The 144,179-nt window shown below is 35.9% G+C and overlaps 4 protein-coding genes across 13 annotated transcripts; all 4 read left to right on the forward strand.

Moving 5' to 3' along the window:
- The first annotated feature begins 15,114 nt into the window (after positions 1-15,114).
- On the forward strand, positions 15,115-30,084 carry LOC124392626 (receptor-type tyrosine-protein phosphatase eta-like). The gene is made up of 14 exons (XM_046859775.1): positions 15,115-15,202; positions 15,702-15,962; positions 17,407-17,658; positions 19,449-19,709; positions 19,891-20,151; positions 20,376-20,564; positions 21,137-21,394; positions 22,490-22,735; positions 23,763-24,035; positions 24,164-24,316; positions 24,402-24,606; positions 24,727-24,857; positions 27,934-28,021; positions 28,355-30,084. The coding sequence occupies exons 1-14, from the start codon at positions 15,115-15,117 to the stop codon at positions 28,470-28,472; spliced, it is 2,784 nt and encodes a 927-aa protein (XP_046715731.1). The 3' UTR covers positions 28,473-30,084.
- ptprjb.2 (protein tyrosine phosphatase receptor type Jb, tandem duplicate 2) lies at positions 16,935-98,624 on the forward strand. Of its 4 annotated transcripts, XM_046860103.1 has the most exons (53): positions 16,935-17,153; positions 17,407-17,658; positions 18,226-18,486; positions 18,902-19,162; positions 19,449-19,709; positions 19,891-20,151; positions 60,470-60,730; positions 62,282-62,533; positions 65,667-65,927; positions 66,370-66,630; positions 66,908-67,168; positions 68,286-68,546; positions 68,726-68,986; positions 69,697-69,954; positions 70,040-70,300; positions 70,723-70,980; positions 71,066-71,326; positions 71,781-72,038; positions 72,123-72,383; positions 72,805-73,062; positions 73,149-73,409; positions 73,979-74,236; positions 74,323-74,583; positions 75,140-75,397; positions 75,942-76,199; positions 76,286-76,546; positions 77,110-77,367; positions 77,458-77,718; positions 78,288-78,545; positions 84,162-84,422; positions 84,986-85,243; positions 85,333-85,593; positions 86,163-86,420; positions 86,969-87,226; positions 87,825-88,085; positions 88,172-88,420; positions 88,753-89,010; positions 90,139-90,387; positions 91,264-91,536; positions 91,693-91,845; positions 91,938-92,133; positions 92,259-92,371; positions 92,542-92,626; positions 92,714-92,758; positions 92,854-92,862; positions 92,963-93,050; positions 93,197-93,287; positions 93,469-93,542; positions 93,753-93,887; positions 94,197-94,313; positions 94,619-94,779; positions 94,991-95,126; positions 95,299-98,624. In XM_046860103.1, exons 12-53 carry the CDS (start codon positions 68,474-68,476, stop codon positions 95,419-95,421), a joined length of 8,595 nt encoding a protein of 2,864 aa, XP_046716059.1. In that variant the 5' UTR covers positions 16,935-17,153; positions 17,407-17,658; positions 18,226-18,486; positions 18,902-19,162; positions 19,449-19,709; positions 19,891-20,151; positions 60,470-60,730; positions 62,282-62,533; positions 65,667-65,927; positions 66,370-66,630; positions 66,908-67,168; positions 68,286-68,473; the 3' UTR covers positions 95,422-98,624. The 4 variants fall into 4 exon arrangements, with proteins under 4 accessions (XP_046716059.1, XP_046716060.1, XP_046716062.1 ...); XM_046860104.1 differs by lacking the exons at positions 16,935-17,153; positions 17,407-17,658; positions 18,226-18,486; ... (1 more) ...; positions 19,449-19,709; positions 19,891-20,151 and adding exons at positions 41,697-42,041; positions 58,106-58,136; positions 59,040-59,150; positions 59,372-59,596; XM_046860105.1 differs by lacking the exons at positions 16,935-17,153; positions 17,407-17,658; positions 18,226-18,486; ... (3 more) ...; positions 60,470-60,730; positions 62,282-62,533 and adding exons at positions 63,960-64,220; positions 64,474-64,725.
- LOC124392855 (receptor-type tyrosine-protein phosphatase eta-like) lies at positions 80,280-84,168 on the forward strand. The gene is made up of 5 exons (XM_046860108.1): positions 80,280-80,764; positions 81,319-81,576; positions 82,046-82,303; positions 83,202-83,459; positions 83,818-84,168. Exons 1-5 carry the CDS (start codon positions 80,485-80,487, stop codon positions 84,099-84,101), a joined length of 1,338 nt encoding a protein of 445 aa, XP_046716064.1. The 5' UTR covers positions 80,280-80,484; the 3' UTR covers positions 84,102-84,168.
- Positions 98,625-101,875: 3,251 nt separating the features above from the next.
- Positions 101,876-136,387, forward strand: osbpl5 (oxysterol binding protein-like 5). Of its 7 annotated transcripts, none has more exons than XM_046859462.1 (25): positions 101,876-102,557; positions 105,659-105,779; positions 105,941-106,021; positions 117,134-117,265; positions 120,890-121,046; positions 121,479-121,552; positions 122,255-122,335; positions 123,195-123,296; positions 123,390-123,593; positions 123,800-123,884; positions 126,471-126,633; positions 129,355-129,550; positions 129,715-129,899; positions 131,721-131,802; positions 132,035-132,133; positions 132,239-132,335; positions 132,443-132,541; positions 132,634-132,731; positions 132,828-132,917; positions 133,031-133,167; positions 133,591-133,770; positions 133,907-134,036; positions 134,132-134,246; positions 134,354-134,456; positions 134,939-136,387. In XM_046859462.1, exons 4-25 carry the CDS (start codon positions 117,263-117,265, stop codon positions 135,066-135,068), a joined length of 2,610 nt encoding a protein of 869 aa, XP_046715418.1. In that variant the 5' UTR covers positions 101,876-102,557; positions 105,659-105,779; positions 105,941-106,021; positions 117,134-117,262; the 3' UTR covers positions 135,069-136,387. The 7 variants fall into 7 exon arrangements, with proteins under 7 accessions (XP_046715418.1, XP_046715420.1, XP_046715423.1 ...); XM_046859464.1 differs by having other exon boundaries at positions 105,664-105,779; XM_046859467.1 differs by lacking the exon at positions 117,134-117,265.
- The last annotated feature ends 7,792 nt before the right edge of the window (positions 136,388-144,179 follow it).

The raw sequence follows: 144,179 nt of genomic DNA on the forward strand, positions 1-144,179 counted from the left end.
AACATTAAACTGTAAATCGATTTGTTGAATAACGAGACCTGTTTTAAAGACTGCTTTATGTATTTGTCTTTTCTGAAAAACTTTTTTGGCCAACTTTTAATATGAATTCCATAGTGATGAAGTATGGAAAAGAAGCCATGCTGGTTCATTAGGCTTATTGACTGCTTGTACACGACAAATTTGATAGCTCAGTAGGTAAAGCGTAGGTTTTCTTGTCAGCTGGTCCCCACAAGGTTGTAGGTTCAAGCCCCAACATTGGCATGGTTGTTTTTAATTTCTCTTTTAAAATATAATAGTTTGTCTAATTTGTAACATTAAACTGTAAATCGATTTGTTGAATAACGAGACCTGTTTTAAAGACTGCTTTATGTATTTGTCTTTTCTGAAAATTTTTTTTGGCCAACTTTTAATATGAGTTACATAGTGTTGACGTATGGACAAGACCAGTGGGTAAAGCATAGGTTTACTGGTCAGTAGGTCCCCTCAAGGTTATGGGTTCAATCCCCAACATTGGCATGTTAGTGTTTTAATTTCTCTTTTAAAATATAATAGTTTGTCTACTTTCTGACATTAAACTGTAAATCGATTTGTTAATTAACAAGACCTTTTTAAAGTTTGCTTTATGTATTTGTCTTTTTTGAAAGACTTTTTTGGCCAACTTTTAATATGAGTTACATAGTGTTGAAGTACGGACAAGAAGCCATGCTGGTTCATTAGGCTTATTGACTACATGCACATGACAGATCCGATAGCTCAGTGGGTGAAGCATAGGTTTACTGGTCAGTAGGTCCCCACAAGGTTGTTGGTTCAAGCCCCAAAGTTGGCATGGTAGTATTTTAATTTCTCTTTTAAAATATAATAGTTTGTCTACTTTCTGACAATAAACTGTAAATCGATTTGTAAATTAACAAGACCTGTTTTAAAGATTGCTTTATGTATTTGTCTTTTTTGAAAGACTATTTTGGCCAACTTTTAATATGAGTTACATAGTGTTGAAGTATGGAAAAGAAGCCATGCTGGTTCATTAGGCTTATTGACTGCTTATACATGACACCTCGGATAGCTCAGTAAGTAAAGTGTCGGTTTTCTGGTCAGCTGATCCCCACAAGGTTGTGGGTTCAAGCTAACATTGGCATGGTAGTATTTTAATTTCTCTTTTAAAATATAATAGTTTGTCTACTTTCTGACAATAAACTGTAAATCGATTTGTAAATTAACAAGACCTGTTTTAAAGATTGCTTTATGTATTTGTCTTTTTTGAAAGACTATTTTGGCCAACTTTTAATATGAGTTACATAGTGTTGAAGTATGGAAAAGAAGCCATGCTGGTTCATTAGGCTTATTGACTGCTTATACATGACAGATCGGATAGCTCAGTAAGTAAAGTGTCGGTTTTCTGGTCAGCTGATCCCCACAAGGTTGTGGGTTCAAGCCCCAACATTGGCATGGTAGTATTTTAATTTCTCTTTTAAAATATAATAGTTTGTCTAATTTGTAACATTAAACTGTAAATCGATTTGTCAATTAACGAGACCTGTTCAAAAGACTGCTTTATGTATTTGTCTTTTTTGAAAGACTATTTTGGCCAACTTTTAATATGAGTTACATAGTGTTGAAGTATGGAAAAGAAGCCATGCTGGTTCATTAGGCTTATTGACTGCTTATACATGACAGATCGGATAGCTCAGTAAGTAAAGTGTCGGTTTTCTGGTCAGCAGATCCCCACAAGGTTGTGGGTTCAAGCCCCAGCATTGGCATGGTCATTTCTTATTTCTCTTTTGAAATGTAATAGTTTGTCTAATTTGTAACATTAAACTGTAAATCTACTTGTTAATTAACAAGACCTGTTTTAAAGAATGCTTTATGTATTTGTCTTTTCTGAAAGACTTTTTTGGCCAACTTTTAATATGAGTTACATAGTGTTGAAGTATGGAAAAGAAGCCATGCTGGTTCATGAGGCTTATTGACTGCTTGAGTTTGACAGATCTGATAGCTCAGTGGGTAAAGCAGAGGTTTTGCTAGTCAGCAAATCCCTTCAAGGTTGTGGGTTCAAGCCCCGATATTGGCATGGTAGTGTTTTTATTTCTCTTTTGAAATGTAATAGTTTGTCTAATTTGTAACAAACTGTAAATCGATTTGTTGAATAACGTGACCTGTTTTAAAGAATGCTTTATGTATTTGTCTTTTCTGAAAGACTTTTTTGGCCAACTTTTAATATGAGATACATAGTGTTGAAGTATGGAAAAGAAGCCATGCTGGTTCATTAGGCTTATTGACTGCTTGCACATGACAGATCTGGTAGCTCAGTGGGTAATGTGTAGGTTAACTGTTCAGTAGATCCCCACAAGGTTGTGGGTTAAAGCCCCAACATTTGCATGGTTGTTTTTTTATTTCTCTTTTAAAATATAATAGTTTGTCTAATTTGTAACATTAAACTGTAAATCGATTTTTCAATTAACGAGACCTAACGAGACAAGGAGTCCTGCATCATCATGCCGCTCTAGGTCCCTACAATACAGGACAGATCATTGTATTTCTAGATGCTCTACATGCAGTTGTGCAGGACCAACCACAGCAGCCCAGGTTTGTTGTCATCTGGGATAATGTTAGTTTCCACCGGGCTGCTCTGGTCCAAGATTGGTTCACCAACCCTAACAATTTTACACTTTTATACCTGCCCCCTTACAGCCCCTTTCTAAATGCAATCGAGGAATTATTTTCAGCATGGCGGTGGAAAGTCTATGATTGGCAACCACACGCCCGCATGCCTCTTCTGCAAGCAATGGAAGAGGCATGTGGAGACATTGAGGTGGGATCCATCCAAGGGTGGATTAGGCACACAAGACGATATTTTCCCCGATGCCTAGCCCGCGAGGACATCGCCTGTGATGTCGACGAGGTCTTGTGGCCAGATCTGAACAGAAGGCGGGATCCATAAGACCCCCCCAGGCCCCCACCACACACATACACGTGCACACTCACAAAACAAGTGTTTTTTTTACCACAATAGCAGCTTATCCAGTATTTGTTTTGTTTTTTACTTTTGTTTTGTTGCTAAATGTAATGACTTGTGACAGATAGAATGTACGATTTAGTACATAGTATATATTTTTTTTATCTATATGTATCTTTATATATTTTTATACTTACTGTATATTGTGCCCAACATTTTACATTCATGTATGTGTGTATATAATGTGCGTGTATATATATATATATATATATATATATATATATATATATATATATATATATATATACAGTGGAACCCGGTTATGTCGATGTCCTAGGGGGGTGCCAAAAAGCATCGAGATAACCGATGATCGAGGTTAAACGAAAATCAATATGGCGGCAATATATTAACGTCCTTGAAATTTTTTTATGTACATAATGTGCGTTAATAAATGAGAATGTGCATGCACGTGGTTTTGGAGGTTTTTTTTTACACAAAAAACCCTCGATTTGTTTGATGAAGGCATGCTATAAAAATACATACAGTACATGTTTGTTAACTGTCAGGAATCCACCCCCCTTCGGTGTGGCAGGTGCTTTCTCGGCCACTTTCTCTGAAGCTCCTGGCTTCAATCGCGCACATATTCATATCACATAACATTTAACTACAAAAGGCATATGTGCACTAACTAACAGCAGAGATTCACCAGTATACAATAAAACACCTGTAGCATCTGTAAGGCTTGATCTTTCTGCCACTTCCACGAGTTCTTCTGCGGCTGCACTGTGCCGATCGAGATAACTGACGTTAAATGGCAAATTTTTCCCCCCTTGTGCTCGAGATATTAGGGTTCGCGACATAAAAGAATCGACATAACCGATGAGAAAATGTTAAGACAAAGCGAGAATTTGGCGGTTTCACTTTAAAAACGTCGACTTAATAGGGTTGTTGAGTTAACCAAAGGTCGAGATAAGTGGGTTCCACTGTATTTGTTTATTCAGCTAGCCTATCTGCACATTTCCTCTTCAGTGCCATCTATCTGTACTAGCACAGAAACTGCCCTAGTTAAAATCACTAACGACCTGTTTTTAGCTTCAGACCAAGGCTTCATCTCGCTGTTGGTTTTACTAGATCTTATTGCTGCATTCGACACTATAGATCATGATCTCCTCCTCGATCGCTTACAGAATTACATCGGCATTCAGGGACAGGCGTTAAGCTGGTTTAAATCCTACCTGTCCGATCGTTAAATGGAGAGCTATCCAGGCTAATGCAAGTAAATTATAGCGTGCCGCAAGGTTCAGTTCTAGGACCCCTGCTCTTCACAATATACATGCTTCCGTTAGGAAATATTATTAGAAGGCATGAAATTAGCTTCCATTGTTATGCTGATGATACTCAGCTATATATCTCATCTAAACCAGGCGATATAGCTCAATTAACTCGAATAACTGAGTGTGTTAAGGAAATAAGAGATTGGATGACCCATAACTTTCTACTACTAAATTCTGATAAGACAGAGATTTTGCTCATCGGCCCAAAAACTAGTATACAGAAACTGCAGCATCTCAACCTGAATTTAGATGGATGTTCTGTAACCACTAGTTCAATGGTAAAAGACCTGGGAGTTATTTTAGACAGCAACTTGTCTTTCAAATATCATATCAACCAAGTTACAAAAACAATATTTCTAAGTTAAGAAAAATGTTATCTATATCCGATGCAGAGAAGCTCGTCCATGCGTTCATGACCTCCAGAATAGACTATTGTAATGCATTATTAGGTGGATGTCCTGCATCATTAATAAACAAGCTACAGTTAGTTCAGAATGCGGCAGCAAGAGTTCTTACAAGGTCAAGAAAATATCACCATATAACCCCAATTTTATCGTCCCTTCATTGGCTTCCTGTTAAGTTTTGAATAGACTACAAACTATTACTTCTTATTTATAAAGCACTAAATGGTTTGACTCCCATGTATCTATCCAGTCTTTTATCACGCTACAATCCGCCACGCTCCCTGAGATCTCAAAACTCTGGACTTCTAGTAGTTCCTAGAATAGCAAAGTCCACTGAAGGCAATAGAGCATTTTTACATTTAGCTCCTAAACTCTGGAATAGTCTTCCTGACAGTGTTCGGGGCTCAGACACACTCACCCAGTTTAAGTGTAGATTAAAAACATTATATTTTTAGCAAAGCCTACACATAACACACATCACATCATAACCTTGTGCTCCAGAACATCTGATCACATGCACATTATCAACTTGTGCTGTTAATATCATGAACAGCAGCTATGCTAATTTCTCTTCACTGCTTCTCTTTCTCTCCCCATCCCGAGACACCCTAAGGTTTGGCCAGCTCCAGTCACCTTCCACCTCGTGATGATTACGGACCTTTGAAGAAATAGATGCCGAACTCACAAACATCCTGAACCATCTAGAGACGAACCAGTGCCAATTCGATCCCACTACATGTGTGGAGTTTTGACATTGGACCTCCTGGAGTGTTTAAAGGCTCTGGCATGGAGAAGCTGATGCTGGATCTGTGATGATCACAAATGCTGAGCTCATAAAACTAGGAGCTACTAACCATATAGACTGTATAAGACTGCAGAAAGAACATCACTTATAATCTTATACTCCAGTAATCATGTTAGTTCTCACTCTCCAGTGTTCTGTACTGTTGAAAGATTTATTATTGCGCTCTTGATGTCACCCAAATGAGGTTGGGTTCCCCTTTTGAGTCTGGTTCCTCTCAAGGTTTCTTCCTCATAACATCTAAGGGAGTTTTTCCTTGCCACAGTCGCCACGGCTGCTCATCAGGGATAAATGCACATCATTCACCTTCACTGTTGATTTCTGTAAAGCTGCTTTGAGACAATGTCTGTTATGAAAAGCGCTATACAAATAAACTTGACTTGACTTGACTTGACTATCATTAATATGATGAGAGGTCCAGTTACCAGTGTGACACAGGTAGAAATAATAACTACTTTTTACTTAAATACATGTCCGAGCCAAGACTTCTTTACTTTCACTTGAGTAAAAAAGTATAATCAGTACTTGAACTTTTACCCGAGTATTTTAAAACATGACTATCTTTACTTCTACTTAAGTAAAGGATGTAAATACTTTTGCCACCTCTGTTCCAGAATCATTGTTGTTCTAGCACTTAGTTGGTGGAATGAACTTCCACATGATGTCTCGACTGTGTTTCTAGCAGTCTTAATAAAAAACTATGTATTTCTATATATTTTCTCGCCCCATATAATTTTATAAGAGTGATATTCTTAGGCTGTGTCCTAATCAACCAGTATTACAATATTTATTGATAAAGAGATTAAAGCACATTGTAAGCCACTCTGGATAAGAATGTCTGGCAAATGCTGCAGATGTAAATGTATTGTCCTGTCTAGATTTCTCTTCCCTATTTCCAGTATATTTCACGCTGTCCTATATTTATACTTCAAAGAGTCCTGTGCTACTGCATTTTGTGTTGCACCAAGGTCCTAATTATTTGATAAATGATCGACAACTGAAACCCATTTGACCTGGTTGAATAGTTACATATTGTGACACACACTGACAATAAACAATCAAATCTGTGTGGTAACATTCCTAAGCAAAGCAAATAAAAACAAAATTAGACTGGTGTTTCCACTTAATGGCAAATCTGAACTAGAGGTGGAGTGATCTTACTGCATTCACACTCAGGCATGCAAACTATTAACAGCATATGTGAGGCTTCAGCAGTCAATAAGACTCAACAAGCATCATGACGCGCTATACAATTAGGAACAATCTTGAAACAAGTCTCCTAAGTCTGATTCTGTTTCAGGTAGGGTTTTTTTCTATTATTAAAAATTTTTACTTTAAATAAAATGAATTTTAATTAATAATAGAAAAAAAGTCAACAAAAACTTTGCCTTTAAAAAGGAAAATATATATATATATCTTTTTTTTTAAATGTACAGGCATTACCTACTGAAAACTTGATATTTGATTTACTCATTTGCAAAACATAGAAATATTTTTATCAGTTCTGCTTGAATATTTGTATATATTTATTCATGTATTTTTTATTTAAACATGAACTTAAACTGAAGCGAGTATTATGACATCCATCCTTTGCATCAGTGGCGCATTGTGGTCTAATAACATATCAGAGAGAATTCCTATTATAATTGGTTTATATAAGAGTTTGTATATAAAAATACAAATTGCAAGCATAAGACAATGTCATTAAACCAGTAGCAAAATCACTGGATTCATTGATAGAAAGTACGAGGCAATATTGTGTGATTAAAGGCAAAATCACATAGCAGGTCAGTAGGGTTATATAGGCTGTATGTGAAACAGCAGTGAGGATATTCACCCCTGAGAAAGCTCAGCACGCTCTTTTGTACGCTCCAGCTCAGCCTCAACAATCACCAGCTTACGGGCCACCTGAACACACACCAGCCACCATATGAAGTATATACACAACACGCACATATGGTTCAACTAACCATGCACATTTAAGGCTGTTATCATTTTTCATTTTGATTACAATATCGACAATATTGCTTCCACTTCTGTATATAGTGCATTAATAAATTATCTGTTTTACTTATGTTTTAGTTATATAATGAATATGACTATGTTTTTGTGTGATGCATAGGTGTTGTGTGTGTTGTTTCCTTTACATGCTAATGTGACAGTATGGTTCAGAATTACAGAAATGGAAATGAAGAACAGACAATATATCGTAACAATCTTCTTCATCGAAATCCACATCTAACCTTACTGGAATTAATTTAAATATTGGGCTCTTGATTCCACTACTAAAACAGTGCAGTTTTATATTGACATGCGCATCACACTTGATAGCTGAATGACAAAAAATCTGCAAACGTCTCCCAAAGCAGTTAAATATAAACTTAGGTGGAACATTCAAAACAATGTTTTACCCTGTTTCCTTGTTCCTTCACATCTTTGCATGCAATTATGTGTGCTAATGGTTAAAATGAGTTGCTTTTAATAGAAGGGAAACTGTAAGAGCTGAAAAATATTTATAATTTAAATTTAGTGAACAAGAAATTAAGAAGTAATTGACAGAAACCGAAGTTCAGCATAACTTTACATCTAGCGATGGGGCAATTCACTTGAAAAAAGAGTTAGAAACAAAAAGATAGCTAGGTAAAATATGAATGAACTCATATGAATGAAAAAAAAAGCGAGTTAAATTAAGCACATAATATGCAAAAAAAAAAGGTCATTGTTATTGCAAGATTATTGAGAGCCAAATGTGGCCAAATTGAAAGCATGATATATTAATTTGTGGTTTAACTACTACCTCAGAAAGCAGTTAGACTAGATAAACAAAGTGAAATTAGCGACAATTGTTAAAACCACAGAAATGACAATTAATGTATATCAAATATTTAATGGACAATATAATAGCGGGCCATGCATTCGGTACCTGGGCCTACCCGACTTAATCCACATCTTAATACTACCAGTATCCCATCACAATTATAGAAATCACCAGTACTATACAAAAACGCAATATAACAACGCGTGCCATTATAGAGAGAGAGGCATTTTGCGTATGGAGGTGTGTTAAAATGTTAAAGAGACTCATGCATGGAAATAATGTAAAATAGAGTTTCCAATATTAATTTATATAGCTCAACACAATTAACTTTAAAACCATTTCAGTATACCAGAGTTGTTGTTTTTTAAGGAGGCGAGTTTCTAAGTTTTAAAGCAGAAATAATTGTGTTTAAGTTAGTAGTGCTGAGTACAGTTAATCTTGTCAAGTTGCTTGTTGTGTTTAATGTTTTATTTTTCTTTACACTAAAAGTAACATTTTATACAAATAATTAAGCTATTTTTTTAAATCACTAACAAGTAAAGAAGAGTTGCTTTATCACCAAAGCTTTTTGAAGTACTTTAATTTGTTTACTTCAACAAACATAAAAACAGCAGGATACTATTTGCTATGTTTTTATGCTAAGGCTAGCTTTCATCATCTTACAAACTATTTAATTGTAGTATCCTGCTGTTTTTATGTTTGTTGAAGTAAACAAATTAAAGTACTTCAAAAAGCTTTGGTGCTAAAGCAACACATCTTTACTTGTTACTGATTTGAAAAAATATCTTAATTATTTGTATAAAATATTATTTTAAGTGTAAAGAAAAATAAAACATTTAACACAACAAGCAACTTGACAACATTAACTGTGCAGTAGGAGATTGTGAGGAAAATTGCTAATTTGATTAAGTTATCCATTTTCCTCACAATCTTCTACTGCAAATCAAACTAAAGTATGCTTTTTCTCTAATCCACTACTACATTTGTGTGAGAGATGTTATATATCTGAAGCAACTATGCTGTATACCTCTTCTATATACAGTACAGTAAATATTATACATATATCAGTACAGATTTTATTTTATTTATATGCAACCCATTTTGTGACATTTATTAGATTATTTAGAAAGTGCAAAAAAGTGGATAAGAGTCAGGGACAATGAATGAGAACTTTAGAAAGTCATAATGGCAGTTGGGGCCTATGCATGTGGCTCTTCTTGCTTTTCCTGTGTGTCAAGGAAAAACTGGATTACTGTTGGACTGCTGAATCTAATTTGGGTGGATTGGTTGAATATTTACTAGCTGAGTAAATAATCATTAATGTGGATCATTCCTTTTTGTTCAATTTATTATAAATGATTAAAGCCATGGAGTGTCCCTACTACCTATAACAAGGAACTTTTTGCTGTTAATATTTCATTTGTCTTCCAGTAATGAGCTATACAGTAATACAAGCAACATTTGTGCTTCCATCCTGGCATGAATATGCCACAATAACTGCCTTTAGGTTAAAACTTATTTACGCTAACTCAAATTGACCCATTTATATTGACATTTTTTCTAATGTTCTTTTGAAGCCAAATGATTGTTATTGTAATGTTGTTGCTGTGGAAATTACGTGTTTAAAGCTGTAAATCATTTTAAATATTTAATTGCGATTAATTGCATGATTGTCATGGGTTAACGTGTGATTAATCACAACTTAATCACTCATTTTATCTGTTCTAAATGTGCCTTAAATTAATACTCTAATTAACATTATTATTAGTGAAGGCATACTCAACATAGAGCAACATAGAGCATGAAGACAAAAATAGACAAAAGTGCTCTCGGATTTTCTCCCTGTTTTCATTAAAGTATTCAGTTTTGGTAAATGCGTGTTTATAGGTGTTTCATGCACATTATTTATATTAGTAATATCCAGGTAGGCTAAAGTACAGTATTTCTATTCAGAATGTATTATTATTTATTTATGAATTCATAAATGTAGACTTTATAATTGTTTATTAATGAATTAATATATTAGGTTCATTCTAATTTATTATATATTTTTTTCAGAGTATAATTGCTGCCCTTGGGAGCAGTCTAGGAACAGATATAGGTAAGTAATTTGAAACATTATATAAAATTATAATTTCATTTATACCATTTATATAACAATAATATAATATAATATATATATATATATATATATATATATATATATATATATATATATATATATATATATATATAAAAATAAAGTTTTTATTAGAAGTAAAGCCAGGATAGTTGCTGCTATCAGTTTTGCAGTGTGAGACAGAGATCTGTAGTCATTATTCAGTGGAAAGTGGAGCAGGAATGTAAATGAGATTTACAGCATTTTTGTCAGATAAACAGGAACAAAATACATTGTGACAGAGCATTGATCCGAAGGTTAATCAAGTCGCTTTAACTATCCAATTTGATTTCTGTATTATACATGTAGGTAAGCATGAATTAGAGGATGTGAGTGAACACTGTGGAGGGTGAAGGAAGCAGATAAGTTAACTGTAGGAGAAAATATTTTTCATATTTCAAGCATCTCTGCTTTTTTAAGATGCTGCCTGATGAAGCACAATCTATTGTAGCAAAACTTTCATATGAGATAAATATGTCAGTACTAAAAATGTCTGTTTATTAAGATGTACTTTCTTTGGTTCTGGCCTTGTTCCTGCCAAGGAGACCACAAGTTTTCTTATTTTGTAATTATTTGAGAATGTGGCGCTGTTAAACTTAAAAAATGCATGTATTAATGTTTGCAATGCTTAATGGTGTAAAACTGAGCATTGCAGAGTGTCTTCAAGACTTCATCACACATGCTAACAAATTCACATATATATTGTGGGGAATTCAGCTAAAATTCAGAAACTCAGCTTTATTACTCAGTCAAAGATGCAGTTGTGTTTCTACAAGGTCCAAGCAAGAAATAATAATGTTAGACATAACTGATTGTGATGCAGTGATCTAATGAATGAATAATTAAGTTCTACCATAACTTCAGTAAACAGACAGAAATGGTGCAAGATCATATTGTTAAGTTCATATGATGTATCAAATCATCTATAGAATCATCTATAGAGTATGAATCATGTATAGAGTAAGCTTTAAACACTGTTAAATTGTAGGAATTGATGAATGAATGATTGAAATAAGTTCTAATCCTAATGATACTTAATGTCAAGTTAAGCTGAGTGCAGTCCTAAAATGTAAAATGGGACAAAACTCTGCCAATATTAATGAGTGCACTATTTGGGGCAAGGCTCAATGTTCTAATGTAACAAACTGAAGAAAATGTCTAAAGAGGGTCTGAATATTTGAGTGTAGATCACCTGTTGGGTGGGTAATAGTAAAAATAATGGAAACACAGGACAGATAAGTTGTATGCGCTGAGAATATGGCTGGCTATCACAAAGTAGGCAACGTTTTATTGAATGTCTAAAGCATATTTCTTGACATTTAACATTGGTGAAGAAAATATGTCAGCTGTTTCTGTAATGTGTGACCTCACCCAAAGACCACTTTTACAATAGCTTCAGCTACGACCAGTACCACTCTTTTTACTCCAACCAGTTCATCTAGACAAAGTACAAGTGTAACCTCATCAGTCTCAAGTAAGTCCTGTAAAGCTGATAATCGTTTTTGGGGGTTTTGTTATTATTATTATTATTATTATTATTATTATTATTATTAAATAGTTCTACAGTAAACTACAGAATTAACTGTGTTTTTGTAAAATAGAGCAAATCTTGTTATAATTTGTTTACCATCTACAGTTGACTCTCTAATAAAGTTCCCAATTTCTCTGTGTTGTTCTGTATGTCTGTGTACAATTTTTTTATATTGTTCAGCTAATATTTGTTAAATTAGTTTTAGCGATGAATAATTAATTTTTGTGTGTGTGTGTGTGTGTGTGTGTGTGTGTGTGTGTGTGTGTGTGTGCGTGTGTGTGTGTGTGTGTGTGTGTGTGTGTGTGTGTGTGTGTGTGTGTGTGTGTGTGTGTGCACGTGTGGTTCACAGAGCAAGTCGTTGTCAATCTTGCTGTCTGTAACACAACCACATCATCTGTGTTTTTAACCTGGAATGCATCAGATGAAAATTTTACAGTACAGTGGAATAATGGCAGTGTGAATAACAGCATTAACACCTCAATCGCATATTACAATGTCACTGGTCTGACTGCTGGAGTGAACTACACATTCACTGTTACTGCAGAAACTACAGGAGCAACAGATCAAATCTCAGCATTCACAAGTAAGACTTGACAACAGATAATGCCTTCACTGCAAAATAATAATTGAAGTCGCCAACAAATTACAAACATAATGCATTTGTAATACTAATAATTGAAAGACAAATTTCACCAACATCTAATAACAAGAACACTTATTGTGACAGTGGTTTTGATCAGAAACAATAAGCCTTTTGTATTTCATTGCTTCCTAAAGCATTTCTTCTACCTCATCACTTCCTTCTATTTGTTTTGTTGTCCACAATTCATCAAAGTTCTAGGGAGCAGTTTATCCAGTAATAGCAGCAGAAAATGTCGCTATGAAGTCTCATCATGGTTATATCATTACAGGAAAGAACCCAAGGGAGGAATTATACTTTTTAGTTTTCCTGCTTACTAATCAGCACACATGTACTGAGTTTATTGAGATGAAGAGGTACAAACATGTGCTCCACCACTGAGCACTCAGTACGACAGAGCATCTGTTGTAAACCTCTGTTACAGACTTCTGTTAAGTTTTATTTGCAGTGTGGCAAGTAATAATTGTAAAATACCTTTAATCAACCAATCATATGGTAGAAGAGCAATGCAGAAATACATGCGGATACAGTTCAAGAGCATTAGGTAATGTTTAGATTAAACAGAGTCTGATCAGGAGCCATGTCATGGTTTAAGTCAGTGGTCCCCAACATTTTTTGCGTCACGGACCGGTTTAATTTCAGACAATATTTTCACGGACCGGCCTTTAAGGTGTGGCGGAAAAATACAACAAAATAAAATGATACGACTGACATAAAAACTGGTATTTTCTAAATATTATAAAAAACGTGAATCCGCTGTGTTGTTTTTTTTTTTTTTTTTTCTAGCTTCGGGGTTTGGGGATCTGCATGTCTAAATTGTATAAAAATAAAAATTGTATAAAATATACTGACAATTTTGAATAAATCTAAGTGCAGCTCAAGCAGTGTATTTTGCAGGTTACTCTAAGGAAAGTGCTTCCTTAATGTAATCCTTCTCGATAGTTTGTTGTTATTTAATTCTTCTTTTAGAGCTATTAGTAATTTTAAGAAAAAATACTATTCAAAAATTATATTTTATAAAATCATATTTAGATGATAGATAGATAGATAGATAGATAGATAGATAGATAGATAGATAGATAGATAGATAGATAGATAGATAGATAGATAGATAGATAGAGAGATAATGTGCTAATCATTCTAAAGTGAGTGGCAGAGTGGGTGTGGTCTGCGTGTGTCAGGGATCCACCAGCCACACCTTCACCTATCACTCCAAGCCACTCTCCCACTTACTAATCAGCTACACCTGGCCCTCATCAGTTCCCATACTATATAACCCCCGTTCCTTTACCATCTCATTGTCCGTTCTACAGCTTAGGCAACAGAACACTGTTGGACTACCCAAGCTACACAGTATAGTTTACCGTTGGCTAACTGGTATTTTCTAAATATTATAAAAAACGTGACTCCACTGTGTTGGGTTTTTTTTTCTCATTTTTCTAGCTTTGGGGTTTGGGGATCTGCATGTCTAAATTGTATAACACTTTTTTCGGTAAAATATACTGACAATTTTGAATAAATCTAAGTGCAGCTCAAGCAGTGTATTTTGCAGGTTACTCTAAGGAAAGTGCTTCCTTAATGTAATCCTTCTCAATAGTTTGTTGTTATTTAATTCTTCTTTTAGAGCTATTAGTAATTTTAAGAAAAATACTATTCAAAATTATATTTTATAAAATCATATTTAGATGATAGATAGAGAGAGAGAGAGAGAGAGAGAGAGAGAGAGAGAGAGAATGTGCTAATCATTCTAAAGTGAGTGGCAGAGTGGTGTGGTCTGCGTGTGTCAGGGATCCACCAGCCACACCTTCACCTATCACCCAAGCCACTCTCCCACTTACTAATCAGCTACACCTGGCCCTCATCAGTTCCCATACTATATAACCCCCGTTCCTTTACCATCTCATTGTCCGTTCTACAGCTTAGGCAACAGAACACTGTTGGACTACCCAAGCTACACAGTATAGTTTACCGTTGGCTAACTGGTATTTTCTAAATATTATAAAAACGTGACTCCACTGTGTTGGGTTTTTTTTTCTCATTTTTCTAGCTTTGGGGTTTGGGGATCTGCATGTCTAAATTGTATAACACTTTTTTTCGGTAAAAATATACTGACAATTTTGAATAAATCTAAGTGCAGCTCAAGCAGTGTATTTTGCAGGTTACTCTAAGGAAAGTGCTTCCTTAATGTAATCCTTCTCAATAGTTTGTTGTTATTTAATTCTTCTTTTAGAGCTATTAGTAATTTTAAGAAAAAATACTATTCAAAAATTATATTTTATAAAATCATATTTAGATGATAGATAGAGAGAGAGAGAGAGAGAGAGAGAGAGAGAGAATGTGCTAATCATTCTAAAGTGAGTGGCAGAGTGGGTGTGGTCTGCGTGTGTCAGGGATCCACCAGCCACACCTTCACCTATCACTCCAAGCCACTCTCCCACTTACTAATCAGCTACACCTGGCCCTCATCAGTTCCCATGGTATATAACCCCCGTTCCTTCACCATCTCATTGTCCGTTCTACAGCTTAGGCAACAGAACACTGTCGGACTACCCAAGCTACACAGTATAGTTTACCGTTGGCTACGTGACTCTTTGTGTTATTGTTTTGCATCTGTCTGATCTCAGCTCTCACCTGGTTTAGCTAACCTGGGGTTTCATTACGGTTTCCCGTTTCGTGCTTTGCCCTGTTATCTCTCATTAAAAAGCCTTGTGGATTTCACTTCGGTTTCCAGCACGTTCTTTCGCCTGACGGCGTGACACATCATTCACTTTAATTCTTAAGTTCTGTAAAGCTGATTTGAGACAATGTCCAGTGTGAAAAGCGCTATAAAAATAAACTTGAACTTGAACATGTACATGTACAGCTTTGGGTCAAGTGTCTCAGTCTTATGACCAAAAGAACAGTTTTTTTGTTCCAGTCTTATTACCTTGTAGCCAATTAAAGGCCACAATCAGCTGATTAAACAAATGTGTCTCCTGATTTGTTGGAACAAAAGCTATAATAGGTAATAATGATTTATTTTATATGTCATGATCATCGTTAACATATGTATGATTTACAGATCCGGATGTTGCCTCCAATCTTACTGTCTCTAGCAAAACCACATCATCTGTGTCTCTAACCTGGAATGAGCCACCAGGGAACAGGTCCTACTTTACAGTACAGTGGACTGATGGCAGTGTGAAAAACAGCAGTAACACTTCAACCCCATATTACACTGTCACTGGTCTGACTGCTGGAGTGAACTACACGTTCACTGTTACTGCTGTTGCTGCAGATACCCAAACTAAAGGATCACCAACTCAAATCTCAGCATTCACAAGTAAGACTTGTGCTATTAAATGGCTTTATTCATTAGTCAGATTGGAATTAACGTTAAATGGAGTGATTGAATTATTTTCTAAATGTCTGCTATCCTGAAAATAGAGGACAATGAAAACAGTAGAATGTACTACTAATGCTAGTTGACATTGATACAAAAGATGTAATATTAACAAACTAAATGCACAATATTGTTTTTTAGTTCAATGTTTTTTGTACACTAAAAAGTTTTGAAACAGGTTTTTAAATTAATCATTTTATAACCTCACATTGGGATAAAAAAACATTGCATAGCTTTCCTTATTTTAATGTCTGACACTAGTGACACATTACTCATTAAAGATCACTAGCCCATATTTAATGTCTAATGAGTTTCTGTTTCCTCCAAGCTTGATATATGCTCTGATATTTAACAAACAGAGCCAAACCTGCTAGCAACAATGTTAAATTGTCATCAACCTGAGCTGCTAGCCTCCAAACTTGTAGCCAAATTGGAGTTCTGCAATATACATCTTTTCTTGCTAATGCATAGGCAGAAACACCTCTGAGAAGCTGGAGAAACCTTTGCAAGTGTTTACAAGGGGCAACAAGAATGTGTTGTAGGTCTGGGTGTAAGAGTGGGTGTTATGCAGACTTCAAATTGCTATTGTTTTATCCCAGTTAAGGTAAAAAACAAAGGCTCAAGCTAAGTATCATTTAGGACCTGCATGGCAGCTGAACCACTTGGTGTGTTTCATGTGTCTAGACTGGTTTCAAGATGGAATTGTTTTATCACAAATTACTTCTAATTGTACATCTCTCTCTCTCTCTCTCTCTCTCTCTCTCTCTCTCTCTCTCTCTCTCTCTCTTTATTCTCTCTCTCATTGTGTGTGTGTGTGTGTGTGTGTGTGTGTGTGTGTGTGTGTGTGTGTGTGTGTGTGTGTGGTTCACAGAGCCAGATGTTCTCTCCAATCTCACTGTTTCCAGCAAAACACATCATCTGTGTCTCTAAACTGGAATGAGCCTAATGGGAACAGGAGGTACTTTACAGTACAGTGGACTAATGGCAGTGTGAATAACATCATTTACAGTTCAAACACATCTTACATTGTCACTGGTCTGACTGCTGGAGTGAACTATACATTCACTGTTAGTGCAGTTGCTGCAGATACCCAAACTACAGGAGCACCAACTCAAATCATAGCATTCACAAGTAAGTCTTGTACTTTTTTAAATAATTGTGTTTAATGTGTCTTATAAAGTGCATTATTAAGTGGAAATGTTAGCATAATTGTTGGTTGTTGATTCAGAAGTAGGTCCCTTAAAACTGTTATTAAATTTATTTGTGACTATCAGTCATGATGAGATTACAGTGGTATGGTCAACAACCTGGTTGTCAAAATTTCTAATCCTATAAGTAATGAGACCACATTGTGTCAGTCAGTGTGTATATGTTTGTTTAACAGATCCGGATGTTGTCACCAATCTCATTGTCTCTAACAAAACCACATCATCTGTGTCTCTAAACTGGAATGAGCCTAATGGGAACAGGAGGTACTTTACAGTACAGTGGAATGATGGCAGTGGGAATAACATCATTAACGCATCCTACACTGTCACTGGACTCACTGCTGGAGTAAAATACACATTCACTGTTACTGCAGTTGCTGCAGATAACCAAACTACAGGAGCACCAACTAAAATCTCAGCATCCACAAGTAAGTGCTATACTGCTGATAGATACATAGTTATTAATTATTCTGCTATTGTTGAATTTTTTATTTAAATTGACTGAACATCTGATTCTGTTATACAGTACAGTTCAAAATAAACAGTACATTTCTCTCTGTGTAATTATATGTTATAGTACTGGTTCTCTATATATTTAGGGCTTTGTAGTGTGTAGTGGTTATCTACTGGAGTTTGAATTTCTATTTTAATATTTGTACTCATTTTTAGTTTCAGAATTTTTTTTACTTGTATATAATTAAAAAATTACTCTTAAAAACAGTTAAAATACACTATATGGGCAAGTGTTTGTGGACACCTGACCATAAGATTTAATACTTGAACAAAGAATAAAATATTCTGCCTCCAACTTTGTTATAACAGCTTTGGAAAGAATCACATATGAAAAGAAAGTCAGGTATACCAATATTTTTTCCATATAGTGTATGTATATATTAATAATTAACATTGTGTGTGTGTGTGTGTGTGTGTGTGTGTGTGTGTGTGTGTGTGTGTGTGTGTGTGTGTGTGTGTGTGTGTGTGTGAATGATCCACAGGTCCAGATGTTGTCAACAATTTAATTGTATCTAACAAAACCATATCATCTGTGTCTCTAAACTGGAATGAGCCTAATGGGAGCAGGTCCTACTTTATAATACAGTGGACTGATGTCAGTGGAAATAACATCATTAACAGTTCAAACACATATTACAATGTCACTGGTCTGACTGCTGGATTGAACTACACATTCACTGTTACTGCAGTTGCTACAGATAACCAAACTACAGGAGCATCAACTCAAATCTCAGCATTCACAAGTAAGTGATGTACTTCACATTATATTACTTTACAAGCATTTTAACAATATATGTAAGTAAATGAAATGAAAATGACAACCAACTTACACACCAGATTTTAAAGTAAGTTCTGTACTGCTGACTAATTCAATTAAATTGGAGGTTAGTTTAGACTGATGGAACAGCTGCACCTGCTTAAAAATACAGTATTAATACAGTCAGCACAGTACTCTTTGAGTAATATTATCTTTCTGAGCTGTAGTAGTGTTGGAGTATTTTTTAACCAGCGTTTTGATCATAAAAGGTTTTGTACAACTAGATTTAGACACAGTCCAATAAACAATTGTAAGATATTCAAGAATATAGATGTCAATATTTAACACGTGTGTGTGTGTGTGTGTGTGTGTGTGTGTGTGTGTGTGTTTATGATTTGCAGAGCCAGATGTTGTCACCAATCTTACTGTCTCCAACAAAACCACATCATCTGTGTCTCTAAACTGGAATGAGCCTAATGGGAACAGGTCCTACTTTACAGTACAGTGGACTGGTGGCAGTGTGAATAACATCATTAACACTTCAGACACATCTTACACTGTCACTGGTCTGACTGCTGGAGTCAAATACATTTTCACTGTTACTGCAGTTGCTGTAGATAAGCAAACTACAGGATCACCAACTCAAATCTCAGCATTCACAAGTAAGTCTTGTACTCTAATTTAAAAGTGCTACTTTAAAAAAAAAAAAATCAATGTGTTTAATGTGTCTTATACAGTGCATTATTATGTTAAATTGTTAGCATACGTGTTGGTGGTTAATTTTAAGAAGTATGACCCTTAAAACTGTTATTAAAATTATTTGTGACTATCAGTCATAATGAGATTACAGTGGTAATGTCAACAACCTGGTTGTCAACATTTCTAATCCTATGAGTAATGAGACCATTGTGAGCATTGTGCCAGTCAGTGTGTATATGTTTGTTTCAGATCCGGATGCTGTTACCAATCTTACTGTCTCTAACAAAACCACATCATCTGTGTCTCTAACCTGGAATGAGCCGCCTGGGAATAAGTCTTACTTTATATTAAGATGGACTGGTGGCAGTTTGAATAAGAGCATTAACATTTCCACCACATCTTACAATGTTACTGGTCTGACTGCTGGAGTGAATTACACATTCACTGTTACTGCATTTGCTGGAGATGGGCAAAATGGAGGAGCAACAACTCAAATCTCAGCATTCACAAGTAAGTGCTGTTTTGCTGATTGCAAAATATTAAAATTGAGTCATATGTTTTTTTCTGTCATTCAAATTTTCTGTGCCCTTCTTTATGTGGGCTTTAGTTTTGTTTTCAGTAGTTATGTAGCAGAGATTTAATGATTTATTTACTTGGTTGATTTATTTACTTTATATACTTGGATTTGCAGACCCAGACATTGTCAGCAATCTAAGTGTATCTAACAAAACCACATCATCTGTGTCTCTAAACTGGAATGAGCCTAATGGGTACAGGTCCTACTTTACAGTACAGTGGAATAATGGCAGTGTGAATAACATCATTAACAGTTTAATCACATCTTACACTGTCACTGGTCTGACTGCTGGAGTGAACTATACATACACTGTTAGTGCAGTTGCTGCAGATACCCAAACTACAGGATCACCAACTCAAATCTCAGCATTCACAAGTAAGACTTGTGTGCTATTAAATGGCATTATTCATTAGTCAGATTGGAATTAATGTTAAATGGAGTGATTGAATTATTTTCTTATGTATTCTCATTTGATGACAAAAGTTATTTTTATACAGTGATAATGCTAATGGTCTTTTGCCTTCACAGAGCCTGACACTGTTAGTAACCTCACAGCAGTTAATGTTACAATCTCCTCTATATTACTGTACTGGATTAAGGCAATGGGGAAATCTCCTATTATGTAGTCCAATATGATAATTTTAGTACAAACATCAGCACGACTACTGAATTCACCAGGACTAACATAACTAATCTGACTCCTGGAGTGCAGTACACATTCAAAGTGTTTGCAGTTGTTGCAGATAATAAAACAGAAGGAAATTTCAACTACATTTCTGCCTACACAAGTAAGAAGTTAGAAATATTGACTGAATATTGACATTAGTAATTTGTTGTTAGGGCGGCATGGTGGTGCAGCAGGTAGAGTTACAGAGTGTCCACAGTTTAGTGCAGTGTTCAGTTTCTTATATTTATAGACTTTCTATACATGTTCTCTATGTTTATTTATAGTTATTATCAGGTTTTCCTTTTTCCTCGTACAACCTTAAAATATGCAGGTGAATTGTCTGGCAAATCATAATTGTCTTTATATTTGAATGTGTGTAAATAGTTTTATCCAAATGAGTTGTATCCCATTTTGTACACTTTTTATTGTTGCCGTAGGATTCAGGTTCATCGTGACCAGTCCATTTTTGATTCCTCATTGAAGTGGAAGTTTGAATGCATTCAGTGTTTATTCGCTGATTGTTTCATATTGATTTTTGTCTTTTTCCTAAAACTATGACTTCTAACCTGTACTCACAGAACCTGATGTTCTGAGATGTTATACTTATTATACTATTAGTAATTTACTATTTAATATTTGTTTCATGTAGATTAATAACTTTCTTACACTGTGACCTCTAACATGTGCTCACAGAACCTGATGTAGTGAAAGACCTGAGTGTGATTGAAATCACAACAAGATCATTGTTTCTGAACTGGACTGAACCAATTGGAAAAAGATCTTTCTTTAAAGTACAATGGAGCAATAACATCACTTTAAATTCAACAACCTCAAACACTTTCTATAACATTACTAATCTCAGTCCTGGAGTCAATTACACCATCCTGATATCTGCTGTTGCTGCAGATAATATAACAGAAGGAGGAGCAATTGGTCGTTCAGTCTTTACAAGTATGTTTCAGAAATTTTTTGTGATCCTATTTGATGGCAAACACATCTTTGCAGTGTTCCTTTTAACAGTGTGCTTTTGCGTTCTCTGCAGTCAGTGTAACATTGTCTGTATATTAATATGCTCTGAATGACTATTTTGAACTGAGCAGATCAGGAAAACATCTCACTATTTGATTCGATATTCGATTTTTATTTTGCGGCTTTTTAAATCACTATAATTAACAAAGTTGATCTAATTTCTGGACAAATGTTTGTAGTTGCTGCAGTTTATAAAACATCACTAAATGGTTGTTAAGCAGTTAAATACTTGAAAAATGAAATATGTCATATGTAATAGAATAGCATAACCAGAACAGTGTGGGAGAGGGAGGGCTTAAGTAGAAAAGCTTATTAGGCAAGAAAGTCGATCCTCTTTAAAAAAAACAAATAAAAATTTGTAAAACTATTCCAACACTTAGGGGACATTATTACATTTCCGGATGTGGTGGGGGAAGACATGCAGGTGGTTGCTGTGAAAGAGTCAGATGTAAAGGACAGGGGGGGTATGGAGACAGATGATCCGCTGTGGCGACCCCTAAGAGGAGAAGCCGAAAGAAGAAGAAAAAGTCACTTCAAAAGCACAGGAATTTCAGACATTCCTAAAACAAATAATAAATAAATGTTGCACGATTGAAAAATTAGATGTTTGCAGACATTCCTAATAAAAGTAAACAGTGAGCATACCTCACAAACTCTGCTAAAGCCAAGCTACTATTAGATAACAAAAATAATCAATGCCATGGATTTCAACACTACAATAAAACATCCATTCTCATTATTTCATTACAGTAGGTTTAAGTGTCCAGAAAGCGTTTTTGCATATTTAAGAATAAAGCCAGGTAAAAAATCTAATATTAGAAATGAAAGGCATATTTATTCTTTTAATAAATCTAAAAATAATGTGTAGATTAAACTTTAAACACTGTACAGGTTTATTCGCACTGTAGCAATATTCAACATCTAAATTTATAATTAGCAAAAAATATTATTGGATATTTCACAAACTGTAAAATTACGATTAACTTTTATAACTGTAACACACGTCTCTTCCCATAGAGCCAGATATTGTGAGAAATCTCAAGACCTCAGAAGTCACAACTACATCTGTATTCCTGAGCTGGACTGAACCATTAGGAAATAGATCTTTTTTTAGAGTACAGTGGATAAACAGCAGTACAACTCCTAAAACTTCCTTTAACATCACTGGTCTAACACCTGGAACAAATTACACATTTACAGTCTCAGCTGTTGCTGATGATAATAAAACAGAGGGATCAGTGGTTGGCCTTTCCATTTGCACAGGTAGGTTTCATAAAATGCAATGTCAGAGTCAAATGTCTTTTTAGATACTCATATTGATAACAATATATTGATAAACAATAATAGGAAATTGGGGTCTTTAATAAATGGAGCTATAACATCACTTTAAATTCAACAGCCACAAACAATTTCTATAACATTACTAATCTCAGTCCTAGAGTCAGTAACACAATCCTAATATCTGCTGTTGCTGCAGATAATATAACAGAAGGGGGAGCAATTGGTCGTTCAATCTTTACAAGTAATGTTTCAGAAATTTTTTGTGATCCTATTCGATAACAAACAAATCTTTGCAGTGTTACAACATAAATTAAAGCATAATTTTTTTTTCTCAAAAAACAGACTGCCTTTCTCCCCAGTCCCCTAGTGCTTCTTTCAAAACTGTGTATATGTGTCAGGCTGGAGAGACAGAGGCGGAAGCTGTAGTAGGTAAAGCAGGTTTTATTTAGAGATGAAACCGCGAGCCGTACGTGAGAGTGTGAGGAAAGCGAACTGGGTAGGTAAATCCGTGGTACGCCCCGAAGGGGCGAGGTCCACAATGTCTGAAACCAAATCCGAAGCGCTGAGGAGATATCCGTGGTACACCTGGAAAGAGAAATATGACACTCCAGGTTATACTTACCATGTCTGAGCTTATATCAGCAAAGCAGTGTGTGATAGCCATTTGAATGTCATTAAAATGATTTGTAAAGTGTTCAATTTAATTGTATAAAGGACTTTCTTAGAAATGTACTCACATACTCACATCTTATCATGTAATCTTGCACTCTAATTCATTGCAACCACAATTTTCAAAAGAAATATAGAAGTGAATTTGACTGGATATCATAGCAGCCCTAACCACATCTCATGACATTGTTTCCATTCAAACCCCAAACCCTGTTTTCATTTGTGTTGCTGTCATATAGGTTACAATGCTATGCTCTTTGTTCTTTATAAAAATATTTTTATAAACTTTATTCTTGTCATACCGTACTAATTTAGTAAATATATGATCTGACTCCTCAAGGTACAAGTCCTGTCTTTAACATAAGCTGTGTTGGACCAAATCGTACTGCAGCAGCTTTGAATTTAACATGGACGAATCCTCCAGGCAACAACCAAGGATTCAACATCAATCTCAATTCTGCATTCAGCAAATTTACTCCTTTTTGCAATCCTGTCTGTAACTATTTTATTTCTAATAACCTCCAATACTTCAACACTTACAATCTGACTATTTCAACCCTTGGATGTGGTGAGATTGGCTCATGGGACTTTAAGTGCAGAACAGGTGTTACAGGCATGTCAGTTAATGTATTGTGCTTTCTAAACTTAGATATTCATATTAATAGCCCCATACAGCTAACATGACTATACATTGCATTGTAGATGATACCAAATAATCACAAACCTTTTTTTACATTTAAGATCCACCAGTTCCTGGAAAACCAGAAGATGTAGTAATAAAAGTCACTTCAGTTTGCAAGACTGCAGTAACCCTACAATTCAGTAGCAACCTTCTAAACAGTGCAAATGGACCAATTGAAGCCTATGGTGTTCTGCTGTCAACTGATCCTCAAAGTATTTTAATTTTTTTTTATGATCATATAGATGGATGATATCAAAGACTTTTGTTATAACAGCAAAGTTTTAAATGCAATTTCAGGTAATAACTCCAAGACTTTTCTAAGAATGACCTATAATGACTGGTTACAAGAGAAGACCAAGACTTATCTTACAGTTTTAAAATTAAATAATAATATAATTACCAAAAGCAACATGATACTGGTTGAAATTGGAAATGACAAAGGCTCAGATGTAATCAGTAATGAAGATTTTAAAAATGGACCTCTCTCTAACCAGTACTACAGGTAAGGTAAAAAGTAATGGGATTTTGTAATTTTGTGTAGTGAAAAGAATAAGAAAACAAGTAATTATGTAATTTAGAGTAAGTAATCCATATAAAATAATATTATTTGCTGTTTTTGCAGGGTAGCCCTGGTTCTGTTCACCTACTTGAAAATTAGAGACGGACTTGTGGACATCCAGCAATCAATTTTCTCTGTAACACCTTTTTCCTGGATTACTGCAAAACCAGTGGACTCTCAATGTAAAAAAAAAAGTAAATTTCTTACATCGGTATTGCAAATATCTCATTTATACAACTGAGCATTTGAGAGGGCCTTGTTCAGTGACAGCATTGGCAGCTTATTGGCCACTTTCCATTTAGAAGTCCTTATTATTTCTTATTATATTTTATATTAGAATATGATAACAAAAAATCTATTTAAAACAAATTTTCTATTTATGATTGTTATGCGGAAGGCGAGGCGGATACCGAGGTAAGCAATAGACACAAAGTTTATTCACCAAACCGGGCAGGTTAACACAAAAGCATGCAAAGTCAGGAATAGATCCAGTGGTGCGTTCCGTGAACGCGGCCCACAAAGTCCGGAACCGAGAGCGAACCAGTCTGTAGGAAATCCAAGGGTGCGCTTCGGAAAGGAAGCGCAGCCGTCGAGAGAGTGAGGAGTCTGAGGCGGAAAGTACACAGCGTAGAAACGGCACACGCGATAATAACTACTGGCATTAACCAAACACATACATTTAATAACAGACAGTGAGTGTGTGGGAGTGAAGGGTTTAAATAGAGGCAGGTGATGAGAGTCATTGAGCCTCAGGTGTGTTCACTGAAGCCGAGAGCTTAGTATCTCCGTGCGGGCGGGGCACGCACAAGAGAAGAAGCGGAGTGCTTCGGGGAATGCCCAGGTTTGACAGCCGGCGAAGGGGGCGTGGCAGGGGGATTCATGCCACCCCCCCCGAAGGGAGTCTCCCCCCCCGAAGAGACCCAGAGCAGAGCGACGCCCTCTGCGGAGACAGGAGGCAGAGCGACGACCCTCATAGAGACCCGGAGCAGAGCGACGCCCTCGGTGGAGACAGGAGGCGGAGGCGAGCCTCCTGGAGACCTGAGCGGAGCGACGCCTCAGCGGAGACTGGAGGCGGAGGCGAGCCTCCTGGAGACCTGGAGTGTAGCGACGCCCTCGGTGGAGACAGGAAGTGGAGAGATGACTCCCCTTGGAGACCTGGAACAGAGCGACGCCGACAGCGGAAACTGGAGGCTGCGAGACGTCCCTGGCGGGGGTCTGGAGCTGAGAGACGTCCACCCCGGCACCCTGGAATGGGCCGATGTCTTCCAGGAAGGTCCGGAAAGAAGCCTCATCACCTACGGGGACCTGGAGTGGAGAGACAACCCTGGTGACTAATGGAAGCAGGGCAGAGCTCTCAACGGGGATTACCGGCTGGAAGACCCTCTGGATGGAGACCGGAAATGGAGCGACGCCCCTGACTGAGCACAGAGGCTGAGTGATGACCTCGACAGTGTTCATCGATGCGACGTCACCCTCCAGGGAGCTTGGAGGCAGGATGTCCCTGTGAGAGGGGTCCTGGGGCGAGCCGTCACCGAGGGAGGAGCTCGGGAGCGAGACTTCGCCATGGGAGGAGCTCGGGAGTGAGACGCTGCCGTGGGAGAAGCTCGGGAGCGAGACGTCGCCGTGGGAGGAGCTCTGTGACGTGACTTCGTCTTCCGAGTGCTCGTGGGGCGGGCCATCATCTTTTGGGAGACTGTGGGGCGAGCCGTCGGCTTCGGTGGAGCCTGGTGGCAGCGGTTCGACGTCCATTTCGCAGTCCCGGAGCCGAGGTGAGTGCTCTGGGACCCCTTGGGCGAAGAGGAGGTCTGTGACGTAGCTTCGCCTTCTGATTGCTCATGGGGCGAGCTGTCACCTTTTGGGAGACTTCCGAGCTCTCACGGAGGTCCTGGGACGGAACGGAGCTCTCACGGAGGTCCTGGGACGGAACTGAGCTCTCACGGGGACCCTGGGACGGAACGGAGCTCTCTTCAGGACCCTGGAACTGAGAAGAGCACTTGGGGCCGCTCTGGATGCTCAGGAACTAAGAGGAGCTCTCCTTTGAAACCTGGAGCGAAGCTGAGTCATCCCGGAGGTTCTGGAGCGGAGCTGATTCATCCCGAAAGGTTCTGGAGCGGGGCGGAGCCATCCTGGAGGTTCTGGAGCAGAAAGGAGAGTTCCTGGAGGTCCTGTAGCAGGACAGAGCCGTCCTGGATGGCCTGGAGTACGGTGGAAATCCCCTGGAGAACCCGAGGTGGAGCGGAGCTCGCCTGGAGGGCCTGAAGCAGGGCGGAGATCTCCTGAAAGCTCTGCTGTGGAACGGCTTTCTCGGAAGCGGGGGAGAAGAGAAGGAGATCAGCCGTGATCATCCCGAGTTCCTTGGTAAGCAGCTGCAGGAACCGGGCGCACAAGCGAAACTCACCTCCAGTCGCGTCCCACAACTCACTGGCAAGAGAGAGTGTTTCCCCAGTCAGTAGAGAGATGTGGAACGCGATCTTAGCTCCTTCCTTAAGGAAGCTGGATGGGTACGCCTCCATATATCTTCTACACTCCACTCAGCCCTGTTGCCGGAGAAGCGAGCCGGGAGTCCCATGACGTCATCGAGGGGGTGTGGCGCTGCCGAGTACGATCAAGAAACGACTGCAAGCTTCCGGGTTTTCCCGGGGGCGGAGCTTGGCTGCCGTGTGATCGCGGCTGAGCGAACCCGACCTCCGAAGTTCGGTTCGCGCTGGGACCACGGCGTTAATCCGATCATGTCTTCTTCCCTTTTTTTTAAATTTATTTATTTTTAAATATATATATTTTTTTTGTCCGTAATACTTTTTGTCCGCGATAATAACTACCGGCATTAACCAAACACATACGTTTAATAACAGACAGTGAGTGTGTGGGAGTGAAGGGTTTAAATAGAGGCAGGTGATGAGAGTCAATGAGCCTCAGGTGTGTTCACTGAAGCCGAGAGCGCAGTATCTCTGTGCAGGCGGGGCACGCACGAGAGAAGAAGCAGAGTGCTTCAGGGAATGCCCAGGTTTGACAGCCGGCAAAGGGGGCGTGGCAGGGGGATTCCTGACAATGATTTTAAATGCTATTTATATATGTAAATAAACTGTTTTGTGGCAGAAAAGTTTAATTAATCCACCTGTTAATAAGGAGCTATTATGCAAAACCCTACTTCATTTTTATATTTTGTATGCTTTCTTTCAGTTGAGAAAAGAAAACATTTTTCAATTTTACATTTTGCTTTTCTGTTTTAATTGTTTTTCATTTTCATTTTAATGTATTCCTCACCTGCAGTTCTATCCTCAGCATACATTGCTGCAATTAGTCTGGGACTGCTGTTGCCCTTCATCAGCCTTTTAACCATTTTTTTCATGCTTAGAAGGTAAGGAACCTGACTTAACTTGATTCCATTAAGTAAATTTTACACACACACACACACACACACACGCACAAACACACACACACACACACACACACACACACACACACACACACACACACACGTAACTCTTAAATTCTGTAAAGCACCTTTGAGACAATGTCTATTGTGAAAAGGCGCTATAGAAATAAACTTGCCTTGACACACAAACCTGCTGTCAATAATCTAAAAACTTAAAGCATTGGGGTGTATGCAAGCTTGACATTCCTGATTGCACATGTTTAATATGTTTTCAGTCATGAATACAGTCTCCTTTGTGTTGTGTTTTTGGGACAGGTACCGGGTCCACTGCAACAATGATCAGGTTAGAACATCAACTGAAAGTGAGTGGAAAAAGCACTTATGTGTGAATAGTGTTGCTGCGGTTATTATCATCCAAATTATAATGAAATAAACTTTTATTTGGAAATGTGTTCACAAGGCAGCATAACACTAGATGGCATTGCAAGCAACCGTCTTCTGTACACATGATCTTGTGCCGTGTCTCCCACCCAGACAGTATGGGCAAGAAGCAGAAAACATGCTTTTATACATATAATATGCTTACAAACCAACTGGACAGGGTTTTTTAGTTTGTGTTTGGTTCTTTTTTCTTCTGCTTACTCACTGCTACACCAATGTGTGTAGATTGTTCTGCCTTCATGCCTTTCCAGGCAGTGTATTTATATACCAAGCGTTATTTGTCTTTGATATTTTGATTAATATTATATATAGGGCTGCAACAACTGATCGATAAAATCGCTAATAACCGATAACGACCTTCATGGTCAACGAATGCCAGTGTCGATTAGTTACTGCTCAAGTTTCGGGTTAACATGACAGCAAGACAACACAGCCGCTTGAAATGGCAAAGTACAGAGCCAACCGGTGTTGTGCCTAATTCTGCCCCCCCTGGCTGAAGTACACCCTCCTTTGTGTGCACGCTGACAGTACCGTTGTGTTTCCCATAGATGGCACTTAAAACACGTAAAGTTCTGTCAAGTGCTTCCCTGATCCTCACACCAAACGTTCAATTTGGAAATACGACGGTACTGTACGTGTGCACGCGAAGGGGGGTAGACTTCAGCCAGTGGGGTGGAAATTAGGCACAACGCCTGCAGCAAGAACAAGTGCGCGTCCCAAGTTATACAAGGCCTGGGATCATTTTATATTAATAGCAACAAAGAAGACTATAACCTGCAAGTTATGCAAAGCTGAGTTTGTGTGGTAGGAAGTACCACCATGATGAACGAGCACATGAAAAGAAAACACACTGGTGTCACAGAAGAAGGTGAAACATCGGCCCGGTGAGCAAAAACTGTATAATCCTCATAATGTGAAAATGGTATATTTTAATTAAGTACTATTGTGTAAAGTTTGTTTGCTTACTTCGAGACAGACACACTCGATCTGTTCTGTCGTGACTCATGAGCATCAGGTTGCGCAATTAGCTTGCTCATAGCATAGTCTTTTTCTTCTTTCGGCTTTCCCTATTAGGGTTCGCTACAGTGGATCATCCGTCTCTATACCACCCTTGCTCTCTTTCAAACCAATTATCTGCATGTTTTCCTTCACCACATCTATATACCTCCCCCTTGGCCTTACTCTTTTCGTCTGTCCTGGCGGCTCCATCCTCAGCATTCTCCTATCAATATACCCCATGTGCTCAATCGTGCCTCCCTCACTTTGTCTCTAAAACATCCCACATGCGCGGCCCTTTTAATAAACTTGTTTCTAATCCTGTCCATCCTCGTCACTCCCAATGAAAATCTCAACATCTTCAGCTCTCCTACCTCCAGCTCCACCTCCTGTCGTTTGGTCAATGCCACTGTCTCTAATCCATACAACATCGCAGGTCTTACCACAGTCCTATAAACTTTCCCTTTCACTCTTGCAGATACTCTTCTATAACAAATCACTTGTGCCACTCTTCTCTCTTCTATATATTTTTTTATGCATTGTTGTCAACTTACCATCTGCAGTTATCATTTAAAACAATTCATGTTGTATTTTTCTTTTTTTTTTTTACAGAAATAAACAACCCAGCATGAGTGAATTTGTTCAAAGGAGAAATCCCCCATGAGCCACTATAAACTTTAAAATGTCAACATTAAAGATATATAAACTCAATATTTGGCTTTTGCATTTTTTAAAGTACACTTTTATACATACATACATACATACCCTGAATTAGAGTTGGATATAGTAATAATAGCAAAACAGCTATTGTGTCTGATTAATCCAATTAATCAGGATTTTTCTATATCCATTTGTAAGTATGATCTTTTTGTTGTCTATGTGCTCTTGTTTAAGGAATTCTTTTTTTTTTTTCAGGTTTTGACTTGCATGCCATCTATGAGAACTATGAGACACCATTGGCCACAAATGATCAGACAACCTGAATTAAAGCAAATGCTGAAACACATCTCAGCCATTCCATTATCTGGATTATCATCAGTTGCAGAAAACTTGTCATCCAATGAATGTAGTGAACCAGACCGGTACATGCCAATTCAACAATAATTTTGAGGCATAAGAAAATGTTTTTTATAAAAAAATATAATTATTATTTTACATTTATGAATAAAACATGAGGATGACACCAACATCAATGTTTTCAATGTAATCAATGTTTTCTTATTTAATTATTAAATGCTGTATGTGTAAGCTATGGTTTATGGTAACACTACTGTGTCTTAAATTACTATTGTAATAAAAAATAAAAAATACAAAATAAAAGGTTTATCTAAGTGTTAACCCACAACAAACTGCGGGTTCCATTTTGAATAAGGCCACAGCATAACACACTGTGAGGATTATTTTCCTATGATCACATTGTCTGGAGCATTTTATTCCAATAACTACAGGACCATGTTTTTTTTTTGTTTTTTGTTTTTTTTATAAATGAATGACACATATCACATTTTAATGGTTTATACTATATTAAATAGACAATAAGACACAAGTTAGTTCACACTTAAGTTACAGCCTCAACACAAGGACTTCAGGACATCTATCCATTAGGACATTATTAAGCTTACAGATTGCATGGAGACTATTTTATAATGATTAAAGTTGGAATAATTTGGTAAATTTGATGGTTAAAGCTATTGTTTGGTGTAATGCAATTTCTGTCATAGTTTCTGTTGTAAAGTTCATCCCAACAGTCTTTATTCATTACAGTAGTGATTAGTGCGACTGTTCCAGCGTGCACGAGCCTCTACCTCTCTTGCTGGACAAATGTCACCACTTACTGGACCACGGGGCAAAGGTGGCAAAAGTACAAACATCCTTTACTCAAGTAGAAGTACAGATACTCATGTTTTAAAAGACTCTAGTAAAAGTTGATGTATTAACTAAACATTTTCATTCAGGTTTTGGTAAAGAAGTATGGGCCCTTACATCTAATTAAGAAAAAAGTAGCCATTACTACTATCTCTTTCTGTGTCACGCATTGTGAATGTATCCAGTTTAACCAACCACCATATAGAACACAAGTAAAGAAAAGATGATGGTGGATTGTCTCTGTTCTCAGACATGTTTAAATCGCTGTTTTCCTCTGTCTCATCCATGTTAACCCCATTCCTCATTTTTGCTTTCTGCCTTGCTCGTTGTAATCTTTGTAAACTAGTCTACGTCTGTGGTGTGTGAGAGCCAGGAAATAATACACCAGATGTAGATTGAAAAAAAAGAAAAAGCATGCAATGACAAGATACAGGTTGATGTGCTGCAAACGGCATGCAACGAAAAGAAAAAATATTGATCATGTCATCAAATAGATTAAAACTAAAGTAATGTGCCTGGTTTGAAAATGTACAGATGTAGAAGTAAAAGTACAGATATTTGTGTAAGAAATTGAATGAGTGAAAATTAAACGTTTTCCAAAAAAGAAATAGTGAAGTAAAGTGCTGAAAACAGAAAAATCTACTTAAGCACATTACAGAAGTATTTGTACTTCATTACTCCCCATCAATGTGCTGGAGGACAGGCAAATAGCGACTACAAACCAAAGAAATTATTTAGCAATTAGAAATATTGCTATTAGCACGGAAGCGCATTGCATTCATAAAGAAAAAAAAATTCACAGTTATTCATAGTTATGACTAACTATCTCATAATTCTGACTTACTATCCTATAATTATGACATAGTATCTCATAATTATGACTTGCTATCTCATAATTATGACTTAGTATCTCATAATTGTCTTACTATCTCATAATTATGACAGTATCTCATAATTATGACTTAGTATCTCATAATAATGAGATCCTGATATTGCTTTCGGTCTCCTCTGATTCAAAAGGGGAAACAAAAGACAAATAACCTTTAAATAAAATATCCTGATCTCATAATTATGACTTAGTATATCATAAATATGAGATAAGTTGGAGCAGTCTGTGGCAGGGGAGTGTTTTAGCACATAACACCGGATCTGACGTTACTGCATTTTTTGCTCGGAAGCGGATCATTGTGTAACTATGGGGATGTAGAAGCTATCGTATGGTTTAGCTTGATGACTGTATATGTTAGTGTTAAGATGGTTCTCACAATGGTTCTCTAAACACATTCCTGTTATCTGTTCAGTGTCTATAGGATATTTACGATATGAGTATGTGAGGTATACAGGAAGTCTTTATATGGGCTCACACATCTCCGGTTATTATGTCTTCTTACCCAATCAGGAACAGTTTTAGCTCAGGTTTTTTCCCCAGTGTATGTATATACTTGTCTGTTATCTGCATTAAATTAAAGAAACAAAATATGCGCCATGCTGTGTGCTGTGTGATTCTTCACTGATCAGAACAGGCACCACAGGCATCGTAGATCGCATTGAAAACCTTTCCAAGAATGAAGTTTTGTTTGGTCATGATAAAAATCTAACAGTATATTAGTGTAATTAGCTACTGGACATTTCCTCGCTGACCTGCCCCTCCTGCTAATTAATTTAGTTATGTTAATTCTTGCTGCAGTTAACAGATACGAGGCATTAACTATAATAATAATAATAATAATAATAATAATAATAATAATAATAATAATTTAACATCTGATGATTTTATCATTATTATTATTATTATTATTATTATTATTATTATTATTATTATTATTATTATTTTTTTAAACATTGACTACTAATATATGTTACACATTCTGACTGTCCACTTCAAAACTTTTATCAAGTGGACAGTCAGAATGTGTAACACATATTTGCAGTCATTGTTAAAATATAATAATAATAATAATAATAATAATAATAATAATAATAATAATAATAATAAAATCATCAGATGTTAAATTATTATAATAATAATAATAATTATTATTATTATTATTATTAATATAGTTAATGCCTCGTATCTGTAATTGCAGCAAGAATTACCATAACTGAATTAACTGTAGCAGGAGGGGCAGGTCAGCGAGGAAATGTCCAGTAGCTAATTACACTAATATACAGTCATCAGGCTAAACCATATGATAGCTTCTACATCTCCATGGTTGCGCAATGAGGCGCTTCCGAACAAAAAAAATGCAGTAACGTCAGATCCGGTGTAAGTCATAATTATGAAATAATAAGTCATAATTATGAGATAATAAGTCGTAATTATGAGATAATAAGTCGTAATTATGAGATATTCAGTCATAATGATGAGTTAGTAAGTCATACCTATAAGATATTAAGTCATAATTATGAGATACTAAGTCATACTTATGAGTTATAATTATGAAATAGTAAGTCATAATTATGAGATCCTTTCTGTGAATTTTTTTTCTTTGTGAATGCAATGCGCTTTCGTATATTAGACATTTCATGTGACATGATTTAAAAAAAAAGCATTTAAGACTTTTACACTTACTTTTATATAGTCTTTTAAAAGTCTTTTTTTTTATAATAAGCGCTCTGCTTTGTGCTTTTGCGGAACTGAAAGTGACAGCAGTGTTATTTGGTGGGCGTGGTTTAAACCACAAAGTGTAGAATGAGAGAGAGAGAGAGAGAGAGAGAGTGAGAGAATGTTCTATTATAAATTATTAAACCTATCTACAAATATCTTGCAAGATGCTTTCTTTCTTTCTTTCTTTCTTTCTTTCTGGTTTTTATTTTCCCTTATTCTCAAGTGATGTCTGTCTGTTGTATCTGTTGTATTGATAAGCTGACTTTAAAAGTTGATGACTTCTACCTGAACATAAGGAAATAATAAACTTACCATTTGTCTTATTGCAAACATGGTGATTCTCCCACTGCAGTCTGACTGAAGAGGATCACCATGATCACCTATTTAGCAAAATAAATTATCCTACAGGCAGCTGAAAAATTATAATTCCACATTGAAAAAATCAGCTCACTGACTATAATGAAGTGATGTATTATTGTTTATAACTTTGTCAGTTTTTAGATTGTCTTGGTTTGATGAAAAAGCAGGTTTTGTTTAAAGGTTCTGCTGCAAGCCTTTAAGCTGCACACAGACGTTATCAGTAGACAAACAACCAATTCCTGCTGTCAGTCAATGACAGGCTGATTCACTGCTAATTCTGCTGTTATGCTAAGCCTGCAGTTTTCATGCTTAAACACTCAGTTAGACTGTACTACAACATAAAATGTAAATGAAATCCATGCTTCAGGTTTTACTGGGAAGTATAAGTATAAACACAGTCAGTTAAAAAAAACCATGCAAATATTTAGACATCACAGGGCAAGAGCATGATTAAAGATAGACTAGAAAAAAACAGCATATGGCAAGTTGGCATCAGCAAATTTACCTCTGCTTACAGTAGTAATGCTTAAAATGTGTAAAGCACTTCAGTGTATTGGTAATATGTTACTGTAAAAGTAAAGTTTTTTTACATGTACACCTTTGGTTTATTCTAGAACATAATAACCAAAATATTCCTTAACAATGCTGTGTGCATCATTAGTTTATGTATTTTTTTGCTTAGGCAGTTGTTTTGGGTAGTTTGTATGCATTTCTTCTTCTGGACAACAGTATTAATTACTTCCTCTTTATATTAATTAATACAGTGGTGGGCTGTGCATTTCACACCAGCTTAAGTGGCTGAATCAATCCACCTCTTAATACCAGCATTATAATACCAAGGCTATAGAAACCATTAATGTTATAAAGAAATGCAGTATAACAGAGCATTGCATTACACACTGATTTTGAAAGAAGGCCTTGCTGGCCCTGATGGCCTGCCACGTCTCTAATTCCAGTCCCTAATAATAGTACTATACAACTATTTCAAAATAACTGATTTTATATTCCTAAATGCTTAAAATATCCAGAATTAGAATCTGAAGTGGTTTTGTTGCCAAGTGTGCTTAGAAACCGTTGAAGTATGCAATATATATATATATATATATATATATATATATATATATATATATATATATATATACATTGCATACTTCAAGTGGAAAATAGTGCAAAGAAACCGTTGAGTATGCAATATATATATATATATATATATATATATATATTGCATACTCCAACGGTTTCTTTGCACTATTTTCCACTTGAACATATCTTTATTTTCAGCAAGTTTTATAAATTGATAATCTGTATAATTTGTTTTTTTTTTCTCTTTCATTTATATGCTGTACCTAGAAGCTTCTATCACCAAGGCAAAATCCTTTTTTTGTGTAAGCACACTTGGCAACAGTATATGAATGGTTATTGGTTATTATTTTCCACATTATGTTTCACAGGGAACCACTGAAGTTCTATTACAGTATAATCAAATGTTATAACCAGAATGTCAATATAACATGCAAATAAGTTTGAAAGTAAGTGGAAATGCAGGTTCTGCCAGAACTTCTGTATTGAGATCTGACAGCAGCTTTGTATGGCAACTGTATGCATGTGTGGCTGTTCCATTACTTAAGTATACATTTTATAATTGTCTGGGATGTTTTCTTTAGCTTAGTGCATCTGCAAATACCTCAACATAGTAACATATATTTTAGCTTGCAAATACTTGCAAGACATTGCTGAAACCACTTTTTCACATCTAACATAAGCTAATCAGCTAAAATTAACTTAAATTATTTAAAATTGTTCATAAATATTTACTTGTGCTAGCCTTCTGGCTAACAGGTATTCTGACTTGGTACCTACAATAATTTTCTTATTTATTTATGCACACCAGTGGAAGGCCATGCAATTTCACACTGAGGCCTTCAATTGTGTCCTACATGACCCAATTCACCTCTTAATACCAACATTATGACATCATGGCTATAGAAAACATCAATATTATACAGAAATGCAGTAAAATGAAGCGCTGCATCACAGGTATCTAATGCAGCAAGAAAGAATTCCATTACTGAAGCAAGAAACACAATAAAAACAAGTCTCCTTTCACTGCAGCCACAGCAGTGCTGCATTTATTGTCTCTAGCAGAACCATTCATATTAACCTCATAAAACACCTTGGATTTCTGAGCATTTTTGTGCATTTTCCCCATGCATTATGGTTTTCCTGGGGATTATTTTAGTAATATAATATAATAATATAATATATATAATATAATATAATGTTATAGTCCCCTGGTGGTTTAGTGGTTAAGACGCAGCGCTCCCACCGCTGCGACCCGGGTTGACACTTGTCGCGGCGCCATGGACACGCCCTTTAACGTACGCTAAAGATCTTCACAATTCACTAGCGCAAACGTCTTACGATAAGAATGGCCCAAAAAAAAGGGGATGGCAATACATGTCTAGGAGTAGTTCATTGCAAAGTAAAACATGTCACTTCCTTTTGCCAGCAGGTGGCGCTATGACTAGTACTAAATATGGAAATGTAGATCTGGTCAGATCAGGAGTCTTATCAATCATGTGAAGTTTGGGGCAGATTGGACATTGTATGTCCGAGTTATAACAACTTCCGTTTTCGTGGCGAATCGTCAAAATTTGTCAGACCGCCAAGGACACGCCCTCTGACGAAAACTCTAGATCTTCGCAATTTAACATTGCAAAGGCCTTTAGATTATGCGTGCCAAATTTGGTGTTGATCTGAACAAATCTCTAGGAGGAGTTCGTTAAAATACGACATGTGCGAATGGCAAAATCGACCAAAATCGACACCGCTGCGACCCGATTCCCGGTCAGGGAACCTTCCCCAGCCACTCACCGAGCAGTGCCGGTCCCAAGCCCGGATAAATTGGGGAGGGTTGCGTTAGGAAGGGCATCCAGCGTAAAAACATGTGCCAAATCAAACGTGCGGAGGATCCGCTGTGGCGACCCCTAACGGGAGAAGCCGAAAGAAAGTTAATATAATATAATATTACAATTATAATATTATATTATATTATATTATATTATATTATATTATATTATATTAGATTAGATTAGATTAGATTCCTTGGCAATTGTAATTATAACAAGTATTTTTATATAAACCAAGGCACCAATACTAATTTAAATAAAGGATAATACTAAAAAGATTAAGAAGATTTGTACTTGTACTAATGTACTTAAAAAAAAAAAAATTTGTTTATTCTATTATTTTGGCATATATGTGATTTGCAATGAGGTCCCCTGGTGGTCTAGTGGTTAAGACGCAGCGCTCCCACCGCTTCAACCCGGGTTCGTTTCCCGGTCAGGGAACCAACCCCAGCCACTCTCAGTGCCGGTCCCAAGCCCGGATAAATTGGGGAGGGTTGCGTTAGGAAGGGCATCCAGCGTAAAAACATGTGCCAAATCAAACATGCGGAGGATCCGCTGTGGCGACCCCTAATGGGAGAAGCCGAAAGAAAGTTTTATATGTAGAATAGCCTTTATTTGTCACATATACATTACAGCACAGTGAAATTTGTTCTTCGCATATCCCAGCTTGCTTAGAAGCTGGGGTCAGAGCGCAGGGTCAGCCATGATACGGCACCCCTGGAGCATAGAGGGTTAAGGGCCATAAGGGGCTCAAGGGCCCAAGAGTGGAAGCTTGGCGATACCGGGGCTTGAACCCCCGACCTTCCGATCGGTAACCCAGCGCCTTAACCGCTAGAGCTACCACTCATTGATTTGCAATGCATATATAATATACAAGTGAATAATAATAAAAAAACGTATAAAATATTAATAACATACATAGTGTAATACTGACACAGAGTGTGTTCTGTCTAATAGTTCCTCATTTTTTTTAACAGAGCCATTTTTGAGTGTAATATTAAACTGTGTTAGGATGTCGAAACATCAAAAATGAACTTCCCTTCATTGCCAAAACTACCAGGAAGATATAGAAAAAAACTTATTCTGCTGTTTCTTCCTTTTTCATTGTGTCATGTGAGATTTTGTAAGGGAAATTCTAAACTCTCTGGATCACTAACTAGGTTACATTTTAATGATCTAGAGAATGCTGAGTTAATTATCTAAAGAAAGTCAAATACTTTGCAACCTTGGGTGCCACTCTCTTTCATGATAAAAGTTATGTTGATTATCAAGCTGCAAAGACAAAAAAATTCAATTCAATGACTAATGTGAGTTTCTTAAAGTCTTTTATATTAAATTTTCTTTAATAATATATCATGATTCATTGAAAAAGTTTTTAAAATTGTTTTTTTTAAGCAGTGACCAGACCTGTTTCTTTAACGTTAATGTATGCACACTTCCTTTTGGCACAATAATGTTGCCTTATGCATGCTATATGTCACGAGTGGATCAAGAGTTGGAAACCAGAGTACAGGCAAACGCTTTATTCATCTCAGTACACGAGGCAGAAGCTTAAGTATAAGCAAAGACCGGAAAGTGGGTATAATCCGTAATGTGGGAAGTCCAGGGATGATCGCTAGTGTGAACCGTAGATCAGATGGTGAGCAAGTGGAAATGGGGGCCTTATGAAGGGGAGAGTAGATTGGAGACAGATGAAGGTGATTAGTAGCAAGTAATGTATGTGAAAAAGACAGGACCCAACGGTAATGATGTATCAAAGTGCATTATTGTGATTTATTCAGTTTTAAACTTTTGTTTGTCTCAAAAATAAAGAATGTAGTCTAGAAACAGTGAATTCTCAATTGTATACAACTGCGGTTTTATTATTTATGCACATACAGTACAAATCAGTCCGAATCTTAACTAAATGCTAGTACCACTTATTTGTTTGTTCTTTGGAATAGTGTTTGTGCCTAAGATCTATGTTTAGAGGAAACCCAGTTTGCAGAGAGAGGAGAGGAACTGGTCTTTATTGCAGCCTAATGAACTCTCTAGAGCAGACGCACCCTCACCCATAGGGAAAAGCCTTGTGACAATACCACAAAATACTTCACTTTGTCATATATGTGGGTCAGTAAGGGGTGTAGGTCTGACTGAGAGGTGATAGTCGATAAGCAGCTGATTTAGATCGACTCTGCAAACCAACAAAGTGACAAATACATGTTGTGTTTGTTTTTCTACATCCGCTGTTTGTGCATAATTAGAACAATTTCAATTCTCTGTAAATAGAACAAACCACATGGGACAGAAACGACAGCACAAGGATTCTGTACCCCATGAGAAGAGGTAATTACGTTGAACTGGGATGTTAGAAGGCGTTTCTGGATTTATACAGGAAGTTTGGTTTAATACTGTGGTAAAGCAGTTGTGAGAGTGTGTTGTGAGGTCAGTATTCAAATCTGACAATGCATGTTTGCTGTTTGTATATATTTAGTACAAATAATTTCATCCACAGACTATAGGATTTGGCATATTATAGCAAAACCTAAGCTGTAATACTGACTGAGAGCCAGATTTGAATAATAATAATTTAGATAAGAGTCTATCTGGACAATTATACTGGTTAATTTAGCACCAGGGATTATATTCATTCCCCACTGTTAACATTTTTTTCCTGCTCAATTATTTTTCGAAAAACAAGATTATATTCAATGTATCTAAAAAACAAGAACATAATGAATAACAGGTAGTAATAATAATCTTTACTGTAACTATTAACATTTCAAAGCTTTGCACGTCAGCAAAAGTAAAATAAATACCTTCATACTGTTCAGTTTTCTTTTAAAGGAAGTTAGAGTATGAGGAAATAAGAGTGAGCTTCTAAAATCATATACATAAAACACCTTTTTCATCTCCAGTTTTGATGTTACAGAATTACCATCATATGATGCTGCCCTTGTTTATACCCAGGTGCTTGTTGTTTCATTTGTCCCAACACTTTGCTTCAAGCTTCTTGTTTAGCTAGGGGTCTAACTAATCTTTCTATTATTATCTTACAGTTATCCAATTCATTTGTGGAAAAATTACTCACAGTATTTGCTGCACTGTCATTTATTTTCCATATACATGTTTATTAAGTTTTTAGCATTACATTCCAGAAATAGTCCTGCAATCCTTTAAAGCTGTCTGATAGGATAAAGCATTGAAATCCCCCAAAACACAAACAAACTATAAAACTGAATATTGCAGGCGGTTCTCTTCTATTGCACTATTGTGATAGAACAACTTTGTCAGCAAATCGAGATAGAGCCATAACTGCAATTTTTATAAGTAAGTTAAACAAATGTGGGAAACCAGAAGAAAAGAACTGAAGCCACAGGGTTAATGACCTTTAATAAACGTATCATTACAGTATATTAGTCATACCCATAACAGTTACCTAAAATACCTATGTTTTAATATATAATTAATAGCAAAACATCCCAAAATATAAAACAATGCCTACTACATAGAGTGCTTTTTTAGAGATTCTGGGGAAATGTGAAATTGTAAGTGCAAAACTGCATTGTCTTCAAGTGTATCATTTGAATCACAAGAAATATACTGGCCATATTTGTTTGTTTTACACATAATTCTTTTGTGAACTTTGAATACGAATTGCATTCCAGTGATCAGTGATCATGTCTGCAGAGTTGCTGGGACTTTCTCGGGGGTGTTTGTGCAGTTATGTATAGTATGTGGGGTTATATAAGCAGTCAAAATGGGTCATTTTGACCAGCAGTAGCGATAGTGGAACAGGAAGTGTTGTGCACTGTTAAACAGCAGAAAGAAATGCTGTAAACGTAGTGTTTTTTCTATTTTGGCTGCTTGGTGATTTGAATAATCTAGATAAAATCTTACTATAAAAAAGAGACCACAACAACAAAATGAACTCATGTTAGAAGTCTGCCATTGTTCGTTTTATTGTTAATTATTTTAGTTAGTTATTTCTTACATTTAGGAATTGATCATAACTTACGTGTTATTTTTGTTCATCAAAATGAGTGAAAAGGCATAGAAAGGCATCTTCAGCGGCTCAGATAAACATGGTGGTACAAGATTTCTGTTGTTCTTTAAAACGAAACCTATGCTTTGATCATAAGGGCAATCTAGTTCGGTCTCATTCTCTTTTTCATATAGAGGAGCGACAATTATTGACTTTATTAAACATTAGATGGATGAAATGAAAAACACAGCACTATAATCTAGGTCACCTCTGACTTCTTTTCGGTGGTCTATCAAAACGTTTTGTTTTTTTTTCTTTTGTTGAACATGCATATGGCCTAACTTCCTTTTTAGCTGTGTAAAAGCCACAAACGCTATTCATAGTGGAGACACAGACAGGCAGATTGTACTGTCAGCTCAGTAGGCCTGTAGTGAGGAGGCGGAACTACTGCACAGGGCCATCACAAGTGGCTGCTGGTGCCTGATGGCTGCAGCTCCACCCAGTTCATTGTACATTCTAAAACTTTCTTCCTTAACCTCACTCTATCTTCCTGAGACATCGCGAACTTCCCTAAGCAGAGAGTGACTGCAAGTTTGGGGTTTCTTTTGCTTTCTTTTTGTTTTGTTTATAATTATTATTATTATTTATTAGCGCACTTTAAAAAGAAAAAAAACAACATTACCGCAACTGGAAGCGTCTTGCGCTCGGAGCGCAGCGTCCTCATAAAAAGAGGTCAGACTTTTTAACGGGACATATGTAGCTTTAGCGCTCAGCAGGACCCAAACCGGCATCATGACACGGCATTCATTACCAATCCTCCTCTTCGCGACTCTCCTAAGCCTGTGTCTAAATGATCAGGTGAGTAGCCCTAACAAAAGAAAAAAAGTAATCTGGAAGTTATATTTCGGGGGGGAAAGTTTGACCTTATAGAAAGTGAGTGAGTGACGGTCACTGCAGGGCTGAAACTGTGCACCTGTTCCACCAGGTACAGTGCTGCACTACTCTAATAGCTCACCAGTGTCCATGGAAAAGTTACTCATTTCCAGACTTGGAGAAAAGAAGAATGTATACTGTTAAGGCAATAGAATTTATTTTAAACGATTAAAATGTAGACTTTTTTTAGTATTTAGATGTTTTTTTTTCTCTTTTGTTGTTACATTTAAGTGTAAATGACAGTTAAAAAAAAATGCTTTACAATTTATTTTCTTTAATAACAACATGACCATAGTGTAGCACATCTTCTGGATGCAGACCTTTAATCTATACGAGAAACAGAAGACAGTGTACATGTTCAGAGTGGAGATATATTACCAGCTCTGTGCTGTATCCAACCCATGGCTGAGATTAAAATGAAGTGTCCTAAAGGTACAGCTGAAAGTAGCTACATAGCTGTATTTGTTTTTAATGTTATAATTAACATAAACATAAGCAAACATTTTTATACTAATGACATTCTTAGTCCAGGACTTCAATCGAAAAAGGCGTTTTCCAAAAATTCGAAATGTATATGATACTTTGTAAATCACAATATTAAAAAAATTGCTTATACATGTTAACTCAAAATTCGCAATGTGCGTAAATGCAGCAGCTTCAGAAACATTACATATTTACTTGTCCCCCAGTGAGCTGGTGATTTTAGACATTTGTTGGTCTTTGCTATGGATAGAACTTGTAAAACACTAGATCTTACATGAAGTGTTCATGTCATTGTAGGTAATTGTTGAAGGTTATATAAATGCACTTTAAAATACGGGAAGTGAAATATTTTAATTCAGCGGTTGCTTTATCAAGGCCTGATCTTGCAAATTAGTGTATGATCATTTTCCAGTAACACTTAATTGTGTTATACAGAGCCTCTTGTTCAATTACTTTTTTTTATCAAAACGTCTGTTTTGTTTAGTGTGGAAACATTATAGAGTTGATAACAAAAAAATGCACATAAAACTGTTTCCTGCGGCCAACAGGAAATGCCTCGAGATAAAATAATCACTTGATCATAAATTAAGCTAAATCATTTTATCTGAAGTTGCTGATTTTACTGGGAAATTGTCAGTTTTATTCATCTGTGTACAGATGATTGTTGTAGGCTACTAGGATTTTAGTTACTTCACAAAAAGTTGTCATTTATGTGATGTGTTCTTGACTGAAGAAGTACACCTCAGCTTTTTTTTAAGTTACAGGATGTCATTGTCTTGCCTTGAAATCGCATTGCTTATTTGCAGCATTATTCAGCAAGAATTAACAGTGAAACTGTGTCAAAGCATTGGCCTCTCTGAACAGATGATTTGAGTTCACTGGGGTGTGTGTCTAAAATCTCAAGTCTACATTTCTTTCCTGCTATTCTTCTCATGCTTGATTGTTTGGCTCAATAGAGATGCATGCCCTAATACCAGTAAGTTAATGTATTTAGTATGTCAAAGTGTAAAAAGGCATATGTGGGTGTAGCAAGTGTAAAACTACAAAAAAAAACTTGCTTTAGTTGCCGGTAAATGGTTGACAGTTGAAGGACAAATGTCATTATGTTTGTGAATACTGAAATTAATTTCTTCTTGAATTTGTAAATATAATATATAATGAAAATATAGCAAAAGTAATGTACTTGTTCCTCTAAATGCATCATAATATGGTATGGCAATCCGTTTACATTTACTGAATATTTTACATTTATTTCAAAGTCTCTAATGTTTGAATATTGAGCAGTCATGCTGATAAGGTCAACGCAGACATTATTAATTTTGTATGGAAAAAAGCATTTTCCTATGCAATGACAATAACAGCTTTTTGTCTCAGAAAAATTAGATACCCTTATAATTCCAAGATCTCGCTTTACATTTACTTGAAAGACTAAAAAGACTTTTTTGTTGTCTTCCTTGTCTATTTAGGAAACACAGGCTCATGCAAATGCATAGCTTTAGTCTAAAGAAGATACTAAGAGTGCAATTTCAGGAACAGGATTGAGTGCTGTCATTAGTGAAAATTAAAGGAAATATTTAATACACAAGATGTTGCTCAGTTAAGGACAGACATCCCATTATGGGTGTATTTTGGAGAGGATTTGAATCCACCACAGCTCTGGCCATGTTATTTAAAGAATGACTAAGTGAACATTATAGTGTTTTTTTTACTTACATATTCACTGTGTGCTTTTTTTATATGCATGATGAGTGCCAGATAAGGTGCTAATTTGAAAGGATGTCCTAAAGTCTAAAGTTTTATGAAAAATGTTTAAGTTTTAAATCCTCACTTACAAGGAGCCAGTGAATTGAACACACCAGTGGTATGACCTGGCCTTCTGGCTTAAATGCGACAACTTGATGGTACATGCAGGAGGACTGGACAGGGCCTAGTTTCAGTAGTTGTCATAATTCATTTGATCTGTTTCTGTAGTATAAAGTCAAAGCAGTCTTTTCATTTCCATATTGGCATTTCCTTGGGCGTAACAGATACTGAGTAACCCATAATGTGGCCATTTGAAGTCAGAAACAATGCTACACTGCTTTGCATAAGCCTATGTGAAAGGTTGGTTTACATGGAATCCAACATCATTAAAGTATGACAATGTGTGCTAATGCTTATATCTTTAAATCAGCATGCATTCTCAGAACAGTATATATTGTAAACAGTTTGTTAACAGTTGTATTACGAGGAGAAAGAGTCATTGTATTATTATTTGTCAATGAAGCAAATTAAAAAGTTCAAGGCTGGGGTCAGGGAACAGTCAGGGAACTGGCATATCAAAAATCAGGGTCCAGATAGGTACATAGTGTGATGAGGAAAGAACAAGGAAATGAATTACTCAGTATAGCAGCTCAGCATTGCAGATTTACATATGCATGACTTCTCAAGGAACAGAGCAGAAGCATGTAGCCTAAAATGAGAGGTGAAAAAAGGAAGCTGCCTGGCTAACTACAGACATGATTGTACAAGGTCCAAAAGCAACCAGCTTTACACGATCAAGAAAAAAATGGTTTTGACTTGATTTTCAAATGTTTTTTTGTTAGGCTGCTTTTATGTGCCTTCCTTATTTGCATGAATATCTGATAGTATCTCATTCCCACAGGGTTGTAATGATGCATTTTCCATTTGTAGCATGGAAATTTCCCCGTTGGTAGAACAGCTGATGGGGTTAAAATCTACTTTAATTTGTAGTGTTGTGCCTCGATCACAGAACATTGGTCTTGTTTTATAATGAAAAGAGATTTGTTGATTTAGACTGCTTGAATAATTAACATTAATGGAGAGTTCCTTCCACAGTTCAATTTCTGCCTGTTTCAGGTGGCTGGTTAAAACACAGGACTCATTGCACTTTTTATCTATCGTCTTTATGAATAATAGGAAAGGCAGTAACAGTGCTATTTATAATGATATGAATAAGCGAATGAGCCGGGTCTCTTTATTTACCGAGCTGTACAGTATGTGAAACCGACCATAGATATTTTTAGACTACGATTTTTGCATGTCATGATACTGTCATTGTATGAATTTACTATTACTTTTAAAAATGTACAGTATAGAAAAATATTTATACAATTATACCTATTACCTATTTGACGTAACCCCTGCGATTTCCGGGGGACCACTGTATTTTAAAAAAAAGTTATTGGAAACCCTGGGAATTCTACTGAACAGCATACAACTGTAGCATGTATCTGTCAGATATTATAGACTAAGGAGGATGCAATTGCATCTGAAGTGACTTCATTGGGAAAAAGGCAGACAATTCCAAATCAGAAAACAGGTTTAGGTCAGGCAGTCAACGAAGAGGTCAGACTAGGTTAAGGCAGATAATTAAAAAAAAGAATTTGAGCATGAACAAATCCAGATAAACAGACACAGAGAACAAGCTCGAGATCATCATATGTGGCATAAACTGAGAGACTACTTTGCACTGTACAAGGAAACACAAACAATACAAACTAATGAAAGGATGATCTAAGTACTAAAGTCACATTAGTGATGGAACCAGTGTATGACAGAATAGAGGTGATTTAAGGATAGCAATGTATATATATAAACAAACATAGTGTATAGGGCAACATAAAACGTCACAGTATGGAAGAACGTGCCATATCGATGTTGTGTGCTATTTATGCTGAACACCTCTGCATGCTGCGTGTAGCACAGTTTTAAATGTGACAGCTTTTCTTTTACTTTTTTACTCTTTAAGTGTTTATGCACTTATGAGTTTTATATCATACTTGTTTCATGTACAAATGCAAGGCGATACAGTTCCTTTATCGTCAGAAGAATATATCAGGGCGTGCCAATATAAATAACCTACTGACCACTGACAAAGCCATCCTACAGTCCTACATTAGCCTGACTTAATCCCATTGAAAACCTATGGATTTAAGATGAAATGTGAGGCAAGAAGGATCTAGAGAGATTCTGGACTGAGAAATGCCCCAGATTTCTTGCTTTATTTTCCCTGATCTTAAGTATTACATGGAAAAGAAGTATATTTATGCTAGACAAGAGAGGCTAAATGCAGGAGGTTCCACTAAGTATGACATGTTTTATTCAAATGTAAGTCTTGTGACCAAAAGATTTTGGACACCTGCACATTAAACATACGTTCTTAGGTTCTTATTCCAGATTGACCTACAAATATGTAATGTATGTAAATGTCTCCAGGCCACTATAAATATGTTTTTAAACTTGAACTTGATAAACAGCTGATATGAGTGTCCGCATTAACTTGTGTTTGATTCACCACAATATTGTACTGTATACAGGTTTGACAGGTTCAGTTGCATGCTCCTGTTAGAGAAACAAAAGCAGTTTATTCAATTTCTCTAGGAAGCTTTGTTGATTATACAAAAACAAAGTGGTATAGAACACTCAATTCTTCCAGGAAGTTGGAATTACATTCCAGCTACTTTGTAATTAGTTATATTGGGAGTATGTGTCAAAGTCCTTGGTTGCAGTTCTTGGTCCTTGGCTGTTTGCTGTTTAAAATGTGTAATGTTTTAGAGATGAAGGACAATATAACCATTGTTGACTAATTTTTTAAGAACTGTATGATATTCCGTATCTCATTATTCTGGTTTACATTATTTGGCCACACTATACAAAAATTCAGTGGGACAAGGGCCAGATCATTATGTTGTTGGCTAAATGAAGAGACACACACTTTGGAGTGTGACTGTATTAATTACATTTACTTTACTGACAGTCTAATACCTTCCCATTTTTTTTATGTTTTATTTGTATTTTTTTATATGTTGCAGGGTTGTATTGCAGTCTGTCAGCTCTAGGGTCAAAATGTGAATTGGTAATTCTTAATTGCCTCTTTTAGGTTAAATACAGAACCGAAGGGTTTGTTGTTTTTACAGGCAATTCTTAAAGTTTTATAGTTTTTTTTTATTTCAAGAGCCATGTAAATATTTTAAAGAAAAAAGGAGCTTTCTAAAAACATATCCATTATAGGAAACATTCCTCTATTCAACGAAGCACTGAGAACACTAAATAGTGTTAGCATAAGAAACAATTACCATTCTACAGCACTTTTTCTCACCTAATGCTAGACCAGCATTGACAAAACAATGCATCTAAAAATACTCAAGAAAAATATTCACAAGAATATAATTTGTCTATGTTGTACATACCGAAATCCAGTGATTGATAAATAAGGAAATTGGCTTGAAACACAGTAGGGTGTTTTTTTTAAAGACATTTGCATTGATGCACATTGGTGAGCACATGCCTGGAATTAAGGAAGTGGCTCTTCACTCAACCTGGGTAATGTGTTATGCATTAACCATCTCAAATACAAAATAATTCCCTTTTTTGTTGTAACACCTTTTAGCTCCCTAAAGTTGTAGCCCTATGAGAATAAAGTTGAAATTACAAGAATAAAGTCGTAGCACTATGACAATAACGGTGGAAATTTAAGAATTTTGAAAAACAGCCCTCCTCTTCGAATAGCATGCAGATATAACCATCGATATACTTGGTTTCGACCACCGGTCACCATTTTAGACTGCACAATAGAGGGCGTTTCTGTCTGATATCGATGGTTACATCTGTGGGCTATTTAAAGAGGATATGCCAGCGTGCTATTGCTCAAATAGGTCAAGAGGTTTTTCTGTACAGTTAAATTAGCGCATCCGTTTCTTTGCAGCACGACGACAAACTGTTCTCGCAACGTGTTCAAGGTAACACGCACAGTGACAGGAGTCTTCTCACACCAACATTTAATCAACAGTGGTCACTAATGTTTGAATTTACGCTTTTTGCGTCGCAATACTGAATCATGAAAATGTGCTAAAGGAAATAAACATGAATCATTTATAATTATATAATTAATAAAGTGTAAATGTAAAAAAAAAAATTATATATTGTTCTGCATGCCCCGTGCTCTCTCCGTGCAGCGCGCAGTCTCACGTATAAAAACAGCACATGGCGTCAACAACATTTTCACAATACACTAGCAATTGTTTAAATATAAAAAAAAAATAACACATTAAGGTTATTTTGGTTTGAATGTCTGAGATTTTTTATAGTTTCACAAACAAAAGTAATGCTATTTTTTTATTCTAAAGAACAATGAATATCTGACAGAGAACACCAGGTACAGATCTTGGACCACCCTATATTCTTAGCTTATTATGCTCCTACATATTTTCGGGTTCAAATTGAGAGAATTTCCTTTGGTTTGTCTTCATGCTAACAATGCTGGTTTCCCTTGAATACATGTTTATGGTTATTATCAATAACAATGCATCTGCTATGACAGTATCATTTTACTTTTTTGTGTTTTATTTCTTGTACTAGTTTTAATCTTGTACTAGTAATGTCTACTGCATCAGCCATTTATTCTAATTATAAAACTTATGCAAAAATATTAACAGATTATGGTCAGTGTAGTGTGGTCAGGGACAAATGTATGGGAATAATCTTAATTTTAATCCTTAATCCATCTTAATCCTCTTGTATCAACACTGCCCCAGCTCCCACTGCTCTAGCATCAACCTCTAACTGGTAAGAATCTGTAAAGTCTGGTGCCTTAAGCACAGACTCTTCACTTAACAGCACTTTAACTCTCTGAAACACGTATTCACATGGTGCGGACCATAGAAAGGGAACCTTAGGGCTAAGCAAATGGGTAAGGATTAAAACAACTGTAGAAACGTTTTTGCAAAACCCTCTGTTATAACCTGCCATGCCTAATAATTCCTGTCTAGTTGTAAGAACAGGGAAGTTAACTATAGCCATTATCTTTTTACCAAATGGTCAGACTTGACCACTGCCCACCTGTTTTCCCAAATAGGTAACTGTGGCTTATGCTAAGTCACACTTAGTCAGATTTATTGGTAGTTGCTGACTTTTTGCCAGTTATCAGGGGAACATAACAATTGTGGTCATATAATAAAGGAGCAATTTATCTGTCATTACAGCACAGTGAAATTCTTTAAATATCTCAGTGATGTTAGGTAGCTGGAATAAGAGCATAGGGTCTGCCATGATACAATGTACCTGAAGCACAAAGGGTTAAGCAGCTTGGTTATACTGGGGCTTGAACCCATGACTTTCTGTAAAGTAAATTCACTAACCCAAAGCCTTAACCACTGAGCTACTAGGAATTTACCCATGAATGCCGAACCACATGTGTTTTCCATAGTCTGCAATGATTTAGTTGGCCAGCATACTAGATTCCCATAGGTTATGAAATTATGTTAGATTCCCATCTTTCATCTAGTCAACTGGAGTTTTTACTTGCCTGATATGCAAGCTAATGAATGTATTATTTGTCCACCTCTGCTTTTGTGTTTAAATCTTGTGAATTTTCTGAATGATGAAAAACTGAAATTGAGATTAGGAAAACATCCTGTTCCAAAAAAATGTTTTGTAGACAATGGCGTAACAGGGTCAGTCGTTGTTGATGATATTACTTCAGCAAATTTCCCCAGTTACAAAAACACCATGACAGTACAGAAAATTTTACTGGAAACAATAACCTTTTTCAATAGTAATTATAATACAATATAATATATTCAATAGACAATATAATACAATAGTCTTTTCAACTTCCTAATCGAAAGGTGAGGAAACTTAAAGTGAGAAGAATCGCTGAATTGTCTTAGAACAAGAAAACAGTTTCACAATAACAAAAAATCCAACATTAGTAAGCAGATGTATGGAGATCTAAAGAAGTAACCTTCTGTTGTTGGAGAATACGCACCCCATATTTTGCTAATGTGCTTTTCTGCTCATTGTTTTTTTAATGAGTGGTTATTTGAGTTACTCTTACCTTCATCAAGAACCAGTAAAAATGTTTCTTTTGTTCAGTTTACATTCACAGTATTTTCAGTTAATGGGGTGTTTTTTGTTTTTCACACTGTATTGTGAAAACTCTAAAGTTTCTTGAGTGTGAAAACATCCGAAAATCAATAGCTGTTTTAAATGTCTAAAAAGTCACCAACATCTATGTAATGGTTAGGAGGACTCCTTTTTCCTTATGCTGATGTTCAATCTAAAGTTTTTAACTTCAGACTGGTCTAAATAAAGCTCTTGTCCTCTAACTGTTTTTTTTTTTAACTGCTGCCAGATGATTAGCTGATTGGATAATTGGATTAATGAGCAGGACACAGGTGTTCCAATTAAATTATACATTAATTATATATCTATAAGAGGACTTTCCCAGGCAAGAACATTACACAGTGTTTGCATTCAGCTAATTAACAGCTCATTTATAATGGAAACAGCTAGGTTTAATTTCTTCTCAAATACAACAATGCTTTTAAGTCATTCTTTTTTTTATTTCATGCTAGCTAGAGGAAATTAAAAATTTTATTAATGATAAATTAAACAGACAAATAGGAAGAAGGACACCATATTTTTCCACTTACAAAAAAAATGCAAATACACCGATCCTTATTTATATATTTGAAAAACAAAATGTTTTAATTGTGTGTAAATTACCATTTTATTTGTTAATGATATTTACATTTATCAGGCATTTATTGAGCAGGTTTTTAAATTATTTTTCAGTTTATGTTTATCATGGAACAAACTTTCATTTCAACAAAACAAACACTGTAATTTAAAACCCTGTGAACTGATGCAAATGTAACAAAACGCTGACTCGAAGTGTTGTAAGCATCAGTTCAGGGAACTAAACATCGATTTACATAAAACAGCACAGGCGTAGAATTATCAGCAATGATGATCAGTACTGTAGGCTAAAATATGATAACAATTTAGCCTGCCCTGCCATGACTATCTTTTAATACATGATTATCTTTGGTAGAATTTAGGGTTTTTTAAATTGTAACCCTAAAGGTTTCTAAGAATTATTAAAGACAAGCAATTTGGTTGAGAAAGACACACAGTGGAAACTAAAAGAAAGTCACAGAAGTCATCCATGTTTTGGCCTATCCATTCAACCATAGAAAACTGTAAGAACTTTGTAATTCTGGTGTCTTTTTCCTGCTTTTTTCATGAGTTCAAACAGTAAATTTGAATAATTTAAGATTCATTATGAAGGCTTTGGCAACAGCACCAAAAGTTCTTAATAATACGTTATTATAAAGAATTTTGTAACAGTTGTAGGAAAAAGAAGTAGTCTTTATGAAAATGCTATTTATACACCAACATTATATGTAGTGTGTTCTATGACCTTCATAAAGAATAGAGTATTGAGTTTGAGACAGGCCAGAGCAGTGGAAAAAGGTCAGGAGAGTCGGCAGAAACGCAAGGCTTTTTGAGAACAGTCGTTGTGGGAAGTGGCAATTGTGGTATTAGTTTGTTACTCTTCCTGCTTTCTATGTCAAGGCGATGCCAAATACTCATTGTGTAGAGTCTGAATTAAATCTAATGTTCAGAAAAAAAATACATAAAAATGAGAAGGAATGAGTGTAATTGTGGAATTTGTTTAATATTTAGCAGTCTAGTAAATAGGCTACTTTTCAAGTGACATTGTTGGCATGTTTAAAAATGCCTTTTTGTTTAAATTCCCATAGGGATTAAAGGCAAATAATGAGCCTCTGTTATTTTACAATGGAGCTGTTATACAGTATGTTAATGTTAAATAGTGATGATGATTTGATACATTATTTAATTATTTTGTTGTAGTTTTTCACAATGGGTAACTAAACAGTGCCTCATAACAACTAAATTGTTCCAGGATATGGAATCAGAATTTTGGTTTGGAGCACTGTTTAATTCATTTATCTTAATTTTTGTGATTACAGTAATGTGATACATGCCCTGGATTTTTATGCTTTTCATCCTTTGGTGTGAATTTAAACACTGGTTAAAATGAAAAATGTATTTTTCTTTTAGGCATGCTTGATACAGACTAGAGAAAATGCTTTAAAACATTTTGGTGTACACTTTTTTATTCTTTTCTCACCCTTCTTGTAAAAGCATAAAATGTGTGTTAAGGGTTTTAGTTACAAGTTTCATTTGCTGGTTGATATTGATGGTTTGCTAATTTGATTGGGTACACAACTTTATTTTTGCTTACACTATTGATATATTTGTGGTCAGAAATAAGTAGCTGGAATGGCAGTGTGTGGAAAATTTATCCTTCAAAAATAAATTTCTTTGTAATATAGAGAACAGATGTTTGTGCAGGTACGGCAGCCAGTGGTTGAATGATTTGTCAGTGTGTCTTTAATCACAAATAGCAGTAATAATTCTTTATGTAAATAAATGGTGTGAGTTTGTGTATTCATGGTACACACCTCAGTTTTTAAGTCACGGTTTGGTTCAATTTCGGTACAGTTAGGTGGAAGAAATGCAAAACATCAAATAGTTTTTTTGTTTTTTATTAACTTTAGGGTACAACAATTCCTAAAGTAACTCAAGTAATTTGATTACAAAAATTCGTTTAGTCCAGTTCTTTACACACAGAGCACTGTGTTTCGCATGGATAATTATTACTCATGAAACACCCACTAAACTCTGGAGCGTTCTGGACAGGGGACACCGAAGACGCTGCAGAATGAAAAAATAAATAAATAAATTTCTCGCAATTCCTACTGGTTCCAACCAGCCATCAACCCCTCTGAAGTGCCAGAAAGCTTTACACATTGAAAATGAAATAGGCTACAATCAATAGAATCCCATGGTATCAAACTAAGCCTTTGATCCCTGGAGAGAACTCTGTCTAACAATCACCTCTGGAATAGACAGAACAAGACAGATGAAATGGAGAAGAGGAGGCCTCGTTCACACACTAACAGCTTCAAACTTCAGGCCGACAACATGGTTATCTACAACATGGTTACTGGTGGATGCACCACAAATGTAGGATGTCTAAGAGAAATAAAGTCAGAATTGTGGGAAAAATGACTGAATTACAAGGAATGAACTCGGAATTGCAGATTAAAAAAGGCAGAATTGTGCAAACAAGAAAATTGTGTGTCAGAAACGGGCTTCCATAGGATTCAGGCCAAAGAAAGAGACAAAATTTGGGATAATTTCAAACTAAAACATAATTTTCATTTTATTTTTGTTTTTTTATTCTGAAATGCATTTTTATTTATTGATTTTTTTTTATTTATATATTTGTACTTACATTTAGATTAATATGGCAATTAAATGCACTAAATGGGTTTAGTTTTCACAGATATTATTGTGTGCAATTTCAGCAATAAAAATTTACATTCTTATAAAAGAAAACAATACTTGTTCGTTTTAAGAGAGAATTATTTTCTCTGGTATATTTATTATTACTATTTAATCAAGAAAAAGTACTTCTTATCCAATTACTAGCTCTAGAGCAACAGCTCTAATTAACACAGTTTATTGTTATTAACATTTGTGATCATTAACATTTGAAAATGTAAAATTTTTAAAACAATAAAAAAAATGCTTGAAATAATATATAAAGTAATATTTAATAACATTTTATTAAAAAATAAATAAATAAAATTTACATTTACAGCATTTAGCAGACGCCCTTTTTCTGAGCGACCTACAAAAGTGGTTTAAGTCTCTATCAATAAATAAATGAAAACTGATTTACTAGATTACAAACTTAGGATACCATCAGCTTACAACTCATAGGAAATAAATATATACAGTATATACATGTAGGTCTTTACCCGTCACTTGAAGATAGCAGTGACTCTGCTGTTCAGACATCTATCCACCACCTCAGTGCCAGAACAGAGAAGAGCCTTAAAGCCTCTTACCTTCAGAGAAGGTGAGACTAGTCGAGCAGTGCTAGACAACCTAAAGCAGGAGTGATAAGGTCTCTGAGGTAAGAAGTTGCTGGTCCATTTTTGGCTTTGTAAGCAAGCATCAGTGTTTTGAATCTGATGCGTGCAGCTAGCGGAAGCCAGTGGAGGGAGCGCAGCAGTGGGTTGGGTTGGGAGAATTGGGCAGGTTGAACACAAGCCACAACACAGAAATGGTTGAATCCTTCTAATGTGGTAGCGAAGGAACCGACAAGAGCGAGTCACATTAGCAACATTTGAGTAAAAGAACAGTTGATTGTTCATGTTTACCCCAAGGTTGCGAGTAGTGGCTGAAGGGCAGATCAGAGAGTTGTGAAGAGTTATTCTGAGATTAAATAAATGCAATATATGTTCTTTTAATATTGGTTAAATTGAGTATTAAATTAAATTGGCACTAATTAAATTGATTGAATAAATAAATATATAAATAAATAAATAAATAAATAAATAAATAAATAAATAAAATTAAATAGTTTACAATTGTTAGACCGTATTTGGGTAATACAAATGTTTAAATAAGTCTGTGTGTGTGTGTGTGTGTGTGTGTGTGGGTGTGGGTGGGTGTGTGTTTTACATTTAATATTTAATTATCTAAAAGAGATGATCTACTTAGCTGTTCTACTTATTTCAGCATACTTATTCCATCCTTCAGTCTTTCACTCCCTCGATATGTGGAATTGTCAGGATTTTTTCCTATTAAGAGAAATTCTTGAAACTTTTTACAAAATGCTAAAGAGTATATAGTGTTAGCTGGCGCTATGTATTCTTTAGCTATATCATGCATGCGCAAAGCAAATCTTATTTCTGGTGCAAAGTGAGTATCCACAGTGACACTGTGCTCTCTAAATAAACTCTATTTTATTTTTTATACTCCTGGAATTGTTATGTATGTTTTATAATAATAATAAAAATTTAAAAATGTGCATAAAATGAGACTAAAATGGATACTTGATAAAAAAAAAACAAAAAACCATGATACTTCATGTCAAATGAAAATAAATGTAATTTTAGTACTCTAGCTTTTGTGAAGAAATCTAAAGATGGCCATTTTAAACATGACCGGATTTATCTGAAATGGAAAGAATTTAAAGTTAGATTACATATAACAGTGTAACATTACTGAGGTTAATGCTTTAGAATGCTTTAGAAATGTTGTTTATTGTTTGTAAATCTTAACATTTATTTATAATTTTTTTTTATCAAGTTAATTTTAATTGAACTTTAAAAATAACATTTTGTTATACTCTGAACTAACATGAATGAGGAACAGCAGGCAGTCTCATGGGTCGAAAAGACATGGTGTCAGTGATTCACCTTTAGAGGTCGCTCTCATATCGGCGTGGATTTTTGCCGATAGTTCAAACAATCAACTATCGGTGCTGATTAATCGGCAAAACGGATGATTAGGTCAACCTCTAGTAGGTCAACCTTGTCTGAGTTTGGTTGCTATAATCTTTTTTAACGGTTTTCTGGCTTAGGAAGGTAATTAAATTTTTTTTTTTTCTCGGATAGAGTCCCACTTAGAGTTTTTGTAATCCCTAAACCTTTCAAGATGCTTCCACTCAGCTCAGTAGGCTTCTTCAGACTTAAGTATTTCAGGTTCTAATTTTTCTAACTGCAGATAAAGTTCTTGATCATGCAGCTTTTTGACGTAGCAATTTGTTTAAAAAAAAGACATGGATAAGAGCTTTAAATATAATCTTTCAATTCATTAAAGATGTGTTTGGCATAATTAGCACATATGCAGTTGCACTGTTAAAACAAGTGAATTAGATAAGTGAATGTGTTGTTTTATTATATTATGGGAACTAAGCAATACATCTAGCTTATATCCTTGTTTTTGTATGTCTAGTCTGCATAATATAGCATTAATATTGTATTTTATAATATTTATTGTGTAGAAATGTCTGTTTTCCCTTCACACTCATGGCTTTTCTCTTTTTTTTAAATATATGTATTGAATCTATTACAAAAGAATTGGGACACTTGTATTATTATACATAGGTGGTACTTCCCCAAACTGTTAACTGTAGGCTAACACAGTTGTATAGGATGTCTTCAGATGGGGAAGCATGACATTTCCACTTCATTTGACATACAGTAGGAAACCCAAACCTGTTCCAGCCTAACAATGTGCACAAAGTGAGCTCTATGAAGATATGGTTTACATGGGTTGGAGTGGAAGATCTTGGGTGGCCTGCTATAGAACTCTGACCTCAATGCCTCTGAACACTTTTGGGCTGAATAGAAATACTACTGAATGACTGCTTCCACACTAGGGCTGAAAGATTTTAGAAAATAATCGAAATGCAATTTTTTAGCCAATATTGCGATTGCGATTTAATATGCTTTTTTTTAAAAAGCTCTTTATGTTGTGTATTATTTAACAAAGACAAGCAATAAATCATTGTGTAACATTACCAACACAATATTAGATAGATTAAACAATTTATATAGATTCAAAGATTTAATTTTCTGTGTGCCAGACCTATATTTTATGATGAAATTAGGTGATGCACTTGATATGAATTAATTTTTTTTTTTTTTTTATAACTACAATCACGGTAGTATATTGAATAATTTGTAAAATTGTGAGCCTCGTAAGCATGTAATAATTATTATGACAAGATAAAGCACCTACAAATAAGCTTGGTGAAAACATTATGGAAGTCAGTAACAAAAAACAGAAACTAAAGTAAAGATTGCAGAAATACAAAAACAAATCTGTGTCTTTACCACACTTAGTATTAAGGTAATTCAAAATCACTGTTCCACTGTCACTGTGGATTGCACTTTTTAAAAACTGTCTGTGATATATAAAAATAAAACAAATTTTCCAGCTCCGCTGCCCCTCTCTGTTAGCATTTCTTGTGTAGCTCTGGTATGGCAACCTGGCTAAAATATGTGTGGGAGGGCATTATGTACTGCTTATACAGTGTATTTATCAAAGCCGTGAACACAGGCTTGGTCACCATACTGAGTGGCTTCATATCTATCTACTGCTAGAGTAATTTCCATGTGCCATATTGAAGTACATTCATATGGAGTTATAATTTCAACCATTTCGTTCGGTGATTCCTGTCAGGTGCAATTTTGGCTTGTGCCCGGGTTTTAAACTATGCAGCTATCGTACTGTACATGGCTTTGTGGTGTTTAAGTGCTGAATCATGTTAGTAGTGTTGCCCCTTGAGGTAGCAACATTAGCATGGCAGGTTTTGCACAAAACCTGACTCTGCGCAGCAGCATCTTTTTTATAGCCAAAATAATTCAACACAACTTACTGTTCTGCTTTGACAGTAAAGTTTTCACAATGTCAGGTTCTGTAAAGCCTGAGGTCAACTGATCAAGGTGCAGTGTAGCATGCAAACTCAAATCTTCCTCTGCAGACTGATTTACTCTTGCAGGTCACATGACAATGTGACACATGGCTGAAATTAGCAAAATCTTCACAAACACACTCCAAACTCTACTGGAACATCTTCCCAGAAGAGTGAAGGTTATTATAACAGCAAATGGCAACTGACTGTGGAATTGGAATTGGATGGAACACACTAAACACCCCTAAACAGTAGCTGTCATGAAGTGAAATATTATTTATGTAACATTAAATTGCGAAATTCATAATAGTGGGTAACATCCTGCAGTTTACATGCTACTTGATTGTTAAAAAATTGATCAATTATGTAAAAAATACTGATCACATTCAATTGTGCTCTGTTGTATCTCTTACAGAGCATAATTGCTGCCGAACAGACCAGTACAGGTAATTTAAAACTCTAATAATCTTTCTTTATATAACAGTAGAATGTAATTATATCGATATACAAGATTATATAGATTTTAGAAAAGAAGGATGTTTTGGGGGGGGGTTTCTTGAAAGACAAGCTATGATAGTTACTGTTATCAGGATATGAAGATCAGTTATGCACAGAGAGACAGAAAGCTGTAGTCATGATTCAGTAGAAAGTGGGTCAGAAAAAAAGTTATATGTACTGCATGTCTGTCAGATAAATGTGAAGGGAAACTTTTAAAAAAGTACTTTGTGGCAGAACAGCTTTGATCAGAAGTCATTCTGATTATCCAGGGCTACAAAAAGTTTGATTACTGTATTACACCTGTAGGTAAGCATAAATTAGAGGATGTGACTGAACAATGTGGAATGTGAAGGAAACAGATAAGGTAACTGAAGGAGAAAATATTAGTCATGTTTAAAGCATTTTCCTGGTTCTTGATGAAGCTCAAAAGCGCCATCTACTGTCACAAAACATTCGTATGAGATGAACAATTCCTCGAATATATTAGAACCAGAAAATATTCATTTATTAAGATGTATTTTCTCTCGTTCTGGCTTGTCATGTCTACATAATTACAGTGTGAATGTGTTTTTTATTATTAGAAAATGTGGCCCTGTATAAACTTAAAAAAAAAAAAAATTCAAATAGTTTGCAGACACTTTAGCTTTATTTCTGCCATTTCTTTTTTTTTTTATTTCTTGCTGCTATACTACAAAAAAGGTCTACAATATAATCAGGCTCTACATTTAAGCAGCACTGGGTTAATTCTATAAAGGCTCATTGTCTTCTATCTTCAAATATTAATTAAATACTATTTGAATCTATTCACTTTTCTCATTGTGACCTTATCTCAAACACCACCTTTACATTAGCTTCATCTTCAGCTATGACCAGTAACACCATTACCACCAGTACCACTCTTCCTCCAACCAGTTCAACTGGACAAAATACAAGCGTAACAACTCAAACCTCTTCAGTCTCAAGTAAGTCCTGTACAGCTGATAATCGTTTTTTGTAATTATTTTTATTCAATAGTTTTAAAGTGAACTCCAGAATTAACTGTGTGTTTGTAATAAAGAGCAAATCTTGTTATAATTTGTTTACTATCTACAGTTGACTGTATATTGAAGTTCCTAATTACTCTCTTTTGTGTGTGTGTGTGTGTGTGTGTGTGCGGGTGTGTGTGTGCATGTGTTGTTCACAGAGCAAAAGGTTATCAGTCTTGCTGTCTGTAACACAACCACATCATCTGTGTTTTTAACCTGGAATGCATCAGATGAAAATTTTACAGTACAGTGGAATAATGGCAGTGTGAATAACAGCATTAACACCTCAATCGCATATTACAATGTCACTGGTCTGACTGCTGGAGTGAACTACACATTCACTGTGACTGCAGGAGCAACAGATCAAATCTCAGCATTCACAAGTAAGACTTGACAGCAGATAATGCCTTTACTACAAAATAATAATTGAAGTCGCCAACAAATTACAAACATAATGCATTTGTAATACAATTGAAAGACAAATTTCACCAACATTTAATAACAAGAACACTTATTGTGACAGTGGTTTTGATCAGAAACAATAAGCCTTTTGTATTTCATTGCTTCCTAAAGCATTTCTAGGGAGTTTATCAAGTAATAGCAGCAGAAAATGTCGCTATGAAGTCTCATCATGGTTATATCATTACAGGAAAGAACCCAAGGGAGGAATTATACTTTTTAGTTTTCCTGCTTACTAATCAGCACACATGTGCTGAGTTTATTGAGATGAAGAGGTACAAACATGTGCTCCACCACTGAGCACTCAGTACGACAGAGCATCTGTTGTAAACCTCTGTTACAGACTTCTGTTAAGTTTTATTTGCAGTGGGGCAAGTAATAATTGTAAAATACCTTTAATCAACCAATCATATGGTAGAAGAGCAATGCAGAAATACATGCAGATACAGTTCAAGAGCATTAGGTAATGTTTAGATTAAACAGAGTCTGATCAGGAGCCATGTCATGGTTTAAATCATAGACATCACATTTTCCCCATTTTTTAATAAGAACATTATCTGAAGCTCTTGATCTGCATCCGCATGATTTTCTGCATTGTGCTGTGGTGATGCACAAATGAGTAATACAAGAGTAAGTATACAGCTGTTTCTTATATAGTGAGTTTTTCTGTTTTTATACGTTCATATCTCTTGTCTATGTGTCTATACGTAGGGACTCTCATGTTTTGTGTGTGTGTGTGTGTGTGTGTGTGTGTGTGTGTGTGTGTGTGTGTGTGTGTGTGTGTTTATGATTTGCAGAGCCAGATGTTGTCACCAATCTTACTGTCTCCAACAAAACCACATCATCTGTGTCTCTAAACTGGAATGAACCAAATGGGAACAGGTCCTACTTTACAGTACAGTGGACTGGTGGCAGTGTGAATAATAGCAGTAACACTTCAGACACATATTACACTGTCACTGGTCTGACTGCTGGAGTGAAATACACATTCACTGTTACTGCAGTTGCTGCAGATAACCAAACTACAGGAGCACCAACTCAAATCTCAGCATTCACAAGTAAGTCCTGTACTTCATATAATATTACTATAAAACACTTTTATAAAAATTTTTTTTTTTTTAAGTGAATGGACCCGGGGTTTGTTTTCTCACATAAACCAATTGTGCAATCATTGTAATAAAAAATAATAGCTATGAAAGTGCAGTTTACTAGTTTATTATTCTTCTAATTTTTTTTTTCCTTCTTCAAGATCTGCCTCACAGGCCTTCAGTCCAGTGTAAAATCGTTTTGATTGTACTTTATAGCATTTATATTTGTTAACATATGTTGTTTATATATTATTTTATATTTACCTTTATTAGAAAAAAATATTTATGAGAATTCTTTTTTTTATTAATAAGGTAGGTAGTTTCTGCAGTATTAATAATTGATGTTTACAAACTTGATTCCCAAAAAGTTGGGACACTGTACAAATTGTGAATAAAAAAGGAATGCAATCATTTAGAAATCTCATAAACCTATATTTTATTCACAATTAAATATAGATAACATATCAGATGTTGAAAGTGAGACATTTTGAAATGCCTAATATTGTCTTATTTTAGATTTCATGAGAGCTACACATTCCAAAAAAGTTGGGACAGGTAGCAATAAGAGGCCGGAAAAGTTAAATGTACATATAAGGAACAGCTGGAGGACCAATTTGCAACTTATTAGGTCAATTGGCAACATGATTGGGTATAAAAAGAGCCTCTCAGAGTGTCAGTGTCTCTCAGAAGTCAAGATGGGCAGAGGATCACCAATTCCTTCAATGCTGTGGCGAAAAATAGTGGAGCAATATCAGAAAGGAGTTTCTCAGAGAAAAATTGCAGAGTTTGAAGTTATCATCATCTACAGTGCATAATATCATCCAAAAACACAATCCACCGTGCCATTCGCTGTTGCCGGCTAAAACTCTATAGATCAAAAAACATTTGGCGCATCATAAAGAGGGAGATGCGACAAAGAAGACCTAAGACAGTTGAGCAACTAGAAGCCTGTATTAGACAAGAATGAGACAACATTCCTATTCCTAAACTTGAGCAACTTGTCTCCTCAGTCCCCAGACGTTTGCAGTTATAAAAAGAAGAGGGGATGCCACACAGTGGTAAACATGGCCTTGTCCCAACTTTTTTGAGATGTGTTGATGCCATGAAATTTAAAATCAACTTATTTTTTCCTTAAAATTATAAATTTTCTCAGTTTAAACCTTTAATATGTCATCTATGTTGTATTCTGAATAAAATATAGAAATGTGAAACTTAGACATAATTGCATTCTGTTTTTATTCACAATTTGTACAGTGTCCCAACTTTTTTGGAATCAGGTTTTGTATTTTATACAATGATTTTGCTCTTGAAAACTGCAGTGAATTAAAAAAAAAGTTGTAGTTTTTGACATTGAACTAGGGATATTTCTCATGACCTTTTCTTTTAATGTAACATACAGTACAGTATCAGCCTCTGTGTGCCTTAGGGCTCATTTCTGATTCAAATATACACATTTATATACTGTACTAACACATTTTTTGTGTGTGTGTGTGTGTGTGTGTGTGTGTGTGTGATTCACAGCACCAGATGTCATCACCAGACTTATTGTCTATAACACAACCACATCATCTGTGTTTTTAACTTGGAATGCATCAGTTGGAAACTTTACAGTACAGTGGACTGGTGGCAGTGTGAAAAACAGCAGTAACACTTCAGACACATCTTACACTGTCACTGGTCTGACTGCTGGAGTGAAATACACATTCACTGTTACTGCAGTTGCTGCAGATAACCAAACTACAGGAGCACCAACTCAAATCTCAGCATTCACAAGTAAGTCTTGTACTGCTGACATTCTTTTGGCTTCTCCCATTAGGGGTCCCCACAGCGGATCATCCGGATTCATGATGTTTGATTTGGCACATGTTTTTATGCTGGATGCCCTTCCTAACGCCAACCTCCCCTATTTATTCGGGCTTGGGACCCTGTACTGCTGACATAACCTTGTTATACTGTAGTCTTCATAAAAGAAATACTTATTTAATCTTTTTTTTTTATTTACATGTAAAATATATGAATATAGTGTCAATACAGAATGATTAGAACTTATTCTGGAAATTGAAAAGCAAAATTGTCTATCTGCATGTCTAAATTGTATAACACTTTTTTCGGTAAAAATATACTGAGACTATTGAATAAATCTAAGTGCAGCTCAAGCAGTGTATTTTGCAGGTTATGCTAAGGAAAGTGCTTCCTTAATGCAATCCTTCTCGATAGTTTTCGTTATTTAATTCTTTTTTTTAGAGCTATTAGTAATTTTAAGAGAAAAAACTATTCAAAAATGATATTTTATAAGAATCATTTTTAGACAGGCAGGCAGGCAGATAGATAATGTGCTAGTCATTCTAAAGTGAGTGGCAGAGTGGGTGTGGTCTGTGTGACACGTCATTCCCTTTAATTCTTAAGTTCTGTAAAGCTGATTTGAGACAATGTCCAGTGTGAAAAGCGCTATAGAAATAAACTTGAACTTGAACATGTACATGTACAGCTTTGGGTCAAGTGTCTCAGTCTTATGACCAAAGAAACAGTTTTTTGTTCCAGTTTTATTACCTTATATTTATATGTTTTATTACCAATTAAAGGCCATAATCAGCTGATTAAACAAATGTGTCTCCTGATTTGTTGGAACAAAAGCTATAATAGGTAATGATTTTTTTTTATATGTCATGATCATCGTTAACATATGTATGATTTACAGATCCGGATGTTGCCCCCAATCTTACTGTCTCTAGCAAAACCACATCATCTGTGTCTCTAACCTGGAATGAGCCACCAGGGAACAGGTCCTACTTTACAGTACAGTGGACTAATGGCAGTGTGAAAACATCAATAACACTTCTAACACTGTTACTGGTCTGACTGCTGGAGTGAACTACACGTTCACTGTTACTGCAGTTGCTGCAGATACCCAAACTACAGGATCACCAACTCAAATCTCAGCATTCACAAGTAAGACTTGTGTGCTATTAAATAGCTTTATTCATTAGTCAGAATGGAATTAATGTTAAATGGAGTGATTGAATTCTTTTAAAAATGTCTGCTATCCTGTTTTATCACAAATTACATTTAATTGTACATCTCTCTCTCTCTCTCTCTCTCTCTCTCTCTCTCTCTCTTTCTTTTTATCTCTCTCATTGTGTGTGTGTGTGTGTGTGTGTGTGTGTGTGTGTGTGTGTGTGTGTGTGTGTGTGGTTCACAGAGCCAGATGTTCTCTCCAATCTCACTGTTTCCAGCAAAACCACATCATCTGTGTCTCTAAACTGGAATGAGCCTAATGGGAACAGGAGGTACTTTACAGTACAGTGGACTAATGGCAGTGTGAATAACATCATTAACAGTTCAAACACATCTTGCACTGTCACTGGTCTGACTGCTGGAGTGAACTATACATTCACTGTTAGTGCAGTTGCTGCAGATAACCAAACTACAGGAGCACCAACTCAAATCATAGCATTCACAAGTAAGTCTTGTACTTTTTTAAATAATTGTGTTTAATGTGTCTTATAAAGTGCATTATTAAGTGGAAATGTTAGCATAATTGTTGGTTGTTGATTCAGAAGTAGGTCCCTTAAAACTGTTATTAAATTTATTTGTGACTATCAGTCATGATGAGATTACAGTGGTATGGTCAACAACCTGGTTGTCAAAATTTCTAATCCTATAAGTAATGAGACCACATTGTGTCAGTCAGTGTGTATATGTTTGTTTAACAGATCCGGATGTTGTCACCAATCTCATTGTCTCTAACAAAACCACATCATCTGTGTCTCTAAACTGGAATGAGCCTAATGGGAACAGGAGGTACTTTACAGTACAGTGGAATGGTGGCAGTGGAAATAACATCATTAACGCATCCTACACTGTCACTGGACTCACTGCTGGAGTAAAATACACATTCACTGTTACTGCAGTTGCTGCAGATAATCAAACTACAGGAGCACCAACTAAAATCTCAGCATCCACAAGTAAGTGCTATACTGCTGATAGATACATAGTTATTAATTATTCTGCTATTGTTGAATTTTTAATTTAAATTGACTGAACATCTGATTCTGTTATACAGTACAGTTCAAAATAAGCAGTACATTTCTCTCTGTGTAATTATATGTTATAGTACTGGTTCTCTGTATATTTAGGGCTTTGTAGTGTGTAGTGGTTATCTACTGGAGTTTGAATTTCTATTTTAATATTTTTACTCCTTTTAAGTTTCAGAATTTTTTTAACTTGTATATAATTTTAAAATAACTCTTAAAAACAATTAAAATACACTATATGGGCAAGTGTTTGTGGACACCTGACCATAAGAACGAAGACCATGTGCTTTTTAAACATCCAATTTCAAGTTGGTCCCATTTGCTGTTATAAAAACCTCCATGATTTCAGAAGATGGTCTACTAGATTTTTAGAGTGTGGTTGTGGAGATTTATGCTCATTAAGCCGCAAAGGTGTAAGGCACTGATGTAGGGTGAGGAGGGCCGGAATGCAGTCAGCATTCCAGTTCATCTCGAAATTGTTTAGTAGGTTTGAGATTAGGGCTTTATAGGCGACCATTCAAGATGTTCCACTTCAACCCATGTAAACTATATCTTAATGGAGCTTCAACCCATGTAAACTATATCTTAATGGAGCTGGCTTTGCATTGTGGCTTTGCATTGTGCATTGTAATGCAGGAACAAGAGGTTTGAGTGTGCTAATTCAAGATTTAAGCTACTGCATGCAAAGAAATCCTATAAAATATTCTGCCTCCAACTTTGTTATAACAGTTTTGGAAAGAATCACATATGAAAAGAAAGTCAGGTATACCAATATTTTTTCCATGTAGTGTATGTATATATTAATAATTAACATTGTGTGTGTGTGTGTGTGTGTGTGTGTGTGTGTGTGTGTGTGTGTGTATGATCCACAGGTCCAGATGTTGTCAACAATTTTATTGTATCTAACAAAACCATATCATCTGTGTCTCTAAACTGGAATGAGCCTAATGGGAGCAGGTCCTACTTTATAATACAGTGGACTGATGTCAGTGGAAATAACATCATTAACAGTTCAAACACATATTACAATGTCACTGGTCTGACTGCTGGATTGAACTACACATTCACTGTTACTGCAGTTGCTACAGATAACCAAACTGCAGGAGCATCAACTCAAATCTCAGCATCCACAAGTAAGTGATGTACTTCACATTATAATACTTTAAAAGCATTTTAAGAATATATGTATTAAATGAAATGAAAATAAAGCAGAACCAACTTACACACCAGATTTTAAAGTAAGTTCTGTACTGCTGACTAATTCAATTAAATTGGAGGTTAGTTTAGACTGATGGAACAGCTGCACCTGCTTAAAAATACAGTATTAATACAGTCAGCACAGTACTCTTTGAGTAATATTATCTTTCTGAGCTGTAGTAGTGTTGGAGTATTTTTTAACCAGTTTTGATCATAAAAGCTTTTGTACAACTGGATTTAGACACAGTCCAATAAACAATTGCAAGATATTCAAGAATATAGATATCAATATTTAACACGTGTGTGTGTGTGTGTGTGTGTGTGTGTGTGTGTGTGTGTGTGTGTGTGTGTGTGTGTGTGTGCGTTTATGATTTGCAGAGCCAGATGTTGTGACCAATCTTACTGTCTCCAACAAAACCACATCATCTGTGTCTCTAAACTGGAATGAGCCTAATGGAAACAGGTCCTACTTTACAGTACAGTGGACTGGTGGCAGTGTGAATAACATCAATAACACTTCAGACACATCTTACACTGTCACTGGTCTGACTGCTGGAGTGAAATACATTTTCACTGTTACTGCAGTTGCTGTAGATAAGCAAACTACAGGAGGATCAACTCAAATCTCAGCATTCACAAGTAAGTCTTGTACTCTAAGTAAAAGTACTTTTAAAAATCAATGTGTTTAATGTGTCTTATACAGTGCATTATTATGTTAAATTGTTAGCATAAGTGTTGGTGGTTGATTTTAAGAAGTATGACCCTTAAAACTGTTATTAAAATTATATGTGACTATCAGTCATGATGAGATTACAGTGGTAATGTCAACAACCTGGTTGTCAACATTTCTAATCCTATGAGTAATGAGACCATTGTGAGCATTGTGCCAGTCAGTGTGTATATGTTTGTTTCACAGATCCGGATGCTGTTTCCAATCTTACTGTCTCTAACAAAACCACATCATCTGTGTCTCTAACCTGGAATGAGCCGCCTGGGAATAAGTCTTACTTTATATTAAGATGGACTGGTGGCAGTTTGAATAAGAGCATTAACATTTCCACAACATCTTACAATGTTACTGGTCTGACTGCTGGAGTGAATTACACATTCACTGTTACTGCATTTGCTGGAGATGGGCAAAATGGAGGAGCAACAATTCAAATCTCAGCATTTACAAGTAAGACCTGTACTGCTGATAAATGACCTCTGCCTCCATGTGTTAATAAAAATTAAACTGGAAAACTGTAACATGTTCTGTTCTGCAGGACTGTACATTTATTTCCGTTTGCACTAGGTTTTCAATTTATTTTATTCAAAAACTAACATGGAGCTGCACAGCTCCAAATACAACTCACTGCATTAACTTTTTTTTGTAATTAAAAGGAACAAAAAGTTTGATTTGTGAGACCGTTAATGTTTCATTAGAAATAACACCATGCAATTAATTCATTCATTAAATAACCTAAAGAAATATAGCTGTACAATTTAGATTAGTTAAGCTTCATGAGTTTTCTTGGACCACAATTATAATTTATAATTCTTCAACCAGTATTGCATAGAGCAATATCCATATCCAATAATATTATGTATAATTGTAGCTGATGTTTGAAAATGACTTTTGTTAGCATTGTAAATTATTAATTAATTGGCTCAAAACTAATGTCCACTAATTTAGGAAAATCCTGCATGAATATCTAAAGGACAAGCTCTCATCAAAAAAAAAGTCTTCTGGGGATTTTCATTAGGAAATAGAGGATGATTTTTGATGATTCATCTTTACTGAATGAAAGCTTCTTATAAACCTTAAGTTATTGTGTTTTTTACTGTAGAGAGCTGTCCTTTAAACATCTACAGCCTTTCATAGCCTAATAATTTCCAATAATTTCATAGCCTAATTCATTTGCAGTATAATCAGTGGGAGAAATATTGTCACACTGCATTATACAGTCTTTATATACTGTAGTATTGATAAAGACATTAGAGTTTGAAAAAGATAGATTATCTAATTTCATGTTAGAAGTGGATGTCATACATAATATAATGTGAATTGCTCTTTTTAAATTAAATACTGAATTGTGGCTTTTAGTTGTTTAATTGTAAACTGCAATAGTGCTATAAACATTGCAAGTACTAAATTATATCCAAAAACTCGTAGCAACCTAGACGTAGAGCAGACTAGACTAACTGATCATGAACTATGACTATTAAATGATTAATTTAGTCTTTATTGACAAAAGTAAATTCCTAAATTGAGTGCAAAATTGTGTGTTTGTGTGTTTGTGTGTGATTCATAGATCCAGATATTGTCAGTATTCTCAGTATCTCTAACAAAACCACATCATCTCTGTATCTAACTTGGAATGAGCCAAATGGGAACAGGTCCTACTTTACAGTACAGTGGATAAATGGCAGTGTGAATAACATCATTAACAGTTCAAACACATATTACAATGTCACTGGTCTGACTGCTGGATTGAACTACATGTTCACTGTTACTGCAGTTGCTGCAGATAACCAAACTACAGGAGCACCAACTCAAATCTCAGCATTCACAAGTAAGTGCTGTTTTGCTGATTGCAAAATATTAAAATTGAGTAATACGTTTTTCTGTCATTCAAATTTTCTGTGCCCTTCTTTATGTGGGCTTTAGTTTTGTTTTCAGTAGTTATGTAGCAGAGATTTAATGATTTATTTACTTGGTTGATTTATTTACTGTATATACTTGGATTTGCAGACCCAGACATTGTCACCAATCTAAGTGTATCTAACAAAACCACATCATCTGTGTCTCTAACCTGGAATGAGCCTAATGGGTACAGGTCCTACTTCACAGTACAGTGGAATAATGGCAGTGTGAATAACATCATTAACAGTTCAATCACATCTTGCACTGTCACTGGTCTGACTGTTGGAGTGAACTATACATTCACTGTTACTGCAGTTGCTGCAGATACCCAAACTACAGGATCACCAACTCAAATCTCAGCATTCACAAGTAAGTCCTGTACTGTAACTTTTATTAATTTTCATTTATTATTAAAATGCAGCAAATGTACTATATTGTGCTATATTGTACAAACTTGTACAGATTTTCTCTGTAGTATTTGTAATAAATTTCCATATGCTTGTGGAGCATCACAAATGCAAATCACCTTAATGTAGAAAAAGCATGAGAGACTCTCCCTGTACCATGTGTGTGTTCATAAGGTAAGAGTGTAGCATAGGCTTAAGAATTACTGATTAATGATTTTAGCAGTGTAGTGACTTTCTAACAGAGCTTTATATGAGAATTGTATGCATTACTGTATGCAGACTGTCGGTTGGAGTGGAATTATGACTGTATTCCTTCAAATGCAGCAAACTTATGCTCTTATTTAATTGGTTAATCATGTGCTCTTTAATCCATTAATAGAATGGTTCAAAAACATAAGAGATTCAATTCTGAATTTTAGAAACTGACAATGTTAGCATTAGTCACATTATTACAGTATCACAATTCACAGTAGTTAATGTTACACCCTGTATATTAATGTACTAGACTGAATAGGGAACATCCTAATTTATGTAATTAAACCTATACTCACAGACCCTGATGTTATGAGATGTTATACTTAGTATAGCATTAGTAACTATTACTATTTAAAATGTGTTACATAAAGATTCATGCTTTTTTCTAATTAAACAATTTCTTACTTGTACTCATAGAACCTGATGTTATAAGTGACCTCAGTGTGACTGAAATCACTATAAGATCATTGTTTCTGAACTGGACTGAACCAATAGGAAAAAGTTCTTTCTTTAAAGTACAGTGGAGCAATAACATCACTTTAAATTCAGCAACCTCAAACACTTTCTATAACATTACTAATCTCAATCCTGGAGTCAATTACACCATCCTGATATCTGCTGTTGCTGCAGATAATATAACAGAAGGAGGAGCAATTGTTTATTCTGTCTTTACAAGTATGTTTCAGAGAACTGTGTTTTTTATTTGATGACATTGTTCTTTTTAAACAGTGATAAAGATAATGGTCTTTTACCTTCACAGAGCCTGACACTGTTAGTATCCTCACAGCAGTTAATGTTACAACCTCCTCTATATTACTGTACTGGATTAAGGCAATGGGGGAAATCTCCTATTATGTAGTCCAATATGATCATTTCAGTAGAAACATCAGCACGACTACTGAATTCACCATGATTAACATAACTAATCTGACTCCTGGAGTGCAGTACACGTTCAAAGTGTTTGCAGTTGTTGCAGATAATAAAACAAAAGGAAATTCCAACTACATTTCTGCCTACACAAGTAAGAAGTTAGAAATATTATCTAAATCTCATTAGTTATTTAGTTTCAGAGCCTCAGGGTGGTTCAGCAGATAGTATTACATGTTGTCTTCAGTTGTGAAGTAAATTATATCTTTAAATGTTATGACATTTCTACGGATAATTAAATGAAGAAAATGAACTTGATACTATATGGTGTGGTTCAGAAGTCAGAGATGCAATTCTAAAATTCAGAGCCTGGTAGTGTAAATGTCATAAACTCTACATTACTATACTGGACTGTGCAAATAGAGAAATCTCCCATTATATAATAGAACCTGTACTAACAGTGCCTGATTTAATAAAATATTATACTTATTATACCATTAGTAACTTTTTATTAATATTTGTTTCATATAGATTAATGTACTTTCTAACACTGTGACCTCTAACATGTGCTCACAGAACCTGATGTAGTGAAAGACCTGAATGTGACTGAAATCACAACAAGCTCATTGTTTCTGAACTGGACTGAACCAATAGGAAAAAGATCTTTCTTTAAAGTACAATGGAGCAATAACATCACTTTAAATTCAACAACCTCAAACACTTTCTATAACATTTTGAATCTCAATCCTGGAGTCAATTACACCATCCTGATATCTGCTGTTGCTGCAGATAATATAACAGAAGGAGGAGCAATTGGTCTGTCAGTGTTTACAAGTATGTTTCTGAGACCTGTGTTCTCATTTGATGACAAAAGTTATTTTTATACAGTGATAATGCTAATCTTCTTTTGCCTTCACAGAGCCTGACACTGTTAGTAACCTCACAGCAGTTAATGTTACAACCTCCTCTATATTACTGTACTGGATTAAGGCAATGGGGGAAATCTCCTATTATGTAGTCCAATATAATAATTTCAGTACAAACATCAGCATGACTACTGAACTCACCAGGATTAACATTACTAATCTGACTCCTGGAGTGCAGTACACGTTCAAAGTGCTTGCAGTTGTTGCAGATAATAAAACAAAAGGAAATTCCAGCTACATTTCTGCCTACACAAGTAAGAAGTTAGAAATATTGACTGAATATTGACATTAGTAATTTGTTGTTAGGGCGGCATGGTGGTGCAGCAGGTAGAGTTACAGAGTGTCCACAGTTTAATGCAGTGTTCAGTTTCTTATATTTATAGACTTTCTATACGTGTTCTCTATGTTTATTTATAGTTATTATCAGGTTTTCCTTTTTCCTCGTACAACCTTAAACTATGCAGGTGAATTGTCTGGCAAATCATAGTTGTCTTTATATTTGAATGTGTGTGAATAGTTTTATACAAATGGGTTGTATCCCATTTTCTACACGTTTAATTGTTGCTGTTGGATTCAGGTTCCTCGTGACCAGTCTATTTTTATTTCCTAATTGAAGAAGTTTGAATGCATTCAGTGTTTATTCGCTGATTGTTTCATATTGATTTTTGTCTTTTTCCTAAAACTATGACCTCTAACATGTGCTCACAGAACCTGATGTAGTGAAAGACCTGAATGTGACTGAAATCACAACAAACTCATTGTTTCTGAACTGGACTGAACCAATAGGAATAAGATCTTTCTTTAAAGTACAGTGGAGCAATAACATCACTTTAAATTCAACAACCTCAAACACTTTCTATAACATTACTAATCTCAGTCCTGGAGTCAATTACACCATCCTGATATCTGCTGTTGCTGCAGATAATATAACAGAAGGAGGAGCAATCAGTCATTCGGTCTTTACAAGTATGTTTCAGAGAACTGTGTTTTCATTTGATGACATTGTTATTTTTAAACAGTGATGAAGATAAATGTCTTTTGCCTTTACAGAGCCTGACACTGTTAGTAACCTCACAGCAGTTAATGTTACAACCTCCTCTATATTACTGTACTGGATTAAGGCAATGGGGGAAATCTCCTATTATGTAGTCCAATATGATGATTTCAGTAGAAACATCAGCACAACTACTGAATTCACCATGATTAACATAAATAATCTGACTCCTGGAGTGCAGTACACGTTCAAAGTGTTTGCAGTTGTTGCAGATAATAAAACAGAAGGAAATTCCAACTACATTTCTGCCTACACAAGTAAGAAGTTAGATATATTATCTAAATCTCATTAGTTATTCAGTTTCAGAGCCTCAGGGTGGTTCAGCAGATAGTATTACATGTTGTCTTTAGTTGTGAAGTAAATTATATCTTTAAATGTTGTGACATTTCTATGGATAATTAAATGAAGAAAATGAACTTGATACTATATGGTGTGGTTCAGAAGTCAGAGATGCAATTCTGAAATTCAGAGCCTGGTAGTGTAAATGTTATAAACTCTACATTACTATACTGGAGTGGGCAAATAGAGAAATCTCCCATTATATAATAGAACCTGTACTAACAGTGCCTGATGTTCTGAAATGTTATACTTATTATACCATTAGTAACTCTCTATTAATATTTTTTCATATAGATTAATGTACTTTCTAACAGTGTGACCTCTAACATGTGCTCACAGAACCTGATGTAGTGAAAGACCTGAATGTGATTGAAATCACAACTAGATCATTGTTTCTAAACTGGACTGAACCATTAGGAATAAGATATTTCTTTAAAGTACAATGGAGCAATAACATCACTTTAAATTCAACAACCTCAAACACTTTCTATAACATTACTAATCTCAGTCCTGGAGTCAATTACACCATCCTGATATCTGCTGTTGCTGCAGATAATATAACAGAAGGAGGAGCAATTGGTCATTCAGTGTTTACAAGTATGTTTCAAAGACCTTTATTATAATTTGATGACAAAAGAATATTTTTAAACAGTGATGAAGATAAATGTCTTTTGCCTTCACAGAGCCTGACACTGTTAGTAATCTCACAGCAGTTAATGTTACAACCTCCTCTATATTACTGTACTGGATTAAGGCAATGGGGGAAATCTCCTATTATGTAGTCCAGTATGATAATTTCAGTACAAACATCAGCACGACTACTGAACTCACCATGATTAACATAACTAATCTGACTCCTGGAGTGCAGTACACGTTCAAAGTGTTTGCAGTTGTTGCAGATAATAAAACAAAAGGAAATTGCAGCTACATTTCTGCCTACACAAGTAAGAAGTTAGAAATATTGACTGAATATTGACATTAGTAATTTGTTGTTAGGGCGGCATGGTGGTGCAGCAGGTAGAGTTACAGAGTGTCCACAGTTTAATGCAGTGTTCAGTTTCTTATATTTATAGACTTTCTATACATGTTCTCTATGTTTATTTATAGTTATTATCAGGTTTATCTTTTTCCTCGTACGACCTCAAACTATGCTGTTGAATTGTCTGGCAAATCATAGTTATTTTTATATTTGAATGTGTGTAAATAGTTTTATCCAAATGAGTTGTATCCTATTTTGTATACTTTTTATTGTTGCCGTAGGATTCAGGTTCATCGTGATCAGTCCATTTTTAATTCCTCATTGAAGAAGTTTGAATGCATTCAGTGTTTATTCGCTGATTGTTTCATATTGATTTTTGTCTTTTTCCTAAAACTATGACTTCTAACCTGTACTCACACAACCTGATGTTCTGAGATGTTATACTTATTATACTATTAGTAATTTACTATTTAATATTTGTTTCATGTAGATTAATAACTTTCTTACACTGTGACCTCTAACATCTGCTCACAGAACCTGATGTAATGAAAGACCTGAATGTGATTGAAATCACAACAAGATCATTGTTTCTGAACTGGACTGAACCAATAGGAAAAAGATCTTTCTTTAAAGTACAATGGAGCAATAACATCACTTTAAATTCAACAACCTCAAACACTTTCTATAACATTACTAATCTCAGTCCTGGAGTCAATTACACCATCCTGATATCTGCTGTTGCTGCAGATAATATAACAGAAGGAGGAACAATTGGTCTGTCAGTGTTTACAAGTATGTTTTAGGGAACTTTGTTCTCATTTGATGACAAAAGAATATTTTTAAACAGTGATGAAGATAAATGTCTTTTGCCTTCACAGAGCCTGACACTGTTAGTAACCTCACAGCTGTTAATATTACAACCTCCTCTATATTACTGTACTGGATTAAGGCAATGGGGGAAATCTCCTATTATGTAGTCCAATATGATAATTTCAGTACAAACATCAGCACGACTACTGAACTCACCATGATTAACATAACTAATCTGATTCCTGGAGTGCAGTACACGTTCAAAGTGTTTGCAGTTGTTGCAGATAATAAAACAAAAGGAAATTCCAGCTACATTTCTGCCTACACAAGTAAGAAGTTAGAAATATTGACTGAATATTGACATTAGTAATTTGTTGTTAGGGCGGCATGGTGGTGCAGCAGGTAGAGTTACAGAGTGTCCACAGTTTAATGCAGTGTTCAGTTTCTTATATTTATAGACTTTCTATACATGTTCTCTATGTTTATTTATAGTTATTATCAGGTTTTCCTTTTTCCTCGTACAACCTTAAACTATGCTGGTGAATTGTCTGGCAAATCATAGTTGTCTTTATATTTGAATGTGTGTGTAAATAGTTTTATCCAAATGAGTTGTATCCCATTTTGTACACGTTTTATTGTTGGATTCAGGTTCCTCGTGATCAGTCCATTTTTATTTACTCTGAAGAAGTTTGAATGCATTCAGTGTTTATTCGCTGATTGTTTCATATTGATTTTTGTCTTTTTCCTGAAACTATGACTTCTAACCTGTACTCACACAGCCTGCTGTTCTGAGATGTTATTATACTATTTGTAATTTACTATTTAATATTGTTTCATGTAGATTAATAACTTTCTAACACTGTGACCTCTAACATGTGCTCACAGAACCTGATGTAGTGAAAGACCTGAATGTGACTGAAATCACAACAAGATCATTGTTTCTGAACTGGACTGAACCAATAGGAAAAAGATCTTTCTTTAAAGTACAATGGAGCAATAACATCACTTTAAATTCAACAACCTCAAACACTTTCTATAACATTACTAATCTCAGTCCTGGAGTCAATTACACCATCCTGATATCTGCTGTTGCTGCAGATAATATAACAGAAGGAGGAGCAATTGGTCGTTCAGTCTATACAAGTATGTTTCAGAGAACTTTGTTCTAATTTGATGACAAAAGTAATTTCTTAACAGTGTTAATGCAAATGGTCTTTTGCCTTCGTGGATCCTGATATTGTTAGCAACCTCACAGCAGTTAATGTTACAACCTCCGTATATATAGTGTACTGGATTAAGACAATGGGGAAAATGTTTGTAACACTTTTCTTGGTTCAGAGGGAATTAAGGATATGATAGGGGATATAATAGGCATATGATCTGTTCTCTATGTGTATTTATATTTATTTTCAAGTTTTCCTGTTTCCTCACACCACTTTAAACTTTGCTGGTGGGTTGACTGTCAAATCATAGTTATCTCTGTGTTTAAATGTGTGTGTGCATCGTTCTATCCAAATTAGTTGTATCCTATTTTGTACCCTTTTTATTGTTGCTATAGGATTCGTTCCTTGTGACCATTTTAATTTGCTCATTGTAGAAGTTTGAATACGTTCAGTTTAATTATTTGTAGTTCATGTTGATTTTTTTGTCTTTTTCCTAACAAATGGCCTCTAACATGTTCTCACAGAACCTGATTTTGTAAGACATCTGAATGTAACTGAAATCACAACAAGCTCATTGTTTCTGAACTGGACTGAACCAATTGGAAAAAGATCTTTCTTTAAAGTACAATGGAGCAATAACATCACTTTAAATTCAACAACTTCCAACACTTTCTATAACATTACTAATCTCAGTCCTGGAGTCAATTACACCATCCTGATATCTGCTGTTGCTGCAGATAATATAACAGAAGGAGGAGCAATTGGTCGTTCAGTGTTTACAAGTATGTTTCAAAGAACTTTATTCTAATTTGATGACAAAAGAATATTTTTAAACAGTGATGAAGTTAAATGTCTTTTGCCTTCACAGAGCCTGACACTGTTAGTAACCTTGCAGCAGTTAATGTTACAACCTCCTCTATATTACTGTACTGGATTAAGGCAATGGGGGAAATCTCCTATTATGTAGTCCAATATGATAATTTCAGTACAAACATCAGCACGACTACTGAACTCACCAGGACTAACATAACTAATCTGACTCCTGGAGTGCAGTACACATTCAAAGTGTTTGCAGTTGTTGCAGATAATAAAACAGAAGGAAATTCCAACTACATTTCTGCCTACACAAGTAAGAAGTTAAAAATATTGACTGAATATTGACATTAGTAATTTGTTGTTAGGGCGGCATGGTGGTGCAGCAGGTAAAGTTACAGAGTGTCCACAGTTTAATGCAGTGTTCAGTTTCTTATATTTATAGACTTTCTATACATGTTCTCTATGTTTATTTATGTTTAGTTTCAGGTTTTCCTTTTTCCTCGTACAACCTTAAACTATGCAGGTGAATTGTCTGGCAAATCATAGTTATTTTTATATTTGAATGTGTGTAAATAGTTTTATCCAAATGAGTTGTATCCTATTTTGTACACTTTTTATTGTTGGATTCAGGTTCCTCGTGATCAGTCCATTTTTAATTCCTCATTGAAGAAGTTTGAATGCATTCAGTGTTTATTCGCTGATTGTTTCATATTGAGTTTTGTCTTTTTCCTAAAACTATGACTTCTAACCTGTGCTCACACAACCTGATGTTCTGAGATGTTATACTTATTATACTATTTGTAATTTACTATTTAATATTTGTTTCATGTAGATTAATAACTTTCTAACACTGTGACCTCTAACATCTGCTCACAGAACCTGATTTTGTAAGACACCTAAATGTGATTGAAATCACAACAAGCTCATTGTTTCTGAACTGGACTGAACCAATAGGAAAAAGATCTTTCTTTAAAGTACAGTGGAGCAATAACATCACTTTAAATTCAACAACCTCAAACTTTTTCTATAACATTACTAATCTCAGTCCTGGAGTCAATTACACCATCCTGATATCTGCTGTTGCTGCAGATAATATAACAGAAGGAGGAACAATTGGTCTTTCAGTGTTTACAAGTATGTTTCAGGAAACTTTGTTCTTATTTGATGACAAAAAAAAAAAAACTTTTAAACAGTGATGAAGATAAATGTCTTTTGCCTTCACAGAGCCTGACACTGTTAGTAACTTTGCAGCAGTTAATGTTACAACCTCCTCTATATTACTGTACTGGATTAAGGCAATGGGGGAAATCTTCTATTATGTAGTCCAATATAATAATTTCAGTACAAACATCAGCACGACTACTGAACTCACCATGATTAACATAACTAATCTGATTCCTGGAGTGCAGTACACGTTCAAAGTGTTTGCAGTTGTTGCAGATAATAAAACAAAAGGAAATTGCAGCTACATTTCTGCCTACACAAGTAAGAAGTTAGAAATATTGACTGAATATTGACATTAGTAATTTGTTGTTAGGGCGGCATGGTGGTGCAGCAGGTAGAGTTACAGAGTGTCCACAGTTTAATGCAGTGTTCAGTTTCTTATATTTATAGACTTTCTATACATGTTCTCTATGTTTATTTATAGTTATTATCAGGTTTTCCTTTTTCCTCGTACGACCTTAAAATATGCTGTTGAATTGTCTGGCAAATCATAGTTGTCTTTATATTTGAATGTGTGTGAATAGTTTTATTCAAATGGGTTGTATCCCATTTTGTACACTTTTTATTGTTGCCGTAGGATTCAGGTTCCTCGTGATCAGTCCATTTTTAATTCCTCGTTGAAGAAGTTTGAATGCATTCAGTGTTTATTCGCTGATTGTTTCATATTGATTTTTGTCTTTTTCCTAAAACTATGACTTCTAACCTGTACTCACAGAACCTGATGTTCTGAGATGTTATACTTATTATACTATTAGTAATTTACTATTTGATATTTGTTTCATGTAGATTAATAACTTTCTTACACTGTGACCTCTAACATGTGCTCACAGAACCTGATGTAGTGAGAGACCTGAATGTGATTGAAATCACAACAAGATCATTGTTTCTGAACTGGACTGAACCAATAGGAAAAAAATCTTTCTTTAAAGTACAATGGAGCAATAACATCACTTTAAATTCAACAACCTCCAACACTTTCTATAACATTACTAATCTCAGTCCTGGAGTCAATTACACCATCCTGATATCTGCTGTTGCTGCAGATAATATAACAGAAGGAGGAGCAATTGGTCGTTCAGTGTTTACAAGTATGTTTTAGGGAACTTTGTTCTCATTTGATGACAGAATATTTTTAAACAGTGATGAAGATAAATGTCTTTTGCCTTCACAGAGCCTGACACTGTTAGTAACCTCACAGCAGTTAATGTTACAACCTCCTCTATATTACTGCACTGGATTAGGGCAATGGGGGAAATCTCCTATTATGTAGTCCAATATGATGATTTTAGTACAAACATCAGCACGACTACTGAACTCACCATGATTAACATAACTAATCTGACTCCTGGAGTGCAGTACACGTTCAAAGTGTTTGCAGTTGTTGCAGATAATAAAACAGAAGGAAATTCCAGCTACATTTCTGCCTACACAAGTAAGAAGTTAGAAATATTGACTGAATATTGACATTAGTAATTTGTTGTTAGGCGGCATGGTGGTGCAGCAGGTAGAGTTACAGAGTGTCCACAGTTTAATGCAGTGTTCAGTTTCTTATATTTATAGACTTTCTATACATGTTCTCTATGTTTATTTATAGTTATTATCAGGTTTTCCTTTTCCTCGTACAACCTTAAACTATGCAGGTGAATTGTTTGGCAAATCATAGTTGTCTTTATATTTGAATGTGTGTGAATAGTTTTATCCAAATGAGTTGTATCCCATTTTGTACACGTTTTATTGTTGGATTCAGGTTCCTCGTGATCAGTCCATTTTATTTACTCTGAAGAAGTTTGAATGCATTCAGTGTTTATTCGCTGATTGTTTCATATTGATTTTGTCTTTTCCTGAAACTATGACTTCTAACCTGTACTCACACAGCCTGCTGTTCTGAGATGTTATTATACTATTTGTAATTTACTATTTAATATTGTTTCATGTAGATTAATAACTTTCTAACACTGTGACCTCTAACATGTGCTCACAGAACCTGATGTAGTGAAAGACCTGAATGTGACTGAAATCACAACAAGCTCATTGTTTTTGAACTGGACTGAACCAATAGGAAAAGATCTTTCTTTAAAGTACAGTGGAGCAATAACATCACTTTAAATTCAACAACCTCAAACACTTTCTATAACATTACTAATCTCAGTCCTGGAGTCAATTACACCATCCTGATATCTGCTGTTGCTGCAGATAATATAACAGAAGGAGGAGCAATTGGTCGTTCAGTCTATACAAGTATGTTTCAGAGAATTAAGGATATGATAGGGATATAATAGGCATATGATCTGTTCTCTATGTGTATTTATATTTATTTTCAAGTTTTCCTGTTTCCTCACACCACTTTAAACTTTGCTGGTGGGTTGACTGTCAAATCATAGTTATCTCTGTGTTTAAATGTGTGTGCATCGTTCTATCCAAATTAGTTGTATCCTATTTTGTACCCTTTTTATTGTTGCTATAGGATTCGTTCCTTGTGACCATTTTAATTTGCTCATTGTAGAAGTGTGAACACGTTCAGTTTAATTATTTGTAGTTCATGTTGATTTTTTGTCTTTTCCTAAAACTATGACTTCTAACCTGTACTCACAGAACCTGATGTTCTGAGATGTTATACTTATTATACTATTAGTAATTTACTATTTGATATTTGTTTCATGTAGATTAATAACTTTCTTACACTGTGACCTCTAACATGTGCTCACAGAACCTGATGTAGTGAGAGACCTGAATGTGATTGAAATCACAACAAGATCATTGTTTCTGAACTGGACTGAACCAATAGGAAAAATCTTTCTTTAAAGTACAATGGAGCAATAACATCACTTTAAATTCAACAACCTCCAACACTTTCTATAACATTACTAATCTCAGTCCTGGAGTCAATTACACCATCCTGATATCTGCTGTTGCTGCAGATAATATAACAGAAGGAGGAGCAATTGGTCGTTCAGTGTTTACAAGTATGTTTTAGGGAACTTTGTTCTCATTTGATGACAGAATATTTTTAAACAGTGATGAAGATAAATGTCTTTTGCCTTCACAGAGCCTGACACTGTTAGTAACCTCACAGCAGTTAATGTTACAACCTCCTCTATATTACTGCACTGGATTAGGGCAATGGGGGAAATCTCCTATTATGTAGTCCAATATGATGATTTTAGTACAAACATCAGCACGACTACTGAACTCACCATGATTAACATAACTAATCTGACTCCTGGAGTGCAGTACACGTTCAAAGTGTTTGCAGTTGTTGCAGATAATAAAACAGAAGGAAATTCCAGCTACATTTCTGCCTACACAAGTAAGAAGTTAGAAATATTGACTGAATATTGACATTAGTAATTTGTTGTTAGGGCGGCATGGTGGTGCAGCAGGTAGAGTTACAGAGTGTCCACAGTTTAATGCAGTGTTCAGTTTCTTATATTTATAGACTTTCTATACATGTTCTCTATGTTTATTTATAGTTATTATTAGGTATTCCTTTTTCCCCGTACAACCTTAAACTATGCAGGTGAATTGTTTGGCAAATCATAGTTGTCTTTATATTTGAATGTGTGTGAATAGTTTTATCCAAATGAGTTGTATCCCATTTTGTACACGTTTTATTGTTGGATTCAGGTTCCTCGTGATCAGTCCATTTTTATTTACTCTGAAGAAGTTTGAATGCATTCAGTGTTTATTCGCTGATTGTTTCATATTGATTTTTGTCTTTTTCCTGAAACTATGACTTCTAACCTGTACTCACACAGCCTGCTGTTCTGAGATGTTATTATACTATTTGTAATTTACTATTTAATATTGTTTCATGTAGATTAATAACTTTCTAACACTGTGACCTCTAACATGTGCTCACAGAACCTGATGTAGTGAAAGACCTGAATGTGACTGAAATCACAACAAGCTCATTGTTTTTGAACTGGACTGAACCAATAGGAAAAAGCTCTTTCTTTAAAGTACAGTGGAGCAATAACATCACTTTAAATTCAACAACCTCAAACACTTTCTATAACATTACTAATCTCAGTCCTGGAGTCAATTACACCATCCTGATATCTGCTGTTGCTGCAGATAATATAACAGAAGGAGGAGCAATTGGTCGTTCAGTCTATACAAGTATGTTTCAGAGAATTAAGGATATGATAGGGATATAATAGGCATATGATCTGTTCTCTATGTGTATTTATATTTATTTTCAAGTTTTCCTGTTTCCTCACACCACTTTAAACTTTGCTGGTGGGTTGACTGTCAAATCATAGTTATCTCTGTGTTTAAATGTGTGTGCATCGTTCTATCCAAATTAGTTGTATCCTATTTTGTACCCTTTTTATTGTTGCTATAGGATTCGTTCCTTGTGACCATTTTAATTTGCTCATTGTAGAAGTGTGAACACGTTCAGTTTAATTATTTGTAGTTCATGTTGATTTTTTGTCTTTTCCTAAAACTATGACTTCTAACCTGTACTCACAGAACCTGATGTTCTGAGATGTTATACTTATTATACTATTAGTAATTTACTATTTGATATTTGTTTCATGTAGATTAATAACTTTCTTACACTGTGACCTCTAACATGTGCTCACAGAACCTGATGTAGTGAGAGACCTGAATGTGATTGAAATCACAACAAGATCATTGTTTCTGAACTGGACTGAACCAATAGGAAAAAAATCTTTCTTTAAAGTACAATGGAGCAATAACATCACTTTAAATTCAACAACCTCCAACACTTTCTATAACATTACTAATCTCAGTCCTGGAGTCAATTACACCATCCTGATATCTGCTGTTGCTGCAGATAATATAACAGAAGGAGGAGCAATTGGTCGTTCAGTGTTTACAAGTATGTTTTAGGGAACTTTGTTCTCATTTGATGACAGAATATTTTTAAACAGTGATGAAGATAAATGTCTTTTGCCTTCACAGAGCCTGACACTGTTAGTAACCTCACAGCAGTTAATGTTACAACCTCCTCTATATTACTGCACTGGATTAGGGCAATGGGGGAAATCTCCTATTACGTAGTCCAATATGATGATTTTAGTACAAACATCAGCACGACTACTGAACTCACCATGATTAACATAACTAATCTGACTCCTGGAGTGCAGTACACGTTCAAAGTGTTTGCAGTTGTTGCAGATAATAAAACAGAAGGAAATTCCAGCTACATTTCTGCCTACACAAGTAAGAAGTTAGAAATATTGACTGAATATTGACATTAGTAATTTGTTGTTAGGGCGGCATGGTGGTGCAGCAGGTAGAGTTACAGAGTGTCCACAGTTTAATGCAGTGTTCAGTTTCTTATATTTATAGACTTTCTATACATGTTCTCTATGTTTATTTATAGTTATTATTAGGTATTCCTTTTTCCCCGTACAACCTTAAACTATGCAGGTGAATTGTTTGGCAAATCATAGTTGTCTTTATATTTGAATGTGTGTGAATAGTTTTATCCAAATGAGTTGTATCCCATTTTGTACACGTTTTATTGTTGGATTCAGGTTCCTCGTGATCAGTCCATTTTTATTTACTCTGAAGAAGTTTGAATGCATTCAGTGTTTATTCGCTGATTGTTTCATATTGATTTTTGTCTTTTTCCTGAAACTATGACTTCTAACCTGTACTCACACAGCCTGCTGTTCTGAGATGTTATTATACTATTTGTAATTTACTATTTAATATTGTTTCATGTAGATTAATAACTTTCTAACACTGTGACCTCTAACATGTGCTCACAGAACCTGATGTAGTGAAAGACCTGAATGTGACTGAAATCACAACAAGCTCATTGTTTTTGAACTGGACTGAACCAATAGGAAAAAGCTCTTTCTTTAAAGTACAGTGGAGCAATAACATCACTTTAAATTCAACAACCTCAAACACTTTCTATAACATTACTAATCTCAGTCCTGGAGTCAATTACACCATCCTGATATCTGCTGTTGCTGCAGATAATATAACAGAAGGAGGAGCAATTGGTCGTTCAGTCTATACAAGTATGTTTCAGAGAATTAAGGATATGATAGGGGATATAATAGGCATATGATCTGTTCTCTATGTGTATTTATATTTATTTTCAAGTTTTCCTGTTTCCTCACACCACTTTAAACTTTGCTGGTGGGTTGACTGTCAAATCATAGTTATCTCTGTGTTTAAATGTGTGTGTGCATCGTTCTATCCAAATTAGTTGTATCCTATTTTGTACCCTTTTTATTGTTGCTATAGGATTCGTTCCTTGTGACCATTTTAATTTGCTCATTGTAGAAGTGTGAACACGTTCAGTTTAATTATTTGTAGTTCATGTTGATTTTTTTGTCTTTTTCCTAACAAATGGCCTCTAACATGTTCTCACAGAACCTGATTTTGTAAGACATCTGAATGTAACTGAAATCACAACAAGCTCATTGTTTCTGAACTGGACTGAACCAATTGGAAAAAGATATTTCTTTAAAGTACAATGGAGCAATAACATCACTTTAAATTCAACAACCTCAAACACTTTCTATAACATTACTAATCTCAGTCCTGGAGTCAATTACACCATCCTGATATCTGCTGTTGCTGCAGATAATATAACAGAAGGAGGAGCAATTGGTCGTTCAGTCTTTACAAGTATGCTTCAAAGAACTTTATTCTAATTTGATGACAAAAGAATATTTTTAAACAGTGATGAAGTTAAATGTCTTTTGCCTTCACAGAGCCTGACACTGTTAGTAACCTTGCAGCAGTTAATGTTACAACCTCCTCTATATTACTGTACTGGATTAAGGCAATGGGGGAAATCTCCTATTATGTAGTCCAATATGATAATTTCAGTACAAACATCAGCACGACTACTGAACTCACCATGATTAACATAACTAATCTGACTCCTGGAGTGCAGTACACGTTCAAAGTGTTTGCAGTTGTTACAGATAATAAAACAGAAGGAAATTCCAGCTACATTTCTGCCTACACAAGTAAGAAGTTAGAAATATTGACTGAATATTGACATTAGTAATTTGTTGTTAGGGCGGCATGGTGGTGCAGCAGGTAGAGTTACAGAGTGTCCACAGTTTAATGCAGTGTTCAGTTTCTTATATTTATAGACTTTCTATACGTGTTCTCTATGTTTATTTATGTTTAGTTTCAGGTTTTCCTTTTTCCTCGTACAACCTTAAACTATGCAGGTGAATTGTCTGGCAAATCATAGTTATCTTTATATTTGAATGTGTGTAAATAGTTTTATCCAAATGAGTTGTATCCTATTTTGGACACGTTTTATTGTTGGATTCAGGTTCATCGTGACCAGTCCATTTTTAATTCCTCATTGAAGAAGTTTGAATGCATTCAGTGTTTATTCGCTGATTGTTTCATATTGAGTTTTGTCTTTTTCCTAAAACTATGACTTCTAACCTGTGCTCACAGAACCTGATGTTCTGAGATGTTATACTTATTATACTATTTGTAATTTACTATTTAATATTTGTTTCATGTAGATTAATAACTTTCTAACACTGTGACCTCTAACATGTGCTCACAGAACCTGATGTAGTGAAAGACCTGAATGTGATTGAAATCACAACAAGCTCATTGTTTCTGAACTGGACTGAACCAATAGGAAAAAGATCTTTCTTTAAAGTACAGTGGAGCAATAACATCACTTTAAATTCAACAACCTCAAACACTTTCTATAACATTACTAATCTCAGTCCTGGAGTCAATTACACCATACTGATATCTGCTGTTGCTGCAGATAATATAACAGAAGGAGGAACAATTGTTCATTCAGTGTTTACAAGTATGTTTCAGGAAACTTTGTTCCTATTTGATGACAAAAAAAAAAAACTTTTAAACAGTGATGAAGATAAATGTCTTTTGCCTTCACAGAGCCTGACACTGTTAGTAACCTTGCAGCAGTTAATGTTACAACCTCCTCTATATTACTGTACTGGATTAAGGCAATGGGGAAAATCTCCTATTATGTAGTCCAATATGATAATTTCAGTACAAACATCAGCACGACTACTGAACTCACCATGATTAACATAACTAATCTGATTCCTGGAGTGCAGTACACGTTCAAAGTGTTTGCAGTTGTTGCAGATAATAAAACAGAAGGAAATTCCAGCTACATTTCTGCCTACACAAGTAAGAAGTTAGAAATATTGACTGAATATTGACATTAGTAATTTGTTGTTAGGGCGGCATGGTGGTGCAGCAGGTAGAGTTACAGAGTGTCCACAGTTTAATGCAGTGTTCAGTTTCTTATATTTATAGACTTTCTATACATGTTCTCTATGTTTATTTATAGTTATTATCAGGTTTTCCTTTTTCCTCGTACGACCTTAAAATATGCTGTTGAATTGTCTGGCAAATCATAGTTGTTTTTATATTTGAATGTGTGTGAATAGTTTTATTCAAATGGGTTGTATCCCATTTTGTACACTTTTTATTGTTGCCGTAGGATTCAGGTTCCTCGTGATCAGTCCATTTTTAATTCCTCATTGAAGGAGTTTGAATGCATTCAGTGTTTATTCGCTGATTGTTTCATATTGATTTTTGTCTTTTTCCTAAAACTATGACTTCTAACCTGTACTCACAGAACCTGATGTTCTGAGATGTTATACTTATTATACTGTTTGTAATTTACTATTTAATATTTGTTTCATGTAGATTAATAACTTTCTAACACTGTGACCTCTAACATGTGCTCACAGAACCTGATGTAGTGAAAGACCTGAATGTGATTGAAATCACAACAAGATCATTGTTTCTGAACTGGACTGAACCAATAGGAAAAAGATCTTTCTTTAAAGTACAATGGAGCAATAACATCACTTTAAATTCAACAACCTCAAACACTTTCTATAACATTACTAATCTCAGTCCTGGAGTCAATTACACCATCCTGATATCTGCTGTTGCTGCAGATAATATAACAGAAGGAGGAGCAATTGGTCGTTCAGTCTATACAAGTATGTTTCAGAGAACTTTGTTCTAATTTGATGACAAAAGTAATTTCTTAACAGTGTTAATGCAAATGGTCTTTTGCCTTCGTGGATCCTGATATTGTTAGCAACCTCACAGCAGTTAATGTTACAACCTCCGTACATATAGTGTACTGGATTAAGACAATGGGGAAAATTATTGTAACACTTTTCTTGGTTCAGAGGGAATTAAGGATATGATAGGGGATATAATAGGCATATGATCTGTTCTCTATGTGTATTTATATTTATTTTCAGGTTTTCCTGTTTCCTCCCACCACTTTAAACTTTGCTGGTTGGTTGACTGTCAAATCATAGTTATCTCTGTGTTTAAATGTGTGTGTGCATCGTTCTATCCAAATTAGTTGTATCCCATTTTGTACCCTTTTTATTGTTGCTATAGGATTTCGTTCCTTGTGACCATTTTAATTTGCTCATTGTAGAAGTGTGAACACGTTCAGTTTCATTTATTTGTAGTTCATGTTTATTTTTTTTGTCTTTTTCCTAACAAAATGGCCTCTAACATGTTCTCACAGAACCTGATTTTGTAAGACATCTGAATGTAACTGAAATCACAACAAGCTCATTGTTTCTGAACTGGACTGAACCGATAGGAAAAAGTTCTTTCTTTAAAGTACAATGGAGCAATAACATCACTTTAAATTCAACAACTTCCAACACTTTCTATAACATTACTAATCTCAGTCCTGGAGTCAATTACACCATCCTGATATCTGCTGTTGCTGCAGATAATATAACAGAAGGAGGAGCAATTGGTCATTCAGTGTTTACAAGTATGTTTTAGGGAACTTTGTTCTCATTTGATGACAAAAGAATATTTTTAAACAGTGATGAAGATAAATGTCTTTTGCCTTTACAGAGCCTGACACTGTTAGTAACCTCACAGCAGTTAATGTTACAACCTCCTCTATATTACTATACTGGATTAAGGCAATGGGGGAAATCTTCTATTATGTAGTCCAATATGATCATTTCAGTACAAACATCAGCACGACTACTGAACTCACCAGGATTAACATAACTAATCTGATTCCTGGAGTGCAGTACACGTTCAAAGTGTTTGCAGTTGTTGCAGATAATAAAACAGAAGGTTTATTTCTCCAAACACTTTAAACTATGCTGATGGGTCGACTGACAAATCATAGTTGTCCCTATATTTGAATGTGTGTGCATCATTCTATCCCGATTTATTGTATCCCATTTTCGACTTATTTCATTTGTGCCGTAGGAATTCAGGTTCTTTGTGAAAAGTCCATTTTATTTTGTTTATTGAAGATGTGTGAATATGTTCAGTTTATTTATTTGTAGTTCCTGTTTAAATTTTTGTCTTTTTTTTGTCCTAATACAATGGCCTCTAACATGTGCTCACAGAACCTGATGTAGTGAGAGACCTGAATGTGACTGAAATCACAACAAGATCATTGTTTCTGAACTGGACTGAACCAATAGGAAAAAGATCTTTCTTTCGAGTACAGTGGAGCAATGACAGCAGCTATTTAAATTCAACAACCTCAAACACTTTCTATAACATTTTGAATCTCAGTCCTGGAGTCAATTACACCATCCTGATATCTGCTGTCGCTGCAGATAATATAACAGAAGGAGGAGCAATTGGTCGTTCAGTCTATACAAGTATGTTTCAGAGAATTGTGTTCTCGTTTGATGACAAATGTATAATTTTGAACACCAATAATGCTAATGATCATTTGCCTTCACAGAGCCTGACACTGTTAGCATCCTCACAGCAGTTAATGTTACAACATCATCTGTATTTCTGTACTGGATTAAGGCAATGGGGAAAATCTCCTATTATGTAGTCCAATATGATAATTTCATCATATCTACTGAATTCACCATGATTAACATAACTAATCTGACTCCTGGAGTGCAGTACACGTTCAAAGTGTTTGCAGTTGTTGCAGATAATAAAACAAAAGGAAATTCCAGCTACATTTCTGCCTACACAAGTAAGAAGTCGGAAATAATGGCTGAATGTTGACATTAGTTATTAGGTATTAACGTTGCTTGGTGATGCAGCTAATACGTGTGAATCTGTTTGTGCAACGTTCTTTACAATTTACTGGCATCCCATCTAGACTCTATTCTCATCTTATACCTGCTATTTCTTATACCTGCTATTTTTTATACCTGCTTTTTCTCAGCATAGGCTTCAGAACTTCCAGCCCCGTTCAGGATACACTGCTCAGTGAAATGCCTAAACCCATTCAGTTTTTATTAGCAGATTCCTGTTGATTTTTTTCATGTTTCTAACACAATTGCTTTATACTTTCACTTACAGAACCTGATGTAGTGAGAGACCTGAATGTAACTGAAATCACAACAAGATCATTGTTTCTGAACTGGACTGAACCAATAGGAAAAAGCTCTTTCTTTAAAGTTCAATGGAGCAATAACATCACTTTAAATTCAACAACCTTAAACACTTTCTATAACATTACTAATCTCATTCCTGGAGTCAATTACACCATCCTGATATCTGCTGTTGCTGCAGATAATATAACAGAAGGAGGAGCAATTGGTCGTTCAGTCTATACAAGTATGTTTCAGAAATTAATTGTGATCCTATTTAATGACAAACGCATCTTTGCAGTGTTCCTTTTAACAGTGTGCTTTTGCGTTCTCTGCAGTCAGTGTAACATTGTCTGTATATTAATATGCTCTGAATGACTATTTTGAACTGAGCAGATCAGTAAAATGTCTTAATATTTTTTTCGATATACGATTTTTATTTTGCGGCTTTTTAAATCACCATAATTAACAAAGCTGATCTAATTTCTGTACAGGTGTTTGTAGTTGCTCCAGTTTATAAAACATCACTAAATGGTTGTTAAGCAGTTAAATATGACTTTACAAATGAAATATGTCATAAGTAGTAGCATAGCATAACCAGAACAGTCGGGAAGAGGGAGGGCTTAAGTAGAAAAGCTTATTAGGCAAGAAAGTCGACCCTCTTTAAAAAAAAAAAAAAAAAAAAAAAAACATTTTTGTAAAACTATTCCAACACTTAGGGGACATTATTACATTTCCGGATGTGGTGAGGGAAAACATGCAGGTGGTTGCGGTGAAAGAGACAGATTTAGAGGACAGGGGGGTATGGAGACAGATGATCCGCTGTGGCGACTCCTAAGGGGAGAAGCCGAAAGAAGAAGAAAAGGACACTTCAAAAGCACAGGAATTTCAGACATTCCTAAAACAATTAATAAATAAATGTTGCATGATTTTTCGTACTTCTTTACGATTGGAAAATTAGATGTATACAGACATTCCTAACAAAGTAAACAGTGAGCATACCTCACAAACTCTTCTGAAGCCAAGTTATTATTAGATAACAAAAATAATCAATTCCATGGATTTCAACACTACAATAAAACATCCATTCTCATTATTTTATTACAGTAGGTTTAAATGTCCAAAAAGCATTTTTCATATTCAAGAATAAAGCCAGGAAAAAAAATCTAATATTAGAAATGAAAGGCATATTAATTCTTTTAATAAATCTAAAAATAATGTGTAGATTAAACTTTAAACATTGTAGAGGTTTATTCGCGCTGTAGCAATATTCAACATCTAACTTTATAATTATCAAAACCTTTTTTGAATATTTCACAAACAATGTAAAATTACGATTAACTTTTATAACTGTAACACACGTCTCTTCCCATAGAGCCAGATATTGTGAGAAATCTCAAGACCTCAGAAGTTACAACTACATCTGTATTCCTGAGCTGGACTGAACCATTAGGAAAAATATCTTTCTTTAGAGTACAGTGGATAAACAGCAGTACAACAACATCTGCAACTTCCTTTAACATCACTGGTCTAACACCTGGAACAAATTACACATTTACAGTCTCAGCTGTTGCTGATGATAATAAAACAGAGGGATCAGTGGTTGGCCTTTCCATTTGCACAGGTAGGTTTCATAAAATGCAATGTCAGAGTCAAATGTTTTTTAGACACTCATATTGATAACAATATATTGATAGACAATAATAGGAAATTGGGGTCTTTAATAACCTTTTTTAAATAAATCTCTTCTACATTGGTGCAGTAAACACACATACACACTGTTATTGTCAAAATAACACAAAAGTGGGTGTAACATCTGAAGTGTATAATCTTATACATTTAGAGCAAATGCAACTCCTAATTACAGACCACTTTGCATACATTTAGATCTGCACTTGAGTATTCGTGTATAATAATGTGCTTTTTTGTGCACATCAGCACAGCCTTATCACTTTATTAAAAATTAATAAATATTTTTTTTACATGCCTCATGGATCATCTACTCTAAATACATTATACATTAAAGCGTCATCTTTTTCTTTTCTTTCTCAAAAAACAGACTGCCTTTCTTCCCAGTCCCCTAGTGCTTGTTTCAAAACTGTGTATATGACACTCCAGGTTATACTTACCATGTCTGAGCACTAATCAGCAAAGCAGTGTGTGATAGCCATTTTAATGTTATTAAAATGATTTGTAAAGTGTTTAATTTAATTATCTAAAGGACTTTCTTAGAAATCTACTGCATACTTACATTTTATCATGTAATCTGGCACTCTAATTCATTGCAACCACAATTTTCAAAAGAAATATAGAAGTGAATTTGACTTGATATCATAGCAGCCCTAACCACATCTCATGACATTGTTTTCATTCAAACCCCAAACCCTGTTTTCATTTGGGTTACAATGCTATGGTCTGTTCTTTATAAAATATTTTTGTAAACTTTTGTATTCTTGTTAAACCTTACTAATTAAGTAAATATATGATCTGACCCCTCAAGGTACAAGTCCTGTCTTTAACATAAGCTGTGTTGGACCAAATCGTACTGCAGCAGCTTTGAATTTAACATGGACGAATCCTCCAGGCAACAACCAAGGATTCAACATCAATCTCAATTCTGCATTCAGCAACTTTACTCCTTTTTGCAATCCTGTCTGTAACTATTTTATTTCTAATAACCTCCAATACTTCAACACTTACAATCTGACTATTTCAACCCTTGGATGTGGTGAGATTGGCTCACTGGACTTTCAGTGCAGAACAGGCGTTACAGGCATGTCATTGAATTATTTTTTCATTACTGTATAGTGTTAAACTTATAGTAAAGAAAACGCTCATATAATTATCCCTGTTTAGCTTGGTGAATTGCATTGTTTTGGGTTGACCTGTGGTAGAAAATAATCAAAAGCACTTTTTTTTTACGTTCAAGATCCACCGGTTCCAAGTAAACCAGAAGATGTAAAAATAGAAGTCACTCCAGTTAGCCAGACTGCAGTAACCCTACAATTCAGTAGCAACCTTCTGAATACTACTAATGGACCAATTGAAGCCTATGGTGTTCTGCTGTCAACTAATCCTCAAAGTAAATAATTTTTTTATTTTTTACTGATATTCATTAAAAGGATCATTTCACTGGCATTTGTTATAACACGTATGTTGTGAATGCAATTTCAGGTAACAACTCCAAGGATTTCTTGACACGGACCTATAATAATTGGTCACAAGACGACACCAAGCCTTATATCACAGTTTTAAAATTAAATGAAGAAACTACCAGAAGCAGCTTTATAACTGTTAAAATTGGTGATAAAAATGACTCAGATTTTAATACAATCTATAAAAACTACCCTCTGCACAATCAGGAATACTGGTAAGGCTGCAGACAATGTGGAAGATAAATGAAATAAAAGCAATAAGTGAAAGTGTAGAAGGTTTAACCTACATTTGAAGCAATAGTCAATTACATTTCCAGCTAATTAAATTTTTTCTTTGCAGGGTAGCCCTGGTTTTGTTCACTTACCTTAAAATTAAAGACAATCTTGTGGACCCCCAGCAATCAATCTGCTCCGTAACACCTTTTTCCAGTACAACTGCAAGACCACTTCCACGTAAATAGGCATCATATATTATTTTATACAAATTCTATTAATTATACTATCCAGATTGGTCAAATAAATCTTTCATAACCTAAAGATTAATTGAAAGAACAACTTTTGTGTGTATTTATATTTTGACAAGAAGTTGAATGTGTAATGGACTTAATTGTAATTCTCGACAGCAAAAACTATAATTTTTTTGTGGGTGCTGTTGCCTGTTATCCTTATTGTGATCATCATCATCGCTGTCCTCATCATACAGAAAAAGTAAGAAACCATGCAAACAGGTAAAACTTTACTTGAAAAAATAACCTTTGTCAGATAAAAAGCTTCGCTGTCATTTTTTTTCTTTAGACGAAAAACCAAAGAATATACAGATATTCCTGTCAACAATTTAAGGTGATTTTTTTACTGTTTCAATATTTTCTTAAGATTATATAATGAAATTCTATAAATAAATATTGCTAACGTTGTTTCTTTCTTTTGTTACACAGAAGTAAAATGTAAGTAATACTGTTTTAACAGAAGTTTGTATTTAGCATTTCCAAATCAATTCGAGTTCAACAGTGCCATTAATTGTTTCCACTGTTTTCACACTTGCAGTAGCATTCCTGTGAGGGTGGAGGAGTTTGAGGCATATTTCAAAAAGCAGCAGTTGGATTCCAATTGTGGCTTTGCTGAACAGTATGAGGTATTAAAAAAAAGCAAAAGAATACTGTGAATGAAAATGTTTTATCCTGTCAAAATTGGAATATTTCTGAAGGAATAAAGAAATCTCATGTTTTGTATAGAATATATGTCTCTGTGACAAAAAAGATATTTGATTTTCTTTTATAGGATCTTAAGGTTGTTGGAACTGCTCAAACCAAGAATAGTGCCCTTGCTATGGAGAACAAAGGAAAGAATCGCTACAACAATGTACTACCTTGTAAGCATTAACGCTTAGTGTCCTGTAAATTATTACTTTAATTACGTAGTACAGTAGATACAAGCTAAAGCTAAAATGGTGCTAAAACTTTTGCCTGTTTGAGGTTGCTGTAATATTTTAGTATGTATTTTAGAGGTTTTTGAATGGAAGAGATGAGTTTATCTCTCTTCTCTTTTTTCAGATGATTCTTCAAGAGTTAAATTATCAATACATGGCAGTCCAACTGATGACTACATCAATGCAAACTATATTTCAGTAAGTTTATTTTTTGGTGTTTAAAGCATTGTGGATTCATTGTATTTGTTATATTAAAATTTTTATCAAAAAGATTCAGGTTGATAAAAACATTTACACTTTACCTTCTAAAGCCTATACTGTTTTAAGTTATCGATGACGAGATATGTGTTTTGACAAATGTAATGTCTATATTAACATAGATTTCATATATAAAATGTGTCTCTTTAGGGTTACAACTCAAAGAAGGAGTACATAGCAGCTCAGGGCCCACTACCGGCTACTGTGAATGAGTTTTGGAGAATGATCTGGGAAAAGAATGCTCATACTATAGTCATGCTGACCAAGTGCTATGAGCAAGGACGTGTGAGTTTAGCAGACCATTTTTTAATACAGCAAATTAATGAATTTTCCTGGTAAAGCAATGCGACTTAATACATAATCCACAATTTGTTGATAATACTTATAAAAAGGATTTATGGATTTGATGGATTTAATTAGTTTTGGTATAAGGGGTCTTCGTTTTTTACTGGTGGTACATTTGAGCTAGGATTTCAGTTACACATGTGTAATCATTTGTCATCTCCTCCATTCCTTATCAACCAGCACAAACTATTTTAGAATAGGGCATAGGAATTAAATAATTTGAACATAACAGTTTTTGTTCTTTTATAGGTTAAATGTGAGAAATACTGGCCAGCAGAAAACAAGCCGTACAACAATATTCTTGTGACAACAACATCAGAAATTGAACTGGAAGACTGGACTATCAGAGATTTCAGAATCAAGAATGTGAGTTTTTGCTAAAGATTTTGTAAATTGCACAAAAAGGTGCACAAATGAATGGAAATGACCGCATCTGTGTTTCTGCTTAGTACTATGAGAAAATAGCAAATATCAGCATCATAAAGTCTTGGCCATTTTGAGTTTTTGCATTTCGCATGCACCATACACTTCATTAGGAACTATAGTATACTTGTCATTTGTGCAGTTATCTTGCATAACATCATGCAGTAACAGGTTGAGAGCACAAAGATTTATTTTTCTAATTTTTTAGAATAGCAGCAACAAAGAAGTAAAGTTCAGTGTTCCCACAGGTGAAAACAGCAGAGACACGGGATGTTCGTCAATTCCATTTTACAGCCTGGCCCGATCACGGCGTGCCAGAGACCACAGAGGTACTTATTAACTTCAGACACTTGGTCAGAGAGCACATGGACAACTTCTCCCGGAACGCTCCTGCCGTGGTGCACTGCAGGTATACACACTGTATATACACTATATGCACACAGGCTTCACACTCTGAGTGCTTGGTGTACAATGTTGACAGTTTTGAACTGATTTTACAAACATGTATGAAATAAAGGAACTTAATCAAGACTAAATCAAATTCAGACATTTATTCTGGAATAAATGAGGTGTTCATACTGCTCATACTGTGTTTGTAACGTAATATTTATCTATTCCAGTGCTGGTGTGGGGAGGACTGGGACTTTAATTGCCCTCGATCACTTGATCTTTCAGATTGAGCGGGAAAGCATGGTAGACATTTATGGAATTATTTATAACATGCGCATGCACAGACCGCTGATGGTTCAGACTGAGGTATGACACAGAAGAGACTAATACAAATTCAGTATACCTTTCTGTTAAACGGTCCCCACTTACATCTGTTTAGTTTAGTTTAATGTAGTTATTATTTATTTATTCATTTGTTTAGATGATTTCTTTCATTTTATTTTATTTTACCTAATATTTTGTTGTTATCTATCCACAGGACCAATACGTGTTCTTAAGCCAATGTGCTTCTGACATCATTAAATCAAGAATGGGCACCAATGTGGACCTAATTTACCAGAATGCAGCAGCATTCTCAATCTATGAAAATGTGCAGAGATGAAGAATGAAGACATTAAGTGGAAATGGATTTCAGGTGACACTTAGCTTGGAATTAGAATGGCTGGAAAATTTTTGTAGGATTTTGAAAAAACTGTGTGAGCCATTTCTTTATTTAACTGAATGTCACAACGACTTTACAGATCTCTGACAAATATTCTTTTGCAGTTTGCTTTAAATTATTATGATTTAGCTTGGTCTTTGTTTGCCCTTGATTGTGAGACAATGACAATGTACTTGGATATATTTTTCATAAAAGTGTCTAGTTGAGCAAGAAATATATGAAAAATTATGTATATTTGTAAATTATGAAATTTTGTACAGTTAATACACATTAAGACATTTTAGAATTGAATTATAGACTTGCTTTTTTCTATTTTTTTATTTTCAAAAGAATTGTACACTTTTTATTGTCATTTTTACACATATATTTATGAATTCAGTAATCACACTGGACACTTTCTTGTATTTGTCTGTGACAGCCAGACCATACATAACACAATAAGTTGCATTCTATTGCAGAAGATCAGTAGCTATCCAGATATGCTGGTCTATATGCTGGACAATGTGACATTAAAGATCAGAGAGTTCAGAGAGTTTCATTTGAAACCTTATAAAAGGGCACAAAAACATTTCATTTTAAAGCTTTATGACATAATAAATAACATAAATCATTGGACAGCAAAGCTGTAGAATAATGTAAGTTCAAATCAATATGCGTATTATGAGGTCATTATTACCTTTATAGAGTGTTGTCTTTTATCCATTGTGGGGAAAACGTCTTGGTTTCTTGATTTGACTTCAGCTCTTCAGCTCATTCCGTAATTAAAGATACAGATGATAGATACCAACACTTATTAGGTATCTACGAAAGCTCTATTTTTAGAATCGAACATAATGATGATTTATCTTCCAGTTTAGCTCAAAACGGTGCCTACAAAGGTTAATACTAAGAGTAAGCATGTAGTACTTTTATGATGCACATGAAAAGAATGTAAATAAATCTGAAGCATTTTATATCCAGACACTGGGTGTTTACATTGCACATAATTGATGGCATATGCTAAAACCTTAGAAAATAAATAAAACAGTAAGTGAAGTCATCCAAAAGAACTAATGTTCAAATATGATTTTCTATTATATGGCGTTTTATTGCCCCAGAAAAAAAATCACCAAGAAATTCATTTTGGCAATTAAAGGGGGCGCTGTTTAATTGCTAAAATAGAAACTTGAGCATGCACTAATCCATAAACTGTGCACTTATCTATTGTGCTGTAGCATTTTGCTGAAGTGTCAGTCTATAGTAGATACAAAAATAAATTATTATAGTATGTTCCTTCTCTGTTACTGTAGGATCAAATGACTGATATTTTACAGGATGAAATGAATAAATGAAATGGTACTGCAATCAAACAGTTCACATGCACATGTATATATATATATATATATATATATATATATATATATATATATATATATATATATATATATATATATATATTAGGGGTGTAACGGTAAACGGTGTAACGGTAAACGGTGTAACTGTAAACGGTGTAACGGGAAACAATTTTTTATTAACGCAGTTTATTATCACTGATCATCAACATTTGAACAGTTAACATTTTTTAAACAATTTTAAATAAATTGGTGTAATGGAGACGGATGATCCGCTGTGGCGACCCCTAAGACAAAAGATTAAATTGAATAACCAATTAAATTGGCAAAATGAAAAGAAAAATATATTAAATAGTTTACATTTGTTAGACCCTATTTGGGTAATACAGATATGTATATGTGTATTTTTTTTTTAGTTTTCTAAAGATATGATTTACATAACTGTTCTACTTATTTCAGTATATATTAACAAATGTCTTCAATCCTTCCACCCTTCATTATTTACTCCCACGATATGCAGAATTGTCAGGATTTTCTCCTTTTAGGAGAAATTACTTAAGCTGGACATAAAACGCTAAATAATCAATAGTGTTAGCCGCTGAACAGAAAGTGCTGGATTAGCTAGCGCTATGGATTTAATATTTCTTTATTTTTCAACTTTTCGTTTTATTTTCCTGCATATAACTATGCTTGTGCTAAATAAAAAATCTTGATTCTTGAATCCATTGAGCTAGAGTTAGTCATTAGCCACTTCCTGGTTAGCGGCTATGCTAGCGCTACTGATTCTTTAGTGTTTTCATGCATGTGCATAACAAATTTGATTTCCGGTATGGAGTAAGTAACCACAGTGACACTGCGCTAACTTTAGTTTCTTTTTTCTACCCCTGGCATTGTTGTATATTTTGAAGTTTTAAAATAATAATAATAAAAAAACCTCAAAGTGCGAGGCAGAGACTAAACAAACTCGCGTTCCGCCTCTTAATACGTTCCAGAAAAAACTCAGATTTTAACTATTTTCCGCACGTAAAAAGGATTGCATTCAGTACACCACCGAACCGAAAGCCCTATTCGGTGTGAATACGTGTACCGTTGCCCCACCTATATATATATATATATATATATATATATATATATATATATATATATATATATATATATATATATATACACACACACACATTAATAAATGAACACATATATTAGGCTCTATTGGTGAGCCTGCAATTATTGAATGCTTTTTAAACAGGCTTGTGCAATATTATATTTGGTGGTTTCATGTCAGTTTAGATTTCTAGTAGATTATTTTGTAGGATATTTTTTAATTCTTTGAAAGTTTTATTAAAGATGTTTAGTTTTGCAATACAGATTTTTGATTATTCATTTTTAAGCATTGTTATTGTTTTTTCTAAGTCATCTTTTCATTGTTTATATTTCTGCCAAAGATATTTTGATTATCGACATCTGTGATTTAAACAAGTGCCAATAAACACGTGAAACTGTGTTTTGGAAAGCGCTCATTGAAAAAATGGAAATTCAGAAATGTATTATGTCTCAGCTTATTTAAAAAAATATAATGCACTTTTCCTTATTTTTTCCACCAGAAAAAGATTCAGATGATTTTTTTTATTGGAATAACATTAAAACAATGTGATGTATCAACAATATTAAAAATTCTGTATTTTTTTATTTTATTTTACAGTATTTGTATGAACTATGTAGTCGAAACTGTAAGTGCAAAATTGTTCCCTCCTATACAGAGTGATTCTATAGAGCTCAAAGGTTGTAGTCATTAAACTATAAAAAGGAAACTGGGTTAATAAAGTGTCATGTGTCTTAAAATAATGATAAATGGACAGAGAAGCTATTTAGTGGTTTGTTAAATCACTGACTCATGGTGTATAATAGGAAGTATAGACACAGAGGATTAGGAATTGTGCACAAATACTGTGATCCTACTATACATTTTTATATTATACATGTATATACTATACATTTATGGCAGATACTTCAGAAAAAAAGTTTTATTAAGAAAATCCCTTACATGACTGAAGAAACATAATTAGCTAGTACAGCCAACCAAGTGTGGTGCATGAAACAGTTCATGTCCTAGCATGCTCTGTGACTCAACATGACAAAAGAAAAAAAAAAAAAGGCTTTGGAAAAGGGTTGATTATTAAAGCACTGCAAGTGCTTTGGTCACGAGAACTGCTGAACTGGCTAGTCCCTATTTCCTTAGGGACAGTGATTAAACCGAGAATTGAATTTAGACCACTAGGAAGGAATTCAGTATATAGGGTCAGAAATGTACATTAATTAATGTGATATTTGATATTTAAGAAAAAAACAGAATAACACCTGTTTAAGGTAACTGAAAATTCAATGTAGTATGTGATCAGACTGTGAATAGGAAGAGTATGTTGATAGCTGCATAAAGAAGGATATTATAATAAGACTGCAGTGCATAAACCACTAGTTACAAAAAAGATAAGTGATGCATAAACCGCAGGCATCTGTAGAGATGTAGAAAAAGATAATTTATTCAGATGAGTCATCCTTAACCATGCAGTGACAAGTGGGCGAGTATATGTGACATACACCAAGAATAATGCCGCTCTAAATGCTTGACTTGTGCATAAAGTGGGTCCAGTTACTATTTTATGCTGTAGGGGAAGTTTACTGAAATGGTTCTGGCTCACTTGTCCTTAGTAAGATGTTCTTATAGCTGATCATTTTTACCTATTATTTCATATTTTATATTCTAAAACTAAATATTTTCACTACATAGAATTATAGAATTGGGTATGTACATAAATTCTTTAAAGTAACAGTTTTACCTTTTCTTTGTTATCTTTTAAAGCAACGTCAATCTCAAATAAGCTAAATACTTAAACAACTGGGAGATTTTGGTTCACCCTTTTTTACTTTAAATTTCACTTGTCTGTCCATATGACATTTTGACAATACACAGCAAACTTTGCAACTTAATACCAAAAATAAACAATCAAATAAAATGTAAATAAAAACACCCAGTTAAAAATCCTTGAGTGGAATGTCTGCTTGTAGCTTGACAGAGTAAAGGTAGAGGGCGCTCTATGCAGCTGCTTGTATTGGATTCTCAAAATTCCTTCAGCCACGGTTTACTTTGAATGGAGATTTAATTGCAAGTCTTGTAGAGTGAATCTTAAATGTTTTTTGGTAACTTCTATAACCCCAGGTTGACAAAACAGCCAGAGCTGATGTCAGATATGATGCATCCAATTGTTTCACTCACACTTTTTTCTTCCTAGATTGGATACATATATGATATAAGGCCATGCAACATGAAATAAATATCTGATTGAAATTCCATGTGGTTTTCCTGAATTCAAATGCACATATCACTGCTGTCATCAGTTTGTAGTACTGACTAAAATCATTGGATGGAAGAAATTCTTGTTTTACTTTATATTTCAGAAATCAGATCGAGCGAAACTGGACAAAAGCTACCAAAACTAACCAGTGCTCCATACACCTGGTCAACAAAATTAATGTGCTTTGGTGCAGCATTTTTCAGGCTCAGATTTAAGGTAGATATCAGGAATGTAAACCGTCATATAGACTGATCCAGTCTGATGATTATATACAGTATCTCACAAAAGCGAGTACACCCCTCACATTTCTGCAACCATTTCTCAAGAGACAATACTATAGAAATGAAACGTGGATATATTTTATAGTAGTCAATATGCAGCTTGTGTAGCAGTACAGATTTACTGCTCTCTGAAAATAACTCAACATACAGCCATTATTTTCAAAATAGCTGGCAAATAAAGTGAGTACACCCTAAGTAATAACATCTCTATGTCATGTAACCATGGACAACCACATGTCCTATTCATCATGTTCATGTTTTTGACTGCTTGACAGGACCATACAAATTTGTGTATCTTGTATTAGAGCAGTTAAAATTTGGCGCTTTGAGTACAATTCTCTCATACTGACCACTGGATGTTCAACATAGCGCCTCATAGCAAAGACTCTCTGAGGATTTGAAAATTAAAATTGTTGCTCTCGACAAAGATGGCCTAAGATTTAAGAAGATCGGTAACACAGAGGTTTTCCAAGATGGGTTCCACTAGGAACTGGCCTCACAAAGGTCGATCAAAGAAGTTGACTCCTCGTGCTGTGCGTCAGGTGCAGAAGCTGAAAAAAAACAGACCTATGAGTACAGCAGCATTGCTTTAGAGGTTGCAGAAGCAGAAGGTCCGATTGTCAGTGCTCAGACCATACGCCTCACACTGCAACAAGTCGGATTGCATGACCGTCTTCCTAGAAGGAAGCCTCTTATGAAGCTGAATCTTAAGAAACCCCGCAAACAGATTGCTGAAGACAACCTGTCCTAAAGCATAAATTCCTGAAACCTTGGGGTTCCAGATAAACTTGGGGAGCTACAACATCATTGAGGGAAACATGGATTCCAACATGTACTGTCACACCCTGAAGCAGAACTTGAGGCCCTCCATTTAGAAACTGGGTTGAACAGCAGTTTTCTAACATAATAACGACCCCAAACACACCACCAAGATGACCACTGCCTTGCTGAGGAAGCTGAAGGTGAAGGTGATGGAGTGGGCAAGGATGTTTCCAGACCTGAACCCTATTGAGCACCTGTGAAGCATTGTCAAGCAGAAGGTGGAGAAGCATCATGTGTCTAACTTCCAGCAGCTCTGTGTTGTCATTATGGAGGAGTGGAAGAGGATCCGAGCAACAACCTGTGCAGCTCTGGTGAATTCTATACCCAGGAGGATTTGACTTGTTCACTTAGGGTGTACTCACTTTTGTTGCTAGCTGTTTTGACAATAATTGGCTGTATGTTGAGTTGTTTTTCAGAGGACATAACATCTGTAGTGCTATACAAGATGCACATTGTAAACTTGATAAAGATCTGATCTTTTGCGTACACACTGGTGTGGATAAATCGGTTCAGCGTCGTAATGCGAATGTAAACAGAGAGAATCCGGATCCGCTGGGAATCCAGTCCGAGTTTACATCACACCCTTGTTATTAGTGCGGCTCTGGCTGACTCCACTGGCATTTCCTGTGTTCTCTGTGTACCAGCTGTGTGCGGCGGCAGCTGGATGCTTTCTTCCTGAACCGCTACATAGCTGCCGAACTTCAGCGCCTTCAGAACCGGGTTGTCCTTCTGTTTCCACGGAAAGCACAGCGGATCTGCTTGGGGTTTTGGTGGTTTTTTTTGGACACAACCTGAGCGCTTTGGGTCGGGTTTATTCAGCTCAAATCGAGTCATGAAGGGCGTCTGTGCTGTCGGGTGTCCACTTTTTCCTGGAGGACATCCATGATTTTAACCAATTCCTCTTTAAACCGGCCGGTGTTTACTCGGGACTAGTGTTCTCCTTCTCCAGACTGTTTCTCACTTCCATCCGAGATCGCGGCTCTTTTACAGGATACTGACGTTCAGATTGAATGGTGTGAGATACCCTGCTATTTTAGTCGTTACAAATACAAAAAGAAATAAAACCCGAACTAAATAATTAATTAGGTTTCCATCTAACGTCATTTACGATCACTCAACTGAAGTGTGCTCTCGCCGTGATGTGGGATGATGATGATGATGGAGGGGTTTGGAGCTCATGTTAGCTAGTTTGCTAACCCGCTAGCTCTGTTGCCGTTTACGAGGGGGCGAAGTTGCAAAATCAACCGATCGTTATCATCATCAACATCTTCATCATCGCCGACAAGGAGAAGGTAAGCATATTCATATTCAAGATTCATCTAATATCTGGTGATCTTGTCGAAACTGAGATGTGGCGAATTTCAGGCAACAGTTGTGCCATTATAGTGACATTTTTATAGCCCCCTGGTCTCAGGTTGATGCTGCTCACGTTTGAAGTCGGAAATAAAATTAATTTGTCAGTTATCTGCTGTTCAGAAGGTGGTGTTTACTTCGTTTTCTGATCAGTAACATCAGGACTGGTCATGATTTGGGTGAAGGTTGCTGCTGCAGCCACGTTGCTGTCTGTCTGTCTGTCTGTCTGTGTGTGTGTCTGCCTGGGATCAAAAATATCTCTATTCTGCAACTAGAATGATAATAAAACACGTCTAAAGTGATCCTTTCTGGCCTTTCTCTCAAATCAGGATAGGTACTTATTATTTCATGATTATATTCCCAGCCCACTCCTGCAATCCAGTGGGTTACGCCTCAGTTTCATTCTTCCATTTGGTGTGCAAAAGAGAACAGGGCTGAATTTTTACTGCACACGAAACCCTGCATATAAAGAACACGAAAAACTGTATATAGTAAACAGCTCAATTACATTAAACCTGTCAATATATCCTGTGCTGCCTGTGTGTGTGCGAGCTCTTTACCTCCTGATGGTGTCATACCCTGATGAGCGCATGTCAAAGTCATTCAGTCGTTACCAGTCCAGTCATTTCTAGATCTCTAGATCTTTAGGGGAAATCTGGCGCAAAAGGTCATATTTTAATTTCTCACACCAATTTTTCTCACCTTTTTTTTCTTCATTCTTATCCTTATGATTACTGATACCCCTTTTCTGGGCATCTGAGTGTGGAATATGGCTCAAGTAGGAATGTACAGGTCTCTCTGGTTTATTTATTTATTTATTTATTTTGACGTTTTTTTTTCATTCACGTGTCAGGGTTGGCTTGTGTGTTTGTTGTGAAAGCAATCCGAAATATTGAGCTGACTGCATAAATGTTCTTGTGTCTGTGCTTTATTAAGCAATGAAGCAATACACTAATGCACCTGGCTACATGCAATACATCTTCAAGAAGCAGCAGTGCAGTAGATCATCCTGGTTGTGCTGGTGGCTCGTTATGTGTGTTAGAGGACTACAGGGAAGTTTATTTTTTAGAGCAATTGTTGTTCAAATTAATCAACACCTACTGAAAGGGATTTCCTTTTCCAAATGAAATACCTTAGGATCTTTTACTCACTGGTAGCGTCCTGCACTTTTTAGAATAAGGAAAGGGGTTGTGTACGTGTGTGTGTGTGTGTGTGTGTGTGTGTGTGTGTGTTTATGTACACTGTATATAGAGTGTATGTACATGTACACTTTGGTGGGAAGTACATAAGGATGTTTGGCATTTACTTAAGAATCATGGTCTGTTTTAAGGTCGGTTTCTTTTCTTCTGAAGTAAGGTGTGTCCGTTTAGACGTTTTTCACATCGCCTTCACCAAGGCCTCAGATTCAGTTCCAAATATGGTGTCCAACCAACATCACCTGAGTGAAGCGCAAGGATTGGATGATACAGTAACCAAACAAGATTCTGTTTCCAAAATATGCAAAACGTGATTTAACAAGTTTTTGGGCTGTGATCAAGTGCAATATTTGTGACCTGTTGTCAGCTTCAGTCCAGCAGTTGCCAGCAGTGCCAGTTCTCAATATCAGATCACTGGTTTCAAAAAAGAAAAAGACCGGTTTGTTGGTTAAAATGGATTTTCTGAGTGATTTTTAGCAGGTCACTTTCTTTACTCAGTTGTAACTCTGCACTTAGAACGACTCGTCCATCAGTCATTGGGAAAGCTGGTTCTAAGAACTGTATTTGACATTTGTTTCAATAAACTAGTTGTAACTGATGTATATTTAGATCCATAATGAGCAAGTCAGAGGTCATAGTGTTGAAAAAACACCTTTATAATGACATGAGTAAGAAACCATTAGAGGAACCATATGTACTGTAAAAGGGAACTTGTGCTCTTTTGGTTTACATCCGATAGTAAAGCATTACAGTGTAATTGTATAATGTTAAAGTAAAGCAGTATTTAGTGGGTTGAAACCGTGCTCTTTATATAAATAAAATTCTTGGCATGAGCACAGGACTGCATTTATGATTACAGTCATAGCTCTTAAAAAAGAAAGTTAAGCACTTGATATCTCCATTCCACTATAACTTAGATGAAGTAGTACCTTCTCACCCTTAAACAACAATATCTCTAAGCTTCCTCAGAAATGGTAAAGCCTGATTGTAGGTTTATAGTAAGACATTAGCATGTAGCATTTGATTCTGTCATCTCTTTTCTAAATATTATCATTCTTTGTTTGTGGTCATTTTCAGTTGTACCAGCTTAGATCATTCACCAAGTAAGTGAACGTAAAAGTTTAGGTTCCTGCAGGCGTATCTACCACTGATACTCTTAATTCCTCTTTATCTATATTCCGTATGCATCGTCACAGCATTTACATTTCACTACACCATGCTGGAAACAATTTCACAGTTACTTTATCACAGAGGTGTTCATCTGGATGTGAGTAAAAAATATCACAATGCTTTACTCTTATATCTTTTCATTCCACTTATTCTGCATTAATACACATAACTAAGTGCTTCGTCATACATTATTACATCTTAACCTTTAGCTGTCAGTTAGTTTTCCAGATAACCGTAACATAGGTCTGGGTAGCACACTGGGGCTTTGTATTTATAATTTATAATCTGTAATTATAATTTGTTACGTCTGTACTGGTGGCTCAGTGACTTCTTGTATAATGTGTCAGCTTTGGTGCAGTTAATTGTCATTTATACATTATTTAGTGCATTATTTTAGTGTTTGAGCTGAGAGGTACCTACAGCATTGCCTTCCAGGTTCTCGGTATTTAGAGAAATATGTAGTGCATTGTGCTTTTTTCCCTTTGTGTAGGTTGCTTCACTGTTTTGTTGATTTTCTATGTCGTCATTAGGTTTGGATAAAAGCTGAATTAAATTATTAAGCATTGTTACGTAAGTAGAGAAGAATGCTTTAACCCATTGTGCTGCTGTGGACCTTTCTGGAATGTAAAAATCCTGAAAAATGTAAATGTCAAGATTATTTTTTTTTTTTTAAGCTCAGATTGACACCTCAGCCTCAAGCGATACTTGAGGGGGTATGAACTCGCCCCTTGGAACCAAAAGATAAATCTTTGTGGGGAAAGTGTGAGCAGCACCAGTGGCTTTCATTATTATGAGGTTTGTATTATTTTCTTGCTCTTTTTAAATTGCTATAGATTAGAGCTCGCTTTATTTCGTTCGGAAATGTTTAAAGGTGTTTCTAGATGGTGACTTTGAAAAAAGTTCTGTTTGATGGTAGAGCATAACAACAGTGTTAAAGTTTTGCGGTGTATTTTTAGGCTGATGTTTGGGGGTGAAAGCGAGAGCTGCTAAACCGCTTTAGTGGAGTGTGACAGCTGACAGGAGCTCTCTCCATCTCGGTGAGTGCTGCTGGCAGCAAATGGTGCTTCTCTCATCTCATTAAACCAATCCAGACTAGTGCGCGTTGTTAAATCGACACTCTGCTGACACTTTTTCTATGGTGTAATCCTCACTCATAGTGCCACTCTGTCTTTTCTGCATTTAAACACTAGTGCTGTAAGAGTAGAAATGCTAAGAATGTTCACACTTTCAGAATGCATGAGAAACAGTGGCTTGACAGAAGTTGTAACACACTTTATACCTGAAATAAGGATTAGGCAGCATGGTTTATGTGTTTATTGTGAGAGCATGATTAGACTACCTGTTGCCAAATTGCCGCTAATAAGCCAAATTACTATTGCAGTTATGATCTAGATATAGACAGATTAGCTTATGGAATATCTAAAGCATGTCCAGCTATTTTGTTATAGTTTAGATAAGATAAATATAGGCTGGATCACAGTGTCCTACACTCTCTCAGGTTGGTGTGGTCTTGTCATCTGTGTGGAAATAGATGAGGCAAGTAATAAAATGCCGGAGCTACCGCCTTCACTGTCACTGAGGTCGATGTGATTTCAGTCCACCACCAATTTGCTTTCCTCACCTTTTCTTACTCTCCACCTACTAAAACCTGGGAATTAAACACTTTGACAGTTTCAAACTTACACTAAGATTTAAAATAGTTGACACAGCGGATGAATACCCAGCAACTTGTTAACTGCACTAATAATACCAGTGTGTGTGCTATAACTCTTGTTTAACATACTATATATAATTTTAATGGAACAATTACATTGGGGAGAAAAATAACATCATTACAGATATTTGTTCTGGACCCACTGGTGGCGCATGACTAAGAATGTCTAATGATGTTTTTATTACTTTTAAAATGGCTTCTAAAGTCTTTTATCACTGAAATACAGTCACCGCACATTCGGTAATCAGACTCGAAGTGTGAGAATGTGTGAGAAACAAAGAAAAAGCTGCATTAAAAACCCATGAAGTTAAGGATCATATTCCTGGGTTCTTGATTATTAAATTCATCTCTGCTCTGCTCATCAATACTCCAGAATAAATATTTTATAAAATACTGATGTCTGATACTGAGCTCAGCAAAATATTGTATACATCTGTATATATATCATTATAAAATTTCCTTCTGGATTTGAACTTAAAAAGAACTGCTGGCTTGGTTAAAATAAATAACCGTTTGGAATAGTCATCAGGATATTCAATTTAATAGACAAGATTAAAGTAAGTTTAGGTAGAATTTGTTTTATATGCCAAAAAATGCTTCATGTGATATGCAAGAAAATACCGTGGGAGTTTTACCACTTTAACACAGATGCAGTTTGAACTTGTTTATTTCTGAGTGGGAAGATAAAATGGGTCACTCTGTGGGAGCGGGTACAGTGTGTTTGTGTGTGTGTACCCTCATGTGTGTCTTTCTTCACATGATGTAATTATGTCCATAAGAAATTTTAGAAGATTATGTTACTGAGAAAATTTTGTATCTGCAATAATGAAGGTAAATAAGGGCCTCATTTCACCAGCGTCATGCAGCCTTTCTTTTACAGGCTACACAGTATTAAAGAATTTATTATCATGTCTAAATAAAAACATTTGTGATAGCTAGCTGAGAACATTATGTGAGATTGACAGTTTACTTAAAGTTCGTATAGGTCTTGGTGTGGGCCTGGAGCTTGGGGAAGCAGGAGAACGCCCTGCCCTAATTTCCTACTGATCTGTTTGCAGTACAGTCTCAGGACTGTGACACTGTGTGTGTGTGTGTGTGTGTGTGTGTGTGTGTGTGTGTGTGTGTGTGCGCGTGCATGTGTGTGCGTAAGCACTGCAGTGTGTGCACTATTCCACGTCACCAAGACTGAAACAAAAAGATGTCATGGACATTATGTCCCTATAAAAACTTCAATGATGACATTACAGGTTTGAAGTCTGATCGTAATATTTATGTTCAATCAGATTTATGTTAATGAGTCAGTTAAATATATGAAGCAAAGCACGCTTTAAACAGTGAATATTTCCAGTGTGGTTAAAGAGTAATGAAAGCTACATTAAGTAAATGAGTAGGGGGAAAAAAAGCCTGTTATAAACTAATGAAAAAAGCACGCATGATAGAGCTGACCTTGAAAGCTTCTCTGACATTTACGATGTTTGCGTTTCTCAGAATCAGTTCCAGTTAGTGAAGGGTTAAGGAGGGCCCTCTTTTTTCAGTTCTTTCTTTTCATTGGCAAATGAGCATATAAGAACTGTATGAAGTAGTCTACAGTCTCCTACTTCTTTTAATGTCTTATTGTACTTTACACAAAAAGCTATTTGACTGGGCAAATGTGCAGCCCAGTTCTATTTTGTGGTTGCCCAGAAACCTCATTGTCATGGTTAGAAAGTGTAACGTGAAAAGGTGAGCTAGATAACTACATTAATATTGACTAAGGGAAGTGAAAATTTCTAAGGCTCAGTCCAGGAAAGTGATGAATGTTGAGCCATTGTCCTTATCTTTTCCTGATAAAGTTTTAAATATATAACTTTGTGTTTGTATCTTAACAAAGAGTCAGGTTTTTTTATATTTTTGCTATGAATTGTCATTCTCTCCTTACATCTCAATTACATAGAAACGTTTGTAACCACAATGTGACTGTTTGCTGTGTTTTCACCTGTGACACCCATATTTAGGTTTTCTCCAAATGGTTGCCATGAAGTTGGAGGTGCAGAATTGTATAGGAGGTCTTTGTATTCTGTAGAATTATATTATATATATAATTATATAATTATAAGAGGCCCAAACCTTTTTCATAGCATGCTTTTCAGGGTGAATTAAGAAAAATCTATTGTAAAGCTTTTCTAGAGGAGTGAATACTTTTACCACAGTAAATTAGAGGTTGACCGAATGTTTGGCATTTTTAAGTGTTTAATTGGCATCGGCCGATCGTGCTGCAAATTAGGCCGATTAATAGACAGGCGCATCTGACGCATCAAACCATGCGTGTACATTCTGCACTTGCATGAGGAAACATAATTCTCTCATACCAGCCGGTAGCAGTTGTCTGTATTCAGCATCAAACAGGGAAACCGGAAGAGCTAGACCTGGGAAAATATAAAGCAAGTAGCGTTAACACCTGCCGCGATCATTATTAACGTATTCGTGTACCTTTTTCCAATCAAGTCTGTCAAGTTACGAAGACAAGAGCAAGAATGACAACAAGCATGTTCCTTTTTTCCTCTTGTGCTCATTATCTAAGATAAATAGCTAATTGGACTTCTCTTTCTTGCCGATTGGCTCCGCTACTGATTTGACATGCAGAATCGGCCGAAAAACCGCTGACGTGGTCCGTGAGCCGACTGACACATTAAAAAAACCATCGACATTCCCCGAAGGCCGACTGTCAGCTTGGTATGTCCCGGGCTCTGAGTTCTTATCATTCGTTTTTAATCTAGCCTTATATAATTTATTGGTCAAATATGATGATGCTTTTGGAGGGAGAATGTGAAAAACATTTGGAGAGAGAATGAGAATAACATTTGGAGAGAGAACGCAAGTAACATTTTATCAGTAAAAAAAAAAAAAAAAAGCCTTTACCCAGCTGTAGTTCAGGCCACAGGTATGCACAGGTACCAAAACCTGGTAACAAGTGCACTGATTGTAGAGGCTTGTGTTGGTCAATAAATATTTAATTTAAGCAATTTTCTGTATCATTATCAGGAATTGTCAATTAACTGTTAACTGTGTTGAAAAACCCATAGCGGTCGACCTCAAGTAAATATTAATACACATGGTTTTGGAATGGGATGTACAATATTCTCATGCTTTTGGCTTTGTAGAGTATTTCATGGTTTTACACAGGAATTGCATGTTTCCATATACCAGTGTTTCCACCTTCTAGTAAAATCCAAGATTCATATAAGTGCATTATCTGCAGCCCTGTGCTGGTTCATTCAGCTTGGCCGTAGTCTGTTACCGAACATCAATGTGGAATCCCTTTGAGAAAAGGATTCGTAAACCGGTAATTGGTCCCATTGGACCTGTGAAAGTACAAACACTGTGTATTACAGTAAGAGACTAGAGAGAATTTGAGTCCCTGCTATTATTCAGTTATAGCTAACACATTAGATAATGTAAGTGTGACAGTCTTCCCCCTTGGTTGCGTTCTGTCAAAAGTAAAAAAAATCTTGTCTGTTTCAGGGGATTTTTAGTCACTTAACTGTTTCCTTTGATAGGTTAGTCAGTTTGTTGAATTTATTGCCTTTGTCAGCCTGACTTTTTCCTGTATATGATTTCGTCGCATATTCCCAGGGGTTCAAATTCCAGGCACATGGATAAATACAACAGATGTAACATAGTTATTTATAGTTCTCATCAGCAGAACTGCTGAGTGATTGTGGCCCCAGGACATTGATTAACCGCAGTGTCCTTAGCCCAAGCACTTGCTGCTGATTTGGTACATGAAGATATAAAACTATCACCTCTAGAAAGCACAGAAAGCTGCCTAATGGTCTTTCACTTGAAATTAGGTGCAGTAATCAAGAATCCCTCAGTGTCTAATAGCTGTTTAGCAGAGCCTGTTCTCGAGGCTGCTCGTTAGTAGAAAGGGTCCTCTAATGGTCACACACACACACACACACACACACACACACACACACACATGCAGAATCAAACACATACAAATAGCAGTCTACTTTTAGCTAATCCAGTGGACACATGCACGGGGATGAGACCATTGAAACCCGTGTGGAAAAAGGTACCAGTTCTCCGGGGCCTTCCCAGGTTTTATTGACCTTGGAAACGAGCGCACACTGTGTAAACAAACCGTTCTAACCCTCTCTAGAGGAACGCCTCTCTACTGTTGACAGGGAGGTGTGTGTGTGTGTGTGTGTGTGTGTGTGTGTGTGTGTGTGTGTGTGTGTGTGTGTGTGTGTGTGATAAAGTATAAAATAACTTCCCACGCCTAGACATGGAGATCAGGAGGGTCAAATTTACTTTACAGGATAGAACTCAATTCAGCATCCAGCAAATTTCACCAAAATGCAATACACATTTCTGCCTGATTTAGGTACACCATCACTCTTAATTTAGATAATCCCCATAGTCACCGTGTGAAGTTCTCACCTACTTTCTCACCTCAGATGCTATGTTTTTATATATTTAACATCCATCAGATTTTTGCCCAACATTCAGCTTATCCGTGCAGTAAAAAAACCAAAACGAATGATCCTTCTTTTTGTTTGAAAACTAGCTGGGCCAAGTATTACTAGATTTCCTGTGAGCCTTTAAACCTTTTCATCCTTATACTCTTTGAACAAAGCTTCTTTCTAATGGAGTTTATTGTACTGAGGATCAGTGTCAGAATCTCCATATCTTGAATTACAGGACTCTGGGTCACGGTGTCATTTACATGGTTGTTTATTTTATTCACTTACACTAAACTTTCGATGTGGATTGGTCTGAAAGAATTGATTAATTTCCTATAACAGCAGCCATGACGGCATTGCTGTCCAGTGCTGCACGTTACAGTGCTGTTCCATTATTGTTTCTATAGAAGGAGCACAGTTACAGAGATGTAAGCATATTGATAAACAGTTTACAAAACACGTTAACTCGAACAAAAGATATTTCAATTATGTGCAGACTACATTTAATTTTTTGTGGGGAGGGAGGGTTTGTCCTATTAACTAATGGGAAAAAAGAATCTATGTGAGTGCTAGACTGTTTTGCTATTCAAGCATAAGTGATAACTGGAAGTAACTTCTCTTCAGATGCCGAATAGCTGTGGTATAAAAGAATAAAACACTCTATTATTGGAAACTTTATGATGGTAAAAGTAACTTTAATTGCTTTGTGCCATTCTGATATTTGATATTTTCCTGTGACATTGTGCTTGTTTTATTTTGTATATATATTTGGATTTCAGACAAGCATGAGTTTTTATTAGCACCAATTGATCTACAGCATCTCCTGTCAGTGTTCTTAGTTGGTCGGCTGTTATTGGTCGACGTCTAGCACTGTTCCTATCGTTAAAAAAGACTTGGGTTTTTTTTTTTCTTCTATGAGCAGATATTGGTAACTGCCAGACTATGATGAGCTCTTCAGCATTACAAAACTGGTTTTGACTTGAAAATCCACAAACCCACCTTTCACACACTTATAAATTGTGTGTGTGTATATAAACATTTTTAAGAATCAGGTCTTGCTGCTGTAGATTCTGTTTTTTTTATGCATTTCCAAAAAAACATCAGCTTTTTCTTCTTGTGGAGAAGTTCCAGTCTGCCAAACCTGAGGGAATGTGTTTCATGTCCAAGAAATGCTTTGCATAAAAAAAGAAATGTGCTAGCCCTGACCCTCTGTCATTGTTTGCTGTTAGCAGACAGGTAGTGGACAGGAACTGGAAAAAGGAACATTGACAGAAAACAATGTTGTCATTGTTGTTCATATTTATTTATTTTAATTACTATTAAAATCAATTAATTTCTTATATAGGACAAGCTCAACTCTGTGCCATTATTTATGGGAATCACGTTCACCTGACTCCTTATTTAGGTAAGCTGTGCTCAATTGTTGTCATGATTCTTTTAAAAGACTCAGACGGAGACCAGTCTCATTGTTAAGCTTGCTGAATGGGAGAGGTGCCATTCTGCCAATAGACTAAATAAAAGGAACAGGCCAACAGATGCAGGTTTCCTTCCATCCACGTCATTGCATTTAGTTGGCTGTTCTTTCCCCCATTTAGGCTTTATTTCGACTGGGCATGCTGGGTTGTTTTTGGTTTTTTTTCTACTACCACATTTGCATATTTATAAGCATTTAAAGCAAACATTCAGTGAAAACCTCACTGACTTGGTATTATAAGTTGACAAGCCATATAAGGAACTGATTCTTCAAGATTTCGCTCCAACCAGGGTATGGTTTATGTACATAGCCTGGAGTTCTAAGCAGTGGCAGATGTTGCTGATAATCATTGACTATGCAAACATGATTTTACAGTTTGACTGTATGAATGACTGTTTATTGTCAACAATTAAATTTCCACTAGTGTTAATGTATTATAATTTGGCCCAGTAAGCATATGTAGCATATACTAAGATTTCCAAAAGGGATAATCATCTCACAGTGTCTGTTAATGTATCTATTCATTATTTACTGTGTTAATACACAGATAGCACTTTAACAGTTGTATTCAAAACTCCAATATATAATATCTGGTATATACTGAATTAAAAAGAAAGGAAGTGTGTCTCACAGATGTAGCAGACTGACTCATTAGTAGCAAACAATTCTGAACATGTCCAGTTAAACGTGTACCTACTCAAATATCTTTCAGAGCTGGAAAAAAAAGCACTTTCAAATTATTAATAGGTGTGAAAGTGTGTTCTTGTACGTGGTTGGTCGGGCAAACTTCCCAAGAGGAAGCAGAACTGATAGAATAGGTCAGAGTTAAAATTGGAGCAGAACCCAAAAGCCTCTTTTGCTGGTGACTGTATATAACTTTTAGCAAACCAACCTGAGCTCTGACAGTTTCCAATTTAATAATTTGTCTCAGTTTAAGACTGAAGAAATGGAAACACTCCTTTTTTTCACTTCCTTTTCTACAAGCTAACTTGGGGAAAGAATAAACGTCAATGCTTAATAATGCTCATGTCATTTACTAAAAATGACAAAAACAGTGAATAATAAGTGCAACAGTGAGAAAACGTATCATACAAAAGGATTTTGAAACGTTTCTGAAAGACGCATAGTAATTCTTAAACCCTATTAGCATGTAATGCATCTGCATTCTGAGCAGGAAGAGGCTGCTTTTCTTACATATTTATTTATTTGTTTTTAACCCCACAGAGAGGGGGTTGCCTTTCTTTAAATCCCACATGGCAACTACTGTCCAAAGCTATATTGATTATTTTCGATTCAGGGGTGGCAGGACAAAAATAGCATTATATCACTGGGAAAGGGCAGTAAAGTATAAAAATCCTAAAGCACTCTGTTTCATTTTAACCCTGTAGACCAGATTGGCTATGTTTAAATGATGGTTAAATCTGTTTTTAGCCTTTTTGGGGGCAGACTGAATTAAATTCTGCATTTTAGAATCTGATTTTTTTTAGCTCCTCTTTCTAATGTACTGTGAACAAGTAATTTTATCATAATAATCTATAGACCATTTCAACGGCCATTCATTCATGTCAGGAGGTCACGTCTTAGTTCCTTGGACGTTCCGGTTAGCTAATGCGCATATTCAAAACGTTGACGGGGAGACGACATTTACACAGTGACCTTGTGACGGTTTATTTATTCTTGCGATTAAAAATGTCAACATTATAGCACCTTGACGATATCTACTTTTGTAAAACCAACAACACATGATGAATTAACATTTTATATGAATTAGATAATAAAAAAAAAAAGACGTTAGCCAGCTTTAAATTGAATGCAGCTTCTTGTTTATTCGTGGCAACACACAGGGGTCTATCGTTGGAGACGCTCCAATCATCACCAACTGTATAAGATGGAGCTTACCGTATTTTCCGGACTATAAGTTGCTACTTTTTTCACACGGCTTAAACAATGAAGCAGCTAATTTATGGATTTTTCCTGGGTTTTTCCCGGTTTCACAAACTTCAAGCCAAAAACCTGAGCCCCATAACATTAGACCAATGAAATTGCGAAATGTGCATGAAAAAAACGCACTTCACCTGTGTTTTGAGCTGCACGGCATCGGGAGAAAAGCTTCACCGATGGTGATTTTTAAACGCACGACGATGCCAAAAACTCTCGAGAGAAATAGTTGTGAAAGGAAGGAGGAAGACAGTGAACAATGACTTTCTTGGTCGGCTACTGTTTAGATACAAGCCGTTGTAATGCGTTGAGTCAGGGTGAAGGGAGAGCTCACTAACTCCAGTTACAACAGAAATCATATAAGCACAGACAGGTTTCCAAAACTCGTGCTATTTTATTTTTCTTGGCAACAGCGTTACGGGTTAGTCAAAGAAACTTAGAAATGAGCATCAGAAAATAATAAGGACATATTCCTCGGCCTTGCACACATGCAGTAAAAATGCCGCTCTGCTCTTAAAGGAGCCACAACATATTTTACCCGTTACACCGTGTAAAAGACACTGTCTTTCGTTAAAGCCTGTGTAAAGTTCATTAGTTTTAGTGTAGACCCCTGCGGCTTACTTATGTTTAAAATAAAAATCTTTGTAAAATTTAGTGGGTGCGGCTTATATTTGGATATGCGCTTAATAGTCCGGAAATTACAGTACTTTTAAATTTACCTCCTGTCTTTCCATTATATCTCTTGTTTATTTTGCAAATTGAATATTCGTCCATTTGAAGCATTATTCAAATACACATCACTTTAGGGGGTTTTCTTACACCATGTGTTCATATGAAATATGTTATTGGAAAATAAATGATGTCTAGGAGTATTTGATGAAAAGAGCAACACTGTAATTGTATGCAAATTTGTGATGAGTTGGAACCTGAAAAGGTTACAGATTTGTCTTCTCTCATTTTAAGATCTTAACAAAAAAACTAATTATAAGATCCCTCAGGTTTAAAGATAAAGTTACAGTTTTGCTACACCTACAGGATGTCACCCCCTCCTTCAGCTGCTAAACTGGGTGCTGCTCGTGGTAGTATGGGGAAGTATGTACTGGGTTAGTAAATATAGCATTTCTATATCTACATAGATCATCAGATTATCCTTAACATTTATGACCACTATGTGTTTTTTTTACCTTCTTAGCTGTGATAATACAAACTTTCACATTGTTTGAATTTGAACTGAAGCGTATGCATCTACATGTACATACATACACTTCCGGGTAAAAAAAAAAAAAAACATGGGCCCAGCACAAATATGATATTTTTATTAGTCTCAACAAAAAATCATTCATCCCAAGTCCCAAGAATGAAGCAGCTTCTGCTCAACCTTTTGCTTATTAATTTTTGCTGCAGTGAACTGCTTTGGGGTAAGAGCTGGAGCTAGAAAAGAGGAAATTCCCTTCCATGGTTTTCTTGTCCATGTCTGGGTATATAGTTGTTTGTTTGTTTATTGGGGTGGTATTTGGTTTTCTGTCACACCTGAGATTATCAAGGACCCAAAAGCAATGGAACCAAGATTGCTTGAGCAGGGAGAGATCTATAGGTTTTGTTTGATTCTTACTAGTTTCCATTTGTGTTAAAGGCATTTCAAATCTTAAAACGCTACCAAATTTGGCACCCAGCCGTGTAGTTAACATAACTACATAAGCAGAGAATGTTCCTGAACACCTGCTCTCCTTCACAGCATCTAACCAGTGTCCTGCTTCACTCATGCACTTTCACACACATTGGGGATCTGTTTGAATTTGCATTTTGGAAAAAGGTGCCCTAGAAGGACTTTATTTGCATTAGAGTGCAGTTTAGAGGAAATAGGATATAGGTTACCTTCAAAGCAAAAATTGGTTCTAGTAGGTGTAGCCTTGCACTGCAGTCCTTGTGTCCAATCTTACATTTTTGACAGTACAATTTCAACAAAAGAAAATCTTTCATTTAGTGTTTCTATCTCCTTTCCATAGAACCTTTTTCCTATTTTGATGGAAATGAGTATATCTATTCTAGATTTTTTTGGTTGTACTCATTCATGGTAGAAATACAAGTACCTAATACACACTCAAGATTAATTTTTTTTTTTTTTTTTTTTGTCAAAGTCAACATTATGCCTGCATGATTAGTCACTTCCTGCCAAAAAATCTGTCTTGTCTTTGCTTGCTTTGGCCTGCCTGAATCATTTAAACAAAAATCCACCCTGATGACTTGCACATTAATCTTTATAATTAACATTGGATCTTCATTGAGGCCAAGATTTATTCTGTAATAGAATTACCAGTTGCCTTTTTTTTCCTTCAACATGTCAGTCTTTTTTTCCCCATTGGTTTCATACCTTTCCCACAGTGGCATTAAATAGTGGTGCTAGGGCGATTTACTGTAGTCTACCTGTATAAAGTGATGCAGCAGCGCTTTAGTCCTTTACTTTGTGCAGTTTTTCCTTCCTCTTCATCCTCACACTCTGTTCAAACAGATCAGGTTACAAAGCTTTAGGTTTCATGCTAATAACACCACCTACGGCATTGTGTTTGTTATTTAGTTGACCACTACGTTGCCGAGCCGAGTCTCCGCTATAAATCACCACAACTTCGTCATAGGCATCCAGCGTTTGCTGTCTCTGATACTTCTTCATTGAACGCCTCATTAATGACACTGAACGTTGCTAAAAATGGTAAGTGAGAAAAGAAGCTCTTTTGATTTTAACAAAAAATCTTTTTTATTATATCTGAGATTGTTGTTGATTTTTTTTTTTCTTTTCTATCAAATATTCCTCTGCATTTATTCGCACCGAGATCTGATCACAGACTTATCAAAGGAACACAAGTATAACAACAGACACATTTGTACCAGAATCTTTAAGTCCATCACATAAATTTCAATTTAAACTTATTTTATGTGTTTCTTATTAACTGTAATGTGATTTATGACCATTGTTCCTAACCTGCTAAGTAAGAAAATGTGTGCACTTAACCATTGATGCTTTTCTTGGATAAATCTCTGATCTGGATGATTGTTCATAAATGTAACATTCTTTGAGTTTTTAGTGCCTGATTAATGTTTAGTTCAGGGTACTGTTATCTCCTTTAGTTGAATATTAAACCGTTTTTTTTTTGTTTGTTTTGTTTGTTTGTTTTGGTCTTCTCCGGTTTCCCAAACTCCGGCCATGTTTACCTTTTACGTGGTTGTGAAACTTGGGAAAATATGGGTTAGACTTCAAAAAACATACTCGCACACTTAATACTATTTAATCTGAAAGGATATCTCTGCTGAGAATCTGGAGCTGGCAGCATTTCCCTGAATATACAGTTTTTTCTTACACTGTGTAATTTATTATAGATTATTAAGTTCAATTGAAAGCTTTTGTTATAATATTTGAATTTTTTTCCCCACAAGTGAATGAAAAGGCACTTAAAGCCGAACACCTAAAATTGTTAATGGGGTTTTTTTCTCCACGTTCAGAGAACCTGTGTTTTTGACAGGAGTGAAACTAGATGTGGCTTTCTTCTGTTGCAGCATTCTTAGAAACTTTTCTGCTCATCACGGTTGTAAATAGTAGTTATTTAATCCTAACCTGTCGGCTCAAAACAGACGGCGCATTCTTCTCTGACATCTCTCATCACCAAGGCAGAACTGTGACAAACAAAGGCCCAATCATTTAATTTTGAAGCCTATAAAAGCCTTGGACTACATTTCCACTTCTTCAGAGTATATTTCTATAATTATTGATACAATTCCATTAATATTAGGTTGCATCTTAAATATGATAAATAGCTTGTAATACCTAATTTCTCTGAAATTCCTAAGTTAATTTCTAACAATGCATGAAAGCTTCAGTAAACTTTGTTCTTGGTTTTCTGTTTATGATTGAACTTAAAGGTCACTGGCTCTAACTCTGTGACTCTTTAACCTGACTTGTTTTTCAAGCTATTTCCTTCAGTTCATACTGCAAATATTCAATTTGTAACTGGTCTAGTGTCTATTAAGTGTAGTAGACCTGTCACGTAAGGCATCTTATGTGGTTTGAGTGGGATTGTCCACCATGAGCAGTGGGATAAAATTTTAGGGCAGTTAAAGAAGCCTGAGGTGAGCAGGCTCATGCTTAATTCCAAACTGGAAGCTGGCTTCCTGTAGACACTTCCTGTGCTGTTTTCCAACTTTAGGATTCACTGGGTTTGAGCTCTGTTATCTTTCTCAAGGTGATTCGATGTGATCAGATTTTTCCAGTGGATGTTCCTGTGAGGCTGAAAGCATTTGGATGTGGTTTTATGTTGCTATGGAATCAGATGGCTATATTAAGGGATTGCTGCAGCTGCAAGATTGATTATTGAATACACTCTTCTTTCATTCTTGTGTTATTTTGGACTAATTTATTTACCCATTACTAATAGATAGGAATGCATGAGTACTGATATTAATATTGTATATCTGTCCAATACAATGCTCATTTAAATTTATAGGACAAAAAACGTATCAAATTACATGGCATTCCAATTCACCAGGCACCCATTGCCATATTGTCTGTATACTTTATTTATTTATCTTAAATCTTGACGTAAGTTTGGTGTATATTGACATGCTATTTACCAGATGACATAAAATCGACAATATTTTGTGGTTATTTTTGCATATGTATGTATGGCCCATCTACAAAAAAAAGAGTGTGCATCATGCACTCTTTTGTGTTTGCAAAGAAAATCTATTATAAAATAAGTTACATCTAATATATAATGCAAACCTGAACTTTATGCATATTTTTTTAACTAATTCCAATTAAATGCATGATTGACACTTAAATATAAATGGATTGAAATTGCTTTATTAATAAATCATGTGCAGCTGTGAGAAACTCATTATTTGGGAGTCATTTAACAGACTGCCTTAATTTCTCAGTCAGAACCCAGACAGCTGTTGGCATCAGGATAAACATATCAGTCTGAGTGCAGTTTCAGCCTTGGCTTTGTTAAAAGGTAACCGACTAAACACACCAGCTGCTCGAATGAAGCTGTTTTTTTATCTCTGTATGGGGAGTAGGTTTTAACAGTATATAGCACATGTAGCGGGTGATCACTGATCTCTCAGTGCTGTATTTAACCTCCAACATTTATTTACCAGGTCCTGGAAAAGACTATTTAAGTGTATGAGTGCAGAAGAATGAAGGGTTAGATATGCCACGTGTCTGCCAGCTAGTGCTACTAGATTACATGCTGACAAGCAAGCAGCCTTGTTTAATATTAATCTTTCTTCACGAACATACACACACATTACCTTGTCTCACACATTAGCCTCTGAGGTAAATTGTACTCTAATACAAAGTACAGTTCTGCTAGTTTAGTTTTTAATATGTAAACAGTAAGTATATGTATGAGACAACTCTAGCTCACACTATACAGGGCATAACGCAGCCTGACTAGGAGCCTCCTTTTTTACGTAATGTTGCTTTGTTAGTTTTGCCGTATTTGCATTCCGTATTTGTTTAGTCTGGTCAGGTTTTTTTCCCCCCACTGCCATGCTACTAACAGCCTTGTAATCATCTTGGCAAATGGCAACCAGATGTTGAGCCAGTCAAATCACTGTAGTCTGCCTTGTACCCTCCTTCAGCAGGGTTATTGACCTGCGGTTGGCCTAGCGGGCTGCCTGTCAGAGTGTGTGTGTGTGTGTGTGTGTGTGTGTGTGTGTGCAGTCAGAGCTGCAGTGCAAGAGAGAAACAGAGTGGGGTTTTGTAACACTGCACCTGAAAGACTTGCAGGCTCACACACGCGCTCCTCCTCAGACTCCCACTGCAGTAGGAGGGCTATTTTTAGCAAACTTCCAAGAGCAGAAATGAGATTCAGATTAACTTGACTCTCATGCTCGACACTGCGTCATATAAACACCCATATTATCATAGTAAGGAAAAGAAGAAACTAATTGGATAAATATGAGACAGAATTGCTATTAAAAGGAACATTCAGTGTGGTTGGACATATGCTTTTTTTTTATTTATTTATTAGTCATCTTCCTTCTTACATTTGTTTGCATATTTTATTGTGTAATTGCTCCATTACGTTTTAGTGCAAGCAGTGACAAATACCAGGAGCGGACAAACGATACATTTATTAGCTAGCTGATTGTGCTGTTACCTGCCCCATGCTTTGTTGCTGAGCAGGCTAAATAATTGGTGATTAATGCAATGTGATAAAACATTGTGAGCTGGTGAGGGAGATAAGTACATTAAAACACACAGAGTATATTAATTCCCCAGTGTTCATGCTGTAAAAAACAAAATATTCAATATTTATAATCTGTTTCTCGGCAGACTGACAGTCTGGCAGACGAGATGAAGGAGGAGAATCTGTTCCGTCGGCGATTCTCTCTGTGTCCCACGACTACCACTCCACCTAAACTAGACCCACGTACTCTCGGCCGGAACCTGTCGTATGGAGGGGAAAATGATGTGGACGCGATCAGCCCAGGTACACGCCACTAAGATTCTTGGCAGGCAGTAGTGCTGCACTTGTAGAACGTTGTGCTTCAGTCATGAGCTTAAGTAGGTACTGTAGCTGGGTATACAACTGTTTTTAATTTCCAGTCAGTCTTGTTTTAATTTAAACCACTGATCTAATTAACATTTCATGCTTATCCTTACACATCTGAAAAAGTAATTAAAAGTCAGTGTGTCACAAAATAATAATTAACAAAATAATTGGATTCTATTTTGCCCATTTCACACCATGTGAAAGTACCGCTGATCCAAGATATGGCATACGGTATATTCAATATTTTTTACTTTATTAAAGCTTATTTGTGTGTATTTATCTTTTGCTTCGTCCACACTTTGAATACATGGTGAGGAAGTGCTTGCTCAGGTGGGTGTGTATGTGTACATGTGTGTACGTGTTCTGCAGGCAGTGAGTCGGAGAAGAATGGATTGCCTTTACCGAAAGATGAGGTCAGCCCAGGCCAGTCTCCTAGCAGTGCCGTGAGTCACCCTTCCTTCTTCCCTTCAGTTAAAATGTGTCTGAAAATATTTCCACCCCTTCACTTTTTTTTATTATTTAATTTTTTTATGAATATCCTTACTTTTTGCTGTTGTGCTGCATTGCTGGTACTGAAATGAAAGATGTGTCTTTAAGAGTGCTGAAGCTAAAAAAAAAAAAAAAAAAAAAGAAAAGCTAAGCAAATCCTTTTCTTTAGAGCAAATGTGCCACAAGTCCCTGCTTATTCAATTAGATGAAACACTATAAATATAGTAAAATTAACAAGCATTATTTATAATCCTTTATTTTTAAATATGCAAATCTGCATAAGAATTCTGCATATTAATAAAGCCTTGGTTCTAGCATTAAAGCGCAGATTCCTGTAGTTAAGAAGCTAATTTTGGGATATGGACACTGTCATTCTCCTCGTCTCACTGTCTGAGATTCAGCTGACATCCACAGCTGACTGCAGAGACCTGCTGAATTTAGCTACTTGCAGTTGTGGTCAGATTTGAAAGAAAACGCTGTTGTTAAATATGGCTTCGATTTCAGTCTAAAACAATTACTGGGCTGGTGTGTCTAAACATAGCAGTATGTGGTATTAGTGGCCTGTGGTAGAAGTTTATGATCTTACTTCTCTTTTTGCTTGCTCTTGATCTTTTCTCACACTCACTTAATCTTGTTCCCCTATGTCTTTTGTGTAGTCAGAATCGAAGATGTTCATAGGTTTGGAGAAGGAGAGCTCCTCACCCACTGAGAAGCTGGCTAGAAAGGAATCTCTGAAGGTAATTTTTTTTTTTTTTTTTTATCATTACATTTTAATGACAAACATCATATGGAAATATTTGGGATTTGGAGATACAGTTGCTTTTTGTTGGTTCGTGCTATATTTGTTATTCTGATGATACATTAGCAGTTGTCTGACAGTCCATGTTGATTTTGCATTGCTAATGCATTAATAGTGTAGGACATTTCAACAATCTCAAATATCAGGGATTAATATTCACATTGTAAACAGGCATATTGCCCATTTACTGTTTTCCAGAAATATTTAGTGTCACCTTAATGCTAAATTAACATAAAATGTAGCTATATGTTAGGCTATAAATAGGATAACTGGCCAATTTTCTTTTAATTAATATTAACATAATGTCATCCATTTAAATCAGGATGTACTGATAAGGAGTGAATAAAAACCTCCTTAATGTCCATGATTTTACACCATAAACTTGATACAGGCAAGTCCTAAATATGACAAATTAAGCTGTCAGGTCTTATCTATAACAGTACAGAGTGACACCAGGTTTTCATTCTAACCAAACATGAACTGAACACACCACAGATCCTCAAACACAGGACCACAATGTTCAAACACAGGCTGTTTAAAGAGTGAATCCAAAAAATGTATCAAACATGTAAAATTGCGATTGATTGGTTAAAATTTAAAAACCTCTCGATGAAATTTCTGACATATCTAAAAGTTCTAGATTTGTCTAGATATAACGTATTTGGTTTTCAGAGCACTGTCTGTGTCTCACACCCCCTGCTGGTGTTACATTGAACATGAATTTGTTTGCAGTTTTTTTTTTTTTGTTACATTTTTTACATTTGACTCACTGTATGATATTTTATATTTCTGTCCAGGTTCAGAAAAAGAATTATCGCCAAGAAAAGAAGAGGGCAGCCAAAGAATTATTCAGTGCTCTTAAAGACCCCAGTGTGGTCATTATTTCTAATTGGTTAAAGGTACAGTATATATTTTGTTTCATTGTTTCCATTTTCTTTTAAAAATTTGTCGAGAGAAAATGGTTTATACAGATATTTTATGTTGTCCATTAGATCCGGGGGTCACTGAAGAGCTGGACGAAGCTGTGGTGCGCACTGAAGCCTGGGGTTCTCCTGATCTATAAAACACCAAGCTCTGAGCACTGGGTCGGGACTCTCATCCTCAATGCCTGCAAACTTATTGAACGGCCCTCAAAGAAAGATGGCTTCTGCTTCAAACTTTACCACCCATTAGACAAGTCCATCTGGGCCATGAAGGTTAGACAAGGCTCTTAATCATGTTGATTTATAAAACCTATTTCTTTGCTTTCATGCATGCCACTCTTGCATGGTGATCCTAAAAATGAGCAGGACTCTAATTTAAATAAAATGAATTATCTTTGCATGCCTCATTTACATTTGATGGTTTTATTGGTGTGCTAATTGAAAGGTAGTTAATTAATTGGTTGATTAATTAATCTCAGGGTCCTAAAGGAGAGACAGTTGGCTCCATCACACAGCCTCTTCCTAGCAATTACCTGATTTTTAGAGCAGCATCTGAGTCTGATGGTGAGTACATATGTATGTGTATGTAACTGTGTTTCAGGTCAAACACTAGTTTTTTATTACACCAGAGATATAGTGTGTGCTTATTGATAAGTGTGTGACATATACATACACACACAATATATATGGACAAAAATGTGTGTGTGTGTGTGTGTGTGTGTGTGTGTGTGTGTGTGTGTGTGTGTGTGTGTGTGTGTGTGTATATATACAGTATATATATTTTTGCACTTTCTTCAAAATATTACTACAAGGTTGGAGGCAGGCAATTGTATAGGACTTTTTTGGATTCAGCAGCATTAAAATGTTTCTTCACTTGAATCAGGAGATCTAAGCCTAAACTTTTCCAGCATGACAATGCCACTGTGCACAAAGCCAGATCTATGAAGATGTGGTTTAATAGTCTAGAGTAGAAGATCTTGAGAGGTCTTCTATAAATCTCTGACTGCAAACATAGTAAACACCTTTGGGATTAATTAGAACGCTGACTTCACCCCAGGCCTCCTCACCCTCCATCAGAACTTGACTTTAGCAGGGCCCTTGTGGGGGGTGGAGCACAAATCTCTACAACCACACTTCAAACTTTAGCAGAACATCTGGAGAGTGAAAGTTTTTATAACAGCAATTTGGGACTAAATGTGGAATGGATGTTTAAAAAGCATCTGGGAATCTTATGGTCAGGTGTTCACAAACATTTGTCCAAAACGTGTATGTGCCTTCCCCAAGACGTGCTTTTTGTCATACATTGCACCTGCTTCTGCATATGTCCATTGTACTGTTTATGGTCTAATTCAATAGTATTTCGAAATTAGGGCCGATATAAGTTGCAGATTTTTTTTTTGCTGCTACCTGCTGGTATGAGAGAATTATGTTCCCTCACGCAAGTGCGGAATGTACACGCATGGTTTGATGCGTCAGATGCGCCTGTCTATTAATCGGCCTAATTTGCAGCATGATCAGCCGATGCTGATTAATAAAAAAAAATGCCAAACATCGGCCCAATCAATCATCGACCTCTAGTATTCAGTTGGAGATGAGTAATTGTTTATTACACAGCGTTCCACAAAAAATGATAAGTTCCCTTTGAGTCTGGTTCTTCTTATAGTTTCTTCCTCATGCTCATGTGTGTGTTAATTAAGATTCTACATCTATAGCCAGAGTTCTATACAAATGTATTGTTAACAGCAATATACAAAATTCTGACATTAAAATGTGACTTTCTGTTTAAAACCAATTTCTGTGGCTTTTCTTAGAAACGTTTAGAAATACAGGTAGACCCCAACTTACCGTAAGTCCATCAGGTCCATAAGTTGAGAAGAGTGACTTCTCTATGATGCGTTCCGACACAGACATAAACAGGCACTGTAAACACATTTACATTTTTTTATCATGGTACAAAAAAAGTAAATAAAAATGTGTGTGTATGTGTAGGTATGTGTGTGTGTATACAGTCTATATGTATGTGTATATATATATATATATATATATATATATATATATATATATATATATATATATATATATATATATATATATAAGATTTTTTGGTTGTAGGTCGGGGTCTGACTGTATTTACTGTATTTTTTGACAGATATTATGAGAACACTTTTGTTCATGCAATCTTGCATCTATCACTGACCTGTTTTGTGCTGTTTGTTTGCTTATTGTTTGTTTTTAAGCAAAAATTTTACTTGCATCATGTGGCTTTGCTAAAGCTATTACACGAATTGTGTGTAGCATTTGAAAAACATACTACGTATATAGATTTTCCATGTGTAGGAAAGCGTTCCCCATTGGTTGTAGTTCCACGCTTCACCACTAGAGGGAGATTTACAGTTTACAATTTATGATAAGATACCTACCTCTGTGACATCACAGTGCACTGCTCTCAACGTTTGCTTTAAAGGCCAGAACACTGAGCATCAGCCGACATACAACATCATATAACCTATTGAAAGCAGCCGGCTTATGACATTGTACAACCAATAAGAAAGCAGCCAACATTCGACATCGCGCAACCTATCGAACAACAGCCCACATACGACACCAAGTAAAGTTTGAGTGTTCTGAATCCTGTACCTTGTTTTTACTGACACCAGATAACCTTCTTTACATTTCGTCCTTCGAGCCAGATAGCGAAACTTCCTTAAACCACGTACATGTTGAGTGTTTCACAGTTTCATCTCTTGAAGACACCTCTTTAATCTGATATCAGTACTGAACTTATTTTTTTGGCTTTCAAGGGTTGTATAAACAATGTCTGAACACTTACTGTTTGTGCCAAATAGCCTGCAAAGCCATTATATCACTCTCGAGCTTTAAATTTAAAATACAAATTACAGTTGTAAACTAAATAGGTTGTGTTGTTTCAAGATGTTCAACTCTTTACAAAAATGTGTCTGTAGATCTTCTCAAAAATTATAATTTATTCCAAGGTCATGTGACATATTGAGATATATATATGTGGTATACCAGAAAAAAGTCTGGTTCAGTTAGAACATGCTAGAAAGGTGAAGCCACCTAAACATGATAAATAATTTAATAATCCACATTTCACGAAGGTTGGGCCTAATGTGTCTCTCGTATGCGTAGGGCGATGCTGGATGGATGCGTTGGAGTTGGCTCTCAGCTGTTCCAGCCTGTATAAGCTGACTGCAAAGAGCTGCAGGGACGGGGACCTGAGCAGCTCTTCAGAGTCCTCCCATATACTCCATCTCCTGCAGTCCACTGCCCTTAGTGACCAGGAACTGCTACAGTAAGGGACAGATAAAAACACACACACACACACACACACACACACACACACACACACATACACACACAACAACAACAACCCCAAGCCTTCCTGGGGACTTCTCTGTTATGAGTAATTATCTATAGGGTGTTCCTTTTTTGAAACTGAATTCTTTACTTGACCCTACAGTAGGTTTATGCTTTATCTTTATCCATACAAGACATGTTGCTTTGACAGCTACTGTGTTAGGAAGCTCCAACAACGACCACACTTTCTTCTCAGACAAGCTGAACAAACCTTTGTGTTAACTGATTACACTCACCAGTTGCTTGTAGCCTGTTTAATGTCTTGTATAAAATGTCCCTCAGTTTGCAAGACAACTTGCTGTGAGAACCAGAGCTCGTACTGCTATATATTATTTTCTCTCAAGCCTTCGAATTTTTCTATAGAAGTCAGCAGTCATATAAGGCTGTTCACTTAACACATGATCTTAACTAGTGTGACAGTGTACAACCAGTAGGCCTATGTTTGTGTTGATTGCTTTTTCTAATGCTGGTGTAAAATAAGTACTAATACATTACACTATACAGTAGTATAAACGTAGTCTGATTATAAATAGAGTGGACAAGGTATTAAATGTTTACTTATGTGGAAGTTTTGCTAAAATGGAACTGACTGTGACCAGTGATGTGGCGCTTGACATGATGGTGTGAATGGGTTTTAAGTATATTGTGAAATGTACGCGTCATCATTCTGCCAGACATATTGAAAGTAGTGGAATGAACTGTGTCCTAACAAACCATGAGCAAGAAGTTATTTGACATATGCCTTACTTTCACAAGTCTGATGAAATGCTTGTCTGGAAATGATGTTATGTTGGTTCAAAGTGATTTTGAAAGCTTTTAATTCCACAGTTAATTCTACATCACTCAGTTTAAACAAATATATCTCTCTGTTGCATACAGGACATTCTTAGTCCTTGACAGCTTTATTTACAATATATTTGTTTCACTGTTCTGTACCTTTAATTATGAATCAATTACAGAGAACTATTATGTGCTATTCACTGTTTCAGTGACATTAATACTGAATGTTTAGCTGCTGGTTGTGAAATTATTTATAGAATACACCACGTCTATTCTCTATCTAGATCTCTAAGGTACTATATTTAGGAGATTTAGGAAAAGTGGCGCAATTTCTAAAACAAACATGCGATATCTTTTAAGGTAGAGAGTGTATTACACCTGTCAGAATGAATTTCACTGTTTGAATGCTTATCCATCATTTTCAGAGTATTTACATGTTTAAATGCAAAAATACACTTTCTGTAAAATACACATTATGTGCTTTACTTTATTATAAATCTATTCAAACATTCTTTTGAAATATTAAGGGGTAGGTGTTAGATTAACATTATTTACTAAAAAAATGCATATTTTAAAACAAGTGGCATCCAGATAATAAAAACTGTGTGTGTGTGTGTGTGTGTGTGTGTGTGTGTGTGTGTGTGTGTGTGTGTGTGTGTGTGTGTGATTGAATTATTAATGCTCACAGTGGGTCCTAAGCCACTGGTGTCCTCCAGCTGGCACCACAGACATCTGTACTCCGCCTCTTTTCCAACCTCTATCCAAATGGCCTGTGGTCATTTTAGCACTTTCACAGACATGCTGTACTTCCCAGCCAATCAGATATGCCTTAGTGGTTCATGTGACACATGGCAACGCAAAAAGCAACTAGGAGAATATAAAGTCAATACCACCCCAAGAGAGCAATCATCAGAGTGAGAGACAGACGAGCATGCACAGCACGCAAACCTGTATGGCAGGAAGACCAGCTTAGAAGAAGCAGTTCTTTGTTCAATGGATTTGTTGAAAGAGAAAAAAAATTAGCTTCTGCCAATTAGCTTCTTTTACCCTTCTTTCTTTTAGCTGTAGCTGCTTTGCTTGTCAGGTAAGAGATGTTGATTTACTGAAATATAATTGCCTTTTTTGGACAGTAAGTCCTGCTTCACAGGCATTCGCTTTTTTGCTTCTTTATCATACTAATGTGTGTGTGTGTGTGTGTGTGTGTGTGTGTGTGTGTGTGTGTGTGTGTGTGTGTGTGTGTCGGACAAAGTGTGGGATGAGTTTTTTTTTCATTGTCAGTCTGTGCAAATGTTAACAGAAGGCTGCTGTGACTTTACTGGTGATTTGCTAATGGACGGATTTGAGGCATGTAGTCTCTAATGGCCATTTTTCACTATTTCTGGTCATGACGTAGCCAGTAGTTTCATGTTCATTTCTTCTGGTGGTGTCTGTGTCATGCTTACGTCCAGCTTTGTGTGACCACTGGGTGACGCCAGATATCGCAGCTGTTTAATGACATCAGTGGTCCTGGTGACATTGAAGTTGTTCAATATTGAAGATTGATGTGATGCTGAGGAAATGGGGCTGACCAGAGCTGTGTTGTAATAGTAGTGAGTGTTGTTGGATGGCAGTTAAAGAAAACAATGCACAAACGCAGACATTATAATTTACCTGTTATACCTGTATTACTATTATTCATTCACTCACTGGTTCATTTCAGCACACGGTTGAGTTACCTGTAGTGGTTAAAATGCTAATGCTAATGCTAATGGCAAAATAATAACATGGGTTGTTTGTTCAATAATTTGCAACCTCAGCTCAGGGGTCCAAAAATGATGTATGACGAAATAATTCAGAATTGTAATGGTAGCTAAATAGCACTTTCTGTTTCTTCCAGGTTGAATGACTCCATGCTTGAAAACAATCAGATGGAAAATGAATCAGAGAGAGAGGCCCATGAGGACTCGGATAACGCAGCCAATGAAAATGGTGGGAGATTAACTGAGGAGAGCGATGTGGACCAAACGGATGACATTTTGCCCTGCCTCCAAGCAACTGTCTATGTTGAACAAGGCCAGGAGGAAATGGGAGAGGTGAGGACTCAGGGTTTACTTACATATACTTTAAATATATAGATGTCAACAGGAGGTTGTACAGTAACATGTATGTCAGTAATACCAGTGTCATTTTGGGTCCTTTAGTAACATGGCACAGTTCATGAGTTACTGTACTAGTAAATGATGTGCTGGTCCTGTAGGCTGGTGAAACATCACAGGTGGAGACGGTGTCTGAAGAGAATAAAGGATTAATCTGGACATTGCTAAAGCAGCTGAGGCCTGGCATGGACCTGTCCAAAGTAGTCTTGCCCACCTTCATCCTAGAGGCACGCTCATTCCTGGACAAACTGTCTGACTATTACTACCATGCCGACCTGCTGTCCCAGTAAGTCTTTAGTCCCCTGACTGTATCCTCTCTGTTCACTTGCTGCTAGATTATCTAAAACTGTATAGATGATATATTACAGTAGGTATTTATAAAAAAATAAGAGTATTTAATCAAGACCAATAACATGCAAAATGTGATCATCACAGCAATTACAATTACTACACTATATGGATAAAAGTTTTTGGACACCATAAGATAAGATAAGTGCTTTTTCTTTTAACATCCCAGTCCACATTTAGCCCAAAATTGCTTTTATAATTACCAGCATATATTATAATATTTATTAAAAAATCAGGTACTGGTGTAGCGTGAGGAGGCTGTCAGTGTTCTAATTTATTCCAAAGGAATTGAAGGATAAATAAAGGAATTTACTAGGGTTTGGGTCAGAGCTCTTCAGCAGGCTGTTCAAGATCTTTCTCTTCAATCCATGTAAACTCATGGCATTTCATTCTGAAGCAGGATTGAGTCTCCTGGTCCAAGTGAAGGGAAAATGTAATGCTACGGCATCCGAAGACCCTATACGATATTGTGCCTCCAACGTTGTGCTACAGTGCAGCCCGAAAGTATTCACAGCACTTCTCTTTTTCCACATTTTTTGTTACAGCTTTATTCCAAAATAGATTAAATACAGAATTTTGCTCTAAATTCTCCAAACAATACCCCATAATGACGACGTAAAAGAAGTTTGTTTGAAATCTCTGCAAATTTATACAAATAAATACATAAATTACATGTACATAAATATTTGCAGCCTTTGCCATGACACTCAAAGCTCAGGTGCATCCTGATTACACTGATGATCCTTGAGATGTTTCTACAACTTGATTGTGGTACACCTGTGGTAAATTCAGTTGATTGGACGTGATTTGGAAAGGCACACACCTGTCTATATAAGGTCCCACAGTAAACAGCGCATGTCAGAGCACAACCAAGCCATGAAATCCAAGGATTTGTCTGTAGACCTCCGAGACAGGATTGTTTTGAGGCACAGATCTGGGGAAGGGCAAAGAAGCCACTTATCAGTAAAAGGCACATGACAGCCCACCTGGAGTTTTCCAAAAAGGCACTTGAAGGACTCTTAGACCATGAGAAACAACAATTTAACTCTTTGGTCTAAATGCCAAGCGTCATGTCTGGAGGAAACCAGACACCGCTCATCACCTGGACAATACCATCCCTACAGTGAAGCATGGTGGTGGTAGCATCATGCTGTGAGGATGTTTTTCAAATGAATGCAGCAATGTACAGAGACATCCTTGATGAAAACCTGCTCCAGAGCGCCCTGGACCTCAGAATGTCCTTGAGTGAGTGGCCCAGCCAGAGCCCAGACTTGAACTCGATTAAACATCTTTGGGGAAAAATCTGAAAATGGCTGTGCACCGATTCTGCAAAGAAGAATAGTAGAAACTACCCAAAATTAGGTGCTAAGCTTGTAGCATCGTACTCAAAAAGACTTGAGGCTGTAATTGGTGACAAAGATGCTTCTACAAAGAATGGAACTAAAGGCTTTTTTTTTTTTTCTTTTTCTCTTTTACAAATTTGCAAAGATTTTAAACAAATGTTGTTACGTTGCCATTATGGGATATTGTTTGCAGAATTTCAAGGAAAATAATAAATTTAATCCATTTTAGAATAAGACTGTAACATACCAAAATGTGAAAAAGTGAAGCGCTGTGAATACTTTCTAACTGTAATAGTTTGGAGAAGAACCACATATGGCTGGAAAGTCAGGTGTTCCAATACTTTTGTTTATATACTGTAGTGCACGCTTTTAAAACTGACCTGATATTGTAATGTTTGCTTTTTTCTTGATTTTAGGGCAGTCGTAGAGGAAAACCCGTACTGCAGGATAAAGCAAGTTTTACGCTGGTACTTGTCAGGCTTTTACAAAAAGCCTAAGGTAAAATTTTAATTTTTTCAATTTCAATTTTCTTTTGAGCCTGTTATTTTAGAATATATAGTTGTTTATACTTTCAAGAAACTTTCAAGAAAATGCCGAGTCAGTATAAGTGCTGATAACACTGATTATAAAGTTCAGATATATTTATTCACAAAAAATGCCTGTTTCTTTTTGTGACTTTTCCTATTTAAGACCTTTTTAATTTCTGATTGATCTAAAATGTGTTTTCCAGGGTCTGAAAAAACCATACAACCCCATTCTCGGGGAAACATTCCGTTGCTGTTGGCTGCATCCTCAGACTGACAGTTGTACCTTTTATTTAGCAGAGCAGGTGAGTGTACACCTTCACCAGCCACACTGATGAAACAATATAAAAACACTGATTTGGTTTCATCTTCCATGATCTTCTAATATCCTAAACTTTACTCTTTCACAGGTATCTCATCACCCCCCTATCTCTGCTTTCTATGTGAGCAATAAGAAGGATGGCTTCATTATTAGTGGTAGCATCCTGGCCAAGTCCAAATTCTACGGTAGATGTTCATGTTTCTACAGCATGGCCACAGTGTCTGTGAAATCACAGAGCAAAAATAAGTTGGGCAATAATAATAATTGAGAATTATTTGTTTCCCCTCACTAGGGAATTCTCTATCAGCAATACTTGATGGGAAGGCCAGACTACTGTTTCTAACTCGTGATGAGGAATATGTCATTACAATGCCATACGCTCACTGTAAAGGTACTGATATCATTATTATTTAATAGTAGCTTCATACAAATTTCACTATATAATACGATTATGTTTTTTTAAATGTGGCTGCTTTTTCCTAGGCATTCTGTATGGTACAATGTCTCTGGAGCTTGGCGGAAAAATCACCATTGATTGTGAAAAAACTAAATATTCTGCTGAACTTGAATTCAAATTGAAGGTATAAAGTATTTTTTTATTTTTTTGTCTTTATACATTTTCTGGGGTTATTCATTTTAAACACAAAATGTACGCCTCTCTTTTCTTTGCTTGTCAGCCTTTCCTCGGCAGCTCGTGTAATGTTAACCAGATTTCTGGAAAGATCCGTTCCGGAGAGGAAGTGCTGGCCACAGTGGAAGGACACTGGGTATGTTCCACAGATAGTGAATGGGAATGTCTAAATGATAAATCACAGTTCTTCATCGAGTCATATCATGTCTTTTCTAATGCCTGAGTTGTGCAATACATGACTTTTGGAAGGATGGTGAAGTGCTTCTCTATGAGAAGAAGACAGGCCACCAGGAGGTGCTGTGGAACCCCACACCTGATGTGCGAAGTCAGCGGCTGAAGAGGCAGGTGGTGCAGTTTGATCAGCAGGGACCCTTTGAGTCAGAACGGTATGCTTATGCTTAAGGGAAATATAATCACTTGTGTACTGATCTTAATAAAGAATCCAGAGAAATCTGGAGTCAAGCATTTTCACTGTATGTATAATTAGATTTACATTTAAGAACAAGCTATGGTTTTTGTCATGATAGAATCTTTTAATACACTATATTATTCAGTAGGTACCCTTTGCTTCTCTTTCTTTTTATAATTTTAAATAAAAAATAAAGAATTCTTTGATCTCTCAGTGGGTGGCTGATGTTAGCAGCTAGAGTTGGAATAGTCAGTAAATAGATATGGTATAGTCAGAGAATAGATATAGTCTTCATGCGCATAAATTAGGCTATCATGTAGTCTGATACAAACCAAGACGTAATTAAAACATTTCTATTCCTAAACCATGGAAGGTAAGAGTCAATTTGTTTTTGTTCTAGGTTATGGCAGCATGTCACCAGTGCCATTATTGCCAAGGACCAGAACAATGCTACACAGGAGAAGTATGTGCTGGAGGAAGCACAGAGGCAGGAGGCACGGCAAAGAGGAGACCGGCCCTGGAACCCACACCTTTTCACCCTGAATCCCATCACCAATGAGTGGAGCTACAAATACATAGAGTATGCCCCTACCAGCCCATTCACGACCATCATTTTGAAAACCAAGAAAATACAATTTAGAATTTTCTAATCTTTGACTAAAAGTACTTTTTTTTTATTTATATATATATATTCTTATAAAATTACTTTCTTCTAGCACTAAACCATGGGATCCTGACCGCTGCCTGGTTCAGTTTGAGAAAGATAGCATAATTCAAACCAAAGAAAAGCCCCGACGTCAGCACAATGGCTTCACCTACAGCCAAAACTGGAGCAGCCAGCAGAAGGTCAGATGCGCTTCATAGATTTGAGCTTATTTAAAGACTCATTCTTTTACTTCAGCGTTCTTGTGTGTGTGTGTGTGTGTTTTGTGTATGTGTAGGCCCAGGTTCACGGAAAGCACAGGAAGTCGAGCAGCCAACCATCCAGCTGTAGTCAGAACACTGAAAGCAGCAGCAGCACACCAGAGCCGACACACGAATCCTCTGACAATGAAGGCAAGTTCTTCACATCATTGTTACATATAAACATTATTAATATTGATAGTAGTAAAAGTCGTATTAGTTGTAGAATCTGTTTAAGCTTCACTGCGTTGTATCTTTAGGTTTTGGCAGAGAGTGTGCCAGATGTAATAAGGAAATGAAGGACTTATCACAAATAGAGGTTTCTATAGCATCCATACAGAAATCCCAGCAGGACATTCAAAGGTGAGTATAACAGGTACTTGGTAAAACACCAAGTGGATTTTTGATTGCTTATAATAATATAATAAGAATATAATCATTATAGGGATAAGAACATAATCATTATAGCATTTAAACAAAACAATTTCAATTATCAGTTTGTAATTGTGGAGAGCTTATGACAGCTCAGGGAAGAGGAAAAGAGAGGCAGAAGACAGGTTCCAAATCACATTTCAGTAAAGCGCACACACACAAGGCTCTGTGCATTCAGCTCTGCTTCCTGAAACACACAATTGTTAACCAAAATCGCACTCGGGTGTGGGATCCCTACTAATCACCTTCTCCGGCTCCACCCTCAATGCATAAACCAGAACAAACACAGGCCACTCCTTTAAAACAACAGCAAAACCTGATCAACTTTTTCATGCATTCTATCACTACAATAATGTGTATTTTTCTGCTTGATGTAGACTAATGTTTGCTCTCTCTATCTGTGGTGTGTTCAGAAATCTGAGTGTGTTGAGTCGTGAGCTGATGCGACGGGCGGAGCAGAGTGTGCATCTGAGCGTCCATCACTGCCTCGTTCTGTGTCTTCTGCTGCTCTTCCAATTTCTCGTCAACTATGTCTTCAGCTGAGAGGCCTTCCTCCAGTTGCTCTGAGACCATCACATCACAAGTCTTGCCTAGCAATAAACACAGTAATAAACTGAACACTACACAGCTCCTGAGGGTCCCTCTGACTGTAGCTCCAGGCACTCAGCACTTCAGAGACACAGAGCACGAGACTCTTTTTCGTTTTGTTTTGTTTTGTTTTTTGTGTTTTTTAACCAATGAAAGATGGAGGGAAAAGTGTATCGTTGCCGCTCTTGCTGATGGACGATGGATGCATAACTTATTTTATTTGTCTTTTTTTTTCCATTTTCATGCAGCTGTGAGTGTGAGGGTGTGAATGATGGCGAGCGGCACACGTGACTCAGATCATCTCCCACTCCATTTAAAAATGTTGGGCCTTAACGCTGATGCCAAATAGAAAAGTCAAAAGAGAAGAATAGTCTGTGGAAGAACATCCATCAGTGCAGTTCTGCGTGCTTGTGTTCATGTCCGATCAAACAATATGACTCCATTTAAACTAATCATTTTACCAAAACAGTATTCCTCAGTTATGGAATTGTGTTTACATGTTTGTTTCTGTACCTTCTGTTTAAAAAAAATGCACTGTTGCCAAATGATTAATTGTTCGGATGAAGGAATGAATAAATGCTACACGTCCTAATGAAATTAGAATGAACAATCAGCCATAGGCCTGAATACAGATCTGTGAGGCTAATGAAGCATTTGGGTTGGTACTGCTACATTGTTGGCTTATATTGTCCTTGAATTTCAATGAAGACTTTTCTAAGAAATATGACGAGGGTTCTGTGATTAAGTGTGTAAATATTTGTTAGGAACGCAATGCCATTTTAAATGAAATCAAGAATGTATTTATTAGATTCTTCCTTTTTTTTTTTTTTTTTTTTTTTTAATCATGCTATTTTAAACAAAATTATGCATCGCACTCATTCAGGTTTTCTGGGAGCAATATGGTAATTGTTCTTCCGCAAAAAGTGGAATATTGAGGCAGGGATGAAGAAGGCCAGCTGTTCTCTCGTCTGCCTGTATTGTATATACACCAGATAAACTGTAGAGCCCTTTTGTGATTTGACTTTGAGCACAGAGATTTTCCATTGTAGCTGATGCAAGTTTAGCACGCTTGTTCAAAAATGCACGTCTCAAGTCATCGTAAGACTCCTTAAATGTGAGAGTGGAGAGACGGATGGCTATACATGCTTGTTTTATGTTTTATATGCATTTCACAACAGTCTGTAAAACTGTTCTAAATGGAGAAAAATACCAATAGCTCACTGAATGTCAATTCTTATTGCATATTGCAGCACTACAGTAAACTTTTCAACTTAGACTGGCTCCATCTTTGTCTTTTCTGCATATTCGCTGTGAACAACAGCTTCTTTACTTTCATCACCACCAGAGGGCAGTAGTGGGTTTTTTTTTCTATTTTCTTTTAAGTTTTCATATTTTACGGAGCATTCTGAATATACTTAAAGTTATTGTTGTAGTGACTGTTTACATACAGCTTTTCGATATGCTTATGCCCATCACAATTCTTATTAGAACTAGTCATGATATTGTTCACACAAAAATCTAACAATGTCCTGGCTAAACTTATAACAGACTTACACTGACTGAAAATATCTGATCTTTTTATTTCCATTTTGTTGGTGCAGTGAAAGGCCCATGTACTGCTAGAAAGGGTTCACATTTTTATTATTTTTATTTAATTATTTATTGTTAACAGTTAGATTAAAGGTGCAAATAATATTATGATCATGAGTTTATTTGTCATATAGCTGTGTGTGTGTGTGTGTGTGTGTGTGTGTGTGTGTGTGTGTGTGTGTGTGTGTGAGTGTGTGAGCAAGAAGTGCAAATCCCCTCACATAAGGAACCTAACACAATTCTCTGCACGTGATAAGCCATGACAGTAGCTCAGCAATGTTCCCAAAATCCTGTGTGGTTCCTCATTGAACATAACCAAAGAGATGCCGGACTTGCAGTGAGCCCTTAGGATCTATAATTAGCTGAGGAGACTACAGTAGTGGGTGGTTACGTGGTTTTGCCTGTGTTACAGTATACTTTGAATGTAGGTGCGTTCAGGTTGGTGAACAAGAGGATTGCTCATGTGGAATTTGCCTTGAGCCTACTTTTTATATGTTTTAATCCCTGGTTACTTATGTGTCTGTGAGTAAAATTATGTGCAGTTTAATCAGACGATCATTAATCAAGTGAGACCCAAGAGATGTTCTTTCTCTACCATCGTTTTTGTTCAAATGGTGGTGTGTTCAAGATTTAGTGATTTGGCTTTTATTTGGTCATGTTACAAAGAAATCACAAAGCCATCAGTTTAAGAGCAATTAAAAGAACAGATTTAGCTCTGACTTACACATGGGGAACTACTGCCATTAATGCTAAATCCTAAAAGATCACTGTATATTAATTACAGTTGGTATCCAGCAGGTCAGTGCCTGTTAGATACAATGAGGGCATGTGGTAGCTTAGTGGTTAAGGCATTGGACTTTGGATCCAAAGGTCATTAGTTCAAATCCTGGCTACACCAAGCTGCCAACTTTGTGCCCCTAAACAATGTCCATTAATTTCCACAATTGGCTGATATTCGGTGCAGGTTTTCCAGGTGCATTCAACCAATCAAGGGCACCTGTTGGTTATCATTAGATTTAAACAGGTAGAATTTGGTGTGTACTTGCTTGGTTGGAATGAATACCTGTACCCACACTGGCCCTTTGTGGAAAAGATTGGATACCCCTGCCTTATCCCCATCACTGTTCAGTTATAAGAATGAGATAAATGTAAGTCTTTTTGGATAAGGGTGTCTGCCAAATGCTGTAAAAATGATAATGCACTTGTTTGAAAGGTTACATTAAATTAAAATGGTTAATTGGTTTATAGCCAGCAGTACTGTCAGTCTCACCGTTATAAAAAATAAATAATCTCTTTATATACCCTAGATATTAGGCTCAATTATGATCCTTTAATGTAACCATGTATGTATTTTGTCCTAACTGCATTTCCCCTCCCAAAGGGCTAGTTTAAGCTTTTTGTGAAGCCATTCATATAAACTTTTTTTCTGTACACGGTTTGAAAAGAAGCAAGGTTCATAACTGTTCATGGGTTTAAAAGAATTTATTGTAAAGGATAATTTTAGAATGAGGTAACAGGTTTTATAGCATTGAAAAGGAAAATTATTATTGATTTAAAGTTATATACTAGTGCTTTATAACCGTATTCATTACTACTTTAGTTTAAGGATGTTCAGCTCACATATAAATTGTTATACACCACAAGTCTTTGAGTAATCCTTTGAAAGACTTCCCAAACTATTCCCATTTTGACTTAAGCCTTACTGTGTTTTTAGTTAAGTTTAGTTTTTGTTCCAGTAGTGGAGCTACCGCTGTCCCTTAGGCTTTATTTGTTTGGATTTCCTACTTGGCTACCTGTATATTTGTTCATATTGTACTAAATCCCCCACACTGGCCTTTTCATGGGGCCTCACACAGTGCTCTGTGTTTCAGTGTGTTTTTGATCCTCCCTCTTTTCAGAGCTGCAGTGGCAATAAGCCCAGGCCTACAGAGTCCATGTCTGACTGTGGGCACACACACACTGGTGCTTTGTGTTCGGACGCTTGCGGGGGCTGACGGAAGCGCTGTAGAACCGCAGGGCCAAATTAGGCCACATGTGTGCTTGGACTTTACACAAAAGAATTCCTCCCTCCCACTGCTCTGTGTGTGCTTTTTAATTCAGGGAATCACATGCAGTACTGTTTGTAAAATGAATGTACTTCCATATACAGTGAGAAATTCGTGATTTGATTCGATTTTTTCCACCTTTGCTGAACTTGTAATCAACAATGCATAGCTTTTTCTATGTAGTTAAAGCTTGTAGAGAACCTAAGTACATTATTCACTTATGAACAGATGTGAGGTGCTTCCTTTGTGTGTGGGGAAGTGCACCCTGCACTGCTGAGTGTCCTATAGACCAGAAGTTTGTCTGTGGGCGTTCGGATGATGTCATGCCTTTAGGCTGGGATCCATGCCTGAGGTCAGGGGTTAATCCTGCTCTATGATGCGTTACGCTGCAATACTAATGCGCATATGCCGACATGCTTCATCCATACTTCTCTAACACAACTTCAGCCTTCATGCCTGAACAGGACTCTCATACATTTCCAGATGTTGAGAATTTTTTTTTGTTGATATGTAACCTGTCATTAAATAGAAATTAGCAGGATATGTTGACTCACTCTTGGAGAGAGGAGTTCAGTTAAATATTAAAATCAAAAGTGTATTTTCTGAAAGATCAAACATGTTTTGCATTTGACAGCTCTATTATGTTATGAATATAGTCCATACAATTGTAGTATGGCATACCAGCATATTTTAAAAGCAATACTAAAGCTGAGTGCATATGTTTGTATTCCCCTTTAGGCCTTTGTAAATAAATGCAAAAATATACTGCATGTCTAAATATTATTAAAGTAATTAAGTCTAAGTCAGCACCTATAGTTATTAGTAAGTTCAAAAGTTTACATCCTGGTTAATTTATTTGATGTCTAACATCTTTGTTATTTAAATCCATAAACACATGTTTGCTTTGTTAATTATTTAAAGCATTAGCCAAGACTCTTAACTTCAAGCTATAAACTCAGTGGGAAGAGTGAAAACAAGACATAAACCAGAAAATACTGGTTCTGAGAGATATTTTTTGAAAATGTGCATATTTTTAGAGATCATTATCAACCATGTAAACACAAACCCTAAATAAATACAAAGTAAATACCAATACACAGTGTGAACAGTGTGAACAATGTGATCACATGTTAAAAATAAAAAGGAATATAAAACAAATCACATACAAAAATCTACATGAATATCGTGAGTGTAAATTCCCTACACGTAAATGTGACATGAATCAGGTGATTATTCACACATGGCAGTTATGTTAGTTAAGGTAAAGTAAGTAAGGTGTGTGAGCTTTTTTCAACTTTTGTTTAGCTTTGTCTTTTTGTTTTTCCAAATTCAGAAGCTACATTTAAAAGGTCACCAGTAATAAGAGTTGTTACTGGAACCCTTGCGATGTTAGGCTTTCTTCTTTTAGAAGCAATTTACGCTCAGTCACCTTTACATCTTATTATCTGTAAGCCACTAAGGGCAGACTAAGGTGTGTCAGAATCAACAGGGCTGGGTTCCTTGTGCGGATGTTTGCCCAGTAATTATTGCTATTTTGAAGTCTCTTTTAGTGGCGCTCTGACAGACGTGAGAGAGACATGCCTAGTCATGTAGGACTAGACCAGAGTTCTCACACACACACACACACACACACACACACACACACACACACACAGTAAATAAGAGCCACTGATTCAGACCAATGTGAAATACACTTCAAATATGTCTACAGAGGAATTAGATTAAATGTGTTGTGTATAATGTGTAAAAGCAGACACATTACATAAATGCTGGCTTGACTACAATTAATCTAACCCCAGACTAATGCAAGCAACAAACATTGTGACTGTAGAGTTTTATTTATGAATGTGATAAATTATGTTTATATTTATCAAGTTGTATATCATTTGTCCTAATGATGTACAAGATTTAAATTCGGAACAATTCCTCACTTTGAACACTTGTAAATTAGATTTAAGATAATGAGACATGGATTTTGTCTCATTTACATGTTACATGTAAAGTATACTTTTATCTTACAATTATCATTTTTATACAACTGAGCAGTTACGGGTTAAGAGCCTTGTTTAAAGTCCCAGCAGTAAGATTTAAAATCACATTCTAATCAGAAGTCCAACATCTTATCCACTAAGCTACCACTTAAAGCATTAACTTAATCTAGTCTGCTCTGAGGTTTACAAAATCTGTAGAAGTAATTGTTACATTAACTTGATGCAATTCAGACTACCGTAATTTCCAGAATATTAAGCGCACCCAAATATAAGCCGCACCCACTGAATTTGACAAAGCTTTTTATTTTGAACATAAATAAGTCGCACCTGTCTATAAGCAATGTCTACATTGAAACTAATGAACTTTACACAGGCTTTAACAAAAGACAGTGTCTGTTACATGGCTTGTATCTAAACAGTAGCCTACCAAGAAAGTCATAGTTCACTGTCTTCGTCCTTCCTTTCACTACAATTTCTCTCGGGAGTTTATCTTTTGGCATCGTCGTGCGTTTAAAAATCACCATTGGTGAAGCTTTTCTCCCGATGCCGTGCAGCTCAGAACACAGGTGAAGTGCGTTTTTTCATGCCCGGTTGTTTTCAGCGTGACGAATGATTCGCATTTCCTGTAGACAGTCCGAGTGAGCAGCAGGTCAGAAGTCAGAGCAACATCATCCATATTTATGATGTGGTGCGGCCCGATTTAATGGGAGTGCATCTGATTTATTATAAAGAGTTTCATTGGTTCACCTGAACCCGTTCGGCAATTTCATTGGTCTAATGTTATGGGGATCAGTTTTTTGGCTTGAAGTTTGTGAAACCTGGAAAAACCCAGGAAAAATCCAAAATTTTGGCCGCTTTATTGTTTAAGACAATAAGGGGTTCAAAGAGTGGGGAAAAAGAAGCGGCTTATAGTCCGGACAATATTGTACTATTGTTTTAGACCACTGTACTTCATGAAGGTAGTCAGAGTATTTACTAGCTAGAAGCATTTAATGTTGTCAACTAAATAATATTCTTAGAAAGAGTAAAATGTGTTACATGTTAATTTGGTGGATTGTTTCTTCTTCTTCATTTGGTGCTCCCAGTAGGATCATCTGTCTCCATACTACTCTGTTCTCTACATCTGCCTCTTTCAAACCAACTACCTGCATGTTTTCCCTCACCACATCCATAAACCTTCTCCTCGGCTTTCCTCTTTTCCTCCTTCCTGGTGGCTCCATCCTCAGCATTCTCCTACCGATATACCCCATGTTCCTCCTCTGCACATCTCAAACCATCTCAATCGGGCTGCTCTCTCTTTGTCTCCAAAACGTCTTACAAGGGAAATGAAACGACTTTCATTCCCTTTCTCTCCAGAGTGTAAATCCACCTCTCCAGGCTCTTCTCAACCTGTCCCATACTCACCACAAATCACAATATCATCCGCAAACATCACAGTCCAATTCGATGTATTGTTTCTATAAACATCGATAAACATGCCTCTTGAGAAGATGTAACATTACCATGATATATTGATATATTATAACTTATACATAGTTTTAATAGAATGGAGCTATCAAACCTAATTTTTATGTTATTTGGCAATGTTTTTATCCAGAATGGTTTACAACGCAGAACAGATGAAAGGTCCAGCAGTCGCAGTTTGTTGGTTTGAGTATATTCAGTCACCAGCACATTCTTTATGTAATACATTCAAAGTAAATGTAATCTTATTAATATTGAAAAACTTTAAAAAAATCTATTCAATTTATAGTTCTACATATATCAGGTCTCTTATATAGCAGTTTAAATTAAATCTATACCATTTACAAAGGAGAAGTATTAAAGAATTGCAGTTGCTCTCTGCAATTTACATAATCTTAGTGGATCAAGTGTTTATCAAGGAGTCTAACTGGCTCCTTAACAGCCACATGTGCAGTGTGAAGGGAGCTTCTTGTATGACGAAGTGCTCTAATTACAGCTGCGCTTTACTGCTTGAGGTTGCATATGTTGCCTGGTTTATATGTCCTCTTCCGCATGATAAAGTCATAATGAAGTGTGTCCGTGTGGTCTGCTATAACACCTGCATCTGCATTGTGTCACTTCCTTAACTCAAAACTTACACACGTCTCCTGTAATGAGTGAAATCTGGCTCCGGGGCCTGATACGGAAGAGAGTGTGTCAGCTCCGTTTACTTTAAAGAAGCCTTTGGGGTGAGAGAGGGGCCAAAACACAGCAGCGACTCACACATCCACACTTTGCACTCGTCTGTGTGCCCGCCTACACTCTGCACATTGCTCTTACCCGTTTTGATGGCAGAGCGTGACTAGATCTCTGGTGTGCTTGTCAGGTCTTGTTTTAGAGTGCACTTCTTTATACACAGAGAGGCACAAACATTGCCCAGATACACACATATACACACATATACACAGCCACAACCCACACCCAGGGCTTAAACAGAAACATAACACATTTGTCCTGATTTCAACCAGGAAACTGTATTTCACTATACTTATTATAATGGACATTCTGAAAATGCACAATTTTCTTGTCATTATGTCGGTTTTGTAAACAAAGGGAATTGTCCAATTATATATAAATTTTGTAGATTGTAGACATATTTATGTAATATAATCTTTGATAATAATGTATGTCAAGAAAGAATTGAAGAACATCAGGCTGCTCTTAACATCTAGCTCAACACCTCAATACTCTACACTGCATGTTGTTATACCACAGTGCTGCTGAATTCTCCAGTCTGATATGGGATTTTATATTCTACATTAAAACTGAGAGAAAACTAAAAGAAATTCTTTAACAAAGATGAAGCCTGAAATTGTTGATATGGGCAATTACTTTTCAGCAAAATTTCCACTTAGTAGAAAGAGGAGAGAGGATGAAAAGCTGCTTTTTTAAAATAATTATTATTTTTAAAAGGACAAAAACATAAGGCTGGTCAGAAAACAACTGCTTATTGTTGTTAGAGGAAATAACCTGTTTTGCTGATGTTCTGCTTTATTAAATGTTACAATAATAATTTTTTTGTATGACATAAATTAATAAAAATGTTTGGAGAAAGAAATTGGTATCAGATTAGCAAAGTGCTTTTCTATAGCAACTCTAATTTTCAAATTTCTTCTTTGTGAAATCCTAATTAGTGCGACAAATTAAATATTCTCAGAATGTTAATAACTAATGAAAATATAATACAAATGTTCTACTGAAAACTTAAATCTTGTAATTAAATGTATATGCCCTGACAAGTTAAATACTAGTGAAGCTCTGGATAAGTGCTTTATTAAAGGTGGGTCTGTTTAAACTAATAGCTAAAAATTATTAAACTGTGCTGCGGTGCCTGAAACTGAAGCATACATAGTGCTCAAAAACTCTTCACTCACAGTGTAATGTACAGGAAGGAAATGTTTTTTAAAACCCTTGTTGCATATTTTTAAGTTTATGTT

This window comes from Silurus meridionalis, chromosome 10 (genome assembly GCF_014805685.1).
Source record: "Silurus meridionalis isolate SWU-2019-XX chromosome 10, ASM1480568v1, whole genome shotgun sequence".
NCBI lineage: Eukaryota > Metazoa > Chordata > Actinopteri > Siluriformes > Siluridae > Silurus > Silurus meridionalis.

Bases quoted from the DNA above. Each gene is read 5' to 3' on its own strand.
- LOC124392626 (XM_046859775.1), top strand. From the start codon at position 15,115: ATGGTATATAACCCCCGTTCCTTCACCATCTCATTGTCCGTTCTACAG. The intron at 15,203-15,701 runs GTATAGTTTACC...TATGATTTACAG, and splicing joins CGGACTACCCAAGCTACACA to ATCCGGATGTTGCCTCCAAT. The intron at 20,152-20,375 runs GTAAGACTTGTG...TACTGGATTAAG, and splicing joins TCAAATCTCAGCATTCACAA to GCAATGGGGAAATCTCCTAT.
- ptprjb.2 (XM_046860104.1), top strand. From the start codon at position 41,976: ATGACACGGCATTCATTACCAATCCTCCTCTTCGCGACTCTCCTAAGC. The intron at 70,301-70,722 runs GTAAGAAGTTAG...ATGTGCTCACAG, and splicing joins CTACATTTCTGCCTACACAA to AACCTGATGTAGTGAAAGAC. The intron at 93,051-93,196 runs GTATTAAAAAAA...TTTCTTTTATAG, and splicing joins GCTTTGCTGAACAGTATGAG to GATCTTAAGGTTGTTGGAAC.
- LOC124392855 (XM_046860108.1), top strand. From the start codon at position 80,485: ATGTCTTTTGCCTTCACAGAGCCTGACACTGTTAGTAACCTCACAGCA. The intron at 81,577-82,045 runs GTATGTTTCAGA...ATGTGCTCACAG, and splicing joins TGGTCGTTCAGTCTATACAA to AACCTGATGTAGTGAGAGAC. The intron at 83,460-83,817 runs GTATGTTTCAGA...ATGTTCTCACAG, and splicing joins TGGTCGTTCAGTCTATACAA to AACCTGATTTTGTAAGACAT.
- osbpl5 (XM_046859462.1), top strand. The intron at 121,047-121,478 runs GTACACGCCACT...CGTGTTCTGCAG, and splicing joins TGTGGACGCGATCAGCCCAG to GCAGTGAGTCGGAGAAGAAT. The intron at 123,885-126,470 runs GTGAGTACATAT...TCGTATGCGTAG, and splicing joins AGCAGCATCTGAGTCTGATG to GGCGATGCTGGATGGATGCG.